Genomic DNA, 142822 nt, shown 5'->3' with positions numbered 1-142822 from the left:
CAGCATTTTTCTCCTCCATCTCATAAAAAGCCACATGCAGCATCCTCAATTTCTCCGGATTTTGCATACATATCAATCAGAGCATTGCCCATGGCCACATCACTTTGTTAACCTGTTTATATTTTAAAGCAAGGGCATGAATTTGTCTTCCCATGCTCAGGCATGCCATGCTGGCATATATTAAGCATAGCACAGAACGTAACATCATCTATCTCCATGTGTATCTGCTGCATTTCCTTGAAGATATCCAGGCCTCCACTATAGTTACTGTTGTGTGCATATCCAGTCATAAGGGCAGTAAAAGATTTTACATCTTTCTTTAGCATGTTCTCGTATAAATCATGAGCACTTTCTATGCTTTCACATTTTGAATATGCATCACCAATGACCCATTCAAATCAATATGGGATCCAAGCCCTAGTTGATGATAATTCCATGAATTTGGCAGACTTTGATGAGGTCACATTCTACTGACGCTTTAAAACACTCCCAATGTGAAACAATCAGGATTATACTCTATTTAAATTTTAGTACTTCAAAAGGCTAGAGAAAACTGAATGTAAAAATAAAAAAATAAAAAATAGCAAGATTACAAAAGAAATTTCTACACAATGTTAATCAAAACAAGAGCATTCTTATAAAAGAAAACAACAGATAACCCAAAGAGAGACTCAGTAAATTGGTATGCCGTCAAAATTCTGTTAAAGAGGAGCCATAGTGTAGGAAAGAATTTTCCTACGAGATGTTAATTGGCAGCATCCAAGGATATCCTACCTGGTTTCTTTATTACTTCATTAGTACGTTATACTTTTTCCAATGCATAAAATTTATTGGTTCTAAACAGACTCTTCTGCCTTGTCCATATCCATTTCTTATTTATACCAAAAGAAACTGAAAGATTATCACCAAGACCACTTGGTAAATTTTGTCCATTTTTAAAATGGTCGTAACGCCTATCAGACGTCCGTAATAAGAAATTTATGACAATGGCAAGGAAAACCTGTCTCAAAAATATGGTGCAAGCAGATACAAATTCACGAGTATCAAATACAAAAAGTCCATGCTCAAGAGAAATAAAAGAAGAAGACAAAGAAAGCCATACCTTCTCCCATCATTGAATGAAACATCCGAAATGAATCATCTGCAAAACCCTGTACAGCATAACCACCAATCATTGCATTCCAGGAAACCACATCCCTCTCAGACATCGTTCCAAATAAATAGCAAGCATGTTCCATGTTTCCGCACTTGGAGTGCAGATCAATCAATGCACTTTGCACAAACAAGTTATCAAGAAACCTACTCTTCTGGATGCACCCTTGTATTTGCATTCCTCTATACAAACACCAAACCAGTACAAGCCCTCAAAACGCTCCCATAAGTGAAATGATTTGCTCTAACTCCTGCTCGACCCATTTCTAAAAACATTAACAATGCGTCTTGGTAATACCCATTTTGCGTATATCCAGAAATTTGAGCTGTCCATGACACTACGCTTCTTGCAGGCATTCTGTCAAAACCTTGCGAGCACTGACAGTATCACCTCGTTTCCCATAAAATATGACCAATTTGGTGCTTATGTTCACATTTGAATCGAATCCATTCCTTATCATGTAGCTATGGACCAAAGGACCTCGTTTGAAGTCTTTCATTTCAGCGCAACGTCGCAAGATTTTCATACACTGTGAGTAGCCTAACTGATTTGGCCTGATATGTTTGAGATTTCCAGTTTCTGACAATGTTGCTGGGTTGCCAAGTGAATGGACGTGCTGTTTCAATAAACTGAGATGGAATCCGTTGTAGTTACGCGTTTCCAGAAGAACATTTCTCATGGTCTGGTTAACGATTTTCGCGCAGAGATTTTCTGGAGGGAAAGGAAAGGAAAGGGAACCCATTTTTATCCGACGGTTTATTCAGTGGTGCACAACTCTTTATCATTTGAGAGTGTTGCTGTTGCAACACTTAGATCGCAGCCATTCATCATAGTAGGTTTTCATTAGCTTGTTTGACGTAGACTAAATCGGTCGGTTTAATCCAGTTCCGTCTGAAAAACTGAAAAATGGAGCAGCAATTAAATTAAAATGAATGGAAATAGAAAAATCAAATCATATAAATAAAATTTTTAGAAGATTAAATCGGTTCAATTCAATTTGATTTATTGGTTTAAGTTTATTTTAAATTTATTTTTTTATTTTTTTTTAAATTTATTTCAAGCTTAATTTAGATATAGGGTGAGTATTCGGCTAATAGAATTAAATCAAATCAAATTTTTAATTAATTAAATTAAATTACAATTAAAAAAATTAAAATTAATCAAAATAAAAAATATTGGATCAATTATAATTAAATTAACAAAATATATATATATATTTATATTATTAACTATTTAATAAAATATTAATAAAAATACATTTATATTCTTTATTATTTATAAAAAATAATAAATATGACTTAATATTAATAACATAATAATTATAAGTTAAATATTATTATAAAATTATAAAAATAATAATTATAAATAATATAATATTAATAAATTATAATTAATATATTAATTAATTAAAATTTGATTATTTCAGTTAGTTCAATTATCAAATTAAAAATAATCAAATCGGTAACTGAAAATTAAAAATTTTTATTATTACTAATCGAAAACCGTACTAAACTAAATTTTTTCTTATCGAAATAATTGAATCTCTTCAGGTCGATTTGATTATTCAACTATAACTAAATAATACACACATCTGAGTTATACTTTCTTATTTTCTATTTTAATTTAATATTTAGCACTAATTAATAATTAATTATTTGATTTTATTAGATTTTATTGCTTTTTGCTTTTCTTCCTAAAAAATAAAACTAAAATAAACAAACCGAATTTCTTAAGATCAAACATCAAATTAATTTAAATTATAAAAAAATTAAATTGAATTTTTAAATTAAATCAATTCAATTAATATTTTATTTTGAAATGAATTATATCCACTCCAGTAATTGATATCATCCATTCTCTTTTACTATTTATTTGCGGTAATGAAAACAAAGAGAAATTAAAAAAAAAATTATTGTTTAAATATTAAATAAAAGAAAGAAATGAGATTTAAACAAAAATCCATTTATATAATTTATTCTAAATTTTAAATTTTAAATTTAATAAAAATTAATTTAAAATTTATAATAATTAATTTTATATAATTTATTATAATTAAATCAAAATTTATTAAAATTAATAAAATTTATAAACAAATTTTAAACTTAAAAATATATATATTTCTCCCCCTCTGTTGTATAATATTGTTATAATTTGCATTTATTCCAGATTTGGCCAAGGTTTTGGTTCCATGGCTTAAACGACAGCGTTGAATGCTCCATCGTCACCGTACGGGCTTTTCCTCTTTTCATCGTCTCGTTTAATAATTATATAAATATATACCGTCTCCCCCTCCAAGAAACCTCCTACAATATTCCAGCAAGCCTAGCTTTCTTCCTGTTGAAACTACAGATTTCATCTTCGAGGTAAGCATTCAAAAACCATACCCAGAATTCTTCTACGCCAATTGTATATCTTCGCTAACCAAACGGAGATTAATAATTTTATTTATTTGGTTCTCCAGTTTAAAATGGGCGATAGTCAGTACTCATTTTCTCTTACCACTTTCAGGTACAGCATAACAAAATTTCCACTATGCGCTTTATTTTGATTCTTCATTTTGATTTCTGTGATCTGATTTTTATGGGTTTTTTCCCATTCTCCCAAATTGCAGTCCTTCTGGGAAGCTTGTTCAGATTGAACATGCCCTAACAGCAGTTGGATCGGGCCAAACATCTTTAGGAATCAAAGGTAATTTGACGCATTTCGGCTTCTTCAATGGGTTTTTTTTAATCTTAACTTTTCACTGTACTGGTTCTTTTTTTCTGTATAGATATAAATAGGTTTTGAAATTCTCTTTGCTATATATGATAATACAAGTTGTTTCAGCTACTACCTCATCGAATTTGGTTTGGTATCTCGGTATATGTTGAAGCATTTCGCTTGTAATTTATTTAAAATTTGTTGGCTGGTGGTGGTGGCAGCAAGCTTCAACCCTAGTGCAGCTGGGATAACAGTTGGTTGCTTTGGTATGAGTGAATTGGGAATTGTAGTTTGATTTGATAACATAACTAAAACATGCTATGATTTATTAATGAATTGGTATTTGCATAGTTATAAGTACTTAACTCTACAAAGTGACTTAACGAATTCTCCAAATTGGTTATTATTGGTGCTTTTCTTTGTTGTTACTGACATGTAATCATCTGGTGTTTGCAGCTGCTAATGGTGTTGTCATTGCAACAGAGAAGAAGCTACCATCTATTTTAGTTGATGAAACATCGGTCAGAGACATTTCTTCTTTATTCTTTCACAAATCACAACCATTTTCCTGTTTATTGTTTCGCTGCCACTTTCTTATCCTTTTTTTTTTTTTAAATTATTTGTGGCAGGTTCAAAAGATTCAGATACTAACACCTAACATTGGAGTTGTTTATAGGTTCGATTTCTGATGCACACTTGAATAGTTTCAAGCTAAGTTATTTTACATTAGCAGTGTCTAATTGTTTAGGATTTGCAAAATTTATATTTCTAGGTATTTATCTTTCTGGAGAATCTGAACTAGGGTCCAACATAATCATTTTTTGGTGCTCTTTGGTTGGTGGACTTTATGGAATTAGATGCAGGATTTTCTTTTGTGGGGTCTTATTGGAGGCACTAGGTCACCCCTTTTCATGACATCTCATTATATGAATTTGCTATGTTGGCTTGATTTTTATCTGCCCAATATTGATAATTCTTTTCCCCTTTGTTTCTCATTGCTGTATGATGTAGTCTTAATTCAATCTTCACTTGTTTTTGCAGTGGAATGGGTCCTGATTTTCGAGTTTTGGTTCGAAAAAGCAGGAAGCAGGCAGAGCAATATCACCGACTATACAAAGTACTCCTTCAACATTCTTAATTTTTGTCCAATTTATTGTCCTTAAAAAGCTTAGTCATTCTTTAGCCTAATCCTTAATTTTCACCTGGTGCTACTATTATGCAATTTGATGTGATGAATTGATGATACCATGCTTCAGGAACCTATCCCTGTTACACAACTTGTAAGGGAAACTGCTGCTGTCATGCAGGAGTTCACTCAGTCTGGGTAATTATCACTTTTTTGTTTCATGTCTTTATCCCTACTTTTTTTGGTAAGAATAAAGTTGACTAACTTCTGTTCACTCTTGTCTGAAATGGCCCTACTTTTTGCATGAATTTACATCCTTTTTGTTACCTGCTTATGTTTGGAGAAAGCAAAGAGATTTATTCAATGAACTAGGCAGTTTGTTAACTTTTGTACATTCTACTGGATAACGACCCTTTTGTCCCACTGATTTCATCCTTTTGTTCTGGTAGTGGTGTCAGGCCTTTCGGTGTATCACTGCTGGTTGCAGGGTATGATGACAAAGGTCCACAATTATATCAGGTATCTCCATTTCTCCTGTTTGGATTTGCAACTTTGTGTTCATGATATTAAATTTCAAGCTGATAGAGAGACATTTTCTGGCCATGGTGGAAATACATTCCCAATGTGATATAAGATATATTGTTTGTACTTGGCTGCTTGTGCTGTTTGAATGTCATTGTTTGCATGGAGAACAACATAATCACAAGTACTAGGAGTTCAGTGGCTGTCAATCACCCTATAGTAATGTACATTATGTGGAGAATAAAATAAAAAAAAAAATTGGATTGCTTTGCTCTAAAACCAGAAATGCCTGATTTAGGTCAAGCTAACACTGTTTGGAAATACAGTCTCCAGCATTTCTTCTCTCTAATAGACCTTACTGCCATGAATATCTGCCTCAAAAAGCTGGCATTTTGATTTGATTGATTTCCTGTATGTCACATTTTGCTGTAGGTGGACCCATCAGGTTCATATTTCTCTTGGAAAGCTTCAGCTATGGGGAAAAATGTTTCTAATGCAAAGACATTTCTTGAGAAGAGGTCTGCTTAATTGAATTGTTGGTTGTATTTAAATAAGATAACTTTTAGCTACTTTGTAATAGTTGTTGTTTGAAGCCATGATTGAATTTTGATGATGAATGGAGCAGCACATCTCTGTGAATTGGCAAAATGTTATTGGTTATTCGTGTCTTTCTTCTAGCTCTATAAATTGCGCAGCCTTAGGAGGGCAAAAAAATGAATAAATTTTTAGGCTTATACTCATTTACTTTCAGTTTGAGATTGCATTGTGATTTGAGTTTTTATATAATACTGGCCATCACTTTGTTTCTTTCATTTAGGTATACCGATGATATGGAGCTTGATGATGCGGTTCATACAGCAATATTAACATTAAAAGAAGGGTAGCCCTATAACTTTTCTGATATTCCAGTAGAGTTGTTACTGTTTTAGTATTTAAAAGTAATCTTGAATGAATTGTTGTCTTCATCTTTTTCCTCTTGCATAAATATATGCTCTTTACTCTTTACTATGTTTATTTGTAACGTTTTATCTCACCTGGATGCAAATTTGTTGTCTACAATGGAATTTGTGGATTGAAATGGAAAAAAGAAAATGTAGTGTCACAGCAGCATACATAAAGTCTGTTCTTAAAATTGAATAGAATGGAGATAAGGGATCTTTGGAGCCCACTCCAAATGTTTTGGGCTGTAATCCCTGGTTGAGTCGGGTATAAAGCTTCTAAACTATCAAAGTGGGTTGGCACTGAATAGTTCATTGTATTTTCTTGTGTTTCTGGAGCATATAGCTTGACTGGCAACTTCTAGTTTATAGCATGCGTCTGATGTGATTGCATAATGACTTTTATGTTCTAGCACGATTTGTGTCTGGTGAAGGAACATTCTATAACATTTTTCCCTGCATCTTTTGTAGGTTTGAAGGACAAATCTCAGGCAAAAACATTGAGATTGGCATAATTGGCGCAGACAAAAAATTCAGGCAAGTAGCTTCTTATATAACTTTATTTAATATTCAAAATCTTTAAAGAAAGGGAGAGACATTTGGCGGCTAATGTGCTTTTTGTGCGCCCTTTTTTTTTTTTTTTTTTTTTTTGCAGGGTACTAACCTCAGCTGAAATTGATGATTACTTGGCTGAAGTGGAGTAGCTTGTTTCTGTTCTGCTGCAACTTGAAAGATTATCAATTTCACTTTCCCAAAGATAGAAATTTCTGACATTGGTTCTTAACAGAACTTCAACTTTTGATGAAGCACTCACAGACTTTTATTTTGCTTAGCAGTTGTTATTTTTCCTTTTTTCCATCAATGAAAACTTAGCGGACATGATTGTATTGGCGTTTCTTGCTTCACATTAATAACAAAATTCCTTTGCCTGCATGCTTTACTTATTTTATCACGTCTCAAGATATTTTTTTTAATATATGGTATGTAAAATACTTTATGAGTGAACAAAAGTTGATTTGTAAAATGTTGTTGAAATTTTGAACAAGAGATTTTATTTTTCAATTTAATAAAATTATTTAAACGTGTATGCACGCAATAGGAGAGTTTTTTTCCTTGGCAATTTTTCCCCATTTTTAATGAGAAACATTAGCTTCAGAAGTTACTTTCGAATTATAATTGGCTTCCCAAGTCCCAAAATATAGAATTATGATGATCTTTGCAGCTGCTGTGTATTCAGTCATGATATTAAGCCATTATTTTACGTTTTGAATGAGTACTAATTTCTACAAATTATCAGGAATTTATAAAAATTTCAAGCATATTCATAGTTCACAAAATCATGCCCTTTGACTAATGATATTTTATTGCAAGATTATATATAATCTCGAGTATACAAGACTTTGGAATCTCGCCGGACAAGAAAATGAAGAATATTTTATTAATTCATATAAAAAGAAATTTACTTGTCACCAAATTTGATGCATCCTTCCCTATAATCAGAGTCAATCCAATTCATAAAAATTTAGAGCTCTAATTAAGTGTATATATTATTTTCATTTGTGATTAATTTCTTAAATCAACTTATTCATTGGTACTACCGATATATAAATACAGATAAAATAAGGATATTTTAAAGCAATAAATATAGTAATATTACTTTTTTTTTCCCCATTTATTAAGCCGCATGCTGGATGAAGTTGTATGATAAATGAAGTTGTAAATAAAAGAAAACTTAATTTGGTTTCTTAAGGTGGAAATATAAATTATTTCTATTTTTGGGGATGGTTAATAATGGTTTAAATACGTGATTAAAGAAATATGAATATAACAAGGTCTGTGGGCTTCCCTTTTAGGCCTGATTTCATTAACACTTACATTTGAAGTATTTAATTATCAAATATTTTCTAATATTAATACTATCCCTCGTTAATTATGCTAAATGGAAGTCTACATAATAAATTATGATCAATGTGCAGTGCTGCAGGGTGTTTGAACTTAATGATGATGTGAAAAAAATAGTTAATAGGAAGAAGATTTATTTTTTTTTTATTTTATTATTTTTTAAATAAGTCATCGAATAGGAAATGAAAGATTAGGCGGTCGGGTTTTGAGGCTTTGAAAGATACAATTTTGGTTTTGTCTGAGAATGAATCATTGAACTATACACTTGGTTATTTCATTAAGACCCTCCTTTTGAACATTAAGATTGACTTTCATCAATTGATCATAAACATATTCATGTTTGCATCAATATTTTGACTTCTGCTAAAACATTTTATTTTTGAATAAAATCAAGTGGGAACATATACAAATAAGTTAGAAGAAAGTAAGCATTTCATGATCTGAAGAATCAAGCTAATTAGCCAGTGTTGGTGTGGTCATCTGATGTGTGATGACATGACATGTACATATATATATATATATACACTACTCCATTAAAATTCAAGGTTTTTGGTTGGATTCTCAAGTAAGGTAGGCTGACAAACTAACCCATTAATTAATGCCATATCTACCAGGGTAGAAATTTAATGGTCTAAATTTTAATTTGTTGTGTTTACATTCTTGTCAGAGTTGAAAGCTAGTACAAGAATAATAAATCAGAGTTTGTTAAGTCAATATGCTGCTCTCTAGTCATTCACCGTTTAATTGATGGATCATTAATTTGAAACTATAAATATCTCTTTCACCGCGCAAAATTGACAATCTATCTCAAGCTTGGGAGCAAATTATGACCGTAAGTTTGATTTATTTGTTCTACCACTACACTGGACCCAGTCCTCCTCCCTTCCATTTCCTTGTTATGATTCATCCTGGTTGTTGTGGGTTATTAAACTTTTTCGTCTTGTTCTTTTCATTTTTCTTTTTAAGGTTAGGTAAGTTGTGTTTGTCATTTCATCAAATGCTTTACTAATAACTAGGGTTCCACTTCCTGGTTAATATTTATATATATCACAGGCTCAAATATCTAATTAGATTATATAAAAGCTCATTCTTCAAACTGTGGTGACATTATCGAAAATCCATGTCATGTAACATGTAATCTATTATACCAACCCACCAAGGAAGATTTGATAGCCATCACTTGAACTATATATGAGCGATTTGTTTTCTTGTGCACCACGCCAATAATTTTATAATCAAGTCAAAGTTGAAACAACTCAATCCATTCAATGCAGTTGAATATATATATATATATATATGTATATATATATATTCAACTGCATTGTATATATATATATATATATTACTTAACTATATATATATATAATTAAGTAATGAATTATAATTTCATGTAAGAACTATAAATTCTTTATTCGTAAACTTTTCTAGAGAACTTGAAAATTATATATTATGGATATGTTGATGAACTAGAAAAAGACCATAAAAATTAAAAATAAAGGAAAACATGGCTGAGAATCTAATCAGTAATATCGACTTATCATACGTTGTCTAATTAACATCAAGCAGGTAACAGTTCAGTGTCTTAATCTCAATGGCATCAAATAGGTGGGTGGCAGGGGAAGAGATTTTTTTTTTTTTTTATTTCTTGGAAAGAAAAGAGAAATTTTAATCTGATGAGTCATTTTGAAGTGAAACAGACCCATCAATGCATTTATCGTATAAAGTTGACGATAGTACAGACAATGCAACGAAGGAAACTATAAGCCTCATATATTTAGTAGAGGTCATCTGCCAGAACAAAGACATGCACATAAATATATGTACCCCTCAACTGAGATTTTCCTTGCTGTGTAAACTAGTTCCACGTTCAGATCAAATGGGATTCCTCGATTGTGATTCGATTTATTGTTAGCTCTGCTGTCAAATCTCACAAAGTAGCATGTACTTCCAAGTATATCCTCTACCCTGCAAGTTTTTCAATCTTGTGGGGACACCAAGCTAACCACAGAAATTTTAATGGTGGTAAGTAGACGACATTACCTGCCCACTTACAATGCTTGAATATGAATAATAATAATAATAATAACTTTGAACAATTCATATGGCTATAGCTGAACCCTCAATATTTATACTTTTTTTTTCTTATAATAAAAATAAAAAAGTAAATTATTTAACCTATATCAACCAACGATCTGATCATATCAAGCACAATTAAAAGGTAAAATGTTTAACTTCTCATCATTTATACATCAAAGTAACATACATATACTTGATTATAAGGTTAAAATTAATAACCACTAAAAATGTAACTAAGAAATTAAGTCAGTTAATTACCATATACTTTCTATAAACTAGTAGCTTTACTTTTTTTTTTTTTTATAGTGAATTTGTTTCATAAAGAAGGCCACAAATGATAATATTCCATCCCGGAGTTGACTTCCGGCTTCATGGGTATCTCAAACTGGTAATTTTCAGGGACTAAAAATGATTCAGCTGCATCTTCTGGTAAATTTTGCTGCTTTCCATCCCTGGCTGGCTCCAGGCCAAGTTCATTTTCCAAGTAACGCAGCCACTTCCTATTTTCGACTTCCCCATTATATTCAACTCCAAGACTTGAGTTTTTGTTTGTCTCAACATTATGTAATTGGACTTCCTCATTAGTTTGCAACGAATATAATCCATCTAACATGTTCCAAAAATCTAAATCTGACTCGGAAGGAATCTCAACTGCTGCAATGTCTTGGATCTCTGGTTTGCTCACCTCCTCTAATGTATTACGAACGTAAGCTCCTGAAAAGTTGACAAGCGAACCCATTTGATCATCTGGCAAAGAAACATCAACTTGACTATAGTTTGTGACATTGGAATTATCGGAAGAGGAAGAAGAAGAGGAACTTGGCAATTCTTGGGCTTCCTTATTAGTTGTTCTAAATTCATCTCGAGTTACTTCCATATGCAAATCCTGTATATCTTCCAAAACACGAGTCCTCTTGGTCACGGAGACATGTTTCCATTGATCATCAAGTTCTATTGCCATATTTCTTTTCCCACCTGACATGATTGTGCTGGACGAAGAAGAGGAGATAGAGGATGATTCCTTTAATTCGCCCCCGCTTGAATGTGGGACTTTAAATGCCAATCTTTTCTTCAAGTGAGTGTTCCAGACGTTCTTGATCTCATTATCTGTTCTGCCCGGAAAATGGGATGCAATTTTAGACCACCTGAAACGCAAGATTCCATTTCATATGAAACATGATGCTAAAGAAAAGACAACAATTTTCTTGTATTTTTGGTTAGCATTTTAATTACTTGTTCCCTAACGTTTGGTGCAGTTTTATTATGGCTTCCTCTTCCTCTTTGGTGAAGTTCCCTCTCTTTACGTCAGGTCTTAGGTAATTAATCCATCTCAAACGACAACTTTTCCCACATCTTAACAACCCTGCATATCAAAAACGGCAACATTAACTATAATATTTTATTATATAATATGATACAACTGCATATGAAAATTCTGAGTCAATTTGATTGTATATGATAATACCAAATAATAAAGCTCCAAATACTTTAATTTTTATATTATCATTGTTCAACCACCTTGAGGTTTGAGAAAAATACGTACCATCTCAAATGTATTTATTAAAAACCTTTAAATTTTGTTTTTAATTTAAATTTAACATATTTTAATTAAAAAAATTTTAAATAGTAAAACATCTTTTCAAGCTGTTTTTTTTTTTTTTCTTTAAAGGTCTTTTTCAAAATAAATAAATAAACTTTTTAACCTCCCAATCACAGTACACGAGGCTGGTCAGCATGCACGTTTACATGAAATAGCAGAAAAATAAGCACCAAGAGTCAAAGCTGCGTGTTAGATTGGTGATTTACGCATCGTTTTGCTTTTCAATATTTTTACTGTTTCAAAGACTTGAAATAGTACTAGATAACGCTTAGGAGACTTTTTGGCCTTGTGAAGAAATAATCCAAAACATTAAGTTCATGGGTTTCTGTAATATAAGATTTTATATTTCAATTCACAAAGGCTTGCAGTTTCAACAAATTTACAAGTCATTGGAGTCAACCAAATGAAGAAATTTAACCAAACCATGGCCTTACGACATTTTGATGTGACTATCAATTCTTATAATATCTTGCGTTGATTTGGTAGTGAATCTCCACCGACAAGGTGCGAGTATTTCAAGTGCTCAGAACACAGCAGAGACTATATGTGAAGACTGAAGAGGATTGCTACCTAAACTGGTGCCAGTATCCACACTCTATAAAAATGAAAAATCTAGATATTGCAGAGTGATAATGCGTTACCTTAGTTGAATTACTACTTCCCTTCATCATTCATTTGATAGGTAGCTATGAACGTTTCAAACTTGTCTTCCTACTAGCGTTTATGGTCAGCACAAAATTAAATAATTATAGCCAGGTGTCAAGTTTGAATTATATTTTCTTTTCTATTCTTTTTCTTTTATTGAATTTTCAAGAAAAGGGTAATGACATGATTTCAAGAACAAGACAAGTCCTGATTACAACCGCATTTAATTTTACTTTTGGATTGACAAAAAAAAAAAGAAAAAGAAATTAATGCAAATGTTGGAAAAATCTATTCATAATGCTTATAATAGGATCAGGAAGATCTGGAATAATGATTCTGCATTAAATTAATAAAAGCAATAAGCACAAAGAAATTTTGAATGCTTGGCCATGTGATTTGTTCGATAAGGAAAGGTGGTCTTTCAAGAATAAGAGTATATAAAACACATAAAATTAGATTTCAGAAAAAAATTGAAAACGATTACTTGAAGATATCAATACTCAAGAGACATCAAGAATGCAGGAAGAGGATTGTCCATGATCAAGAAGAAGAGAACAGACCTGCTTGTTTAGGAAGAGCCCTCCAGTTTTCATGTCCATGCTTCTGAATGAAAGTGACGAGCCTCAAATCCTCTGCAGGACTCCACGGACCCTTCTTTACTTGACTCTTATCACAACAGGGTGCTCTTCCTTTACCCATAATCTCTCAACACTGATATCTTTGAGTGTGATATATATCAAGATTCAATTTCATCTATAGAGTCTTTATCATCACCTTCTATCTCTTTTATATATGGAAATCTTAGAAGGCAGAGAGAGAGAGAGAGAGAGAGAGAGAGAGAGAGAGAGAGTGAGGAGAGATGCTAAAACCTCAAGTTTCACGCCATAAAATAGAATGCTGAATGGAGCAATAAATAGGAGATCCAGAAAAGATTATAGTAGCCTCATTCTCCTGCTATTATATATATTTTCGCATTTGAATTTAATATTTTTTCAAATATATGTAAATGGGATGAGTATAATATTTTTATTGAGGAAAAATTATACTCATCATATATCCTGGCCGTCCACCTGGGCATAAATAACGTCATATATCATCTTAATGATGTAATCATTAGTTTTTATAATTAGCCTTTTTTTCTTGAAAATTCAATCTCACCAAAGACAGATCTTGGATGTTGTTTTGCAGTGATTTTAATCTAATTTTCAATTTTTTTTAATATTTCATAAAATATTTTGAATTATTTTATGAAGAGCTAAGAAAAGGATATTTTATGAAGAAATATTTTCATTTATTTTTGTTGTAGGCTGTCAAGACTTATAATTTCATTTTCAGTTGTGAAGTCTCATATATACCAAGAATTTTGACTTCTATTTTTCAGTATTTTTGCTCATCTTTTTAATTCTGTATCTTCAAAGAGAATAATTTAAGAGAATTCTGTCCACAATTCATTACTGTACTGTAGCAATTCGCAACTCTATTTCAATATATATATATATATATGTATGTTATAATTATTCAAAGATAAGTAATAATTTTCATCCATATTATGGAGACCTAGTGTATTGGATTCTTACCATATATATTAGACCGTATGTATGATTTTCTCATTCCCATTATAACTCCTATATAAAATAATCATGGCAGCTTTGGAATGTTTAATAACAAGATTTCTTGCCAAACTAGGCTTATTGTATTTTTTAGAGTATGTGGGGAAATTTTAAGGTGTATATACAATAATTTAATTTTAATTATTAATTATAGAAATTTCATCATAATTCATAATTATAGTGAATTTGTATATACATCATTTTTTTCCTTTTGTATTTCTTTTTTCAGGTTAATTAATTTCTATTACCATGTAAGATTATATTCCTAAAATTTAAAGAAGTGCAATAAGAGGGCTTGAATTCTAAAAGTTTCTTTAATTATAAGAAATTTTAAAGTATAAAAAATATATGTAATATAAATTTAAATTTATATAAAAAATAAATTTAATAATTATTAAACTAAGTATTAATATCGAAATTCATGTAAAATTAATTAATATATACATATAATTAAAATAATATAAATCTCAAGCATTAATTATTAGATTTATTATTATTATATAAACTCAAGTTTATAATAATTGCAAAAAAGAATGCGTCTTTAATGGGATATACTTTAAAATTAATAATTGGTGATGCTTAATTTTAAATCGTATTCATAGCATATTAATTAGGAATTGACAATTGGGAAAGCAAACCAAAAATTAAAAAGCCTAACTCGTAGTATAGGAAATTCAACCATGATAATTATATTAATTATATAATAAAATTGTGTTTTATTATTATTATTATTATTATTATTATTATTAGGAAAATCCATTGCATGGGTGGTAAAAAAAAATAGTATACGAAAAGACTATGGGTATGGTAAAATATATCGGACAGGAAGTCTCATTCATGAGAGGCCACTTGTGGGACGGAAATATTTCAAGCACCTTTAAGGAATTGTGTATATTATGATGTTTAATCCAACTAATATTTCAATAGTATATATATATATATATATATGGGTGTAGAATAGACTTTGAGGCATGATGAATCACTATCTTTAAGGTATTAATTGCCCCCATTAGATTGCTGCAAGGTTGGCAATATACCTCCAGGATATAATAAAGCTTAAAATCTGCAGATAGTAACTCCTAAAGATTTCCCTTAAGAACTCTTTATACGAATCAAATTTAGAGAGACTATAAGAAAATAAGAAGAAGTAGAAGTAGTATATAATTGGATTGAAAAACTCATTCATATTTATAAAGAATGAAAAGTTATGGCACTTTTTCTAGATAGACACATCTGTCTATCTCCAATAGATATAATTGTTTGTGTAATAGACATGTCTGTTTATTAACAGACACCTAAACAAACAGTTGTGACTTTTTATATATAAAAGATATGTTTGTTTATTAATGACACCTATACATATAGTTGTAACTGTTTTTATAGAATAGACATATCTGTTTAATAAGCAGACACTTATACTTATTAATAAATACATTTGTTCGTAATTTATTTATGAAAATTACAATAAGATAATCATTTTATTTCACACATGTACGTGCCAAGTGCCATAATAGAATAATATATATTTATTTATATATATATATAATTCTATACACATTTTACTCTTGTCATTTCTTCATTTTCTTATATTTTAACAATATAAGAATTCTTTCTCTTTATACTATCTAACATACAAGCTATTTATAACAATCCCCCACTTAGCTTGTATTGTTAGATCTTAGTGTTTAATGCATAATGAAAAGTATCTTTCGATTTAAACTTTTCCCTAGTATAAATATTTCAAAGTTCTAAAGAAATCATGATGGCCTTAACTTAAACCTAGATTCTTATTAAATAGAACCAGAAATACTATACACGCAAATCAATTAGTTCGACTTAAAAAATTTACCAAAATTTTAGCACGAATATGGCCTTATGCTACCTCCTGTTTTCATGAACATTTACAAAAGTTATTACCACTTCCTATGTTCATATAGGTGAAGTTTCTTTTATAATAATATTAAATTTCATTAAGAGTATAAATACTCATCCTCATTCCATTAATTAAGTACTTAATTACCACATTTACTAATAACTTATTGTTACCCTTTAAATTTTATTTAGTAATAATACTATAAAGTAATATTTCCATCAATAGTAAATTTAATGGAATATTCTAAATTCTAATAAGCACGTGTACTTATGATTATAACTCTCGAGAGCACTTTTATTAAAAGATTTGCTAGATTATTATAAGATTTAATATAAACATGGTAATAACACTATTAAAGACTAATTGTCTGATATTTTCATGTCTTAAGCTTATATGTATATACTTTTAATTGTATAACTTAATATCTGATAACAAGTTTTTCGGTCATTCTACTACTTTATCAATATTTGTCAAAGTTATAAATTCGGATTCTACCAAAGAATGAGTTATACAAATTTATTTCTTTGATGCCCAAGAAACAACACCTCCACCTAAAGTGGACACTCAACCAAAGGTTGACTTATTATCCTTAGCAGTAGTTATCCAACTGGTATTTATATAACCCTATGATCTCCACTATAATTGTTTCATTAGTCTACCATGTAATCACATGTTTATAACATGAACTACATAAATAATTTACAGTCTAGATATGTAACTTATTTGCAAAAATAAATTGCTTCATAACTTGTTTTAAAAAGACAGCATCCAATATTAAAAAACCAAGCTAAACTTACATACACACACAAATGCATACTCATTTGTCATTTTATCACTTCTAACAAATAACTTGTAAGGCTCTTATATTTATTACTCAAAATGTACCAACCTTTTGGCCAATAAATTCATGTCTTCATGCATGTAACTATTAAAAAAATAGCTTTTTTTCATTTGGTTACATCTTTTGGCCAATGGACGCAACTCTTTACATGGATACAACTCTTTATATGATTTTAACAAAATTAGAAATTTATCACAGAACAATCCATAGTTTATAATTCCTTTTAAATATCCAAAAGCTCTTGAAATTTCTTTCCAGTATTTCATACTAATATTACTAGTATAACTTAATAATTTACATACTGCGAAAGTACTATCAGGTCTAGTTAATACATAGCATATATTAAGCTATCAATAGCATTAGTATACTCAATTTGAGCAATTATTCTACCAAAATTTTTTAGTTAATTTGGAAGAAACATCATATGAAATTTTTTGCTTCTTTGACTTTTAAATGATTAAATTTATTTAATATTTTATCAACAAAATGAGATTAGCAAAGAGCAAAACCCCCACTATGTTATAGCTGGGTAGTTTAAGCAAATCCCTCCAGGATAATAACCAAAATATAATTCTAGCAGTAATTTTAAAATTCTCTCAAGAATGAATTAAAGAATAATAGCGTTGATTGTAAGTAGAAATGAAGAGAAGAGACAAAAAAGAAAAGTTAATAGATTTTTGTTCCAAACTGCTATTTATAAAACATTTGCATCTTTTCGAATATATACAATAGTTCACTTTGTGTCTATTAGAATAATTACATCTGTTCACTTATACCTTTTACAACAAATATAACCGTTCACTTTGTATCTCTTAGAACAATTACATCTGTTCACTTATACCTCTTAGAACATATACAACTGTTCACTTTGTATCTCTTAGAACAATTACATCTGTTCACTTATAACTCTTAGAACATATACAACTATTTACTTTTTATCTCTTAAAATAATTATATTTGTTTACTTATACCTCTTAGAAGATATTTAATTATTAGTAATAATTAGTTCATTTTGATGCCTTTTAATGAACAGAAATAACTTTTTCAATTATGGGACAACTTTTCCTATCACTAACTATTTCTAATAATATCCTCCACTTTGTTAGTGATAAACACAATTAATATGAACTAGGATTTATGCATATAAAAAGTGTTTTTCAACTTATGCACATAAATCTTATTACATTCTTTAACACATTCACCCATGAGCTTTAGCATCATAATATAACCTTATATTTCTTCTAATTATAAGTATGTTATCAACATAAAGACAAATTATCACATAAAAAACTTTTTAATATGTAAGTATTTCTGAATCTGTTTAAGAGAAACGTTGTTTATGGTATACAGTAATTTCTTCCTATAATCATTCAAACTAGAAGTATGATGTGCTATTATTCCTTCTAATTGCAGTGATTTAGGAACTATCACTTTCAAATCCTTAAACTTTAAAACAAAGATATGCAACTCATGGACTTATCCATAACAGGCATATTATCAAGTATTTAGAATTCAAAATATTTCATAATGAGAAATTTATCCATACCTTTTTTTTTCTGTATTGTATTCTAATTCTAACGAATTTCAGATTTCCTTTGGAGACTTGACAGAGGTAAATAAATCTTATAGCCTATCTGATGAGTTTTTGAGAATATGACCCCCTGCATAGCAATTCATCTTCTTTTTTGAATCTGCTTTCACCTTCTTAGTGAACATAATTTGTTCCTTAAAATGATCAAGTTTCATAAACTCTTGATTAATCACGGAAACAGCCTTAGACTCCATTACGATTAATACCTTAAAATTGTTGAGGCAGTGGGTGTATAATAGGCTTTGAAACGTGATGAATTATTATCTTTAAGGTATTAATTGCCCCAACTAGATTGCTGCAAGGTTATGGCAATATACCTTCAGGATACAATAAAGCCTGAAATCTGCAGACAACAACTCCTGAAGATTTCCCTTAAGAGCTTTTTATACGAACCGAATTTAGAGAGACTAGAAGAAAAGAAAAAGTAGTAGAAGTAGTATATAATTGGATTGAAAAACTCATCCATATTTATAAAGAATAAAAAGTCATGACACTTTTTCTAGATAGACACATCTGTCTATCTCCAGTAGATACAACTGTTTGTGTAATAGAAATGTCTGTTTATTGACAGATACCTAAACAAATAGTTGTGATTTTTTATTTATTAAAGACATGTCTGTTTATTAACGACACCTATACAGATAGTTGTGACTGTTTTTATAAAATAGACATGTCTGTTTAATAAACAGACACATTTATTTATTAATAAACACATATGTTCTTAATTTATTTACGAAAATTACAATACGATAATCATTTTATTTTACATATATACGTGTCAAGTATCATAATAGAATAATATATATTTATATATATATATATATATATATATATATATATAATTCTATACACATTTCACTCTTACCATTTCTTCACTTTTACCATTTCTTCACTTTCTTATATTTTAACAAAATAGAAATTATTTCTCTCTGTACTATCTAACATACAAGTTATTTATAATATATATATATATATAAAAGGTAATTTAGCTGGTTAATGATGTCATTGATGATTTTATCATTTGCTAATTATAAAAGAAAAAGAAAAAGAGTTTAAGTGAATAGTTTTATAATAAACACATGGAATGGCTGGAATTTGATATATCTTCACTCCACACATTTTAAAGATAAATAAAAAATAATTCAGTTATCTCTTGATTGATAAATTTGATAAGAATTAAAATAAATTAAAATTGGGATAGAAATGAAACTTTCAATTTGATTTCAACTAGTTCTAATATATCCTTACATTGAAACTGAAGATTCTGATGAATGGCAGGCCATGTCTAAGCTAAAATGTCGCTAATCAAAAAATTTGGATAGGGACTTGACAAGTTAATTAAAAGAATGACGGGAGACTCTAAAGGGATGGAAGTTGTTGAATTACTTTAGCTTTTCTTCGTGCAGGCCATGGACCTCACCAAGTTGTAACCGACTCTCGTTAGCCATTTTTCTTTTTTTATAATTAGAAATACCAAAACTATATGCAAATAATAAAATCTTGATATATATAGATCAACCAAAAAGACCTAACTAATTAAGCAGGATATAAGATATTCTTGGCTGAAAATGGCGTTTTACCTAAAATTGTTAAATTTTCACATTGCCCCTTAATTAAAGGCTCCATATATTGACAATCTGTATCTCATCGAAACGAAACAAAAATAAATCTCTCTCAATTAATATAATAAATAAAAGAATTTCTCATTAACTTAAATCTGAATCCCCAGATGCTAATACAGAGTAAATAAAAAAAAAAAATAGCAAGTGGAATGTTTGACGTTCAAGCCCGGAAAAAACAACATAGGATATAGGTCACCCACCCAGACTAGTGCCTTATTGAATGGAATATGAAGAAAAAAAAAACGAAGGATGCCTGCCCCATGCAATCTGATGAGTCTAACCATTTGAGAAGAACATGATGAATAATTAATTAAGATTAGTCTCTTGTTAGGGAAACTAACATTATAAATGCTTTACCATTTGGTACCTAATCTTGAAATCTTTCTCTTGCTTCACTAACCTTACCTTGGAGGACTTTTCATGACTACTAAACTCTGCAAGTCTTAAGATAATTATATTATATATATAGCATCTGCATGACGACTAGCTTATGTTTGAAACTAGGCATGAAGCTATGTGTCTTGTACTAAACCATAAAGTGATGCACCCATTCCTTTGCTTGTTTTGACAATTTTTATTTTTATTTTTTTAATTTGTGATTGAGAACTTGTCAATTTTTAAAAGATTGAATTGTTTGACATTTTCTTTTATTTTCCTTTAGATAATACACGAGTGCTTGGATTTTGCTGTGTATTTGTTTGCATTTTCCATTTTTACTAGTCATTACAATGACTAACTAACCCATTATTGCCTTTGTGTATATTTCAAACTAATTGAATTGAATCATTCTGGCATTCACATTGCTAATTATTAATTTCTCACAAAGACTCTTGAGTAGTCTTCACATTCATTGATCATTTGCTTATATATTTTTGTCATATATATTATATATATATATTTTATTGTCTACTTACAATCATCAAATGTGAGATCAACACATTATGATATGATTTAATATTAATTAGAATGTATAAAACTTGTTAAATAATTAGGAATAAAATCTTAACTTCCAACACATAACTTAATTTTTCCAACATTTTCATTAGTTTTTGATAGAGATTTCAAGCATTTATCCATACCGGCTTGCATATAATGTCTTGAATGACAAAATATAAGTTGATGGTCAATAATTTACACAAAGTGATCTCTTCACTTGGTATTACTTTCTCACAAAATAATAATAATTAAATGGGAATTCTAGATTAAAGAAATTTCAACATTATGTGATATCAGTGACCTTTGAGTTAGAATCAATAGTTTTGATTTAAAATTTGAGACACGCCAGCTGACCTTTTATAAACGGATGTACAGAAACGTACTTGCCTGCTGCTTCCATTTTTTTGAGTTTAAAGCAAAGCAATTCTGTAACCATTCACGTAATCGTCAGCTTGCCCAACAGCATGTTCCATGGCTAAATCCATTCAACGAGCACACCTTTCACTCAAATTTCTATCTTTTAAATTTCTATCTTTTTATTAATCACGATGAATATTTCCCATTAACACTTTAATACTTGGTAGATAAAGAGAAGAGTGAATAATAGAAATAGTGCTTTGAAAAGAAAAACTACCTTACATAACAGACGTAAAAGGATCAAATTATTGGTTGGGCCTTCTATGTTCTATTCCCTTTTGCCATGGTTTTATACTTTCTTTTTTCATTTAATTTTAAATTTAAGATTTTATAATTTTGAAAACGAATACAGTATTTAGATGCTAACCCTTTGTTGTTTAATTTTAGCAAACAAGTGGGCATTGGATCTGTAATAATCCTCGTCTCCTTCGCCAGCAAGACCAAGGTAAATACTAAATACAGATGACAGTCCATTGGCTATAAGAATATACTTGATAAGCCCCCTCAGGACCAATGACTAATCGGCTATAAGAAGACTGAGAGATTGGCCTGGATTGCAAATAGCACAAGCTTATCGTTTAGGGCTTCAGTCGACCAAATAGACTACACAGTCCTCTTAATTCATTAAACAGCCACAAACACATAGCTTGAATTATTCCGGTGCTTTTGTTGTGGTTACCGAAAGATAACTTAGGTTCATCATATAAGTATGTTTTCATTGTAGCCTTTTCAATTATCAAAAACCAGAAAATTTTGGTCACTTCTCATCTAATATTCGAAGTCACACCTAAACACTACAGGTGATATAAACTAAACTACTAGTGATCAGAACAAGAAATCCCCAAGAACATGAACTTCCGCAAATCACTGTGAATCATCCATTTGTTAATATCACTTCCATCAAACTTATTTATTTATAGTTGAACTTCCATTCACATGTCTAACTTAAGAAAAGAATGAAAGTAAGTAGACGAGAAAAAATGAGGAAGGTGATTATGCATTAATTATATAACCCAGTATTAACACAGTAAACAGAGACAGGGTAACTTCACAGCAAATGAACAATCTTGTGTCCGCAAAATGAACTGAACATCTTCCCTCTACCCACACATCAAAGTCAAATACTCAGTTACTAGATTTTCTGAAAGTAACAAGCATCGTCTAAAAACTACCACCCTTCAAAGCAAGCACAAGATGAAGCACAGAGCCGCCCTCAATGTTGCAGTCACGAGCTGTTTTGTCATCCCCAAGCTGCTTCCCAGCATAAATAAGTCTGAAACCAGAAACAAGTCTCAGTGACAGAATGACTTTGTAATCTATATGAGAACATAAAAAAGTAGCATTGTGAACAGATTGAAACTAGCAACTGTGACAAATTAACAAGGCTCTGCCTCACTCATTATGCAAGTATGTAGTGATACTAAGTTGAATTTATTGAGGTGATATTTAGATTAACCATACTTCTTAATATGGATTCCATACCAGAAGGATAAACAAATGGCTGTTCTAGGTTCAGATAATTTAGGTGCAACTGAAATTTTATATAGTATGTGCAATACTAAAGATGTTCAAGGTAATGATCTTTTTTTTTTTTTTTAGGTAATGATCTATTAAAGAAGCAATTCTGTAAAACAATGATTTACTTTAGCACTTCGTAGCATAAATAGAATAAGATCAAAATTGTTACCTTTGCTGCACTGGAGGAATGCCTTCTTTCTCCTCAACTCGTTCCTTGATCCAATCGATGGTATCAGTGGGTTCAATGTCAATTTCAATCTCTTTTCCAGTGAGAGTCTTTACCTTGATCATAGTTCTTCCCCTAAGCCTCAAAACCAGGTGAAGTGTTGACTCCTTCTGGATGTTATAATCAGCAAGAGTTCGGCCATCTTCCAATTGCTTACCAGCAAAAATTAATCTCTGCTGGTCAGGAGGGATCCCTTCCTTATCCTGAAAAAAGGTACAACCATCAATTATTAATTTGTTAGACCAGAGTCCAGATACACGCAACAAAAAAAGCATAACAGAAACCCACCCTTCCCCAAACGTAAATCAATTCTCGAAAGTTCATAACAACATCTCACGAGAAACTATCAACGAGCTGCTATTATGTCGACCAAAATTTCAATTGGGCAACCAAAGTTTCAGACAACAGAACGTGGATTTTAACGCTAGTGGCAAATTCAAAAGGCAGTTCAGATCTAATCTTCAATTTTGTTAGATTGACAATAAATTCTCTACGACACCCAAATTATATTATGATAATTGCAATAGCTGCGCCTGCACAATTAATCAATGATCGAACCCAAAATCTGGCATTTCCTTCTGTCAACAAAAATTATATACACAAACCCAAAAGCAAATAGAAATTATCCCGAGAAACGATCTTGAAACGACAGTTTTCCACCGAAAGCTAACACAGCCATAAGGCCATAAAAAAAAATAAAAAAATAAAAAATAAAAGAACCTGAATCTTAGCTTTAACGTTGTCGATGGTGTCGCTGCTCTCGACCTCAGTGATGGTCTTTCCATTGAGGGTCTTGACGAAGATCTGCATCTTTCTTGGGCACACAGATAAGTTTGTTCAGAAACGCAAAGAGTTGGAAATAAGGCGATATACAATAGTCAGAGACTGCAGGCAGTCGCAGCTGAGCTAACTCGTTACGATAAAATCTAGCAATATTCATTATTTAGTCATTCAATTTTATCATTAATTATTATTTTATATTTTATAAATTAAACAATCACTAAAATTCAAAATCCCCCATTCAATTTTTTTAAGTTAAAAAACTTCTCTTCGGTCTAAAGAGAGAAAAATTTTATTGACTAAAATACCCCCTCTCTCTATCGGTTAAAATACCCTCACTCTCTGTCATTCTCTCTCTCTCTCTCTCTTAATTGTTGGTTTTTGCACACCAAAGGCTTCCTCATATTTGATTCAATATACAATTCAACTCAAATCAACTAAGCCTTTATCTCAAAAATTTTAGGTCGACTATATGGATTCGCTTTCTTCACTCTGAACGATTTTGGGTTAAATCCTCATAAATGTGTAATACTTCTAGGTCATGTTGTACTACTCTCCTCCAAGTCAATTTAGGTCTACCTTTTTTTTTCTTTCTATCCTTTAACCTATTGTGCTCTACTTGTCTAACTGAAGCCTACGTTTATCTAACTGGAGCCTCCGTTTGTCTAACTGGAGCCTCCGTATGTCTACGTTTCACATGACCAAACCACCTCAATCTCCCTTCTCTCAACTTATCTTCAATTGGCACTACTCCTACCTTTTCTCTAATACTCTCGTTACGGACTTTATCTAGTTTAGTATAGCCACTCATCCACCTTAACATTATCGTCTCTGCAACTCTTATCTTAAATGCATACAACTCTTTCAGTGCCCAACACTCACTACCATATAACATAGCTGGTCGTATGGCTATACAGTAAAATTTTCCTTTCAATTTATTGGGAATTTTACGATCACATAAAACTCCCGTGGCACGTCTCCACTTCAACCATCCAGCTTTAATCCTATAACTAACATCCTCCTCACATCCCCCATTTACTTGAAGGATTCAGCCTAGATATTTAAAGTGATTACTTTAATTTTATCATTATTAACACTTAATTCTTCATTGGTGACTTTTTAAATTTTATTTAATAATTAAATTAATAAAATAAATAAAGGGAAAAAAGTGTATAAGGAAACTAAAATTTAGAAATTTGTATTTGTGTTTTAAAATATAAAGACTTAAGTGCTAATTATAACATAAAATATAGACAAAATAATTTACCCTTTAATTTTATATTTATCCCTTTTGTGTTGGTGACTTTTTTTTTCTTATTTAATTTTGAAATTAAAAAAGTTACGCATTAAAAGTTTTATAAAATTAAAATTAAAAATTTTTTAAACTAATTAAACCTTTCTATTAAGTAATATGAAAGGTAAATAATTTTCTTTACAATACATAAAAAAAAGGCTTTCTTTGGATGACCTTTTCATGCATTGCATGGTCAATTTATGGACTTAGGCGACTACTTAAAGAGTTGGAACCACCATTTGCTGGGCTTAAACATCGTTTGATGGGCCAAAACGGTTACCATGTGAGACTTGATGAAACTGCAAGAGAACAAGAGGTCAAAGGGATAAGGTTGGATAAGGTTGGTCTAGCCTCATTCGATCCGGTTACTAAAAGTACATCACTCGATTTGATGGAATAAAATTCAGATTCCTGATAATCAATCTCTCCTTAAAAAAACAGAAACATGAGATAGGAAAAGTGTTGAAATGCAACCGTTATATGTACAAGTAATATATTATGATTATTAATCACGATGAATATTTCCCATTAACACTTTAATACTTGGTAGATAAAGAGAAGAGTGAATAATAGAAATAGTGCTTTGAAAAGAAAAACTACCTTACATAACAGACGTAAAAGGATCAAATTATTGGTTGGGCCTTCTATGTTCTATTCCCTTTTGCCATGGTTTTATACTTTCTTTTTTCATTTAATTTTAAATTTAAGATTTTATAATTTTGAAAACGAATACAGTATTTAGATGCTAACCCTTTGTTGTTTAATTTTAGCAAACAAGTGGGCATTGGATCTGTAATAATCCTCGTCTCCTTCGCCAGCAAGACCAAGGTAAATACTAAATACAGATGACAGTCCATTGGCTATAAGAATATACTTGATAAGCCCCCTCAGGACCAATGACTAATCGGCTATAAGAAGACTGAGAGATTGGCCTGGATTGCAAATAGCACAAGCTTATCGTTTAGGGCTTCAGTTGACCAAATAGACTACACAGTCCTCTTAATTCATTAAACAGCCACAAACACATAGCTTGAATTATTCCGGTGCTTTTGTTGTGGTTACCGAAAGATAACTTAGGTTCATCATATAAGTATGTTTTCATTGTAGCCTTTTCAATTATCAAAAACCAGAAAAATTTGGTCACTTCTCATCTAATATTCGAAGTCACACCTTCACACTACAGGTGATATAAACTAAACTACTAGTGATCAGAACAAGAAATCCCCAAGAACATGAACTTCCGCAAATCACTGTGAATCATCTATTTGTTAATATCACTTCCATCAAACTTATTTATTTATAGTTGAACTTCCATTCACATGTCTAACTTAAGAAAATAATGAAAGCAAGTAGACGAGAAAAAATGAGGAAGGTGATTATGCATTAATTATATAACCCAGTATTAACACAGTAAACAGAGACAGGGTAACTTCACAGCAAATGAACAATCTTGTGTCCGCAAAATGAACTGAACATCTTCCCTCTGATATCTTCAATGTCTACCCACACATCGAAGTCAAATACTCAGTTACTAGATTTTCTGAAAGTAACAAGCATCATCTAAAAACTACCACCCCTCAAAGCAAGCACAAGATGAAGCACAGAGCCGCCCTCAATGTTGTAGTCACGAGCCGTTTTGTCATCCCCAAGCTGCTTCCCAGCATAAATAAGTCTGAAACCAGAAACAAGTCTCAGTGACAGAATGACTTTGTAATCTATATGAGAACATAAAAAAGTAGCTTTGTGAACAGATTGAAACTAGCAACTGTGACAAATTAACAAGGCTCTGCCTCACTCATTATGCAAGCATGTAGTGATACTAAGTTGAATTTATTGAGGTGATATTTAGATTAACCATACTTCTTAATATGGATTCCATACCAGAAGGATAAACAAATGGCTGTTCTAGGTTCAGATAATTTAGGTGCAACTGAAATTTTATATAGTATGTGCAATACTAAAGATGTTCAAGGTAATGATCTTTTTTTTTTTTTTAAGGTGATGATCTATTAAAGAAGCAATTCTGTAAAACAATGATTTACTTTAGCACTTCGTAGCATAAATAGAATAAGATCAAAATTGTTACCTTTGCTGCACTGGAGGAATGCCTTCTTTCTCCTCAACTCGTTCCTTGATCCGATCGATGGTATCAGTGGGTTCAATGTCAATTTCAATCTCTTTTCCAGTGAGAGTCTTTACCTTGATCATAGTTCCTCCCCTAAGCCTCAGAACCAGGTGAAGTGTTGACTCCTTCTGGATGTTATAATCAGCAAGAGTTCGGCCATCTTCCAATTGCTTACCAGCAAAAATTAATCTCTGCTGGTCAGGAGGGATCCCTTCCTTATCCTGAAAAAAGGTACAACCCTCAATTATTAATTTGTTAGACCAGAGTCCAGCTACACGCAACAAAAAAAGCATAACAGAAACCCACCCTTCCCCAAACGTAAATCAATTCTCGAAAGTTCATAACAACATCTCACGAGAAACTATCAACGAACTGCTATTATGTCGGCCAAAATTTCAATTGGGCAACCAAAGTTTCAGACAACAGAACGTGGATTTTAACGCTAGTGGCAAATTCAAAAGGCAGTTCAGAGCTAATCTTCAATTTTGTTAGATTGACAATAAATTCTCTACGACACCCAAATTATACTATGATAATTGCAATAGCTGCGCCTGCACAATTAATCAATGATCGAACCCAAAATCTGGCATTTCCTTCTGTCAACAAAAATTATATACACAAACCCAAAAGCAAATAGAAGTTATCCAGAAAAACGATCTTGAAACGACAGTTTTCCACCGAAAGCTAACACCCATAAGCCAAAAAAAAAAAAAAAAGAACCTGAATCTTAGCTTTAACGTTGTCGATGGTGTCGCTGCTCTCGACCTCGAGAGTGATGGTCTTTCCAGTGAGGGTCTTGACGAAGATCTGCATCTTTCTTGGGCACACAGATAAGTTTGTTCGGAAACGCAAAGAGCTGGAAATAAGGCGATATACAATGGGCAGAGAGTGCAGGCAGTCGCAGCTGAGCTAACTCCTTACGATAAAATCTAGCAATATTCATTATTTAGTCCTTCAATTTTATCATTAATTATTATTTTATATTTTATAAATTAAACAATCAGCCCTCACTTTCACTAAAATTCAAAATCCCCCATTCAATTTTTTTAAGTCAAAAACATTCCCTGCGGTCTAAAGAGAGAAAAATTTTATTGACTAAAATACCCCCTCTCTCTATCGATTGAAATGCCCTCTCTCTCTCTCTCTCTCTCTCTTTTAATTGTTGGTTTTTGCACACCAAAGGGCTTCCTCGTATTTGATTCAATATACATTGAGGAGATTTTTTTTTTTTTAACCATGATATTGAGGAGATTCAAACATATACATTTGATTCAATTTATATTGAAGAGATTCAAATATATATATATAGGGGAATTACAACCAATTACAAAAGTTAGAAAGTTGATGTTTAAGAATTACAACCAATTGCATCAAAAAGAGCACAACACCAACTGCAAGGAACCAAAAGATTAGCTCAGAAGGCAAATACCCACATATTGCATCTGCTAATCCATTCCAGCCACCATCATTTTCCTACGCCTCAAATACCCACACCATGCACATCCATGAGAAGGAGACCAACACCTGACGCTGACGCGTAGAAAGGGAAAGCTCGATGTTGACGCACGCCATTCGAGGGGGTCAAATGCCGTAGTGACGCAAAGGTGATCAACCCCAAAATCCAAAATATAATAAACACACAGGCTAAATTAAAAAAAAAAACCCTCATTTCAATCTTCTCCAAACCCCCCCTCACTCCACGCCTAATCCATTTTAAGACCGACCAATTCAAGACCCCCGAAAATCCCCACCGGCGCCTCTACGAATCGAGCCCACCCAGTTCAAGACCAACTGCACAAGCTAGAGTGGGTATGCAGCAAGGGTTACGAAGAGTGGAGTAGAATTTGTTGGGTTCACTGTATAGTTTATGGCAGTGAAGGTGAAGGTGATTGGTCAGGAGAGAGTGGAGGAATTTCTTTGAACAGCGCAGAGGGAGAGACAGAGAGGAGAGAGTGGAGAGACTAGGATAATGCGTAATTAATTGAACAGCGAAAGACACGGTGAGGAGAGAAAATTTGATTAATTAATTTTAATTAAATAAAAGGATATATTAGTCTTTTTGTAGACAGAATAACGGAGGGCCCAATAAATATTCTTAAATTGCGTTGCAGAATGGAGGCGCGAAAAATTAAAATAATATTTACGGAATTTTTTTTTAAAGAAAATTAAAAAAAAAATTAACAGCTTTTAATGAAAACTGAAAATAATAATTGTTTGTAATTAAAATTATATTTTTTATTTTTATAATTAAAATTAAATAATTATTTGAACATATATTTATTTACAATAAAAAAATTATTCATATTATTATAAAATATATGAATTATACATATTGAAAATATAATAATAAATAATTTTATAATTGTTAATTATGAAAGATATCAATAAATTTTAATTTTTAAATTAAAAAAACTGTTTTATTGCCAGATGAACTATTTTTAATTTTTATTTTCTATAAAATTTAAAATTTTTTATAAAAAAAAATGTATAAAAATAAACAGACTCTCAAATTCAAATTATGTTATTAGTCTATTGGCAGAGCTGCATATCTAAGCCTAATTAATCCCATCCATATAAATATTTTAAATTTTGATTTGACGTAAGTGCAGTGTGAATTCATTTAACAAAAAAAAGTTTGGAGATAGGGTTGAGTAATCTCTCTCTAAGCTTACTTAGAAAGAGAATTTTTTTTTGTTTTTTCGGTTTGAAGGCAAAGCATTTTTCTTCTTATCGAGCACCATTGCCTCCCCCTGCTCAAAGGCCCTTCCTCGGCTCGATGTGGATTTTGCTCTCCTTTTGAGGGATCAGTTGTATAAAGTTTTCACTGGTTTTTTTTTTTTTTGTTAGCATATCCAATTTAACATGGAGAGGGACTGGGTTGTCACACCCTACCCCTCTATAAGACATGATATGATCCCGTAGTATACCTAATAAATTATCAACTCCGTTTACTGATAACCCATTAAATACACTACAAGGGATTTTAAAAACTTTTCTTACTTCTTTCACAGTGGTGAGCACTATTTACAAGTGTTAAAAACTTTTGTGAACTGAAGTGATAGAACTAACACATTTGACTTATTTAGAATTTCTGTAAAAATTTTGGCAGAGTGCCATCTGTATTTTGGATAAAACAGTTCTTCAGAAAACCTGTAAAAGGCACTTCAATATTTTTTCCAATCTCAACTCCAACAAAATTCAACACAATATTTTTCTCAACTCAATCCACAACAATTTTTCAGTAATTTCAAAGGATGAGATAAAAGAAATATAATACAAATTTTACAAGTCAAAATAAGTCATAATTCACTTTACAACTTCAATGTACAATTTTAATTTACAACTGCTCAAATAGTTTACATGCATATTATTACATGCATACATCAGACCTACGTACATGGGTATACCTATAATATACCCGAGTCGGTGCAAAGTGTCTTCAAAGAAACTTACTTACTGCTCTATGCTCTTCTTACCTGCGACAGCATACAAAGCTATCGCTGAGTAGGTATAAGTGTTAGCCTCCACCATCAACTACCCCTTATGGTTAGAAAGCTTAGACTCTGCCCTTTCCTTGTATATTTTCTCCTCAAGTCTCAAAGTTTATTAGTATTTATGGCCTTGCGTGTTTCTACTGTGTTGATAGAGTTGTTGTGCTTTAGATTAGGCTTCACCCCCCTAAGTTTGATCTTAGGTATGCTTTGTAATGCCCCCACTTTAGATAATTCATGCATTTTACTGTTTTAGTGACTAATATCTGTCTAGACAGCCAGAATGTCTGGAACTATATTTAGACTAGAGTGAAGAGTCATAAATAAACTAAATAATGATAAGAAAAATTAAGAAAAAATTTAAGTAATGAAATACACTAAGGTTAAATGAGTCGGTGCTCCGGCTATGGGTAATCCTAATGGGAAGCGATTTTGAAGACAATTGTCGAACCTATACCCATGGGGAAACCTGTGAAATAATTTTTGAAACTCTAGTGAAGAGTTATTGAGACTTAGATGGCAATAGAATGGCAAAAAAATGCTAAAAAAAATTTTCTAATTTGGTACAGACGATTTTAGCTCGTTAAGTTAGACGAAGGACATTTTGGTTATTTCACATTCAGAGATGATTTTTGACCAACTTATCCATTTAAGTGAGTGAGGTTTATTTCCTAAAAATATGAACAAAATTTATAAAAATTTAATTAAAAATGAGTAAAAGAAAGATAAAATAAAATGAAATTTAATTTGAATTATTACCTAAGCCTTATGCAATAATGAGGTAATTAAAATTTCTGCCCAATCAAAAGTTGACAAACCCTTATAAAAGAAGTCAAAATTTAATTAAGAAAATAAAAACCCATCTTCTTCTTTCTTTAGCCATACCAGCCGAACCACATCCATTGAAATTTTCTTCCTTTTTCTCTTCATCTACCTCAATTCTTTCACTCTTCTCAGCATATTTCCCCTAAATTCTAATATTAAAAATTGCTCTAGACTCTAGCTAAGGTGTTTGGTTGCCAAGAAAAGCAAAGAAAGTGAAGGTTTAACAAAAATATAATTGGCTCAAGTTGAGGTTAGTGCCATTTCTCACTCATCTCCCTTTCTATTCATGATTAGGCATCTAATTGAGCTAGAAGTGGGTGAAATTGAAATAAAAATATAAGTGTATGTGCACCCATGAATTTTGGCAGCCATGATAGAGGTTAAGGTTTGATGATTTTGATGGAAATTGAGTGGTTTATTAGCATTGATAACGAGGGTATGTGATAGTTAAGTGATTTGGTGTGTGTTAATTGCAATTAAGGATTGTGAGGGTTAGGGTTTGTGATGAATTGGGAATTTTATGCTTTGATGCTTAATTGGAGTTATAATGGTCAATTAATGACCATTTGATATGGTATGAGCTTAAAATGAAGTTATTGTGGCATTGGATTGTGAATTAGTGTGCTGCCCCTCTTGTGCCAGAAATTTTGGACTTGAGTCCAACGTATTTGAGCAGCTGTAACTTGACTTTGTAACTCCAATTGATGCAAGGCCAATTGAAGATGAAATTATGTATATAATACCACATTTTTTATGAAGAAACTCTACTCAGAAAACTAGCTTAGGTTGACCTAAAAATTGTCTAAATCCGGATAACCAAAATTCTGGACTTGGAAAATGACTAAATGAACAGTGTTTGTTCAATTGGCCATAACTTTGTGTAGAAAGGTCCAAAAGACCTGATTTTTAAATCCATGAAAAACTTAGACAATATAGAACAACTTTCATGAAGAAGAGAAATCCAAATTCTAACTATAACCAATTCAAATTGCTAGCCAAAATTATGACACCAAAACTGCTAAAACCAATTTTGTCCATAAATTCTAGGCAATGAGCCAATCCAGCTAGTTATGGTAAAAATATCATAACTTGAGTTACAAAACTCCAAATAGAGTGATTCAAAAAGGGAATTAAACTAGACACAATAAGGAACAACTTTGATGAAGGAAGTTTAGCCCAATTCCTACTATAGATTGGTCTAATAGAATAGAAAATATTGACCATGAAATCTGAAAATTTGAAATAACTTCCAATAAACTTTGAATTGAGATTGGCAATTAATGCCAACAAGTGTAAAATTTAAAATGTGAGATTTTGATGTAATTAGAACTAACATATCTATTATGTATGAAAAAGTCAATATTTATGCATGAATAGTAGAGTGAATAGTAACCATCAAAACTTAAATGCAAAGAATTAAACAATTAACCTTGTAACATGTCCTAGTATGCCTAGAATGATTGGTTTGGATAGGTTGGCATGCCAATAGGGTTCCGATAGCAGTACTGCATATGGCTTTATGCCATTTCATGATTTATTGCATTTTGTACCATTTTGTGATATTATGGCCTATGGCCATTTTGCTATGTTTGACACACTTGGCTTTATGCCCGTTGAGTAATATGGCTTATTAGCCATTCTATTGCACACCTGGTAGACACTTTGTGACTGATGGTGTGACGGTCCGAGGTACTTGGTACCCAATGCCAGTTTACCTATTTATCCAATCTAGTCACTAGTATAGGTTATTTGGGTAACCAGAACAAGTCTTAATAAATTATAACCAAATAATGAATACATAAAGTATTAAAATTCATAATATTATGAATAATTACCATAAATTCATTCTGCATGAAATAACAACAAAATTTTTGTACATTTATTTATTTTAGTTTATTTTCATTTTATATTGGCACCACTAAGCTGTATTATTTAGCGCATCGTTTTTTTACCACGCGTAGATATCGGTGAGACAGATAGAGAGCCCAGCAAACCCCAAACTAGGTGAGCGTCCAGATTTGCATAGTGCACAGTGCCACCACATCTGTAATGTTTTTGGTAGGACTGCTAGCTTTCATGAGATATTTTGTATTTTGTACTTGGACTTTTATTTTGCCATGTAAATTGTAAACTCCTCTAATTAATTGTAAATTATGTAATTAATGAGATTTTCATATTTTATTTACAAAAATTAAGCATGAAATTATTTATATATGAAATTATGAGTTTGAGATGAAATATTGAGATTTGATGAGATTGTGTTGAGTTTTATTGGAGAAATGGATAATGCATATATTGTAAGTGTTTTTAACAGGTTCTGAAGAACTGTTTTCCCAATTTTTAGTCGGTACTCTGTCAGATTTTCTGTAAAATTTTCAGAATCCCAAATTAATTCAAAATTTCAATAAATGGCATAAACTTCACTTAGAGGCTTTTAATTAATAAATTAAGAACTAGAAATTGAAATAAGATAAAATAAGGTGCTCCGGCACACTGGGTGACATGCCTTGCTCGGCTACACTATAGACGGGTGAGGAGTGTTACATTTAGTAGTATCAGAGCACGATTTAGGCGTTTCTGGGTCTAGATAGAGTCCATACCATGCATTGCATTTATAAGAGTTGAGGTGAAACTAATGCAGATCTGTTTGTTTTTTATTATTTTGGTTAAGATATGGACCCGACTTTGCATAGAGCAGTAGAGGAAGAGGTGGAGAGTCATGCTCCACCCATGGTTGAAGCTGAAGGCAGGGGAGAACCTACTCCACCAGTACCAGAGGCACCTGCATAGCCTCAATTTGCTTTATTTCAACAAATGACTGAATTCTACAGGCAGATAATGAAGGCAATCCCACCACCACAACCACAGCCACAACCTCTGCTGTCACCACTAAAGTCCCATTTGAAGAAGTTAAGAAAATATGGGGCTATGGATTTCCTGGGTAAGAATGAACATGATCCCATGGCAGCCGAAAATTGGTTAGATAAAATGGGAAGGGTGTTGAGACAACTTCACTGCACTCCAGAACAAAACCTAGAGGGTGCTGTGTCCTTACTTCAGGATGATGCATATCAGTGGTGGGACATAGTATCTAGGGAGGTACAGCCAGACTATATCACATGGGAGTTCTTTCTTACAGAGTTTAGAAATAAGTATATCAGTAATGTGTACCTGGAAGAGAGGAAAAGAGAATTTATTAGTCTGAGACAAAGACAACTATCAGTGGCAAAGTATGAGAGAGAGTTTGTCAAACTGAGTCGGTATGGAAGGGAGATAGTCCCTACAGAGGCTGAGAGGTACAGAAGATTTGAAGAAGGGTTGAATGATAACATCAAGATTATGATAACAGCTTTAGGGATTGTCAGACTAAGCTGTATTGTTTAGCGTGTTATTTTTTTGCCACGCATAGGTACCGATGAGACAAATAAAGAGCCCAGCAGACCCCAAACTAAGTGAGCGTCCAGATCTGCATAGTAAACAATGTCACCACATCTGCAGTGTTTTAGGTAGGACTGCTAGGTTTCATGAGATATTTTGTATTTTGTACTTAGATTTTTATTTTGCCATGTAAATTGTAAACTCCTCTAATTAATTGTAAATTATGTAGTTAATGAGATTTTTATATTTTATTTACAAAAATTGAGCATGAAATTATTTATATATGAAATTATGAGTTTGAGATGAAATATTGAGATTTGATGAGATTGTGTTGAGTTTTATTGGAGGAATGGATAATGCATATATTAGGAGTATTTTTAACAGGTTCTAAATAACTTTTTTCTCAATTTTTAGTCGGCACTCTGCCGAATTTTCTGTAAAATTTTCAGAATCCTAAATTAATAGAAAATTTCAATAAATGGCATAAATGACTTAAACTTCACTTAGAGGCTTTTAATTAATAAATTAAGAACTATAAATTGAAATAAAATAAGATAAGGTGCTCCGGCACACTGGGTGACATGTCTTGCTCTGCTACACTGTAGACGGTTAAGGAGTGTCACATGCTTGGTATCCCTCAATTGGAAGTCCTCGTATGGAATGCTTCTTATCCTTTTGGATACATGATTTTGGGCACAAATTCAGTTATGCTAGGGTTTATTTGAAGGGCTTAGGATGTTAAGTAGTTTAGTTCCTTTTTAGGTCATGGACCACTTTATAATATTTTCTATAGTTTGGCTTCAAGCCCCTATTTCTTAATGAATCAACCTGCTATTCGGCAAAAAAAAAAATAATAATAATAAAATTTCTTTTTCTCCTTTAATAATAAGAAAAAATTACTATTTAGTACATATATTTTAATAAAACTAACTATTTGATCCTTATATTTTAAAAAATATATTATTTAATCTCTGTATTTTGCTTTTATTAAATTATTTAGTCTCTTATAAAATTTTTCATTATTTATGCTATTCGAACTACTATTTAATCTCTCTATTTTTAGAAAACTAATTAGTTAATCCATATATTTTCAAAAACTCTACTACTTAATCTATTTATTTTAATGAATCTAATTAGTTAATCAATGTATTTTGAAAAATATATTATTAGATAACAATAAAAATTTTACTATATAGAGACTAAATCTAAATTTATATATATTTTTTTAATTTTCAATTCCTTGGATATGACATTTATATGTTCACTACTGATAAATAATTTTCCTTTGTTACTTAAAAATTTAAGTAAACCGATTAATTTTTTTATATAGATAATTTACATTATTTTTAAAAATAGATGAAAACAAAGAGAGGATGAGGGGGAGAAGGATGCGAGCGTATAGGAGAAGCAACATGGAGGGATAGAAATAAGAAATAAGAGGGAAAGGATTAGAGTAATTTTCGTATAAAAAATAATTATAAGACTAAATAACTAACGTAGTCAAATTACAAGGACTAACTAATGTGATTTTTCAAAATATAGGGACTAACTAATTAATTTCACTAAAATAAAGGGATTAAATAGTAATTTGATCAATATTGACTAACGAAAAAATTGACAGATACACTAAACAATTTAACAGAGGTAAAATATATAAATTAAATAATATATTTTTTAAAATATAGAGATTAAATAATATATTTTTTAAAATATAGAGATTAAATAATTAATTTTATTAAAATATAAAAATTAAATAATAATTTTTCTTAATAATTCATAAAAAAAAAATTAATAAAAAAGTTTTTAGTGTTGGGGCAGGCCATGTAGGAAAATGAAAAAGAAATCGAGTGTGTTGGACGTTGCAATCAGCTGCCTTTTACTGAGAGTTCGGCCCGGCCAAGTCTTGTCAGCTTTCCATGAAGCCTAACCTGATCCACCATCTTTAATAGCCAAACTCTGAGGTCCTATTCCCAGCTGCCCAGCTTTGAATTTCTTAAAAAATACAAAATAAAAAGCTAATCAATAGTTGATTGGTTGAGATCTTTTATTTTTTAGTTAAAATTAGATTCTTTATTTTTTAAGAGGAGATTTAAAAAAAAAAAATACATAATTAAACTGCTTTTATTATAAGTTTATCTTTATATAATCAAACTTAACATTTAAGAGTTTGTTTGGTTCAATTACACGACATAAAATTTTATAAAATTTAATTAAATTTTCTATTTTGTGTGTTTGATTTAAAAAAATTAATTTTAAAAATTAATTATAACTAAAACTAATTTTTATCAAAATTAATGAAATTTAAAATGAGTTCTATAAAATTTATATAATAAAATTTTTTGAACTAAGATACTTTTATCAGAAAACTTCTTCCCAATTAAACTCTGTTAGCTAAGAAAAATATATAAACAACAAACTAACTTTTTATCTAATTATTATTGAAATGTTTGGACAAGTATATAACCTGTTTTATATATATTTTTTAATTTTTTAATATTTAAACTTATTATACACTGAGTGATAACACTATTTATATTATTATATAAATCTCGTATATTATAAGTTATTGAAATTTAGTTTATATTTATTACTACATCATTAATCATTTTATATATTTGTTAATTATTATAAATTTATTAAATATAAGACTTTTTTAATTTCGTATAAAATTTTATTTTTTAATTATATGAAGATAGCTTAGAAAATGAAGGCAAATGAATTTTAATTTTAAAATTATATTAAATATGAATTATATAGAATTCAATTGAATTCTACATTTTAAATTATTTAATCCAAAATGATAGAATTCATTTGAAATGGATTACAGTGAATTATAGGTAAAGTTCATTTCAAATAAAATCTAAAACTTGTTGTAAACACAAATGGTTCAGCATGCATGAATGAAAGGTGTATTACATTTAAATTTAAAGAGTTAACAGAACGGACATAATATTTAAATTTATGAGACTTTCAATATATTTCACTTATAATTTAATTTTTTAAAATTTATTTTATTATTTAAAAGGAGTTAAAAAAAATAAGTTATTAATTTTTATTTTAATTGAATAAAAAAACTTTTAAACATTTTTAAATATGAATTTATTAATTTTTTTTTAAATAAATATCAATGTTTTAAATTTTATTAAAAAAATTATTATGAATAGAAGTGTCAAATATGAGAATCTATTAAAAACATACTCTCAATTAAAATTTGAAATTTTAAAGGAAGGATGAACCTACCAATCTTTTAAAATGGGTGATTATATAAAACACTAAAGTTAATTAACATATAAATATAATAATATTTTTTTTTTTCATTAAGTTGTAGTATTCTTATTTTCAGTAATTATAAGCATATCACTTTAATTAATAAAGAAAAGAGGGGGTGGGGGATGGATGAAGGTGATGTTTTACAGCTATTGACTTCGTCGCTTAGAGTCTTAAATGACATTAAATGCCCCATCTAATACTTTTATAGTCCTCTATTAAATGATTACACCATCCTATGCCCAAATATATCGCCACTAGGCAAGTCTTATTATCATTATTTATAAAAACTTAATGTAAAAGGCATAAATTTTAAAATTTAATGCCCTGCAATAATAATCAAGGAAACCACTTAATGTTCATAATCTCTAAAAATATCATTAATAAAAATATAATAAATACGTTTGTAGAGAGCTTAAATATGAGAATAAATTTATTAATCATTAAATTAAATTTTTATATTTAAATTTATACATCTCTTATATATATTTTACTTAATTTTATATATATTTTAATATAAATATATAATTTAAGTGACTGTTTAATTTATTTTTATATAAATTTAAATTAAATGAATTTATATTAGATATATTATTTTTTTATTGCCTATATTAAAATATAAATATTCTAGGGTTTGTAAGCTCATGTGTTCGTCATCGACCATCATCATAATCTTAATGGTTTCTCCCTATTTACTGTTGCATTAAAAAATTCGTGGTATCTCTTTAATGCCTGCTTGATCCTTTACCTAAAATCTTGATATTCAGCAGTATAAAGATAACAATAAAATAATATAAAAATATGTTTTCCTCCACCAATTTACATTTTTTTTTTTTACATTTTTTTTTTCTGTTCTCTGTTGTAAGCCAAAATTGGTTGATTTTATCCTTCTATGTAAAAATTTATAATTATTTTTCTAAAAGTGAAAAAAAAAAAAAAAAGTCAGTGCATTCTGATCTTTAACGGTACGTGGCGACCACTACCTATAGTGAATATTCATTCTGAGTGGACGTATGTAATCTATTGACATTATTGCTGCTTAAATTGCCTAAAAAATATAATTATTAATAATTAAATAATATTTAAAGATGCATGTATGCATTTATTACGTTTTTGACCTTAAATACAAAAAAAAGAAAAAATAATTTTTATATTAAATATAAATATTTAACTTAATTACCATTAAACTTATTTCTATATAAAATTTAATTTATTTAGATGTAATTATTATAAATTTAATTTTATATAAAAATATTTTAATAATTTTTAACTCAAATATTTATATTAAAATTTATATACTATTATTTAAATTATATATATATATATACTCTAACTAATTTTATTAAATTCATTTTTATAATTATTGAAGCATATATTCATAAAACTACTCTTAAATTTTTTGCATATAAATATAAGTTTTAAGATTGATTGGTTCTTAATATGAAACTTGCTTACCCTGCTTCAATATTGAATAATCTCTAAATATATTTACTTATAAACTTTATATGAAATTTCATATAAATTTAAGATAGAAATTACTTTTGGATAGAATTATACCCAATTCATTTTCTAAACAATATTAACTAATTTAATTAATTAAAGAGTAGCGTAAAGTTTATTAAAAATGAATGGGCAGTGACATGCAGGGGTGAGCAATCGGTTCAAACTGAATCAAATCGAATCGAACTGAATTAAATTATAAAAATCAAAACGTCAATTTTAGAAATCAAACCGAACTGAAATTGATGAAAAATCAAATCAAACCGAACCGAACCGTTTTATTTTAGTTCGATTCGGTTAAAATCGATTGGTTTGATTTTTAATTGATTTTTTAATTTAGATTTGATTTTCAAGTTACTTGGTCTAATTTTAACTTTGGTTTAAACCTAATAACCATTAATCAATGAAATTAAACAATTAATATATATAAAATTAAATATAATTCATAAATTTTCTATAAAAATAAATTAATTCAAAAATTGATTCTGTTCGATTTGATTATATAAATTACTATTTGGTTCAGTTCGGTTTAATCAATTTTTTTCTCTTTAAAATCGAATCGAACAGAAATAATCAAAATTTTTATAAATTAAAATTAAACTGAACCGATTAAATTTTAAAACCGAATTGATTGAATCAAATTAACTCAATTCAGTTTAATTTTTCAATTTAAACCGAATTCTGCTAAGCTCTATTGACATGTTTAAATGTGGAAAATGAGCAGCCAAAAATGTCCACTGGCATTTGAAAGCATTAAATGCTGCCATTTACTTGGGTGCCTTCCTTGAATTCTCCTCCCCAACTTCATCCGCATACAATAAATGTCTTTAGTTAATGAAATCAATACCTACGTGAAATTTAAATTTTCTTTTTAACCACTAATAATTATTATTAATTACATATATGTAAATTTATTTGTTATTTCTGTAACGTACCATCGGCCTCTCTTCTATATATATACATCACCATTTACTACAAATTCTATCTTGTTTTCTCTCTCGGAAGAATTAGGAAGATAATAAGCATCAAGACCTCTCCTCTGTTGTATATGGCGGCTGATGTGAGCTCTCTCTTGAGGGTTTTGACTGGATACAAGGATGATCGGACGGTTCCTAACGAGCTTGTTGCTGGAAAATCGACGGCTCTGATTACCAGGGATTTGCTTGGTGGTGGTGGTGCTGCTGCTGTTTATGGTGATGCTTCCTCAAAGGATGAGTCCCAAGAATTGGACCTCGACTTGCAAGTGCCTACTGGCTGGGAAAAACGCCTAGACTTGAAGGTATTTTCTTGTTTCACCAGAAAATAAGAAGAAAGGAAGTTTTCGCAGATTTTTTTTAATTTGAATTTTTTTTCCTCTTCTTTGGAGATTTCTTTCTTTTATTGTTTTCTATTTAATTTTCTTAATAATTCGATTCTTTGCTGTGTTTAATCCTCTGTTTGGTTGCTGAATAAACTGAAAGAAAGGAAATCAAAGAGTCAAATCGATTGATTTTCATCCTATTGGGGTTTGGGACAAATTTTGGTATTCAGGGAAAAAAGCCAAGTAGGCAGAGCTTTTCATAGGTTACTTCACATTTCTTTCAATTCATAAAAATTGAATTACTTTTCCAGCAGCCAAGCAGTTTCTAAATTTATTTGAAGGAGTTGATTATTTTTGTGGAGTGGGGGGGAGAGGATTGTGGAGAAGAAAACGAAGTTTAAAATAAGTACATTTACAGTATCAATAGTAATTAATGGCAGGAGGATTGGTTTTTCCCTTCATTTAATAGTGTTCCTCAATACTCTGAAGCTAGAAATTCCACCAACTCATTCATTACTATCATTAGTCATTACCTCTAAATTCCTTCAACCCTGTAGTTTCTGGTGATTTGAAACAATCCCTAACCTTCTTTATTTATAATGATGATTGCAGTCCGGGAAGGTTTATTTACAAAGATGCAGTTCTTCACCTTCATCATCATCAGATCACAGGCAACAAACCAATCAAACATTGGCAAAGCTTCAAGATTTAAATATCCCGCAATCACCTTCCAAGATCACACTGAATCTTTTTGATGAAAGTAACTTGGAACTGAAGTTAGTCTCATCATCATCATCAACCAAATATCAAAGTGTGTGCACTCTAGATAAAGTGAAGTCTGCACTTGAAAGAGCAGAGAAAGAACCCATTAGAAAGCGATCATCGCTGTGGAAATCACAATTATCACCTTCCTATTCTTCATCATCATCTTCGATTAGAGAGATTCCAGAAGAAGAATATGAAGAGAAACCAGTATCCGCAATCGCATCAGTGGCAGCAGGCTGCCCAGTTTGCTTATCTTACGTTTTGATAATGAAAAGCAACCCAATGTGTCCCAGGTGCAATTCTGTTGTTCCAGTGCCAATGTTGAAAAAGCCTCGCATCGATCTCAACATTTCAATATGAGATAGATTAGAGAGATTTAATGTTTGTGATTTTGTATATGATAGGTGCAATTTAGGTGCTTATAGAATAGAAATTGTAAGCAAAGAAGAGATAAATTATTATTATTTTTAATGGCTTTTATCCCCATAGAAGATAGGTAATTTAAGCATCTTTATTTAGACCTTAATTGCTGCCATTTATCTTCATATTCCATCTACTCTGTGAATGATGATTTTTGCATTTAAAATTCATACTTGTATTAAGATCCTAGTTGATTAAGGGTTAGTGCCCCTCATAATTTGATGATTTTCATCGTAAATTAGATGAGCATTTAAAGAATTCAGGTCGTAATATTGGACAAAGGCCTTGAATATTCAGATGAAGGTGTTTAAATGAGGCATATTAAATAAGTAAATTGGAACAGCCTTTAAATACTTGACAGAATCTAGCAATTTTAAAAAGAGCAGAGAAAAGAGTAACAATATAGGGATTAAATTTACTCATATTTTTTGTGATCAATTATATGAAAAAATTTTAATTTTTTTTAAATTAATATTGATGAACTTCACTTTTGAAAAGAAAAAAAAAAAATAAAGAAGCATAGAGTTTGGATATGAGTGAAGGCCATTAAAGGAAAGGCATTTAATACAAGATTGTGACTTGTATCCAAGAACTTAAAGGGCTGAAAAATTTAGGCATCTTTACCAGGGCAGGCATGTCCTAGTTTAGTGTCCATCTCTCCACTGACAATTTGGTAGATCATAAAAGGATAGTGATGTACAAAAAATATGGTTGTGTCCTATAAATATTTGAAAACTGCATTCACCTATAGTTTTGTCAAATGATGAGCTTTATGGTTGCTGCATGAAGCTATTAAGGCCATTTACTATACCAATTCATTAATATACCTAACTCTTATTCAATGAGAATTTAATTATATCATCATCTTAATGTTGCCCACCTACCTTTCAATATAATTTTAATGCTTATTTCCTCATCTATTTTATATAAAGTATGCATTATTTCTCAAAGTATATTTTAAAATAGGCACATAAATTTAAAGCATAAAATTTATATGATTCAACTAAAAAATTTATACTTACAAACAATACAAGTTTACCTGTAATAAAAAATAGAAGTCATAATCTCTCTGCATCCTCCAACCCTAATTCAAATAAGCATACAAATAGTTTCTTATAATATGCTATAATGTTAAGATCCCACATTTGTTTGGGATATGGATAATATGCCTCTTATATGCTTTTAGGCATTTCTTCATCATGAGTTAGCTTTTAGTTTATGAGTTAGACCCGACCTATTTTCTTAAAATGATATTAGAGTTTTCCATATCAATTTTTTTTAAAATATAATAAATAAAATTTACAATATTTATTTGGTTTTTTTTTTTCAATCGAATTATAATTCAAATTGATAACATCATATCCAAATATGATACACATGACATCATAGCAGTATACATAACCCAATCAACTACTTGCGTAAAAATCTACATCACATTCTTTTTTTGATAGTACTACATCACATGTGTTAGTTATACATCACATTCCTTCATAGCTTCTTTATGTGGGAAACAATATTTGAGCTTCAATTCTTAAATGTGCTTGCATGATATTTTAGATTATGGATTAGTTACCATGGTCATTATTTAAATCTTAACATAGGCAATTATTGTTCTTCATGCAAGGTAGATTAATTGTGGAAGGAATCAAAATTTAAATTTAAGATTTCTTAATTTAAACAAAAAAAATTCAGTTGTTATAACAGTTCCTTCCTTTAATGAATTGAGAAGAGCATTTACCTAAATTTTGCAAAACTTGTGTTTTCATCGTTTGTTTCGTGAAGCTATAAAGGGCTATTAAAGAGCAATTCATTTGCATACCAAACTTACATTAAATGCGAATTATCTTGTCTTTAAAGTTGCTTACCTACCATTTAACTTGAAATTGAAACTTGTAATTGTTTTTTTTTTTTTAAATACAATTAATTCTGATTAGAATTGAAATTTGAAATCTTATAATATTGGAGACTACTTCAATACTATTGAATTAAAATTCATTGATTTTTTTTATTTTATTAATAATTAATCAATTAATTAATAATCTTATAAACAATAACTCCGTCTAAGTAGTTTGTGCTTAGTCGGTTCCAACCCCGGATAAAGAAGAAAAGTTGCGATAGTTGATAATCAGCGTAAAAATTTTATCATATCTCATAATATATATTCTTACGATATAAACGTTTTTTAATCTTATGAACAATCAATCCAATACTAGATGAAAGGCATTGGTGTGACATTACAACCAAAAATTAAAAATATAAATCCTACTAATTAAATGGATTCATTAATGCTCCAACCATATTCCCACCCGACCCTTTACATTTTCATTTAAATTATGATTTAACAAGATTGATATTTGTTTTATAATGACATTAAGATTGTGCATATTAATTTGAAAGCAACACTTTATTACAAACATAAAATAGGTTTAGCCTTTTTTTTTTAAAAAAAAAATTAATTAAAATTAAATTACATAACATATAAAAAGTGAACACAATATATAATAATGAATTTCTTTGGTAATAAAGCCTTGCGGGTAGAAACTTAAATGATTTTCACCAAACTAATTAAACCATTCAGTTGACTCGCTTAATGAACATGCGCTCTGCCTTTTTCATTTAAATGTGAATTACAAATTTGATCTTTAAGGACATGAGCTAAGGGAATTATTCTCTAATGTTACCTTAAAAACCATTAATAAAGGGATACCATATGGTTTTATTTTATTATAAATATTCATGAGATTATTGAAGAACAATCAGTTACTTTTCTCGTTAAGCATGCTAAAGAAAATAAATTTACAGTCCATATGTGATATCTAAGCAACAAAAAATGGTGGAAAACCCCACTTCACCAACAAATTAAATGGCGAGCCCATTAGGTTACTGGGTACCTTCATCGCACGTGTAATGTTTGGGAGTGGCCACATTCCTGCTACTCTTAGTACATCAATTTCACAAGTAAACGTACCATAAAATAGTGAATTAAAATAAATTAATTGAAAAATTAAAAATTTAATTGAATACATTTATAAAAACAAATTGAATAATGAAATTAAAATATTTAATTGAAATTTTAATGTGAGAAAAAGGTGGTTAGGAATGGGGGATTGGTTGAAGCAAACATTTTTATGGTGCGCTTGAAATTAAAGATACTAAAAAAAGCTAGTGAATAAATTGGTGTAGAAGAGTAGGTGGCTGCTGGGTGTTGGGTAAATGGTCCAAAATGCCTTGTCTTCAATTTATGGAAGAAGCACGTGTGCATCAAACTTATATGCAGTAGGTCCAGTAGGAGTTGCAATTTGTCTGCCACATATTATTCTCACTACCATCTGAACCAAACGGTCCCACTTATAAATTAGTATCTAGGATATTATCCACGATTCAATTTTATTATATATTTTAATTTTAATCTTATTTCATTATTGGTTTTGATTTTAATTTAGTTTAATTTTAATTAAATTTAATCATTTATATAAAAAAAATTGTTTATTTTTATTTTTAAGGAAAATTTTTTATGTTACCTTGTAAAACTGGGCTTTAGTAGTTAGAAAAATGGGCCTCCAAGAAAACCAAAATGAAAAGGAAATTGGGCTCTAGGCGAGGTAGGTCCATGTTACAGCACCGAAGCGCGAGAACTCTCTCTCTCTCGGTTATAACCAACTTATAAAGCACTCCAAGAACCTAAGCCCCCGTTTCCGGCTAGACTGTTGCTTCTCCCAGTGTTTCCATCGGACGTCTTCTTATGTTTGTTTCGTACAAGCAGCAGTGCTGGCATTGTTTGATTGGAGTTTCTGTACAGTCTTGTTTTCTAAGATTAGTATCAAATTTAGTATTGCTCTGAATCCTATTTTAAAATTATGCTTTTATAAATCAAATCAAAAGGCTTTAAATGTATATGCCATTATAATTTACGAGTCTTATTTAGAAGGATGACTAGGTTTGTTTTACTTGCAATTGTTCACTTAATATTTTTCTAGGTTGTGATATGGTCATAACAAGTCCAACAACTGTATTTACACTCTCCTCCCAATACTTCATGTTGCCCATAGTATTGCAATGTTTTCTTCACTTCTTGTTCTACTTCTTTCGAACCAAAAAAAAAACTTCTTATTCTACTTGACATGATAACTTGTGTGCTCTTTCCAAAAAGAATTCATAGACCTAAGCTTTAAAGAAATAGAATTACTGCTTCAGCAAAACCTGTGCCCTTCTTTCTCATGCAAAAGCCGGTAGGATGTCTCTTCCTTGTGATAAAAATTTAAGAGAGGACAATCCAGGAGAAATCTGACAATGGAATATGTATCTAATAGAGAAATCCTTTATTCACCATTCTTTCGGTTAGAAATTCATTTACAGAAGAATTGTTTACTTTCTCATCAATTTCACTTCCCTGTTTTATGTCATCATTCCAGTCCTCAATCAAATAATGATTTAGTTGCCAATGCACCTGTGGCCCAACCTCCGCTTGCTTCTTGTCTGAATGGATTGGGAAAGTTATCTCATCTAATATATCTAGATTACATTGGAGATCTTATGAATTATCTGAAAAAGCTTGCTGGTGGTTATAGCAACTCCAACAGGCCTCCAATGCTGCATCGTTGCCTTTAAAGTTATGAGGAGCGATCTAGATGCCCTTGATATTGTTGATTTACAGGGCTTCCTTGTTCTGCTGTACAATCTTATACTTGAGTACAGACCTGGAAGGTTTGCACCACCCATGCTTCTTATGGAACTGCGGATGTTCTTAATCTTGAATTTTTCATTTGAGTTAAAATGTGTTTTGGCAGAGATGAGGGTGAAGTATTGGCAGCAGCTTTTAAGATTATGTTATGTGAAGACGGACAGCATGACGTGCGAAAGGCTGCTGCATTTGTGAAACTCTTGGTCACATTCTCTGTGTTTCGGATCAGCCGACTCCACAGCTGGTGTGCTATACTTTCCACCGCCATCTGAGCTACCGCAGAATCATGTATTCTCAGTTTGTTTACCTTCATTGTTTGGATATCTTTTGCAGCTTTGGCAACGTTGAAGTATAGCTTACCATAAAATCATTTGTTCTCTGTTTGTTTACCTTTATTGTTTGGATATCTTTTGCAGCTTTGGTAAGGTTGAAGTATTTCTTCAGAAGAATGTCAAATGCTGGAATCTATTGGAAAATGATGCAGGAGGTGGCTCAGTTTCTGTTTCCACTGCGGTAAGCTATGCTTCTTTTTTTTTTCATTTTAGAGCAAATACGCCTTTTTTTTGGGTATTCTGTGGACTTAATTTATTATGTGCAACGATGCTTGCACTTGTTAAATCTCTCTTCGTAATTTTGATTTGCCATGCAGAAAAAGCAGCCGCATGCCTCAGACAGTAATTTAAGTGACCGTAATCTTCTCGCATTACCACCCAGCGGTTTCAACAATGGCTTCAAGCATTTCAAGCATAAGCACGTCTCATAACCAAGTTTATCTCTCCTCAGCAAGCTTTGTCACTTGGGAGAGTTACTCAATCCAAAATACGACAACAGAAAATCAAATCAAAAGATAAAAAAAGGGTCTTCTAAAGTGGCTGGCATTGAGCGATCTCTATATACAAGTTCAGCTGATGAAGATGAGTTGAGAAAGAAACTTGGTTTGACCCAGTGGATTTGTACGTTTTGGCTGTTAGCTAGGCGTTAACCATACCTTGTCCAGAGCCTTGAATTCAGGCGACAATGAGCCTGAGCCTTTCATTTGGTCTTAATTAAAATCATATTCGCAATTTTATAATTTTGAAGATGATTTTAATATAAAATCACTGAACAATACAATGATTTAATAGACACTTGGAATTGGGTTATACACTGACCTATCATTCTCCAAGTTTTGCTTTCCTGCATAGCATCCCAGATTTAGATTCCAACAATGAAAGAGAATTCGTTCATGTGAACTTAAATCAATATATATAATGATGAGGTAGCATGTGTTTGAAACAAAGGGAAGGAATGCTCAGTTACAGTTAGTAGCATATATATATATATATATATATATATATATATATATATATATATAAAACGATTAACAGCCACATGATTATAATTTGGAATATTAGTTGACAGAAACAACATTCATTATTTGATGTAGAAGATCTCTCAATCCCATGTGACCCATGCATCCCATATACCACACTTTGGCTACGAATTAGAACTATCACCCTCTTTCTTGGATCTTCGATAATTAATAATATTAATTTCCTAACATTAAACGGAAAACCACAGCAAAAATTCCATGGTTTCTCCAAAATAAGCAGACAATTTATTTTTATATATCATTGATAATTAAAAAGGAATATGGTAACCCATACCATGTGCCTCTATCCGCAAGTTAAGGGCCTACATTTTCGTGATACTGTAGCAGGACGCGTACCCTAGGATTACCATTAAAATGTAATATATACCCTGAAATTTATTTATACGATTTATATATTTATATTTTTAATTTATAATAAATTAAAATTAAGTAAATTTTTTCTAATATATAAAGTGTGGCAACCTTCTTAGTTTTTAAATTAATATTTAATAGATATAAGTAATAAATTTTAATTCAATAATATTTGAGTCATTTTTTAATTATAAAATTTTAATTTTAAATTTCAATCCAACTAAATGAATCTTAAAAAAAAAAATTGTGCATATTTTAATGATATAGGTACATTTGTAGGCTCTATTAATAATATACCTGCAACTACTCAACTGGTTGGCGAATCTTTCATAGGCTGTACACAGCTTATGTATATATTCCATCTCTCTGCGCCATGCATCCCTGCTACAAGAAGAAGATGATACGTACCCTTCATTCATTCATATATAATAATAATAATAATAATAATAATAATAATAATAATAATACCCAAACTCCCAAATTTAATGTTATAGTTGTGAGAGAGCATGGATCCCCAAAAATACTCTATGTTTGAAGACATAGGTAAATCACAATTAAAGAACTTAATTATTTTTTTAAGCAAGTCAAAACTAAATCAAAAGATTGTAATTAAAGAAATTTTTACTCTATTTTTAGCCTAAATCATTGCGTATGTATTCAACATACATTAATTTATAAGAACACTTCCTTCTCGAAACACACAGGCTTCATCATTCGGTCTTTATTCTATATCTTCACATAAATATATAAAAAGATCCAAAATAATGTTGTGGGTAGCTGTTGCCTTCTCCTTTTCATGTACATTAACCACCAACCAAAATATTTCTCAATTTTCATCTTCATATGTATAATCAATTCGTGTACGTCACTAAAAGGTGGCTTAAGTTTAATTATACAGTCTAAATTTCAAGAAAACAAAGCTGATAAGTCAACTAATTAATTGTTTTAATTAAGTCAATTAAGAACAGTTGGTCACACATTTCGCTGGAGTTTCGAATTTTTTTGATAAATAATCCTCACGATCAAGATCAACATGCAAACAATTATTAAAACGCTTACTTTGCTATTTTAAAATTTAATTAGCTAATTCTTACAATTTTCTTGGTCACTATTTGAAGTCGAATTTCGTTTGAGGCGCAAAGCTTCTTCTCCATCATAGTTCATGCATGGACTCATCCTGTAATTAATTAATTAATTAATTCGGATAATAATCAGTTAATTGCGACTATTTTCATAATTAGTAATGTACATTTTGCTTGTGGGGGTCATTCAAGGCAATGGAAAACGACGATTCTCCAACCATCTATATATTGTCCAACTATTTCTTGTTTGTGTGTTGTGTGACATTTAACCTACTCCACGTAATAATCATATATAAACCCATTTTCAGTGTAATTAAACTAAGCATATACACTAAGTAAAATTGATGATGGTACATTCTTTTTGACTAATCAAAACACATCAAACACCAACCAAACCGTCTTTGCAAGCTTAATGAATCCATTCCTTATCCTATATACATGTAATCTTTGACGAGTAGTTTCAACTGCAGAGATCCATATTCATCAAGTGATTATCCGAAATAATTATACATATATAGTGACTATGATCTACAAACTGCAGCTTCTGTACTTCTAAAACTGCAATTTTACCTAATCAAGATTAGGTGGGAGATTCTTACTGTAGCAAACGAATCGAATCAAATATTACTGAAATAAAATTATGCTATTTTGGCAATTCTCATGCCCAGTTCCCTTATTTTTTTGGCATTTTCAATGCACAATTCCCTCATCAGAGAATATAAAACAGAGTTGGTGACGACTTAATGGTAATCAAACAAATAAATAACGAAAATTTTGTAACGCTTCTATCATACTAGCTGCTTTGCAGTTGTGAAAAGACGAGCATATCCTTTCAAAATGACGGAACTGCCCTTTCACGGTGTTTCATATTACGTCTCTACCTCACATTGCGATGCCCCCAACGCCGTCAACAACCACCGCTGACGACACAGGACAAATAGCCGAATTTCTCCCGCTCCCGGAGAAACTCGAAGATCCTATATTGTTCTTAATTTACAGTCGAAATGATTTTTGAATCTTTTAAAATTAAATTATTTTTCTCAATGGAATTTAATTAAGAGCGCATTCTCATTAATTAAACTATATTTAATTTCTGGTCTGTATATCCAACCATCCATTGTCGTGCATTTTCATAGAAGAAGCAAACCAGAGCAGAAAAAAACAGGCATTACGTAAATTTCCGTTGAAGCTTCAGTCCCTGATTTTTACAAAGGACATAGGAAAAAAACAACTCTTTTAAACTTCAGGTGACTCTGATCATTCATCATAACACAAAAAGCATATTTACAGCAGAAAAACAAAACTAAAAAGATCTCTTGATTTTCCTCTGTATATATAAATCAAGGATCTCCCCAAAAAAGAAAGAGAAATCAAGGACTAATTTTTACAAGTAGTCATCGGTGAATAATGAACCCAGGAGGTCTTCCAGGTCACGTGACTCAAGGCCGAGTCGAAGCGCTTCCATGATTTGCTCAAAAACCAGCACGTGACAAGGAATCCTCAACACTCCTTTTTGATCGTAGCCGTACTCCTGAGCAGACCTGTTAAGAAGCTCGATGAAGATCGGGTGGTTCAGCAGCTCTGCGCTCACCACAAACCGCTCCATCTCGTCTCCGACGTACACAGGCACATGACCCTCAGGCACGGACTTTCCTCCACCGGCACGCCGGGCCGGCTTCACCAAACACCGAAAGGACTCCGCTCTGCGCGCCGACCTCGAAGCGGAGCATCTGCGGGACTGTGAATCGGAACGCAGAAGGCTGTACTGGGAAGAGTCGGCGACTCGAGAGAGGCGGCGGATTAGCTGCTTCATGAATTGCTTTAGAGCCAGGAAATGAGCAATTTTGGGTTCACTGAGCGCTCCGCTCCAACTTGTATCAGACAGAAAGAGGGTGTGCAGGCTTTTTAGCAAAACAAAGAGTAAGAGACAGAGAGAGTGAAAAGATGGAGCGGAATACGCGGAAATGAACAGAGAGAATGGTTGGGAAAGAATGGGAATAGGATATGAAGGGTGGTGTGGAAATATATAAAGGAAGAAAGAGGTACACATCGAAAGGTGATGATAGAGGAGAGAGAGAGAGAGAGGTACAGGTATAGTACCTGCCTGGTACAATTGAAGTGAATAAACATTTTCTATTATTTATTTATTTTTCTACTTTTTTTTAGACACACAAAAATTAATACGATAGTTTTAAGCCGATTAGTGTTTCCTCTGGCTTATATCACAATTTTAGATTGAATATATTTTTAAAATTTATAAAAAAATTTAAAAAAATATATTTCGACACTTATAAATTAATTTAATTAAATATTTTACTATAATATCTTTATTTAATTTTATAATTTTATTTTTATCCTTGTTATATTCTTTTTCATAATTAAAAAAATTTATTTTTCTGTAATAATTTAAATAAATTATTTATATTAATTTTAATAAATTTAAAAATTATTTTTATTAATTTGAATAAAATATTTGTCTACAAAATACTTATTTATTAAATTTAAAATTAAATTATATTGTAATATGATTTATATATATTATGATAATATTATAATAAAATATTGAGTTAATATAATTTATTATTTGAAAAAATAAATTAAAATTATTTTTAATTATTTTAATAATAAATATACTTGTAAATTACTTTTTTTACATAATGTATAAATATTTTAATTAAATATGTAATAATTTAAAATTTTAAATACTTATAAATTCATATTAACTTATAAAGTTAATTTTTATAAATTAGGTCAAATATTTTTTTTATTCATATTTAATAAAAAATAATATAGTAAAAATAACTAAATTAATAATTTAATAATTGAAATTTTATTTATGGTGTTGAAACTTTCACATTATCCTTAGTACTTGAGATGGTAAAAATAATTAAAAAATTACAATGAAAAAATAAAGATGAAACAAATTAGAAATAACATATATGTATATATAAAATTGATCTCCATTGAGACTCAAAATTGAAACATCATAACTTCAGAGATAATTGAACAAGCTAAAGCTATTAGTAATTTTCTTACTTCAAAGATAATTAATTTATAAGGAACATTAAATTTTAATATTTTTAAATATTTTATTATTTTTAAAAATATAAATTATTTTATATAATTTTAAATAAAAAATTAAAAAAGTTGAAACTTCAATTTAAATCTATCATGTAAATGATTTATGTACTAAATCAAACCATTTGATGCTATTTTATAATATTTTGGTTTTAAAGTAATTTATAATTTTTTGACAGATGGAGATTTTTTTCAGGAGAAAAAAAAAAAAAAGGCATGTTGTTTCCGTAGTCCGTTGCAGTACAGTTCCGTGACTCTGATTTTCTTCCTTTTGAAAACGCCTTTGTGGCTCTGCCTGTTTATGTGTCGATCTTAACCCCAAATTCTCCATTTTTCACGCCGTCTTGTTGTTCGTATAATTCACTACCCGATAAAACGCAAAATGCTCATGCGCATCGGCCTTACGCACAGCATCAGAGGTTTGGGGAGATATGCTAGAAACGATACTCTCATGATTCTTTCTTTTGGGCTTAAAGAGAAGGCAAGTTGTGCCGTCTTTTCAGATTATTGCTTTGTGGAAATGAAAAAGAAAAAGAAAGCGAAAGCAGGTTAATCTGTCTCTTGGAGCATTTAATCACACCTTCAATTGTCCTGAAAACACAATGCTTCAGCTCAGCTCAGCTCTGCACATAATGGCAAAAAAATGTGGACACGACAAAAACAAAAACCGAATCTCTCTTTACAAAAGTTTGTACAAATCCTATCTTATCGTCCCTTTAATTCTCTTTTCACTTTCATTTTCAAATAATTTGTTTTACACGTGAAATAGAATATTTTTTTGACATTAATATGAGATAAATTTTGCGTGGTTTAATAGAATATTTTACAATAAATAGAATATTTTATTTTTAAATTTACCACTAATTTTTCAAGTTAAAATTATCAATAAATTCTTATTTATTTATAAATATTGTTATTTCATTTTTAGTCCGTTGCTATATTTAACGTGCAAATTTATTTATTTTTTCATTGCAACTGCATTATGAATTTGAAAGAAATGCATTAATTTCTAATTTCTGTTACGAATAAGAAAGGACATAACAAAATTATTCTTATAACTCATTTATTTCTTCTTATAAAATATCTTTTGAAATATAATTAGACATTATATATTTTATTAAATTAGTATTAAAGTCAGTTTCAATCTTTGTATTAAATTTAAAGAGATGTATTAAGATTCACATCAACCGGGAAAAATACTTTTTATATAACTTGAGTAATTTTTCATTCTTAAAATGCTTTTTAATATGAAATTATCCATTCATATTAACTTCTCTAAATGAGAGAAATCGTAGAAACACTCTTAATTTCCATTACAATTGTTCTTGCATTTAATGATAAGCTACAAAATTATAATGTTTAATAGCTCAAGTGTGTTTATATTTTGTAACTTTTTTTTTTTGAGATAACCATAAAAAACGAACTTTGTATTTTTCAAATTTTTTTAATTCTACCCTATATTATTAAATTACTAATTAAATTAAATTACTAATTAAATTCTGAACTTTTTAACTCTTAACCATTATATTCTACTATTAAGAAAATTGTTATCTCATTAACAGAAAAATTACATAAAATATCACTTAAGTATGATTTCATTGCAGTTAATATAAAAGAGAAAAATATACATTTAAAATAAAAGAAAAAAAAAAAAAAATATATATATATATATATATATATATATATATAAGTACCTTATATTGATACATATTTGACAAGTTGCCTTGGGATTATGATATTTGAAGAGATTGAGAATATTTATTTTTTGGTAGGAATATATATTTTTTTATAAGAATATATTATTTCAGTACGCTAATATGAAAAGTACTATAAATTATTAAAGTTACATTTTTACCTAGCATTTGCATGGTATATCTTTTAGTGAAATAACAATTTTTTTAACAGTGGAATTGATATTAATTGATAATTTTAATAGTATAGAGTAGAATTATAAAAAATTTAAAAATTACAAAGTTTTTTAATAATTGTGGAATGAGAAGTCGAAACACGAATCTGTATTGTATTCTTTCAGCCACTTAACCAATTCAAGTTAAGTTATATTTTTATAATATTATTTATTCAATATATATATATATATATATATATATATATATATATATATTAATTTTAAAAGTCAGAATATGGAGTAATTTTTAATAAATTTTCAATATCAATAACCATTAAATAAAGGATTTCTGTCGACCAAATTAATTTGGACAAATTTACATGCCCTTCTTTTAAAATCGATAATTTTAGAGGCAAGTGCCTTGAAATATAATTACTGCTAAAGGAATAAACAGTTAGAATGGAATTTTAGCAAATCAATGATCAATTGTAGTGGGAAACAAATCTATATGACGTTTGATCTGAGTAACATCATTCATTATTACATTATTCATATTTGAACATCCAGTTAATTGTTAAACATTGTAATATTAAATTAAGAAAAATCATAAAATATTAAAAATAATTCTTAAAATCATCAAACTAAATGATTAAGAATTTTAAATTTGATTAATCATTTGGAAGAGAGAAAAAAATATATTTTATAAGAAAATAATTGGGTGGCTTATGGTAAACCAACTGCACAACCTGTACTGAATATCCCCTGCTGAATTTGGGAATTCGCATATTTTAACATAAAAATCTTACTATTTTATAAAAAAAAAAAATTAAAATTGTGTGTCAGAGTTTATCCCTCCAGGCTTCAATCATTAGTGCAATTTTGAGTTTTCACGCGTCTGAGAGAGACCGCGTACAAATAGCGGTGCTCCTCAACTACACTTGATTGCTCCCACAGCTGTCAAACTCAAGGAGAAAAAAGTCAATACACGCTTGTTGATCTCCACCGTCCATCATTTTTACTTCCAATGAAATTGTAATACACAATAGCTCATGCTTGCAATCGGCGTTCTTCAAATCATACCACCCAATTAACAGTCAAATTATTCTAAGAAAAACTAGTCAAAAAGGAAAATAATGTTAGGTAATGAATCGGTGATTATTGGTTTATTATTTAAATGCTTCCATTTGTCCGAAGTTAGGTTTTATTCTATAATAGCATTGTATATGTAATAAGTCTGTAAGAAGTTCAAAAGGTCATCATTTTGGAGGGGTTAGCTAAAAGCCTATGATTCAAGAGAAAATCAAAGTGTTAGCTTTGGAATTTAGTGTCAATTTCAAGAGGAAATCAATTGTAATGATGAAAAATTTGGAATGAAATGATACCCACCTCTTATTTATATTTATTATTTATATTTACTTGTTTTAAAAGAATCAAATATTGTTGGGTCGTGCATGAAAGTAACATGTAATTTTTCCTTGCAACAAGCATCCTCCTCTCTTACACACACACACTTGTGAATTATGATCCCATCTAGAATGTCCATTTTTAATTATTATTCATTTTTTTTTAATTTTAATTAAAAATGTAAATTCGATATTTCACAATTTTTCTTTTATTGATAAATAAAATACACGCACATATAATTAGTAACAAGAATAAACCCTTTCTAAAATTATGATCAATTTTAACAGAATTCTTATTTTTATACAACCTCACATACACAATCTATATTTGATGTGGGATCCCAAAAGACCAATATCTTATAATTTTAAATCACACTAACATTGATAACTAAATCAATATAATTTTTTATTCATTATGTCACGACCAAACCTATGAGCTGGACCGGCACTAGGACTTGGGTCAACATAAAATCTCAGAGAACCGTAGTAAGCCTAACTAATCCTTAATCCAATCCTAATGCCCATTTAAGCCAAATTTCAAGAATTCAACTGGACAGAGTCTGACCATAATATGGACCATACAACGAGGAGTTTTTTACTTGCTCGATCTGTAAACACAACATATATAACAATTTGGGAAGCTCAACTCACCCTCCACATACTCATAATGGCATAAAATCAAATGGGAGCTCAGTTCCCTCATCTAATCCAATCATACGCACACATACATGCATTTAATGTTCTTATAAATTTAATATAATATTATATTACAATTCTAAATTGATTAAAATACTCCCAACACATGCGAAGTCTAGAATTTAGTAAAATTATACAAGCATAACAGATATTAATAGATTGCCTGCGAATGAGAGAGGCAGATTAAAACTCAACAAAAAATCTTTTGTATCCTAAAAAAATAAGGTAAACAGGAGTGAGGTTCGACTCAGAAAGTAAAATACCGATTTTAACCATAATTTCTATAGCTATCTATAGCTAATGTATCATGAAGAGTATAATGCAACATCATCAAAATTTTCATACAAATCACATCATAATAGCAAAAAGGCAATTTGGAGCACTCACACACCCAATAATGTTCAAACAGTACATATATGGGAGCTGATCCCCTATACAACTCTTTTAATCTAATTTCTACCAGCGAGTGTCTCTCAAGCCGGATTTTCGCTTGATAAACCAAATGTGTCATGACCCAACCTATGGGCCGGACCGGCACTAGGACCTGGGCCAGCCTAAAGCCCCCGAGGCCCGTAGTAAGCCTAACTGTTCATTAACCCAACTCTAAGGCCCATTTGGGCCCAATATCAAGAAAATAAACGGACAGAGTCCGGCCATAAAATGGACTTACCAACGGGGAGTTTTCGACTCACCCGACCTGTAAACACAATATATAGTCAATTGGGGAGCTCAGCTCACCCTCCACATACTCATCAACATAATAATAAATGGGAGCTCAGCTCCCTCATCCAATCCATCAAAACAGACTTAAAATATTAAGTTTACAGGTCCAACATGAATATAATATTACAGACCAAATTCAAATAATTACTGCTAACACATGCGGAAATTCTAGGAGTAATTAAAATTACACAAATATTAATAAACAACCTGCGAAGTAGAAAAGCAGGTTAACCCAGAACAAAATATCCTCCTGTGGCCTGTAAAAATTTTTGAACAGGAGTGAGCGTTCGACTCAGAGAGTAAAATATCAATTTTAACCATAATCTCTATAACTATCTAAAACTCATGCAACCTGTGGAATGAAATGCAACATCCACATCATTTTCACATCATAACATCAAAAAGGTAATTTGGAGCACTCACACACCCTGTAGTATCAATCATAACATATGGGAGCTGATCCCCTATACAGCTCTCTTAAATCCAACCTGGTGCCAGCGAATTACTCAAGCTCGGACTTCCACTTAATAACCAAATCGAGGGTCCCAGCGAATTACTCAAGCCGTGACTACCCCTCGAAGGAACGGGTCCCAGCGAATTACTCAAGCCGTGACTACCCCGTCCTATCCATAGTCCACACCACATCACACGCACGCCAACGCACGCACACTGCTCCAAATTACCACAACAACATCCATAGCATATTAACAGTTATGAATGCAACATAAATCGTGCCTAGAGTTTAACTAAATAAATATATGCATATAAGTGATGCATGGGCATGCTGAACATATAATAATATCGAAATTACAATTAAAATTAATATTTTACTCACAGACTTGACGACAAATTACTGTGGCGGCTGGGCGGAGGAAGAAGGCTGTCCCGGCTCACCTGACAATCATATTACATTTATTTAATACAATCTGACTCAATACAAACAAAGAAAAAGACCAATTACGTCCTAAGTCGTGACGAAAATCCGGCAGAGTCTCCCCTATACCTAGGACCTACCCAACCACCAAAAGGGATCAAAACACACTTCTATACACACAATCCAAATATCAACAGTTCAATCAAATCAAACAGCCACTCCACAGGCCCATCAAATCAGTCATCCATCACAATACGCAAAATTTCAATTTAGTCCTTATTATTGATCAATTTTGCAAAAACTGCCCAAACAAGCTCTAAAAATTATAAAACTTTGCCCTGCGGTCCTTAGCAATATTACTAAGCTATTGCAAAAAGAATCGTAATTTTCTAAGCTACCACGAATATTTTATGGATTTTTAATCCTATTTAAGCACTAGAAAATTACGAAAAAACAAGGTTCCGGTTACCTTTGCCAATTCCGACTTGAACGCTCGACGTCTGACAATGGGGGGCTAGCCAAAACCTCGGCCCAATTTGGAGACTTTTCCGGTAACGGGTCTGTCTGGCCCGAAATTTGCAGACCCGGTCAACTGTCGAATTTCCGCGAATCGAGGATACCTACACGAAGCCCATAACACGGGGGTTAGTACATAAATTTTTCAGAATTTTCTAAGCTCATTAAATGCTCGGAAAAACACTGCGAAGTTTCGTGGGACCCACCAAAAAACGGTGTCGGAAAAATTCGAAATTTATGTCGTTGCGAAGCTCTCGACGAATGGAGCGTGCTGGTGGCCTCGGTTTTCTCGTGGGATTCACGGTTTTCGAGAAATCTAGCCCAAAAGTCGAAATGGGCTAAAATCTTCCCGAGCAAAAATCGGACAATCCGCTCGATGGATTTCGGCGTTCTTGGTGTCTATGGAAAGCTCTCGCCGAGTAGATGATTTTGGACACAAGACCCGGTCCAATTGGTGGCCGGATCGGCCGGATTTGGCCGAGGAAGTCGAAGCGGCGCGCGCGCGCAGGGGGGGAGATCGCGTTTTCTTCCCGCTGCTCGCGGCCGCCACCGGCCGACGGCTGGGAGGCGGCGCCGGCGAGGGGAGGACGCAGGGGAGGCGGCTGGCCGGCGGCAGGGGAGGGGAGGAGAGAGAAAAGAGAGAGAGAAGAGGAGAGGGACGCGCGCGCGGGGAAAGAAAAAGGAAAGGAGAAGAGGGCCGGTCCGATCCGGTCCGGTTCGATTCGGCCGGTTAGATTCAGAATACAAAATTTTGAATTTTTACTCTGCCTCGGGACCGAAAACGAGGTCCAAAAATTTCGAAAAAATTCCATAAAACTCAGAAAAATACGTAGACTCCAAATATATTTTTAGTTTTGCCACGTGGTCTTTAAATTAATTTTTAAAAATCATCAAAGTTTATATTTTCGGAAAATCGAACCCGATTTTTAAAATCCGAAAAATCTCAAAAAAATTCCTAAAATTTAAATAAAATTAAAATACCAAAATGCTCATAAAAATTAAAATTTCGGGGTGTTACATTGCGGGGGCTAGCGAGATCATCTCGAGCCGTGTCTATCCCGACTTATCCATAAAAGGATCGGATCCCAAAGAAGCAAGCTCCAACAGCGTCTACCCGTCCTTTCCATAACCAATACCACACACTGCATGCACGCCAACACACGCACACTACTCCAAATTACCATAAAATAATATCCATAGCATATCATCAATTAAGAATGCACTATAAAATGTGCCTAGTGTTTAACTACATAGATATATATTTTACAAGTGATGCATGGGCATGCCTGAACATATAATAATATTGAAATTATAATTCAAATTAATATTTTACTCACAGATTGAACCGAGGTCAGTGCGGCGGTTGGATGAAGGGGGAAGGCTGTTCCAGCTCACCTGACAATTTCATTGTAATTATTTAATATATTTGACTTAATACAAGTTTAGAATGGACCAAAGACACCCTAAGTCGTGTCGATAATCTGGCAGAGTCTCCCTTATACTTAAAACCTATCCAACCTGCAAAAAGGTTCAAAAGACACTTCTAAATTCGTAAGTCACATAACCACAACTCAATCACATCACATGGCCCCTCATGGGCCCATCCAAACAGTCAACCACCATAATTTAAAAAATTACCATTTAGTCCCTACAACTAACCCTTTTGCAAAAACTACTTAAATGAGCTCTAAAAATTCTAAAATTTTGCTCTGCGGTCCTTAGCAATATTATTAATCTAATTCAGAATGAATTATAATTTTCTAATCTATCATGAATATTTTATAGATTTTTAATCAAAACCAGGCACTAGATAATTAAGAAAAATGAGGTTTCAGATTTACTTATGCCAATTCTGACCCCTGAGACGCGTTCGGGATGTCTGAAAATGGGGGGTAGCCTATAACCTCGACCCGATTCTAAAGCTTTCCTGGTAGCCTGCCTGTCGCGCCCGAAATTGCAAACATGAGCAACTATTGAATTTTCACGAAACGAGCATACCTACACGAAGCCCATAATACAGGGTTTAGTACATAATTTTTACGGAATTTATTAAGCTTATTTAATGTTCAGAAAAAATATTGCGAAGTTCCGTGAGACCAACCAGAAACGGTGTAGAAAAATTTTGAAATGAGTATTACTGCGAAAATCTTGTCAAGGGAAGCACTCCGGTACTCGCGAATTTTTCGTAGGATTCATCATTTGCGATAAATTTAGCCCAAAAGTCGAAATGGGTTAAAATTTTTCCGATAAAAATTGGACAAATCGCTCGATAGATTTTTGTGTTCTTGGTGCCTATTAAAAGCTCTCGATGTATAGATGGGTTTTGGAATAAGATCCAGTCTAATCAGTGGCTGGATCGGCCAGAATCGGCCTGGGAAGACAAAGGGTCGCGCGCTCGCAAGGGAGTTTTTTGGGCGGTTTTTTCGGCAGCTTGGAGTGTCGGCTGGGGGCGGGGAGGGTCCCTGGAAGTGCGCTGGCAAGCTGGGGAGGGAGGGGCGACAAGAGGAGGAGAGAGGAGAGAGAAAATGGAGAGGGAAAAAAGATAGTTGGGACGCGTAGGGAAGAAGAGGAGAAAAGGAAGAGGGCTGGTTCGATTCAATTGGCTCGATCCGATTCGGTTCGAATCGATCGGTCTGATTCAGGATACTCGAAATTTAATTTTTGCTTTGTCTTGAGACAAAAAATGAGACTCAAAAATTCTGAAAAAATTATAGAAAACTCAAAAAAATTTATAGAGTCTAAATATATTTTTAATTTTACCACGTGGTCTTTAAATTAATTTTTAAAAATCATCAAAATTTCATATTTTCGAAAAATTAAACTCGATTCTAAAAATCAGAAAATTTTAAAAAAAATTCTCAAATATTTAATATTATAAAATGCTAATATTTACATATAAATTAATTTATTTAAAATTTAAGGGTGCTACGCATTATTCTAATGATTTTGGTTGCATTCATTAACATATCCAAATTTAATGGCAAAAAAAGAAATAATTAAGTATTTGAATAATCAATGAATTAGGACAAACCATATGAAGATGAGAATCCCATTACGAAAGGTAAAAGAATATGTTATAGGGTTGGAACGAGGCATAAAAAATTGTGACAACTTCAGTCACCTAATTGATAAATTACCTAAATTGGTGGAAGATTGACAAATTCAAAGACGATAGAGCTTGTCAATGTACAATTTAGCCATTAATATAATCACTTATCAGAGCTTATTCCTAGGTAGCAAAAAAGAGTTTTGCCTGCCATTAGGGATGAGGACAACCTAACTATAAATGGTATATAAAATCAAATAAATTAAATTACCCTCTAGAGATAATTGATTCTCTCAGACAATATATATATATATATATATATATATATATATATATATATATATATATATATATATATATATATATATATATATATATTATTGTTGAATTGGGTTCATCTTGTTGGTTGGGTTTGGTTAGCTCCATCCAAACCAACAATGCAAACATCAAAGTATTAATGAGGCTGAAAAGAAAATCAATTTATTACTTTGCAACCCTCAATGGGGCAATGTTGATTGGATAATTAGGTCTTAAGCTAGAAATTAAGGGTGTACGGTGCAAGAGTGTATAGTGCGGGATGAGGTGGCATTTTTAAAGTACTACTAAGTAATTAGTGGAAATTGCCATGGTGTGCGTCTTTCCTGTGTATAATTATTAAAAAAAAAGGAGTAATTAAATGGGATGGAGAGTGGAGCCCATCTGGGGTTGGAGTAGGGTCCAAGAAAAACCCATCATAGCCACGGAATTTATATGTCAGCAGTTTGGCTTTAAAGATTTTTAAAAACAAAATGTCGTACAGTCAACCGTACAGAGAGACCAAACCCAAAAGCTAAGAGGCCAGCACCCAGTGGTCCCCACCACTTTCATTAATTGCCCGTACACAATCGCAAAAGCTAAAAAGGACAAACAATTAAAAAAATTAATAAAGAAAAAAAGATAGAGAAAATGACGTATGGCAAATGGTGTGAACACGGACCGGAGATCGTGACATGGAAATCCACGAACTGCTGTCTTTGTGGGCTCCACTCTTTTTAAACTTTCAGTAGGAAGAGCCGCACATGTTACCCGTCGGTTACGCCTTCTCACTCTCACCGTCTCTTTTTATTTATTTACGAGCTTTTCTCTTATGAGAACAATCCCATGAAAGAAGCTGTGAGCTGCTTTTGTCTTTTTAAATTTTCCGAGATAAGGGCCAAATTGCCCCTCCACTGTTCACTTCTTTCCTATTGTCCTTTGCCTTAAGCCAAGGGCCGTTGTTTACTGTAATATCTCATCTTAACATCATTTGTAGATTTTTAAAATAACTCTTGGGGTTAATTTTATAAGCAATTTCATTAATTTATTTTTTAATAATCTAAAGTAGACTGATAAAGAGATTGAATCGAATTAAAATTATCTTAAAAAAATCAAAATTAGAAATATAAGACTCCATTTTAATTTTTAATATAATTCTGAATTCCATTTTATCAAATATAATGATTTTTTTAATTTAAAAAAAAATTTTTTTGATTTTTTCCCATAACCAAATGATCCGATTTCGGTAAAGTTCAAAAATGGTTTTGATTAGTTGGATTTTAATTACAAGTTGAATGGCTCTATTTCAATTTTGAAGTGGAGTGTAGTGTGAAAGAAATAATTTTATAAAATTATTTAATGTCAATACGATGATAAGTTGAAGAATAGATTTAATTACCATTTTTTAAGGAAATGAGTAGGAAAGATATCAGAGTCTTAGAATTGGCTAAAAGAAAGTATCTCAAGACAAAGCTACTTTGGTAAAAGATTTGGCATACATATAAATAAATTATCTTGAAATGACATTGGCATCATCTTTACATGGCAGGCCGCAAGTATCATCACCCTTTAACTCTCTGTGTATATATATATATATATATATATATATATATATATATATATATATATATATATTTATATATTTCGAGTCTTTTCCTATCAGAATTGAAAGTTGGTATTATCTTCTTCCTTTTTTTTTTTTTTTCTAGTTTGTGATGGATTTGGTCAAACAAATCACAGTTTTGGTCTAAGCTTTTGACTGTCAATGCATTTAAATGCCAGGAAATGAACATGATTAGGTCCACCCGGTTGGCTGATAGTCGGTTGAGTCATGAACAAGTGGGCTTTGCCCACCTCATCACACTGAGGTATGGTCTTGCCTTACTGTCACCTTGGTTTATTGTTTAAAACGACAACATATTGGGTCGTTTATGTGGAGTTATACTAAGTGAAAACATTTGATTCGAATTTGTAATATAATTGATTAGTACGAATCAACACGATGTTAAATAAGAGTAGAAATGGAGTTGTCAGATACAAGAAAAATTAAGGATTAATGATTTAGGATTGAATGGAAAATGAGTAAAAAGTAGGTGTGTATGAAAATTGGTTCTTGAAGGATGAGGCCAAAACTTTTCTTATTTGGAATTTACTAGCAAGTTGGTGGAAGAATTATTCAGCATCCATTTGATTGCAGATTTTGGAGCTTCTTATGCGAGCTATATATATATATATATATATATATATATATATATATATATATATATATATATAGCTTAATTATTATCGCTAACTATGCTGATCCAAATTCGAATACTCCTTCTCTTTCATTTTGTAATAATAAAATAAATACCAACAATAAGCAAAGATAAATGGAGGAAAAAGAAAAAGTGTAGTGAGTTGTCTCGTCTTTTACGTGGGAAATCAAATTTGTGAAACCCAGCCTTGAAAAGCAAGGAATCAACTCACAAAGCCATGGGACATGGGATGGTTTCCTCTTTAATTAAAAACGTTTATTTGTTGACTCGATCAAACTCAAAAATTTATTTTCTTTTATCCATATTCTCTTTCCTTTCAGAGGATTTTTGTCAGATGTGTGTTGGGTTTAGACAGGGAAAGAACTTGAAAAACATTGGACTCAATGAAGCCCTTGTTCAAGGCCCATAACTGAAGGATACGGTTAATTAAGATGCATAGAGTTTTCTATGGGCCACAGGCCCACAGCTAGCCTCTAAGTAATCATAAAATTGAAAGATTGATTTTTTTTTTTGGGGTGAAAGGTCCATTTTTGCCCTTTAATTATTGTCTGATAGTAAAAAAAACCCCTAAACTTTTTTTAGGTCTAATTAAGCCCATACACTATTTATTTAAAATAGACCATAAAACACTAAATTTAATAATTTTCAGTTCAAATTGAACCAAACATCCAGCACTAGTTAACAGAATGGTCGACAGTCGTTTAAATCCAATGAACTACCGTCATCTCTCCATTTGATGAATAAGAAAGATTGACACCATCAGGGATTCAATATTACCATTCTTCATTCGTGAGTCCTAGTGATTGAGGGAAAAAGAATGAATTCTTTTTCATTTACGGGGAGATCATTTGTTTCATATAAGAATTCACGAAGAAGGCTACCAGTCGACAATGATGAGACTGTGGTGCGTTTCTACTTTCAAGTATCAGCAAAAATATGGACAATATGGAAGGAGACAAATACTAGTTGAAGGTTCTTCGAGTGTGCAAATTTTCGGGTGAGCTAGGGTTATTTTTGTAATTGATTTGTAATGTATGTGGTTGGATTGAAATTAGAGTGGATAATTTATGAATTTCATTTTTCATGTTAGTACAAAATGTGGAATCCAGAGGTTGTGGGTTTTTTCAATGGATTAGAAGCTCCAGTCTGGGCAACAAATTTGATTAATGAGTTGTTAAATGAGAAAAAGAAATTGCAGTTGAAATGATGGAGTTAAGGAAGTTGCATAGGGATGATTTGATAATGGATGAAATAGAAGCATTTAGAGCAGAGTTTAAACAATAAAAGGAAGGCAAGAAAAATAAAGATAGTTAGGAAACACAAAGAAGAACAAGAGTGCAAGGATTACTTGCTTGCACTAATTATGTTATGGGTGATATTTGTATTCTTGTTGTGTCTAAGGTAGTTTAGGATAGGATGTGAGTTTATTTGCTGATAATTGTAAAAGTTTTTTGTGGTTTGGGATTGCTTGTGGAAGTTGAGGATGCAGTCATTAACTAACATAAACTTATTTGTTAGTATGTGTAATTTGTTAGAGCTATGAATTGCTGTAATGAGATTTTAAGGTGATATGTATATAATGACATTAGTGCTTTGCAATTAAAATTATACTTTGCTTTCAATTAAAATTTCAATTTCCCTGTGTTTTGTAGTTGAATTACTGCAACTACGCAAATGTGCAAGAAGGATACACATTTGTGTGATCTGTTAAAATTGATTGAAACTCAATTAGGCATGAGCAGTAGAAGGCATTGTACAAAAATGACAAGAATGGTTGATAACACATTAAAGAGATGCAAAACTTGGAATGAAATTGGATTGCAAATTTAAAATAAAAGCTTCATTATGTGAATATGCCAAATGGAGTGCATTTGATCTAATTGAGCTAAAGTTGATATTAACGTGAGAACAAAAGACCAAGCTAAATTAAAATAACATATACTAGCAACACAAAAGCATTTTGTTTGATGCTTGGCCAACACAGAAGTAAACACAAAATAACCAAACCAAAAAGATTTCAACATAAAATTCATATTGTTCAGTATTGTAGAACCCAAAAACATATCATTAATAAATTCATTTTGTGCAGAATATTAGCTTCCTAAATATAAATAAGTGATCTTCTTATTTGTTATTCTTCTTGGCCCTCTTAAATGATTGTCCAATTTTTTTTCTCTTTTTCCTTATTCAACTGTCTACTTGTGACACATGGATGTCTTGCCCATTTTAATCCAGTATCCTTAAATCCCAAATTGATTGGAGGTTGTCCAACAGATTCTTCATTGAATAATCCCATTTGCTTACTCCACTAGCAGACACTGTATTTGTGCTTGGAGTTTATTGATTGGTCCAAATTTGCATACCAGTGTTTTGACTGCCACCCATTCCATCATGAATAACATTGGTAGAATTCATTGATTACTGTAACAATTAAGAAAGTATTGAATGTTAACAAAATAATTATAAACTTAATTACATAGAATTTCTGTGGTTGAAAATACCTTATAAATCAAACTCCTAGATGAATCATCGTAATATAGACCCATTCCCATATCAGCACCTCTTAGCTTCCTATAGCATTTGGCACCAAAGCTCTTAGTAGAATTCTCATTAATTTTTTGAAACCAAATGAGGACAGAATATACAAATTATTCAAGATGCAGACAGTACATATACAACACTAAAATGAAAAGTATGCATATTGTACCAATTTTCTATTTTGTGGTGGTTTAGCAGTAGACTTAAACCTGATTCTAGTAATAGCACTTTGTGTTATGTCATTAATATTCTATAAAATCAGTCACATGAAGTCAAAAGTTAGTAGCATACATTTAATCCATAACATGTATATGCAGAAAAAGTAAGAAAGTTACCAAATTTGATGCTTGTTGTGAAGAAGGAACATCAAATTGTGAATGGCCACTTGTTTGGGAAGTGAAAAGTGGCTGTGAAATTGAGCCATACCATTGTAAATTATCTACATGTGCCGCCTCAGTGTATCCCTTTTCCTGAGAAAACAATTAATATCTTTTAGAATTAAAACTTATAGTTTTTGCATTCATCATCACCTACACACTAACTTGTATATAGTAACAAATGTAAAATGAAAAGTAAAATTAATGGTATAAAAAAATTTGAAAACACACCAAATTTGAAGTCTATCTTTTCGTAGGTAGTTTTTTCCTCAGCTGTGGTGCATTTGTTAGAGCTAAAACTGGTGCTAATATGGACTGACTTGCTTCATTTGATACAAATTGGTGCACATAACAAGGAACATCAGTCCTTTATGTTGGTGTTGCATCTGGTTGAGCATTAGAAGCATGCACTCCTGTGACAGTTGCTAATGCTTTAGTAACATGCTTTGTTGATTGCTTTGAAGGACATGTTGTTTTGTTATGAGTGCTCTGCTTACAAATACTACACTTCATCTTTATCCCTTTCTTTGAAATCTTGCCTTGTCTGGACAACTTCTTTGGTTCATCCTTGCTTTTAATTTTCTTCTTCTTTGGTCTCTCAGGTTGCCTCTTGTAAGTAGGTGGCTCTATAGCCTCAAACTCATCAACTCTCCAAAACTGCTTTCCCCTCACTTGTTGAATAGCAAACTTATAGCTGTTCAAGTAAGTCTCTCTGTGATCCCACTGATCAATGAATTGCATTGGGTCCTTTTTTTCATGGTATAATGCACATATTGTATGTGGGCAGGGAATTCCAGTTAAATCCCAGACCCTGCATGGCTTTTTAAGAACATAATGTGCTTATTCCCTCTATGTGTGATCTCAAATCCATCATTCGCATTGAAGAAAACTGTACATTGGCTTGAAATTTTCAAGTTTTCTTGATACTTTCTCATAGTCTGGACTCCACTCATTGATCCATTTATTAATAGACTTCCTATTCTCCACAATTCTATTCATGACTTGAATCCTAGTCTGTTCAAATATGGAAATAATTGGCTTATCCCTTACTTCTTTGATCCATGATTTAAATGTCTTTGAGACATTATTATCAACCATGTCAAATTTACACCTACTGCTACAATATGCTCTAACCCAACACTGAGGAGGATAATGAAAGTTTTCATCCTATTCAGATCAATTTTACAGTATCTCCCTTTTATTTCCTCTCTCTTCTCAAGCAAAGAAAATTATCATATACTCCCATTATTTTCAGCAGTTATTATCTTTTTTCCTCTCTCTTCATATATCCTTTTTTATATTCATAATTTATATTTGAAAGAAGACGCTAATTACTTAAATGTAATGTATGATTTCTCATAGGCTATCCTCAACTTGACGGGGCATGTAGCGGCGGGGATATAGGAGCGGAGCCGACAAGATTGAAACCTTTGTGTTTGTACACTTTTATTTAATTAATTATTAATCGCTGTTTGATTATCTTTGTAGAAACATAAGCTCTGCCCTTAATCACTCCTTCCCATTTCGTCACATGTTGAGTTTTCCAAACATCATTCGTGACGTTTTGAATCATTCTGATTCATTTTAAAATTGTCATTTTTTCCCCTTTTCTAAAGAGAGTTATTAACCTTAATTTTTAACTTATCCCAACTAAATATTGACGTTAATAAATTTATTTTCTACACAAATTAAATAAAATTTAATTAATATATTTAATAATATGAATTCACAATTTATTTGTTATAATAATGGATTTATTTATCTGAAATAATCATATTCTTCCAACTTGCTTTATTGGTTGTTGTGGACCCATTATGCAAGTGACTTTTGTTAATAATATGAATTCACAATTTATTTATTATAATAATGGATTTATTTATCTGAAATAATCATATTCTTCCAACTTGCTCTATTGGTTGTTGTGGACCCATTATACAAGCGACTTTTGTTAATTATTTTATAATTTTTTCTACGGAATAATTGAAATTTCTTTAGTGGGTTCTCAATTGCATTACCTTTTTTTTTTATTTTATGAAACGAACAAAAGATACCAATTATAATAAATTTTAATGTTTTCTTTTACTTTTTTTTTTAAATTTATATTAATGAGAATCAAATTATAGGGAATGATTATATTATATTATAATATTAAAATATTGATTAATGAGATTATTATACTAAAAGAAAATAAATAAAGTAAAAAAGATGGAGGTTTGAAAGTCCTATAGCTGACTATAGCTTGCGTTAAATTTACATAAGGGAAAAGCAAGCACAAATGCATTGAACTTGAGCAATTCATATCTGGCCAATCAACCGAAATCGGATTGATAATTTTAATTTCAGAAGTAAGAAATAGTTTTTTTTTTTTTTTTAATTTAATTCAATTTAATTTTAATTAATTTAAATTTTGAAATAGGCTATATATGATCACCTCAACCTTCATTGCCTCTCACACGTACGGTCTATAATGGCGTGCGAGTTAATGAATTGCGGTCATGCCAGCGCTAAGCGTCCATTTGCTTTCCTAAATGATATATATATTTGTCTATATTTTTTATATATTAAAAAATTCAAACTTTGCTATCAACCTTTTATCTGTATATATATATATATATATATATATATATATATATATATATATACAAAAAATCTATGAATTTGGTCTACCTATCTGCTAAATCTACTCTCTCTCTCTCTCTCTCTCTCTCTCTCTCTCTCTCTCTCTCTCTCTCTAAATTTTCATTTCATTTGGGTAGATCAATCAATTAATCATCGCAGGAAAAGATCGAATCCATGATGATATCTTCATCTTCAACACCAGTCATAGTCTTTGCTGTATATGCTCTCTGTATAATTGTGATGGTTGACTTAGTTCGTGCACAGAATCAAACTCAAGCTACGACAGATCCTAATGAAGGTAACTGCTCTCTCTCTCTTTTTCATCCAAATTAATGCTTCTTCTTCTTCTTCTTCTTCTTCTTCTCGCATGCTGTTTCTGACGAAGATGTCTTCTTCTTATTCTTCTTAGTAGAATAGCTATAGCAAACAAGCCCCAAATAGGCAGCCATGTTATAAGCAATGCAAACAAATATACGTGATGCAGTTTTACCTTTTGCTCTCTCAAAATTTATATTCATTTTTTCGTTCAATTCTATTTGATGATTCTTCTGTGAAAGGTGTTCTAGTAAAAAAAAAAAAAATTCTTAAAACTTAAAAAGATTATGCTTTTTACAACATATCAAATAGAAAAGAAATTAATTAGGTATTCGCACGTTGATTCAGACTTTATGTTTAGTAGAATTAAATAGAGAAAATTAATTTATCTAACTGACTTTAATTAAATTGAAATTAAGATTTATTTATTATTATTATTATAATGAGAGATTCATCATGAAAGTAATAATTAAGTATATAGAAGGTATATAGTGTAGTATTTATAGGTTGGGAATAGAGGTGAGCATTCAGTTCGAATCGAATCTAATCGAATCAAATTAAATTATGAAAATAAAATTATATATTTTAGAAATCGAGTCGAACTGAAATGATTGAAAAATCGAATAGAACTTAACCGCTCTATTTCAGTTCGATTTGGTTCAAGTCGATTGGTTTTGATTTTCGATTATTTTTTAATTTAAACTTAATTTTTAAATTATTTGATATGATTTTGATCTTGGTTTGAGTCTAATAACTATTAATCAATGAAATTAAATAATTTATATATATAAAATTACATATCCTTCATAAATTTCTCATAAAAATAAATCAATTTAAAAATCAATAAAACTATTTGATTCGATTCGGTTTAATCGATTTTTTTTTCTTTAAAACTAAACCGAATTAAAATAATTAAAATTTTTATAATATAAAATCGAACAGAACTGAATTATCTTAAAAATAATTTAATTATTGATTTAAAGCCATTCAATTGGATTTATTCGATTTGAATAAAAAAACTTACCCTAATTAGGAATATATTCAACAAGTTTTATAATAACAGTTGTAATAATAATAATAATAATAATAATAATAATAATAATAATAATAATAATAATAATAATAATAATAATTAAAGTTTTGCTTACCAATCAAATAAATAATGCGGCAGTAGTTGACAATTTTGATTTCTTTTAATTTTTCTTTCGGCGCCGATCTCCTTGTATAATTGACAGCACATTTAACTCATATTTGATATTTGGATAGAGGTATATCTAAATTCAACACCAACAAATATTAAATTTTTAATTCCTCCATTTTAATATTAAAGAATTAAATCAAAATAATATGCAATTTGATCCAATTGCGTTTTTGACTTTTAAAGAAAGTGAAAGAAAAAGTCAAGCTTCTCAGGTTGTCGTCGGCAAAATTGCGATTAGAAAGAAATAGCGGCGCTGTAGCAAGCGGCAGCTCAAGCTTCTTACCCTGTGAGATTGTGTTTGGAGAGCAATTATTATTAATCTTAACATTGCTATTAAAGAAATAATTAAATTTCATATATTTTTATTTATAAAAATTTTAAAATAATAAACATTCTTTTTCAAATAAATTTTTGAAAAATATCTAAAATTATATTTATTAAAAAATTTATTAATTTTAAATTTTAATGTTAAACGGAATATGAAAATTCGATTATTTAATATTCTCAGTTGTACCGAAATAATCAAGCATCTGGTTTTCTTGTATTCTCTTTTGATTCCATCTTGCATGTTTGATTTCTGAATATACTTTTCTCATATGGAGGAACAAAACTCACCTTGATACATCCATAACTCGGCAAAAATGTTGTTGCAGCGAGAGCATTAAACTCTATTTTTCAAAAATGGGAGATATCTGCTAACCAAGATCAATGGAACATAAGCGGAGAACTGTGCAGTGGAGCAGCCCTCGGTTCCTCTCCTACTATCGACGACCAGACTTACAACCCCTTTATCAAATGTGATTGCTCTGACAATAATGGCACCACTTGTCATATCACTGCTCTGTACGTTTTCTTGTTATTCATTTTTTTCTTTTTTTTAAATTTTCTGGTTGCACTCTGTCAGGATGCTCCCCATGTGTTTGATTTTATGTGTCAGTATTCATTATGGTTGCTTATTCTTGATACGGTTTGCAGGAAAGTTTATGCAATCGATGTTGTGGGTGTAATTCCAGATGAGCTATGGACTTTGACTTCACTTACCAATTTGTATGTTTTCATATTACTGTGCAAAACTATTTTAGTTTTACTCAATCACTTGCTGTTCTCTTTTAGCATCCTTCGGGTCCGTTATATCAACCAACAAAAACACATACAATGCTGCTTTTCCACCTGGTCCAGTTGCATTGCATAGCGTTCCTGTTAAATGTAATCAACTTGTTTTCGTTTCTAACAGGAATTTGACTCAGAAATACTTGACCGGTAACTTGTCTCCATCCATTGGCAATTTAACTCGCATGCAATACCTGTAAGCCGATTTAAAATTCGCTAATTTTACTTCCTATGTGAATATATGTTTTTTCTTGTTTGTTAACTAATATTATGAATTATATTTTCATTAGGAATATTGGCATTAATTCACTATCAGGGGAACTTCCTAAGGAACTCGGGTTGCTTACTGATCTAAGATCCATGTAAGTTAATTTAAATGGTAGCTTGAATTTTTGTTATTCAACAGGTGGGAATTTGGTTAGTTTCTAAGGATATATTTAATTAGTAGTACTAGGGCATCTGGTGTTTTCTTTTTGTATGTTTATGTACTTGAAGCTTGATTATCTGATATGAGACTCTTCACTTGTTGATTTACTTTCTAAATATTCCAGTGGTTTTGGATCAAACAACTTCTCTGGTCCTCTGCCATCTGAGCTTGGGAATTGCACGAAGCTACAACAAATGTAAGTTTTTTTACTTTGTTGGTTATTCTATTCCGTTTTTGTAGACTTTCTTGTTAATTTGGATTTAATAGAAGGATATTTTGGAAATCTGAATCACTTTTACATGGAATCAAAATAACTAGCAACAATTCAGTAGTCATAAACAAGATGATACTTTCTGGCAACAAATCCTTGGTTCCTTGGATTTGAAGTTTTAGTGGATACAAAACTATAATGTCATGTATGAACTATGCACATATTATGATGAATGTAATTATTGTCTTATCCATGTTGAAGTGGACAGTTAGCAAGACAAGAAATAGGTATTCAGATGGTAATAGGAACACAACTGATGAAAATTCTTTGCTTTAACAGTTATTTTGATAGCTCTGGAGTTAGTGGTGACATTCCTTCAACATATGCTAACCTAAAGAGCATGGTTACTGTGTAAGATTGGTTTGACAACTTTTAATCTGATAAAATATTTTCTGAAAGATATTGACAACATATGTTTTTTTTGTTCTTTTTTCTTACTCCTATTGGTTTCAGGTGGGCATCAGACAATGAACTTACTGGCGGGATACCTAACTTCATAGGGAATTGGTCAAAGCTTAACTCCTTGTATGACAGTTTGTTAAATATTATCTACAAAATTTTATCACAACAAACTTAATTTACTATGGGCTTGAGCACACATTTCATTTTAGACTCAAAGCTGAAACTTCTACTTTGGAAATTGAATATTGGAGAATCAATAGTAAATCGTATGTTACTGCTTTAAATGCCAAATCTGCATTGTTTGTGTAAGCTACTCATAATTGTTGCTGCAGAAGGTTTGAAGGGAACTCCTTTGAAGGTCCAATACCACCAACATTGTCCAACCTAACTTCTTTGACAGAGCTGTGAGTCTCTACATGTTTCATTGGTTTTGTTTATATGTTACAGACCTATTATGCTAACAGCCAAATTTAAATTACAAATGTAGGAGAATAAGCGATTTATCAAATGGAAGCTCTTCGTTGGCGTTTATTAAGGACTTGAAGTCTCTAACTATCTTGTAAGGCAACTTCAACTCAACTCAACTAAATTTTTATCTTAAAAATTTGGGGTCGGCTATATGGATTCGCTTTCTCCACTCTAAACGATTTTGGGTTAAATCCTCAGAAATTTATAATGCTTCTAGGTCATATTGTACTACTCTCCTCCAAGTCAATTTAGGTCTACCCCTTTTTTTCTTTCTATCCTCTAACCTAATATGCTCTACTTGTCTAACTGGAGTCTCTGTATGTCTACGCTTCACATGACCAAATCACCTCAATCTCCCTTCTCTCAACTTATCTTCAATTGGTACCACTCCTACCTTTTCTCTAATACTCTCATTACGGACTTTATCTAGTCTAGTATGGCCACTCATCCACCTTAACATTCTCATCTCTTCAACTCTTATCTTAGACGCATACGACTCCTTCAATGCCCAACACTCACTACCATATAACATAGCAGGTCGTATTGCTGTACGGTAAAATTTTCCTTTCAACTTATTGGGAATCTTACGATCACATAAAACTCCCATGGCGCGTCTCCACTTCAACCATCCGGCTTTAATCCTATGACTAACATCCTCCTCACATCCCCCATTTACTTGAAGGACTGAGCCGAGATATTTAAAGTGATTACTTTGGGACAGTACCACTCCATCCAAACTAACTCCTTCCCTATCACCAGTTTGGCCTTCACTGAACTTGCAATGCATGTATTCTGTCTTCGTTCTACTTAACTTAAAACCCTTTGACTCTAGAGTACTTCTCCAAAGCTCTAGCTTTCTATTGACTCCTTCTCACGTCTCATCTATCAGAACAATATCATCCGCAAACATCATGCACCAAGGAATACTCTAGTATTATGTCTCAGTATTAGATATGTATCGTTGTTTTCTCTCTCTAGTGATCTTTTGAAATGTAATATGACAACTCAGATCTTGTCCTGCAGGGTGCTAAGGAATGACAACATTTCAGATGCAATTCCATCCAATATTGGAGAATACCAGAATTTGACACAGTTGTAAGTTTTTTTTCCATCAATGGGTTGACTTAGATGTACATTTAGCTGGAAATATCTTAGGTTGAACTTGGGTTGGCTTGAATATCTTGTAACACATCAGATGATCATTTATATGGCTGCATCACTTTTTGTAGTAGGGGCCTTATGAAAAATTCTGTAAAATTGTTAAAATGAAGCAATCAAGTTTAGCACTTTTCTTCAATTTGGACATTGATCAATTTAAAGTAATCACAAAGACAAAATATTACCCTCTTTGGCATGGGGTAATTGGTTTGGGTTAAATTTTGCACCTCCATTTGAATGGGGGATCATTGGATTTTTTTTTTCCTTTTATTACCATGCATAATTTGTTCAGCAGCATTACTCATCTTTTAACCTTTTTGCCCCAGGGATTTGAGCTTCAACAACATAACTGGACAGATACCAGACACACTTTTCAATTTGAGCCAGCTTAATTTCTTGTAATATATCAGCTCTGCTTAATTTTGTTGTACATCTTAACATATATTTCATCTTGAACCAAGTATTGTCGCCTTGATGCTTAGGTTTCTTGGAAATAACAAGTTGGATGGTCCTCTTCCTGCACAAAAGAGTACATCACTTCTAAATATGTAAGCATATCTTACATATTATTGCAACATCATGTATTATAGGTTTATTGATTGGTTGAATTATGTGCTTAATGTTTTCCTACATCTCTCAAGTTCAGAGAGTAATTAATATTGACATGACTGATCCCTGACCATGTATTTCATGAATTGGCTGGATTATTATCTGTTTTTTCTTTGTCAATTTATGATTACAGAGATGTTTCATACAATAATTTAGCTGGCAGCTTACCTTCCTGGGTCAATGATCAAAATTTACAAGTGTAAGTTCTTTTTTTTTTTTTTTGGTTCTTTACTCTTTTGAATGATATTTCTCAACAATCAGTCATTCTCTATGGACTTACTGATGAAATAACTCGCATTGAGATCTTTAATTCTTTATGGTATCTGTGCAGTAATTTGGTTGCCAACAACTTCACAATAGACCTTTCAAATAGCAGGTAATTCTTTTGATTCTATAATTACCTTCTTAAACATTTTAGTGATGAGGCAAATGCTGAATGACATTCTTCCTAATTTCCAATCATCAACCCCTTTATTAATGAGCTGTCACAAGGGTAATATGTTTTCTGATGTAGATTGAAAACAATATTTCATATGGAATACTAACTGCGCCACTGCAGTATTTTTACTATGCATGAAAATTATAGTGTTCTATTTGCAACTAAGAAGAAAATTAATTCAATTACTTTGGCTAGTTTTATGAATGGTATCCTTGCCCATATTTAGTTTCTTCTTTAAACAATTTCCTGATTGTCTTGCCCACTGTAGTTGTATACATTTATACAAGTGTTTCCTTAATAATTTTTTTAATGCCAATGTTGTCAATCCTCATTAGTCATTTTTCTTTATGGACTGGATTGGCAAATGGAGTATATGCTATATGAATTTGAATAAAGGGATTGCTTGAGGACATTCCCAAAAATAAATGACTTAAAGAGTTAAACAATGCAGGGGTTTTGCTAAATGCTTTTTCTCTTAAAATCTTTTATCGCACCTTCCTTTTTCTATTTAAATATAATGTGATAAAACTTAGTCTTTTTTTTTTATAACAACTTAGTCCTATTTGTTATGTGGAACTGTTATATCTGCTTCTTCATGGGTGTCTGAATTCTGTTATGAAATAGTTGAAATCATAATCATACTCAGGTGGTGGGAGGAGAGCTCTAAATAAAAATAACAATTGATCACTCATCTTTGTCCTTCTTTCACCTAACTTCAGAAACTGCAATTCCTAAGAAATGCTTGGTTGTCTTTGATTATATGGTTATTCTTCATTCAAGGAGAACCAAGTTAATCCCATAATAATATGTAATATCAATCACAACTACTCTCTGCTTAAATAACCAGTACTTAGGGTATGGCATAATTTCTTTATCAGTCATCTAATTATTTTCCTCTTTGGATTTCAGTGGTTTGCCATCAGGCCTGAACTGTCTTCAACGTAACTTTCCTTGTAATCGAGGCTTTCCTGTCTGTAAGTACAATTAAAATGCCCCCTTTCTTCATACTGTTTTTGAGCGGATGTTAAATTTGGTTGCAAATTCTGAAGAAGATAGGTTTATTTAAGAACAACTAGCCCACAAATATTTTAATATGCCGGTTGTTGCTAGTAAGCCATGAAATGTGGATCTATTCAGAAGGCTAGATTCAGCATTTATGTCTACAATTTCTATCAATGATCAGTAATTGATTAAGACTTAAAATCTTATACTATACACTTTAAAAAATATTCAACTTTTGAAGGCAAGGAATGTTGCTTAAATAGATGTGTCAAATCAAACTCCTTTTTTCATGTCTATAATTAACTTTCATTTAATGCATAAATAGTCAAAAAAATACTCAATTTCTGAAGGAAAGGATTAAAGAAAGTGTCATTTAATGCTTAAACACACCCGTGAAAATTGGTTGATGTTAAGTTTTGCAATCCAAATAGTTTCTGAACTTTCCCTGACAAATTCCTAATTTGTTTGGGTGCGCAGATTCCGAATTTGCAGTAAAGTGTGGTGGTCCACAGATTACATCATCCAATGGGATTGTATATGAGAGGGAAAATGAGACTCTTGGTCCGGCAACATATTATGTTACTGGCACAAGCAGATGGGGTGTCAGTAATGTTGGATATTTTACTGGAACCAGCAATCCTCAGTATATACTTTTCTCATCATCTCAATTCACAAATACTTTAGATTCTGAGTTATTTCAGACAGCAAGGGTCTCTGCTTCATCCCTAAGATACTATGGTTTGGGGCTTGAGAATGGCAATTACACTGTCAAGCTTCAGTTTGCAGAAACTGCAATTGAGGATGGTAACACGTGGAGGAGTCTTGGGAGGCGTGTTTTTGATATTTATGTCCAGGTTTGTCTTATAATATGAATTGTTTTGCGGAATGTTTCATGTTGTCCTCCAAACTGTATATATTATTGCCAACAAAGTGGTTTTCCTTAGTTTTAGGTTTTGCTTGATCGTCACATATGTTAGGATGTGGCTTGTATTTGGAAATTTTTTTATTGGTCCAAATTATGATTAGACTCGAAAAGTTTACAGTGATTCAATCCTTCTGCTGTCACTACAAATCTGACTAGGGATATAGACCAATATAAATATTGTAAATTTTGATAGTGTAAATTTTTTGGAAAAATCTATGGGGGTTAGGTTGGGGAGTATAGAGAGATTGTACTTTTTTTTTTTTTGAAAATTTTTGCTCACGTCTTGTCTCGTAAACGTAGATTTCATAGTTGAATCACATAAATATTATGTGTTCATTTTTCTTTTTTCTTTTTTTTCCTTCTGTACTGTGATGTGTGTCCCTTATATTTGTGCACTTTTCATAAAATATTTAGGAGTTGGGAATTGGGATTATGATGAAGAAGTTCTCTAGGTTGGTTTGAAGTTTTCAGATGAACAGGGTATTTCATCAGTAGTTTAAAATGAACTCTGTTTTCAATTGCTCTAGGGCTTTTAAGTAGCGTGCATGTGTAGAATAACAACCAAATGTTCTCTTGGTTGGGATTATGATGCACTTGTCCTTTATAATAAATTTCTTCACAAATATCTTCTAATTTGCTTCTGAAACCTAATTACAAGTGCCTTCTTGGAAACTACATTGTAATATGCCAATGAAATTTGTTTATCATAAATAAATTCTGGGTATTAAATCCTATCAAGTATCAAGCCTCTTATTGAAATCTATGGTGAAATTTAGCTCTATTTTTTCTTCTTCTGTTTTATTTAATGGAGAAGTTATTATATTTGTCTTTTTTATTCTGTTGAAGACCTGAAGTCATTGTTTCAGGGGAATCGTGTTTTAAAGGATTTTGACATAAGAAAGGAGGCAGGTGGAGTCTCTAAACGAGCTGTTGAAAAGGACTTCACGGCCCAGGTATCTGAAAATTACCTTGAAATACATTTGTTTTGGGCTGGAAAGGGGACTTGCTGCATTCCTTTACAAGGTACATATGGACCTTCTATTTCAGCAATCAGCGCTAAGCCAGGTATTGCGATTGATGAATTTTATTGCTTTTCACTCACACGGATACTAGGTTATTGAGTTCTGATCTTTTATGCAGATTTCATACCAACTGTCAGTAACAACCCTCCAACCAGTAAAAAGAATAGGACCGGTCTAATTGTGGGGATTGTTGTTGGGGTTGGAGCAGCAAGCTTTCTTCTTGTTTTGGTGGTTTTCTTTGTCATTCAAAGAAGAAAAAGTACAAGCACCTATAATGATGAAGGTAAACTAAAAAATTATGTCCCATATATGCAGTAGCTATCTGAATAACTTTTTTGTGTTAATATGTATGTTGTAAATACTGCTGTTAGCCAATATGATTTAATTAACTTTGATGTTTAGCATTTAAGGAATGTGTCATATCAATTTCAAAAGGGGATGAATAAGAATATAAGCTTCTTCTAATTTTCCTTGTGCCACTGTGAATTTTATTGGAGCCTTTGCAACTTAAAATATAATTCAATGGATAGTCAAATAGTTTTCTTGAATAAATTGCATTTGTGTTGAGATTGCAGAGCTCCTAGGCATAGATGCTAGACCATACACTTTTAGTTATGCTGAACTGAAGACTGCTACAGAGGACTTTAGTCATGCAAATAAGCTTGGAGAGGGAGGATTTGGACCAGTTTATAAGGTATGTAATTTTTTAACTCAAGGATAAACAAATCGTTGAGCACACATTGTATATTGTTATTCTTTTATCTCCATCTAATGTTTCTCCTACAAGAGAATTTTGAATAAATTGAGATCTGTTATTAACTAGACATGCTACCTTCAATGAGCTGTAAACATGATGTTGATTGCAGTTCTCCATATCCATTATATTTTCTAGAATCATTTATTTTTTACATTACATATATAGTTGAGTTGTATATAGTTGATTTGTCTGGGGTGAGCCTTGGTGTGACGGCAAGGATGCTCCATCATGACCTGGAGCTAGAGGTCACATGTTGAAACTACATAAACAGCCTCCCCGCAATGCATGGAGAAGCCTGCATGCCTTGGAGCTCACAATATGTGAAGCCTTGTGCACTAGGATGTTCTTTTTATGTGGCTAAGTTTTCTAACTTATAGGAAGTGTAAAATATATGGATCTATTTTAGCTAAACTCACTGTACACTGAACTTTTATCTTCAATTCACAGTATTAGGAGAATGGGATAATGAATGAGGTTTTATTTAATTTTCATTCATGGTGGATCCTTGTTTTCTCATCAAACTTGTCTAAAATTTGTCTTCAATAGGGAAAACTTGGTGATGAGAGGGTGATTGCTGTTAAGCAACTTTCTATGGCATCCCACCAAGGAAAGAGTCAATTTGTAACAGAGATTGCTACCATATCTGCTGTGCAACATCGCAACCTTGTGAAATTGTATGGATGCTGCATTGAGGGCAATAATCGGCTCCTTGTTTATGAGTATCTTGAGAATAAGAGCCTGGACCAAGCACTATTTGGTACGTAATGTAAAATGTATATATAGGCACATGTTTACGCACACACAAACAGATATTCCTTTTGTAGAGAACTTGGTGGAAATAAATTAATGGATTTCATGATACAGAAAAAACAAATTTGAATCTCGACTGGCCAACACGTTATGAGATATGCTTAGGAGTAGCCAGAGGTCTTGCTTATCTTCACGAGGAGTCAAGGCTTCGAATTGTACATAGAGATGTGAAGGCTAGCAATATTCTGCTTGATTCTGATCTCATCCCCAAAATTTCAGATTTTGGTTTGGCAAAACTTTATGATGATAAAAAGACCCATATAAGCACTCGTGTTGCAGGGACAATGTAAGTTCTTGTTGATTAAAGATTCTGTATTTCTTTCTTACTTCATTTCATGAATAAAAGCAATAAATATAGCGACTTATTTTGTGACTTGATTACTAATGCAGTGGGTATCTTGCCCCGGAGTATGCTATGCGTGGACACCTTACAGAAAAGGCTGATGTCTTTGCCTTTGGAGTTGTGGCTCTGGAAGTCATAAGCGGAAGGCCAAATTCAGACTCAAGTCTGGAAGAAGAAAAGATGTACCTTCTTGAATGGGTATGATATAAGGCTTGTGTAGTGCTTTGTCAAATTCATTCCCTCTTTTTCTTTGAATGGACTTCTCTTTACTCCTGCAAGTAGAGGCAGACAAAGAACTGACAATTGAAAACTAGGAATACTTTGCTAGTTTTTCAACAACTTTGAATATGATATGCATTTATAATTTTTTACTTCCAACTGTTGTTCATTAAAGGATCTTGTTACTTCATTGCTTTTTAGGCTTGGCACCTGCATGAAAACAACTGTGAAGTAGAACTAGTAGACTCCAAATTACCAGAATTCAGCGAGGAGGAAGTAAAACGATTGATAGGAGTTGCTCTTTTGTGCACCCAAACGTCACCTAATCTTCGCCCATCAATGTCACGCGTAGTGGCAATGTTATCTGGTGATATTGAAGTGAGCCGTGTAACTTCAAGGCCAGGATACTTGACTGACTGGAAATTTGACGATATAAGCAGAAGTTTTATGGATGATGATGCACCCAAAGGAACTGATAATAGCTATTACAGTTCATCTACGAGTACAAGCTTGGTCGTCGACGCAGGGCATCAACAACCAAGTGGTACCACAGCCTTGCTTCATGAGATCATTGGTGAGGGCAGATGAGAAACATTCATTTGTTGTGCATTTTTTTCTTGTCAATTTTCTTTTTTTTTTTTTTTTATTTGGTTGAGTGATCTTGTATATAATTATAGAAGATGGAGTGGTTGCTAGCTATAGGGCATGGATAGATTCAAAATTTGTTGTATGTGAAATGGCATCATTTGAAGTGTTATAGATGAATAAAGAGTTAGCCGTTGGTCTCTTGGAACACTAGAGAAGAGGATCTATTGAAATAGGCACGACGGATTTAGAATGCTTATTTTCTGTTTAATGCAAAGCATTGTGACTTGCTCTGACTGGTCAATCATCTGGTTCATCTCCTTTCTTTCAAGTTATAGCTGATATTCTACACCGAGCCTCATCACTGTCTGCTGTTTCAATCTCTTTAGTTAGACGTACTGAAAATGAGGTGGCTCATGCTCTATCGAGATTGGCCTTGTCTTTGTCATTAGATGTGATGTACTGGATCTGGATTTCTATTTATGAAATTGGCTTTTATTAAAAAAAAAAAAAATTGAAAAGTAATGTAAATTTGTTGAATTTATTTACTTATTTGATAATTTCTTTATTTGCCCAATAATCCAATCCAAAACCCAAAAGAAACTAAGATAACAGTGTTATGTTGCATTCAGTCGGTATTATTTAATTAACAAACAATTTTTTTTTTTATATATGATGTATTTTATATGTAAAATAAATAAAACTTAAATATTTATATTTTAAATTTACAATAAACTGAATTTATTTAAAAAAAAAAATCTTTTCTGAATCACATATGAAATACAAACTTCCACACATTGGAAATTTTTTTTTAAAATATATGTATTTAAATTACATTACCTTTATTTTAGAGGTCATTTGAGTGTGAACCTTGGCCCCTCAATTTTTTTTTAAAAATTAGACATATTATTGATGTAACACATTGAGTTTATAATAATAATAATAATAATTAAATATTTTAAAGTGTGAATATTTATTTAGAATACTCTAAAAATAAAAAATAATAAAAATAAAACTATAAAAAGAAAAGAAGAAATCGACAACAAGAAAAATACTAGGAGAAAATAAAGCTAAAATGGTACATGATTTAAAATTTATGCAGATCTTGTAGTCTTCTATCCTCACATTTAATTTTGAATTGTTTACTTATTAAGAACATGTCTTTTTTTACTTGATTTGTTTGCCTCAATTCTCAAATCGCGTTTTTTTATAATTTTTAGCTTCGGTTTATAGATTGAATTTTCAATTTTAGAAAATACTTAATTCAATTAAACTTTTATCTCAAAAATTTGAGTGATTAATCAATTTAACAAAGTGTAATCAGTTTAGCATTTGAATAATTATATTGTAAAATTTTAGGCGTTGGGTGTATGGGATAACTTTGCTGATCTAGATATATAGTAGGGATATTATTTACTAGATTTTTTCTGGCCATTTAAAATTAATAAAATGTATAATTTTAAAAAATAAATATTTAATATTATTCAATAAAGTATAACTTATAAATTTTTAATATTTCATTTTGGGTTGGCCTCCATTTTCATTGGATTTTTGTTTTTCACCAGAATGAATATTTCGTTGGTGAAATAAGTTTATAAGGTCAAGCCCACCAAAAGAACTAGTAAACCACATAAATTTTAACCCAAGCCCAGAGGTCCAAATCCAAACCCAAAGGAATACGGATCCTTATACTAACTGGGTTTACCCGACCATTTTCATCAGTAATCTTCTTCCTTCATTAATTATAGCCGCCGACTCTTTACCAGCAACATTTTATAAGCATTGGAAGGAGAAACAGTGAGCCAACTTGGAAATCTCACATGCAGGGAGATGCACATCAACATTATATGGAGTGCATGAGCACCCACTTGACCCAAAGACCTTTATGCTCACTCTTTCAAACCTAGATAGAGAACAGGAAAATGCAGCAACAATTACAAAAAGGATGGGCACTTAGACCATATCCAGAAGAAATGGGAAAGAGATAGGCACAGGTGATTCATATGGTGTCTACTTTCGAATTTGCCATAGAAACCTAAATAAAAACCCCATCTAAAATTAAGAAGTACAATAATTAGGTTAGGTAAATATTACTTATTATTCTCTTGTAATTGGCAAAATTACTGAACAACGTTTCATTGGTGGAGGAGATATGGTTGCTATTATCGTGAATAGATCATAAAAACAAGAAAATTGACTATTATTTACAGACTATTATTTAGTCTCAATTACCGTAGTTTAGATATACCAACTAAATAAATGATAGATAATTTTAGTATTTTTTTTTTAATTTCTCATAGAGACGAATAGTTTTTATCACTTTTAAATTTTCATTTCACTTTAAAATAACTGAAATTAATTATAATTTTCTAGATATCTATAATAATAATAATAAGATTTTCATAATATATAATTTTGTTAACTTAATTAATCATAGAGATACTAAAGGAATTACAATAATTCAAACAGAGTCTATATATTAAACGGCAGAAAGCCGATGGCGTTTAGAAGCCATCAGGCCAGACATGAAAGAAACATATTTATTTCTCCAATTACCCAATTGAAGAAGGAAAATGTAAGAACGATTTTTTTTTTCTTTTTATTGGGATTAGTTGGCTATACATAAATGAAAAGAAAGTAAATAATAATAATAATAATAATCAGAACAAACAAGAAATACTAAGCAAAATCATGCACCCAATAGCCATAAACAGACAACAGTACTGAAACCCTGTAATATATAAGAGTGATTTGATGAGTGATGAAGAGAAGGTGGTGGTGGAGGTGGTGGAGTACCAGAATGGTCTTCAAATTGCTGATGATACACCAAGTTCCTCCGGATGACCTCTTGCTTGCAGAAACAAGCTGCAGGTTTCTGTGCATCTCTCATACTTTGTAAGAGTATGTACATATAAAATGAAGCCAACACCACCAGACAAACAGCATACAAAACCTTGCAAGAATTGAAATATATATAATAAGCCACCAGCGTTAGATAATACATATTTTCAACCTCTTCCGATGATATATGATCAGGCAAAATCTCAACCACAATATAGATATATGTAGAAATAGAGAGAGCGAGAGACTTTTGTTTTGGTGGACAACAAGTGAAAAGCATGGATTATTATAATTGTTTTGTGGTGGATATGTTCCACAAAAGACTGCTGATATGTACTCAAAGTGAAACGTAACTTGTACTGATGGTATCTCAAATTATGGGTGAATACATACAGTAAGTTATTTAAATTTTAATTTATAATATAAAATTTTTTAATTTTTAATTTTAAGTAACACAAAATTTAGTATAATTTTTAATAGTCAATTTTTAAGTTATTTATATTAATGTGGTCATTTATTAAATTAAAAAAAAATATATTTTTATAAATTAATAATTTTAGATAAACATGGTTGTTAAAATGTCAATTTATATAAATTAAATTATTGAAATTACAAATAGAGAGAATAATTAATTTTTTTTTAATGTATCAAATTAATAGAAAAAAATATAATATATTTTTTTTAAGTTAAAAAGTATCATATCATGAAATATAATTTAAAAATTAATTATTGAAGTAAGAGATTTTATATTATTTAAATTAAAAATTTAAAAATTATATATTATAAATTAAAATTTAAATAACTTATTATTATATACGTAACACTGAGGTACTCTCCATCTAATTTATCCGCCATACTTTAAATGCATAGCATGAACCATTTTATTAATTAATTTCCACTACAATTTATTAGTCTCAACAGACAACAGTCACCACGCTACAGTACTAGCTTTACCATTTTTGATGAATGCTGCCATGTGATTTGTTATTGGAAGATGACAACATATCACATTTGGAATGTACCAAGCCACCCCTCTTTCAATTTTATTCAATCAGATATGGTTGGTTTTGGTATCTACATCCATTCTAGCTGCACAAATGTGAACTAGCTAATAGCTAGCTATTTAATTATTTTATTTTATTATTTTTTTATAATTTTTATGAGGAAAATAAATAAGTAAATGCAATTAAATATAAAAGGTTTTGAAAATAGTATTGTCTTTGTTTAGCATATAAAATCAACTAAAAAATAAAAACATTATTAGAACAATAGACAATGATGCTCACCTTTTTTTAAATTTTAATTTTTAATGAAGAATAAATGAATATGAGTAAGATTTTTATATTTGTAATTTAAAAAAATATTAGCAAAAATTTAGAAAGTTAATATTTCTTTTGACTTAATTAAATAAAAAAAATTAATGAGCTTATATTTTAAAAACGTAAAATGTTATTTTTTATTAATATATTAAATTAAAAAAATTGGCAGTTCATATCTTTTAAAATTTTTTTAAATAATAAAAAAAATTAAATTATGAGTGAAGTATATAAAAATAATATTTTATCTATTGTTTTGAAACCCAAATTAATCTAGGGATTCAACCAGAAAACTCAAAAATTGAGCTTATGATTGATTCAGTTCACTCTTATAAACCAGAAATGATTTACATGAGAAATTCTTTATTATATAGGAAAATAAAATGTAATATAATTTACAATCCAACCTATAAAAATTTATAAATATTTAATTGTAATCTAATTTTTGTTTTTACTCATTTCACAATATCCAAAAATTTTTTATTGTTAAAATAATATAAAAATAAATAAAAAATATTTTTTAAATAATTATCTTCGTATATAAAAGAATAAAGTAAAATAACTTAAATTATTAATAACATAAACCATGCAACGCACCGTTATATATATATATATATATATATATATATATATATATATATATATATATATATATATATATATATATCAAAAATAAATTTGAAATTAAAACTGTTAAATATACTTTCCATTAATTTGTTGCTTTCTCTCGTCAATCATTCGCTTTAGCTGACTTTTAAATCGTTGCTTCATTTTGTGGATAAGGTTATTCCTCTTTTGTTGACATAAAAAAAAATATAAGAAATAGCGATGAGTGAGAGATAAAAAAAAAAAAAAACTAATAATTTAAAATATTTAATTTAATGGCATTAAAATTATTTTAATATTATGATTTTTTTAGATAAAAATTTTATTTAAAAATTGAATGAATAAAAAATGGCTAGAAAATGAAAATAAAAATATAATAAAAAGATTTTTGTTAAATTTGGCTGAGCCAGTGGGCCTGGTGGGTCGCCACATGTCTAATGGCTTTAAATGGCGAATAAGCACAGAACAAACAAGCCACAGGATATGCAAAGATGGGTAGTTGAGAGTTGAAATTGAGAATCAAATTGATGAATATCATAGTCCGCAGAGTTCCCAAGCTTGATCAGTCCCCTTTCATTTCAATAATTCAGGTTCAATAATGGCGTTATCACAAGGAAAATGAGTTCATCCTTTTCCATCAACGCGTTCATACATATATAATAATAATATTCTTTTTACGTCTTTCTTCATAATTTTTTTTTTATTTTTTATTTTTTTTTGCAGCCAACTCACCCATAATTATCCTCAAATCCACAAAAATTTAGAAAAATCTAGATATAACTCCTTAAATATATATTCATTAAATATAAATATGAAATTTTTTAGGTTTTCTCTCCAATATTAAGATTTTATACTTTCATTATTATTAGGAGCTTTATCCCTCTTTAGTAGGGGTTTAATTTTTATTTTTATTTCCCGTTGTTTTGTTGGGCTTTTTGATCGTACAAAATATAATATATATCTTTTATTTCTTTCAGTTAGAGGCTTTGAATCTTTAAGTATAAATAATTTTATATTGAACTTAATAGTGCAGACTATTCTTCAATTAAAGTTTGGTGATTTAATCTCTTCTGCAGATCATAGAGATAGCAATTTACAGAAAAGCAGTATTGAAAAATATGTTTAAAATGAAAAAAATACTAATTACTGCTTGAAAGATTATTATATTCTGCCCAAATTATCTTTGAATGGAAGTTCAATTGTATATATATATTAATGAAAAGATTATACTATACCTACATTATGACTTTTATAAATGTCCAAATTTTTTCTAAAAGAAAAAAAATTAATATCCTTTTAGTCAAGGAATTATACATCAACAAAGTACATTTCTTCTGACTATAATTACTCCTCTAGATTGATTTGAATGTATATGAAAAGATTATACTAGACTTACATTATTATTTTTATGAATTGCCAAATTTTTTTTAAAGAAAAAAAAAATTCTTTTAGTCAAGAAATTAGACATCAACAAAGTACATTTCTTCTAACTATAATTACTCCTCTAGATTGATTTGAATTTAAAACTGAAAGATAAATGTAATATTTAATTTGTTAAGAGAAAAGTTTAAAAAAATGTTTAATTTGTTAAGAGAAAAGTTGGGATCTTTGGTGTAATATTTTTGATGAATATGATGAAAAGCAAACATATTTAAGTTGTTGATTCTTCCTTTTTTATTTTCTTAATTTTCTTCCCTTCCTATGTTCGTTCATATGTACAGAGATGTTGCCCTGAAAATCTGTGTATACGTACACTAGGTTATTAATGGGAACTAAGAATGCTATTATACTCGATAAACTATGCTCACTTCAACAAGAGAGGTTGTCGGAATCCCAAGCGCAGTTGCAGGGCTCCTGCTATTGCGTTTAAGAAACCCATAAACAATGTCAATGGCAAACTTCTTCAAGAAGCATGATGCTCCACTTGCTCTCACAATGGTATTGCCAATTATGTAAGCCACACCTGCTTCTTTTGCTTCCATCAGTTCTCCAACTTCCTGGCTTGCTTCCATAGTGATTTGAAACCTCAGTTTTCTTGTCCCAGTACCACCATTCTGAGTTGGCTCTGTCATTGCCATTTCTTTGCTGTGGCCTTCGCATTTCAGGAACCTTGACATGTTTTCAATCATATGAGTTTCCAAGTCATGGCTGTCCCTCACATCCTTGTACCCGTATCTGACCAGAGCAATCAAGCAGTGTGTCAACAAACTACTCTTTCATAATCATAAGAGCAATTTAATTAGGTGAAACTTAAAAACTTTACCTAACAATGCACTGGAACAGAGAGAACTCTGGAGGTCCCATCCTCGCAATATGGAAACGGTCACCAACTGGAACTTTTGGGATCATCAAAGACTGAAGGGTCACGAATATGAGAATCTGATGGAATGCAGGAAAGTTTGTGACAAAATGAGCGAACATTGGGGGGGCACCATTGGTAACGTCGGAGTAAACAAGGCAAATTCCTGGAACTCTTACTATTCCCAGGTTTGATCCTAGGGTCAGCAGGCTGTCCAAGCTAACCTTGTTCTCCAGCTCAAACGCCAGTTTTTTTGAAGTTCCGTAATGCCATGTTGACATTAGAGACAAGATTAGGAGAGACACCACCAGGGGAAGCCATCCTCCTTTATGTACTTTGGCAAGGCATGCAGAGAAATATGACAATTCCACAAATCCAAATACCAACACAAACAGGAAAGCCCATAAAACATTTTGATTCCACACACTACTAATGATCAAAAACATCAACAAGGTTGTGGCGAACATAACTACAACCACAGCAAGACCTGTACATAAACAACAAAATCACAAGGCTTGTTTTTAATACGCGCACTGTACGAAATTAAACGGGAGAGAAAGAAAGAGAGAGAGAGATGTAATTCGAACCGTATGCATTGCCAATCATAGCAGTGTCTCTGAATCCAATAACAAAAGCAAGACACAACAACATTAGCATCCAGTTCACCTCTGGTATGTATATCTGCCCATGTATATTATTTGATGTGTGTACTATCTTTACTCGTGGGAAGCAACCCAGAGCCCTGGACTGACTAATGATGGAGAAAGTTGCTGAAATTATTGCTTGGCTACCCACCACAGTTGCCAGAGTTGCAATGAGAAACACTGGCCAAAATATTACCTCTGAAAGGCATAAGAAGAGGAGGAAAAGGAACACAATTAGAAAATTATCTTACTAAAAGAACTCGATCATGCTCCAATTTAAAAGGAGCATCCAATTCTTTCACAAGTAAGAGCATCCTTGCAATTTTCTGGTCTATTAGATTTATATCACTCAAACTTACCTGGGATAGCCTTGTAAAAACTTCTCTGGAGATCATCTTTGTGCTTGGATAGGTAGGCAGCTTCACCCATGTAAGCCAGAACCAAGCAAGGATACACAATTACTGTAAATGCAACCTACTTGAAGAAGGCAAGGATTATTCATTATTCATGTTTCTTTAAAATTAATTCGAGAGTAAAACATAAGAAGTTGGTGGTGGAAAATAGATTACCCTGAGAGAAAGTTGTGAGAAATGGCCAAGATCAGCAAACATAGCTTCCGTGCCTGCAGATCAGCCTCTACTATAAGAGAAGCTCAATTGACTATTAAATTTGGTAATTTTTCCTTGCAACTAACCTGTAACACAGAGAACAATTCCTCCTAGTGAACTCCATCCACTTTTTCCAGTTTTCTGGAAAAATTTATAGATATAGTATGGAGATAGAGAATTGATCACACCAGGGTTCCAATGGAATATATTATAAATGCCAACTCCACCAAGACATAGCAGCCAAGCTAACAAAATTGGAGCAAACAAAAACCCAACCCTATGTGTTCCATAGTGCTGGAGTGCAAAAAGCCCCACCAAGACCACACAGGCGATTGCCATGGTATAATCTGGGATATACAAACATGTTAGTTAAAAGATAATGCAAGAAGGGAAATGCAACTCATAGTTCATGCATCCTTTCAGTGAACTTGCCAATCTATACATTAAGCAATTGCCAAGATTTCATATGAGGCAGAGATAACAACTCCAGATAAGGAAAAATCAGATGAGGATGAGTACTATAGCTTACTCTCATGTAAATGTGGCACCTTAATTTGGATTCCATATACTGCAGATAAAACTGTAAAACAAAAATTGCGAAGCATTAAGAACCAAAAATCAGCATAAAAAGCACAAAAATAAATAAAACTCATCACTAATGAAAATACCATAGTGATCTGATAGGAACTCATACCTGACATTGTTGGGGTCAGGATTCCATCACCGATAACCATGCTAGTCCCCAGCAGAACAACTAGCAGCAACACAACTCGAGAAGAATGATGCTTCTCGAAAAATTCCTTTATAAGCAAGCTAGTTCTTGTCTCCTTGGTAGGAACACAAGATTCATGAGAAGATAAACATCCATGCCCCGTATTAGAGCTCTTCAAAAAGCCCATTTTGGAGCGTCGGCAGAGTAACGAATACAATGCAAATGTTCCGCCTGTACAAGATTCAAGATAGCTCTAAACAAAAACTGAGCACTGATCTTTTGCATTAATTAGAGGGCTAAAAGAATATATTGGAAGGGTATATGTGAGCACCTTCGCCATTGTCATCTGCCCCTAACACAAATATTATGTACTTGCAAAGAGGGATGATAGTCAAAGTCCAGAAAACCAGAGAAAGTACACCAAAAATCTCATGGTCCTCCTCGTAGAGCTGCAAACTCCCAGAAAATGTGCTTTTAAAGACATAGATAGGGGATGTACATAAATCTCCGTAAACAACCCCAAAACTCTGGTAGGCAAGTAACAGAGTGGTTTTGTAGAGCTTCTGCATATAATTCAAGAAAAATAAATAAATAAAAAATTGAAATACTGATCAAATTTCATGGAAGAAATAAAACAGAGTTAACAGAGACAAAATACTAGCAGGGAAGAACTGTCACATTTGCTTTACACTGCAGCCCATTAACACTAAATCAATTACCACAATCAAAGTGACATCAACTAATTGCAGAAGAAAAGAATCAAGAATTGGAAGAACGTGAAGGAATATCTAGTTGCCTAGAAAAGGTTACGAAAAGAAATCCAACGTTGAACTGAAGTCTGTCATATACAAAGGTTTTAAAAGCAAAAGCAACAAACCTTTATTTCACTCTCAGGAACCAAACAAAAAGCAAAAGAACCATGTATACAGTATCATTTGGAGAAAAACAGAGGAGACCATGCAAATATTACTTACCAGTCGAGACTCCCTAGTTGAAGAGCACGATTCTTGAACCATTTTCCGGCCTCTATTATGAGACTCTTTAAAACTTCAAGTTAAACTAAAAAAACTTCCTGGGATAGCCAATAACACTGAATTGTTATTTATGCGTTTGGATATCTATTGCCCCGTTTGATATTGGGTTTGAAGTTCAAAACTGTTTTTGAAACTTTTTTTTTTTTCTGTATCATTTTAAAAATATTAAAAATAACAATTCAGAAAATTTTTTTTATTATTTTAATATTTTTACGTCTAAAATTTATTAAATTTAATTTTAAATTATTTTTTAATACTCTCTGGTTAATATATCTAAAAAAATAATTTTTTAATAGCAATTTTAAAAGTAATACCAAACATGCCCTGTATCTTGATAAATAAGAGACAAATACCCCCAAATAAAGAAAATAGAGAAAGGAATGTATAAGAAGTGATGGCTTATATCCTCTATTGTGATCTTTTATAAAAGTATCGGTGGTATCTTCAGATAGGGCTGAATATTCGATTTAAATCGAATCGAATCATCAATATCGAATTAACCGAATTACTATATTTTAGAAATCAAATCAAACTAAAATAAATGAAAAATCAAATTGAACTGAAAAGCTTTATTTCAGTTTGGTTCAGTTTGAACCATCGGTTTTTGAGTTTGGATGAATTTTTTATTTATACTTAATTTTTAAGTTATTTGGTCTGATTTTGATCTTAATTTGAACATAATAATCATTAGTCAATAAAATTAAACAATTTATATATATATATATAATTACATATAATTCATAAATTTTCTATAAAAATAAATCAATTTAAAAATGAATAAAGTGATTTAGTTCAGTTCAACTGATTTTTTTCTCTCCAAAATGGAATCAAACCAAAATTACTAAAATTTTTAAAATGTAAAATCAGATTATCTTAAAAATCAAACTGAATTAGAGAATTACGATAATTTAATTGAATTTATTATATTCAAATTAAATAGTGCTCACCCTTATCTTCAGATATTAAAGGATACTAAAACGAGGAGATAATAAGAGAAGTCACTAATTATAGAAAATGACACGGTAAAGTAAAATGAAGGATAAAATTTCAAAGAAAGTTTAAGTCCTAACTTTCTTGTGTTGAAATCGCTTGGTGGGTATCAAAATTCTGCTTGTTTACTTGCATTTCTGCCCTCGATTTTGATGACTTTGTTTTGTCCGATACTTCTCAATGGCCAGATGTCACTAGATTTTTTCTTTTGCACCTTAAAAGGAAGGATATTAAAAAAAAAAAAAAAGGTGCCACTATACAAGACTATCAATTTTTATTGTGCACTGTAAAAATTTATAAACTACTGTAAAAATATATAAATTATAAAGAAATAAAGTAAATACAAAAAAATCCTTTTTATATATAGCTATATACATGAGCAAGCCATCTTCTACTATCAACAATAATAAATTATCTATTACACTATAAAGGGTGTCTTCAAATGGACAAAAACTCTCTCATCAATGGACAATAATTTATTTCTCTTGAATTCTATATCTTTTATCTACTTTAGGCTGAAGTCTCTCTCCATTGCAATGGGCAAGTGCCCCCTCATTAATGGACAGAACTAAATCTTCAAGTAAAATCGCTCTCTTCAATGGGCGACAGACTCACTCCATAAACTAAAAAACTAAAAGGCAAAAACATTTTCACCGTTTAATTCCCCCAATCCTAATATGATATGATTAGGAGTCCCACTCAATTTAGGAATAAGACTAAAATAAGAGTTTTACTTATATACTCTCTCGAAATCTTATTTTTGAGTCATAATTCTAATAGTTCTAAACAATTTTTTTTTTCATTTTTGGGTTTTCAAATATTTTTCATGTTACATATAATCTTCATAATATTTTTTAATCATTGAGATTAAGGTTTAATTGTTGTTGTATAATAGATTAAAAAAATAATGAAATATTTCCCAATCCTTTGAATGTTGCTGATCTTTTCCAAGGTTCATGGCACAATCACTTTCAGGAAAAGCATTATTTTGCAATTAGATTTTACGCAATCAGGTTACAGGGATATCCCCTTGGACCTGGTACTAGTACTGCTTTAATATCAGGAATCATTTGGTGTTTTGGTAGGCTATAATAGCCACTTTGTACGGGGAAGAGATACCTGAAAAGGGTCGAAAGGTACAGCGTATCTATCTGGAATCCTTGTACGATTATTGTACAAACTCAGGCTACCTGCCTGGTTGACCAAACATGGTGAAATTGTTCCATTTGTCGGTTAGCTAGCCGAGTTTTCCTATAAAGCCTTGCTTGCTGTTTCTTCTGGTACAAATCTACAAAGGGCAAAGGCTTGCCTCTTTATTGCCGGTTTAATGAGACGACGTTTAAGAGCTAAATATGTTGTGAAATTTATTCAAACGGTTGGTGCCCATTAACTTTCTCATATGCATATGCTTGTATATACATCAACGTCAAGTTCTCCAACACATCAGAATTCCATTGCTGACCTTTTTTCTCCTGCTAGAATTCACCATCATCAAACGTCAGTACCTTGACTTGTTTGTTTGGCTTTTGTAGATGGCCCTTTAATTCTTCTTCTTTATTTTCCTCATTTAACTGAAAGAAGGGAGGGGCAATTTAGCTTTCTAACTGACATCTCACAAGGTAAACACTAATTTGATATACATTTTCAGACTAGTGCTTAATGATTTTGAAAGACAATTCATGTTGAATTTCCAAATCATTGACAAATTAAATGAACGAGAATGAATTTGATCTTCATTTGTTGATATTATGAAATAGATACCACGATTATGGATACACATATAAATATTCAATAATAAATATCATTTCTCCTAACAAACAAAATCATAATTGCCTAATACCCTTTTAACTTGAAAAAGGATTGCTAGACACGAACAAACTCGTTGATTTGCCTAACTTGAACCATGAAGAGTGGAATATGCCTGCAACTTTCCATGTAGGCAAACATGAGGCCCAGAACAAAAGAATATGGGCTTTTCTGGTTTGCCAAGTGTTAACTCTCTGCAACTTCGTGGAAACATCCTAATAGATTACAACTACGTGCAATTTGTCATCTCTTTTTGATGCTACTTTATTCCTTGTTGATGAGAGGGGCTTGGATCAGGCACACATTTCTGACTTCTATAAACAGCAGCTTGGACACTAGCAAACCATCAACATTGTAATTTGTCTCCCAGAAAATCCCCAAGTTTTTGTTGTTGCCCCCTCATATGTGATTACTGATCAGTCCCTTAATCTCTATCACCTGTTGTTAATTACTTATGCTTGCAATATGTGCATAACCAGTGCTTCAAATTAAAGAAACTTAAAAGCATAAATCTGAAACAAATTTAGCTGTAACTGCAAGCTCTTTGCCAACTATCCTTTAAAAAAGCAAAAGCATTATGTTTTTCCTTGTCAAATTTAGTGCTATTATGAGATTCATGCAACTTGAATAGCTTTTTTTCATAAAAATTGAAAATTTTGGTAATTAATTGTTTTTAATTAGCATAATGTAATTTATTATTTTTTATAAGTATTTTTAAGGATGAATTGGCGATAAAATAAATCGTCATTGAAAGTAGTGTATTTGACAACGAAGACATTTCATTACTAATTGTCTCATATAAATAAGACTTTCTTACTTAGAGACGAAAATGTCATAAAATAAGATGTTATAGTGATTAAAATTTTAGCATTAAACTTTTATTAAGATTTGAATTCTTGATTTTGAATGTAAAATTTGCATGAGAATTAACTACATGCCAATATTCTAACTATTTATTGATTAATTATCCTAATTTCTTTTTGATAAAAAGGATGCCCATTTTATCATCTCTCAAAGATGGATGATTAATTATCAGATTATGAATTCTAATTAGGGTTTGCAAGTTATCAGAATGGAACTTGCTCTATAGAATCAACACAAAACAAAAGGGATAAAACAAACTAATGTACTATATATTATTACAACTTGCAAGAAAATGATTTTCCAAATCTCTATTTTCCTCATAAAGGAGATAGGAGGGTATAAATGTAACTGGCCATCTGCAATTCATTATGATCCATTGACATACGATGACAACAAAAGATGAAATCAATTTCTAATCAACTTATGAGTTCAAAAGTTCAATTAGTAGAATTAATGACGAATTGATCATTTTTCTTATAAAACATAAAGAAAAAAAGTATTTTTTTTAAATAAATTATTATTTAATTTAATTTATTATAAATTTAAATTTATATACAAAAATAGTGCGATACATACATTTGTAATTTTATATTTATAATGAATTAATTTTTTTTTATTAGTATTGAAGTAGTATATGCTTTAGGATCCAAGAGCCTGGTACTTGTTCAGTAAATTAACAAGAATTGGGTGGGTGCTTGAAGTCTGACAATCTATAAGGTAGGCACCTGAATCTTGCTCCTCTTGCGGTTCCATCGAGTGGGAAAAACTCATTTCAACTTTATCTTTCATTGGTGCTTGAAATATATCGGTGTTTCTGCACTCCGCTGCTGATATATGATTACATTTTGAGTTGCAGCTTTAAAGGAAATGAGTTCTTCTTTACAAATTTGTTCCAACGCTACAATCTCCCAATCACTTAATCTCCGCCGCTTGTTCGATCGAGACAGAGAAGAAAGGCAACGACAAGTAGTCAGATTCAACTGCCGGAAACCATTCGCCATCTCTTGTCTTAATGTGGACGTGAAAGCACCTGTTGGTGCCGGGAAAATCGGGTTGGGGAGAGAGAGCAAGGAGGTGATGGAGGCGGAGGGAAAGGTTATGGTGGGGACGTATGCTAGGGCGCCGTTGGTGTTGGCCAGTGGCAAAGGTTGTAAATTATATGATGTTGAAGGACGAGAGTATTTGGACTTGACTTCGGGGATTGCGGTGAATGCCTTGGGGCATTGTGATCCTGATTGGGTTAAGGCTGTGGTTGATCAGGCTAATGTGTTGACCCATGTCAGCAATGTGTACTATTCCATTCCTCAGGTTAGATGATTTCCATGATTCCCAATATTTTGATTTTCCATAATAAGACTAAGTTTCATGATTGTTTGTTTGCTCAGTTAGAGAATCTTGGTTTTGAGTTGGTTAGCTTTTGAACACCAATTTTCAATCCAAACGGAAGTAAGCACAGTTGGGGGACCAAACTGTCCCACTTTGCATCGAACTGGAATTAAGAATTAAATATCTAATAAATATGAAGAAACAATCATTACCCAAAGTAAAGTTTACATAGGCGAGTTTTCCAAAAGAGGGGAACTTTTTTTCCCCTTATTTTTTATGGGTACTAAAATGATATGTTCACTGTGTAGCCTGGTCTTCAGGCATTGCAGAGTTTAAAAGTGTGTTATGTACTTATATTGAAACTGAATCATGCTATTCATAATTTTGGTGAAACACTAGCAAAAATATGCTGTATACTTTAAATCAGCATTAGAATAGTTCCAATTTTGTCATTCATGTTATGCTTGTATGGCTGGATTTATGTGAATTGTTGCTATGCCTTTTCCATCCATGCTAAGAATTAGTTGTAATATTGCTGCAGGTGGAGCTTTCTAAGCGCCTAGTAGCTTGCTCTTTTGCTGATCGTGTGTTTTTCACAAACTCTGGAACAGAAGCAAATGAAGCAGCTATCAAATTTGCTAGGAAGTACCAGAGATTCTCAAATCCTGATGCTGCACAGCCAGCCACAGAATTCATATCTTTTTCTAATAGCTTCCATGGGAGGACAATGGGTGCTCTTGCTCTGACAAGCAAAGAACAGTATAGATCACCTTTTGAACCTCTGATGCCTGGAGTGACATTTTTGGAGTATGGAAATATACATGCGACAAGAGAATTAATTCAACGTGGGAAAACTGCTGCAGTTTTTGTTGAACCCTTACAAGGTGAAGGTGGCATCTACAGTGCAACAAAGGAATTTTTAGAGTTCTTGCGTGCTGCTTGTGATGATGCTGGGGCTCTCCTGGTTTTTGATGAGGTAACGTGTGATTTACAGCCAACATCAGGATAAAACAGAATAAAATTTGGATTTTTTGGTCAATGTTTTGAAAGTTTCTATATGTGATTTCATGCTCTCATTGTGGAGGCACATTCTGGTTTTACTGTTTGGTTTTCCTAATCATAACGGTACTTCTTGTGCTAATTTGGAATTGGCTTAGGTCCGGTAGTTAAAATTAGAATGAGTTCATATTGGATTTTTTTAATGTGATCAATTTATCAGAAATAAACCACTTTTTTTTGTCAGGGAAAAATATACAAATCATCAGTGTTAACTTACAAAACATGCTGCTTTGGCATGTTAAATATTATTAACTCTCCTTGAAATTCATTTTTGGCAATAATTTGTTTATGTTCATCAAATAAATAGAAAATGGACTCTCTAACTCTATGCTTGTTGCTCTGCAGGTGCAATGTGGTTTAGGCAGGACTGGGTGCCTATGGGCTCATGAAGCATACAGTGTCTTCCCAGATATAATGACACTTGCCAAACCACTCGCTGGAGGCTTACCCATTGGAGCTGTGTTGGTAACTGAAAAAGTTGCTTCAGCCATAAATTATGGTGATCATGGAAGTACTTTTGCCGGTGGATCTCTTGTCTGTAATGCTGCCCTTACTGTTCTGGAGAAAATCTCAAAACCAGCTTTCTTGGCCAGTGTGTCTAAAAAGGGCCTGTACTTCAAAGAAATTTTAAAGCAGAGGCTGGGTGGAAACTCACATGTTAAAGAAATTCGAGGACAAGGACTGATTATTGGAATTGAGTTGGATGTACCAGCCTCGCAACTTGTGGATGCATGTCGAAACTCTGGTCTTCTTGTATTAACTGCTGGTAAGGGAAATGTTGTGAGGCTTGTGCCTCCATTGATCATTACAGAGCAGGAACTTGATGATGCAGCTGAGATCCTGCAAAATTCAATGTCAGTACTTGATGAGAATGGTTCAAATTAGGAGGGGAAGAAATTGTAGCCTTCAGCTGCAGGTAAAAATTCTTCGCACTTGGTAGTATTGATTTGTGATATTGTAGCTCGTGCACAATCAAAATGCTATAATTTGGTTCAAGTTGTGATTAGAACCATTGAGAGATAATGTTATTATTGAATTAATTCCTTAAAACATGTTGAGGATTTTTTTTTTTTTGCTCGAATCTGGACTGGAACTCGGGGGGATTCTAAAACCACTAAGCTAAGGCTGAACGGTAAAAACATTTTGGCGATAGGTAAAAATTTATTTATTGTGTCTCTATAGGTTATAACATTAATTAAATTCCCTATTCTCTTCTTAAAGAGGCGAGACTTTTACTTTGCACAGATTCTTGAGGAAACACCAGCCCATTTCGATCATCTGCCACCTCTCTTTTCCAACTGGGATTTTCTTCATAATTCGCCAATATTGCCGTTTTGAGATGTGAATTGAATGTGAATATTAAAACTATATTTTTCATGATAAAAATTTAAAATTCTTAAATAAAGTATTATTTGTCCTTCACGAATCACTTATCAACCGTCCACATAAGGCAAATTAAATTGAATCCATGATTTACATAATTCAAATAATTTTTATTGCAATAAATTCTTTAACCCATTTCTCTAGTAGTTGAAAAGGAATATTTTTCCATTAAAAATAAATATTTTTGGTTTGCAAAGGAGAAAATGAAATCGTTAAAAAAAAGAAATCACTTGCAGTAGTAATGGACGATCAAAAAGGGACCCTAGGTTTGGGGTGAGCATCGGTTCAAATTGAATTGGATCAAATCAAATCAAATCAAATTAAATCATGAAAATCGAATTACATATTTTAAAAATTAAATCGGACTAAAATGGATGAAAAATCGAATTGAGTTGAATCACTCTATTTTAATTCGGTTCGGTTCAAATCGATCAGTTTTGATTTTTGATTATTTTTTAATTTAGACTTAATTTTTAAGTTGTTAAATTTAATTTTAACCTTGGTTTGAACTTAATAACAATTAATCAATGAAATTAAACAATTTATATATATAAAATTACATATAATTCATAAATTCTCCATAAAAATAAATCAATTAAAAAATTAATAAAATTATTCAGTTTAATTTAATTAATTTTTTTCTCTTCAAAATCAAACTAAACTGAAATAGTTAAAATTTTTATAATATAAAATTAAATCGAACCTAATTGAATTATTTTAAAAATTGAATTGAATTATCATAATTTTATTTAATTTATTCAATTTGAGTCGAATAATGCTCATCTCTATTCAAGATCTCCGATGAGATCACGGAAAATAGTTTTTTTTTTCTTTCACAGAGAGTGTATATATATATATATATTATTCTATATAAAATATCAATTTAATTATTTATTTTTTTTTCCAAATTAGTAGACATGTGCTCATCAATAGGATTTCTGAATAGTATTTTTTAAAATAATTAAAAAAAAGTTATTTCTTTAAAATTTTACAGTTAAATATATTAAATTTTAAACTAAAATTTATTGAATGTTTATGACTAATATTTTTAAATCGTTAGTATAATATTTTATTTTTTTAATAATTCATAGTTTCACCTACCAATTTTAAAATTTTTCTTTTTTTTTTTTTAAAAAAAAAGCAAACTGAGCATCACACGTAACGCGCGTTAAAAAATAATGCACATTAAATTCAATCATTAATAAATCTGAATTCAAACCCAAATCGGTAGATTCAAGAAATTCCGTGTCTCGTATGCGTTATGCTTCACTAATCACAATGCTCTAAACAATTGCTTTGCCCCTCTCTCTCTCTCTCTCTCTCTCTCTCTCTCTCGCTCTGTCTCTGATTCTTTTCTTCTTCTTTTTCTTTGTCTCTGAAGTTTCCTGTCTCAATCATTCTCTCCAAAATCCTGTTTCCTAGCTCTGGTTTTCTAGCTTTCATTTTCCAACGCCGGATATAGGCTTTTCATATCTCTACTTATGGCATCTACTCCGTTGAACAAGATCGATACGGCTCACCAGATGTACAGAGACGGAAAGTACGAGCAAGCGCTTGGCTTTTACACACAGGCACTTTGCATGGCCAAAACCAAGGCCCAGAAGATCGCTTTGCATAGTAACAGAGCTGCTTGTTTTTTGAAATTGCACGATTTCAAAAAGGTACCTTTCTTTTCTATATATTCTTTAATGAGTGATGACGCATCCTTTTTTTCCTTTTCTTTTTTCTCTGAATTCATTGGTTCCTAATTGGTTTGTTTATTTCTTATGCTTTCTGTTGATACTCTCTGTAATTTCTACTGCAATTTGGTGAGTGATTACGAAAAAATTGTCTGGGTGGTGTTGGTACTGCAAATCATTTGTGGTCCGAACGGAAATTAACAGCAATTAGAATTTGGTTTAGAAATAAACTAGTTTTAACAGCACCTTTTTGCATTTTCTTGAGGTGGAATTGATATGCCCTTCAATTAACGATAGCTGATACTTTCATCATAGGCAGCTGAAGAGTGTACATCGGTGCTCGAGCTTGATCACAAGCACGCTGGAGCATTGATGTTGCGGGCGCAAACACTGGTCACCCTCAAGGAGTACCACTCAGCCCTCTTTGATGTCAACAGGCTTATGGAGTTGAACCCTTCATCAGAAGTTTATCTAAATCTTGAAGCTCGGTTGAGGACACAATTGGTATCCCATCCTTCTTATGTCGAGATTTTTAAATTTTTAGTCCTTGTCTTGTGTGTTTTTTTATTTTATTTTATTATTTTTATCATATATGTTAAAGGTGTAATTTAGCATATGAAATCAATATGGATCCTTGGATGGAGACTATGTGTGAGTCCCAATGATCTGGTATAGTCTTGGGAATTTTACTTGAGTTGAGATCTGCATCACAGACTATTCTTTTATAGAGTTTACTCTACTTTTCCATTTAATTTTTTCTATTAAATGAATGTCATCAAATTATAGATGTCTAAGAAGATGTTGCCTTCTGCCCATATCCTGCTTTATTACATTGACATGATGCCATTTGTGTCTTAAGCCTTTTCCTTAAACTGCATAAATATGCTTAATGTTTAGTGTTGCTTAAAAACTTCAACTAGGGTCAGGGTAAAACTTTTTTGCCTTAGAAGTTTGCTTTTGATGAAGATGTGTGGATCTGGAATTTCATCTGTTGCCCAGCAATCCCTAGGTTTCTTAATCAGCAAATTGTTGGCAAATCTAATTTAATAACTAACGTCTTCAGCTAACATTGCAATTTTGTAATTATTGATCTCCTGCTGCCAGTTAAAGAAATTATTTTGTTTTGCTTAAGGAAAGTCTCTGGCTCCAATACCTGAATCTGAAGCTGAGTTGGAAGAAGAGGAAGAAAAAGATGAAGCAGAACCATGTAGACACAAGGAAGAACAAGATGGAGAAGAAGATGCAGCTATGGCAATAGCAAGAACTAATCAGCAAACTGAACCTTGTACAACTACTGTTAATACTGAAGTTGTTGTGCCTAAAATATCAAAGAACAATGGGTCTTCTGAAATAAGTAGAGAGAAAAAGTTTGAGCCTAGAAAGACCATTGCTGCTGAAGTTATTGCCCAAGCACAGCGGAAAGTTGAGCCTAGAAAGACTCTTGCTGCTGAAGTTATAGCTCAAGCACAGAGGAAGAAGGAATCACCTGACCAACATTCCAAAGGATGGCAAGCAATTCCAAAACCAAAGGGCCACTCTGCTTTGGATTATGCTCGTTGGGACAGAGTTGAGGATGACTCAGGTGAAGATGATGATGATGAAGACGATGAAGAGTCTCTGCCTCAGTATCGGTTCCGTGTAAGAACTGTTGGGGTACGATCAGTGAAGTGAAATGAGATGCGCAGATTATTGACATAAATGGCTGAACTTATCAATCACAATGACAAATTGAAGTACTCACTGGTTGGAAAGTTGAGGTTGGAAAATCTCTGATAGATGTCACATGCATTAAGCTGGGAACTGATGGCCAGATGATCATTCTAACTGTGAAAATTTGGAAGGATGGATTTTATGTCCTGGACTTGAGCAAGTTTTGGTTTTCCAACATCTCTCTCACTGTGGCTTTCTTATGATATGTTGCTAAATGATGACATTTGTGAACCGAGGACTGATGAACGGATGATCTTTTTAGCTGGGAAAATTGGGAAGAATGGATTTTGTATCATAGACTCGAGCAAGTTTTGCTGTTTCAACATCTTTCTCGCTATGGCTTTTTCTCATGCTATGTTACTAAATGAAGACGACAAGTATCAACTGTACCCCAATGGATAGAACCTGAGGTTTAGGTAATTATTGTTATTGGCGATGTAATTGCATCCCTGCCTTTATAAATAATGACACAGTCGGAACGTTTCTTCTAGTCACCATTGATGGAAGGGCAAGGCGTGCTAAAGTGCAAACCTATCTTTGTAGGACTTGCTTGCTAGAGGAAATTTGTAAGTTTCAAACCCTTACTTCTTAACAGACTAACAAGTCCGTGTTGGTTCATGTGTAATCAACAATTTGTTTTGTTTATTAATTACAATCTTGAAAGATCAATTTACAAAAATCTAAGCTTTAGCTTTCAGTTGTTTAATGTGAGTTTAGATATGATTCCCACTGACAGTCGAACAAGCTGTTTTCAGCCTTGCCCTACTTTCTGTACTTGATAAGAGAATATAATGTAGCTATTTTCACCAACACATGAGAATGATAAAATAAGCGAACATGCCATTAGATTTTTTTTTTTTTCAATTTTTTTATCTTAACCTTCTAGTTCTTGGTAAGATGAGGCAATTGCCTGTGTACAGATTTTTTTTTATTTATATTTTTTTTTTGTCTATATCATTTCTAAAAGTTTTCGGTTGGCTATATTTATATTTTTTTTAATGAAAAAACTATATTATTTTTACATTATAATTGCTAAATTTTTCAGAAAAAAAATAGGCAATTTTTTTTTTTCTTATGTATTGTAAATTGGGTTTTCTTGAATGTTAACGTGCCAAGAACATGGTCTTTTTGTTCACATATTTGATAAGTCATTTAAATTTTTTCAATCCTCCCGATTAAGGTGTAAATAAATTGAACAAAGCCAAACTTCTAATAATTTAAGTTTGGTTCGTCAAATTTTTTTAAACTTAGTTGAATTTGAGTTTAATTTGTGTCGAGCTTGAGCGAATAAACTAGGAAATTTTAATTAATTTTTATATAAAAAATAACTTAATTTTTATAAAAAAATTAATTTTAAATTATAAATAACTTTATTTAATAAATACTTTTTATATTTTCATTATATCATAAATTTAAATAATATTATTTTAAAATAAAATAATAAATATTTATAATATAATAAATATAATAATTAATATAAATATTTTTAAAAGTCTATTAAATAAATTGACTCACAAATCTTAACTAATCAAATACTATTAAATTTGAACTCGATTCATTTATTAAACCAATCAAATCGAGTTGAGTTTTTAGCTCGTAGATTCGTTTTACAATTGTAGTTGAAGACTTATTGAAACTTATAGATGTGCGAAAATCCCCAAATTAAAGAACCTTTATTCTATTTGTGTAATAATTTCTCCTTATTTAAAAATGCTATGGAAATTTTTTTATACCAATAATCACACGAACGCCTACAAAATGAATTTTACAAAATAATTTTTTTTTCCCAAATAAGATTTGTGCATTTTATTATGAAGGATAAATAATTGTAATGAAAATATATATTTAACAGATAATTCTTTTCTTTTTTTAAAGTATAGTTCTCTATCTTATAAAATAGGGAGGAGCATATATATACACTTTATAGTTTTTTTTTTTTAAATCTCTTATATATGGGTATGGTGCGAACCTTTATATTTTAAGATAAATTATTATTTAAATCTCTTAAAAAGTTTTTTTAGAGATTAATTCATAATCACTAATAAATCTTATTATTTGATTATCAACTTCATTAATTTTGAATATTGGATTTTACTAATAATTTAGTTACTCCATCTAAAAACAAGTATTTCGATTAAATTTGTTGAAAAATTTTAGCTCTGTTTATATTTATATTTTATAATTTAAATAATAAAAATTTGTATTTTTTTAAAGAACTATTTTTCTTGTGGATAAAATTTTTATTAATAATAATATTTTTTAAATATATTTAATTTTAATAATTTAAATTTAAGATCTCACAATTCTAAGATATTAAATTATGGTAAAGGTTGTTTATTAATAAAATTTAGTATGAAAAATTAATTAAATTAATTATAAAGAAATGAAAAGCGTAATTAAAAAAAAAAGCGTAAAAATTAAAATAAAAGCAAAAATGAAAATAAAAAAGCTTGGGCCTCAACTGTGCTCATTGTATAAAATATAAACCCTAATTCAAGAAAAGCCTTTTCTTTTTCCTCTTCTTCACTCGTTCGAGCTAGGAGGTACCATATCTTCCTCTTCTCCTACATCTTTTCTCTCGATTTACATATATTAATATGCATATAAGTTTTTTGCTTAGTTGTTTAAGCTTTGCAGTTTTTGATTGCAGTACGCTCTTCAAATTCTTCTTCCTTTTTTTCTTTTGGGCTCTACACAAGGTAAATTACGTTACTTCCTCGTTGTAATTGCATAGACTATTTAGGGTTTTTTCTGTCATGGTAGAAAGCAATTCCCATTGGTGAAACTACAGGAAGAAATTTTACGGTGAATTCCTTATGCTTTGTATCCCTATTTGGGGCATCGAAGATTTTTTTTCTCCTGATTTAAGAATTTGAGAGTTTATCGGTTGAGAAATTCTTGGTTCGTTTTGATTTATGTTATTCGAGTTGTTCATTTTTTATTTTGCGACCACGATATTTGGATACAAAGATTCAGGTCAGGGATAATTTCCCCTTGTTGTAATAGGGTAATGTGTTTGATTAATGGTGGGCGAATTGATAGTGAAAGGAATGTTCCTAAATAAGCATAGTACTGCAACACTCTTCTATCATCTATCTGCAAACTGACAGCTTCTTTCTTGGGGATCATGAATTGGGTATCAGACAGACTAAAAGTTGAATCATTTTTATTGAAAGATGATTTAATTATTTTCTTGTATGCAATATAGGTTTTGGAAACTTAAAGTTCCTGTTCTCTGGAGAACTCATGGACTAGTATGGTTTTATTGGTTGAGTTGTAAGTAATATCTACATAGTTCATAGAACTACTACACATTAAATCATCAATTTTTTTTTTCACATGTCTATCGTTTGCAATTACTTAACTCGCCATGAAACCGGAGCATTAAGTTTTTATTTTTGTTGACAGTTTAATGTGTTGCTAGATTCTGCCATTGCATTGACCATTTTTAACAATCTGCTTTCCCTCTCAATGGCATGGATAATTCTTAGGGTCTTTCTTATATTGACCCATCTTTCGGCAATCCTTGTGCAGGGAGCTCTTATACAACATGGTGATTTAGTCAGTGCAGTTGGCACATATACAGATTCTTTATAAACATTTTGGATACGTTAGTTGCAAGGACACATATGGCTAGTTCACTGCCTGGTGATTCTTCTCATCATGGAACAAACCTGCAGAAATATTCTCAGGAAAAACTAGAGGAAGGCGGTCGTTGGTACTTTTCTAGAAAGGAAATTGAAGAAAACTCTCCATCCAGACGTGATGGCATCGACTTGAAGAAGGAGACTTACCTACGCAAATCCTACTGTACATTTCTACAGGATTTGGGCATGAGACTGAAAGTGTGGGTTTTTAAATAATAAGTTTGTGCCTCATGTTCTTTGTCTATGATTAAAATGCTTTGATTTTGATATGATATGAATTTTTTCCATATTTCCATTAATAACAAGTTAGGTTTAACTGTAAGTATTAAAGATGAATTTATTTTGCTTGTTCCAAGTAATTGTCTCTTTTAATTTTCAGTTCTCATGGTCTCAGATTATATGCACAAGCTTTGCATTTGCTTTGCTCTCTTATAATTTTTTAATCATATAATTAGTCTTTTGATGTAATTTATTTGCAAGATGTAAATGATTCTCCAAATTTTGAGGGGTTTTGTAGAATATCCTCTGGCTACAAACTGTTGATAAGTATAACTTTATTTTTGTCCATCAGCTTATGACTATCGCTGAGGAACTATATTGACAACTGCACTTATTTGAATGGCTGTTGTAAGAGCTCTTGACATCCTGAAGTTTATGGAATGGTTTTCTAAAATTTTTTGAGGAATTTTTGTCTTCAGCTAGACATTTATAAAGCCATCAAATTGATAATACATTCACACATAGCTAGTGGTCACCATCCATCTGATAGGAAGCTCAAACACCATGAAAGAAAGGAAAAACAGACTGTCTGCTTGTAAATATCATGTGTTGCAACTAATGTTAGCATCAGTCATTTAATATAGTTGTAACAGCATCAATTTGGTAAATTTAGGAAATAACTGAGTGCCACAGTTCTTTTTTTTTTTTTTTTTCCATGCATTGTGAACTTTATGTTTGGGAAGCAAAGGAAGCACTTTCTTTGGGTCTTCTATTCTCCCGATGATGCTCCATGGAAATTGTTAAGAGTTATCTACGCATATAATCTGCCTGTAGTGCTTCCTTATATTCCACAATGAGGAATAAATCAGGAAATACTAAGTGGCCTCCACAACAATGGCCATGCCAAAAGTTAAGCATCAACTTTATAACTAACAAATTATGTGAACCAGTCCAAAGACCTTTCCCTGCTCCTTCCCCATGAGTACCCCCAAACAATTGCTGAAGCTTAATGGTACTTATCCTCTCTATGTCACTTCCCTAGCACCTTCCTCCGTAAAGAATCAACTTTGTGATCATTTTCCTAACAATGCTCTATAAGAAGTAACAACTTTTAGCTCCCAACCTCTTTTGTTGAGTGCCTTCCTCTTCACCAAATGGCCTTTATACTTATCATCTAAGCCACCCTAGACTTGCTTCTTTGCCATTTTCACTCCTTGCTGTATTTTGCTTTCAGTTTGAGATGCTTTTACCCTAAAGCAGAATTAGCATTGACGTAAAGTATCATTGCTACTAGGTGGCTTCTGCCACCTCCTAAATTTACTTCCTTGATGGTTCATCTTATTATAAGTGTTTTCTTTTACTGCAGAGTGAATTTCACTATTTTACATGTAGCTATCTGTCAAATGTGGCTATTGAATTTGCATTCACTGTCTTGGCATCCTTGAATTTCTTAAAATGCAGGCCCCAGCTAACAATTGCTACAGCAATAATTTTCTGTCACCGATTCTTTCTTCGTCAATCTCATGCAAAGAATGATAGGAGGGTGAGTTTTTGTCTGTTTATTAAATATAAAATATTTTTGTGAGTAGGAAATGATTATTTAATTTATAATTGAGGTGAAGTCTACCAGGGATAATAGCAGTACAGTTTCATTTCCATTTTCCATGTCTTTCTTCAGTCCTTTGTTTGCACTGCCTTGCATTTGGATTGCAACTCCCATTGGCATATATTCATTTATTCTTAAGAAAGAAAGAAAGAAAGAAAGAAGAAGACTAATATTCAGATTTTGGAAAATGGCCAATGTAGTGTCTAATTTCACTCATAATGTCTGTCTTACAGACTATTGCCACGGTGTGTATGTTTCTTGCGGGGAAGGTGGAGGAGACTCCCCGTCCGCTGAAGGATGTTATCCTTGTTTCTTATGAAATCATTCATAAAAAGGATCCTGAAGCTGTTCAGAGGATTAAACAGAAGGTAATTTATTCCTACGGTGCTCTTGTGCAAGAAACTTTTCTTCTCAATTATGATCTTTGCATTGCCTGTATGATTTTTTTCCCCTCATGTGCTGCCACCATTTTCTTTTCTTGTGGTCAAGTTTTTGACCCAAGATACCAATTCAACTCCACACTGTATCAGTTGCTTGTGAAACTTGTTGAAATGCTAGAGTTTCCAGCATGGTAGCCTATTCTCCTAAATCACACCAACAATTGATATGTTCTGTATTGTGGATTTGTGAGTGCTGTGCTTAATATGTCTCTTTTACTTTAGCACGATTTCTTAGTTTTGCTGGGAAGTGTATCCTCCAGTCTTTTTCAGATTCATTTTCCCACAAAAGCTTTAATTTTTTTTGTAATTTTTAATCTGTTTGTTATTTATGTATCCATATCTTTCATGCAGGAGGTATATGAACAGCAGAAAGAATTAATTTTACTTGGAGAGAGAGTTGTACTTGCAACTCTTGGTTTTGATCTAAATGTGCAGCACCCCTATAAACCTCTTGTTGATGCAATAAAGAAATTTAAGGTTGCTCAAAATGCCCTTGCTCAGGTGGCATGGAATTTTGTGAATGATGGGTATGATGAATTGCTTATTTTAGTCTATATACCCTTTTTTTTAATTGTCTCTTCTTGATTGGGGGGATGCGGCATGCAGACTGCGCACATCTCTTTGCTTGCAATTTAAGCCCCACCACATTGCAGCTGGTGCCATATTTCTTGCTGCAAAGTTCCTCAAAGTAAAGCTTCCGTCAGATGGCGAGAAGGTCTGGTGGCAAGAGTTTGATGTCACCCCACGCCAATTAGAAGGTCGGTGTTTTCCCTTCCGACCCTTAAATTTTTCGGTCATGTCTAATTTAGCCCAAAATCAACTTTTGGGTCAAATCAGGACAAATGTATTACTTTTTAGACTAATTAATCCCAATTGCTTTTGTTATGAATAAAATATTTTTTTTATATTTTTAAATATTAAATATATTTTTTTAAAAATAAAAAAATTAATAAGTTAAAATAAAGAAAAAGACTAAAAAGACACTTCTTTTTCAATTCTTTGTAGAAAAATTGCCCAACACCTCCTTTCTCTTCTTGCACATTTATACCTTCTGCATCTTTTCCCACCACTTCCAAACATCTCACCCCATTTTCTGATCCTCCGCAATTCCACTGTTTCCTTTTGTTTCTTTCTCCTTTAAGCCAGCAGCAGCAATGTCAATGGTGAGAACCCTAGAAATTCAAGATGGCATATTGAAATTAGTAATTTAGCATAGGAAAGAGAAATTGAACATCGAAGCAACAATGATGTAAAAGGTTTTTTCTTTCTCTAACCGATTCTTTTTCAAATATGTGAAGGGTATTTTTGCTTGTAAAAATAAACATTAATTTTTCCAAAGGAGAGAGATTTTGGCATGGCATTGTGAAGGGATTTGTTCACAAATTGGGTTCTTTTTGTTGACTTTGTAATTGCTTGATTTTAGATTTTCAATTGATGAATAGAATGGAAGGGAGTGAGGGAGAGATGAGAATTTGTGAAAGTATGGATTTTTTTTTTTTTTTTTTTAAATTGAAGGTGATTTGATTTTGGATGAGAAGAAAAGGGGAGGAAAGAGTTTTTTTTTTTTTTAATAATTTTGTGGTTTCTTTTTATAGGATTTTTTTTTTATAAAAATTATTAAAATATAAAAAAATTATAGGAAAAATTACTATTTAGTTCTTATATTTTAACAAATATATCTGCTTTGTTCATATATTTTGAAAAATACACTATTTAGTCATTGTATTTTGCTTACGATAAATTATTTAGTTGTTTCGTCAATTTTTTTGTTAGTTAACTAATTTCAATGCTAGTGAAAAAAAAAAAAAAACTAATTTCAATGTCAATTAAACTACTATTTAGTCTTTTTATTTTAGTAAAATTGATTAGTTGGCCTTGGTATTTTGAAAAATATGTTAAGTCTCTATAATTTGGTTCTATGAACTTTTTAGCCCCTCTGGCTATTTTTTTTTTTACCCAAATTGCCCTGACTATCGCTCCCTTATTTTTCTTACCTTTTTCCCATGTTTCTTCCCCTCTAAACCCACACGCTTTGCCCCTCATTCTCTCTATGTTTTTTTATCTTTTTCAAGGTTAAATCAGTTCTCCTAAATCAGGCAATAGTTCAGAAAAAAATTATTTTTCAATAGAGAAAATATTAAAATGATTTTCAAAGAATTAAATGAAAATACTTTTAACAATTAAAAAAAAAGCAATTTAAATTTAGTATACATATAGTAAAATTTTCATTTTCATACAGGAATATGTTTTTCAAAATATTGTATTTTTCAATATATAAGGGTTAATTAATTAATTTCACTTAGGGAACGATAGTATTTTTCAAAATACAAGAATTAACTAATTAATTTCACTAAAATAGAGGAACTAAATAGTAGTTTGATTAGCATTAGATCTGTTAACTAATGGAAAAATTGACGGAGATAGAATTACAAAGGATTAAATAGTAATTTCTTCTAAATTATATCTTATTCTTTGGAAATAAGAAAATCAATTTTTTACTCTGGCAAATAAAAATTAGGTTAAATTGACCCCAAAGTTGATTTTGGTTTTAATTGAACATCAAGAACAAGTTCAATGTTGCATTTGAACTTTATGCCCAAAATCTATCACTGATGAATATGATAACTTCCCATTAATAGTTGTATGTGCATGTTTGTTTTCTCACAGATAAATTCCTTCTCTCTCTCGTAATTCATTGCCCCTCCCCAGTGAGGAAATATAAATGGATAACAGTAATAATCATGCAAAATTTTGTGATACTGTTTTTTGAATATTGTGGTTTCAACTGTGAAATTTCTTGCAGAGGTGAGCAATCAGATGCTTGAACTCTATGAACAGAATCGGCCTTCAACTAATAATGAAGCTGAAGGAAGCACTGTAGGTGGGGTTTCACATCAGACCACATCAAAAGCTTCGTCTGGCAAGGAAGAACATGCAACAACTAACAGTCATTCTCAGGCTGGAGGTATAACTTCGAGACCAGGAACCTCAAAGTCAATGTCACTTGCAGATAATCGTGGTGGGGCTCCAAGAACCACCCATAATCAAGGTAATGAGCATTTAAGTGGAGAGATGAAGAGTGCCTCTGATCACAATGCTGATGGTGAATCTTCAGATTATGTAGACCAAGGAATAGATACATTGTCTCGCCATGAGAATATGGGGGAAGCTAACACATTGAGACATGCATCACATGGTAAAGAAGATCAGGAAAGGAATGTTGTGAGAAGTGAAATCAGTGAAGCAGGGGAATTAAAAGACAAACATTTTGGTCGAAATCTGGAAAATAGAGAAGGTACAGTAGGCCAGTCACCCCAAGATGCTATTAAAAAGATTGACAGAGACAAAGTAAAGGCAGCTTTGGAGAAACGAAAGAAGTCCAGGGGTGATGTCAGTAGGAAAACTGACTTCTTGGATGAGGATGATTTCATTGAGAGGGAACTGGAAGCTGGTATCGAGCTAGCTGCTGAGAGTGAGAAGAGTAAGCGGGACAGGAGGCAGAGCTATTCTAAGCCCTTGGACAGGCAAAGGCATGAAAACCCGCATCATGAAAACCATCAAGAGGATGCAGGGGATGGAGAACGTCAAGGAATGAAGGGGCATTTGTCACATAAATCAGATTTGAACATTATGGAAGAAGGGGAAGTTCCTGATGATATGGACCGGGGATTTCATTCGCCCAAGTCAAGCAACCGCAAGCGGAAGTCATGGAGCCCACCAGAAAAATTGCCTGAGGGCAAGCATCGGAATGATTATGTGCCTGGCTCACATCATTATAATAATCATGATTACTTGGATGACCGTAACAGGATGAGCAGGCTTGGTTATGTGGAGAGGGATCACTAGAAAGCACAGTACCAGAAGATGACGTCTGAGAGGTGAAACTGTTCCCTGAAGCACATATTTATAAGAGTTTCTCCTTGGATGGGCGTAATAGTTTTGAAGATCACAGTTGCTGTCAACTGTCAGCAATCCTGTACCGAGTATATCAATATTGGGTATAAAAAATGAACTTTTTTTTTTTAAGTTGATTATTTGGACCGAACTTCCATATAATTTGTAAGAAATGAGTTTATTGAAGTTCTGAAGTTACTGTATTACCATGGTCTTGCCCGCCAGTCTCTTTTTGAAATGCTTGGAATCATCGTCCATGTATAATAATGATGATAATTTTTTAGAGGAGTTATGATCACACTTTTAAGAACTTGGTACTGGACTTTTTAGTCATTTCATTATGAAATCTTCTTGTTTTCCTCCTCCTCATCATTATTTTGTTTTTCCGACTAGGTTTAATAAGTTACTTCATTTTTGACAACCGTAATGATATTCACAAAATAATAGCACAATTTCCACCAGAAATGCATTTTGATATTATGTTTGATTAGCTTCGCAGGTACTAAATGAGATCGTTTTCTAACGACCTAATTATCCCCTAACGATCCGATTGTTAGGGATTTGCTTGACGTTTGAGTTACGACAAAACAAATACTCTCCGAAAGGTCCCAGGCTTGCTTTTGAGGATTTTTGTGCAAGAAATTACATAAATTTAATGGTTTAAGAGTGATGCAGTCATCAGAATAACTGATAAGAAACTCCAAAACCAAGTTCAAGTCTTCATCTCCTTCTATCACTTCGATGCCTTGTATCATGATCATCACCACTTTCTCTGCCTTGATATCTATATTCTCGCCCTTCCCTCCTGCCTCTGTGGCAATCATAATTTCTATAACTTGGTTCATCTCTTGTGTCACGTCTGTCACCATCTACGTACCGCCTTTTAGAATCGGTCCCATCCCCCAATTCTCCCCTGCGACTTTCATCACCTGCAGTTCTCTTCCTATAACTTTCTTTCTCCCTCTCATCTCCACAGCCTTCAGTATCAGAACTTCTCTTTCTGTATTCTCGGTCATCTCTCCTATCATCATCTCGTTCTTTTCTTCTATCAATTCGCTCCTCAGGATATTTACTTTTTTTCCTTTGATGATGTCTATCATCCTCCTTGTGTCCACTATGCCTGTGCCTATCACTTGAATATTTCTTTTCTTCATCCCTGTGTTTCAGGTCTTCTGAACTTGTCCTGTACTTCCTCTCTCTCTCTGGATCATGGCGCCCAATTCTCATTTCTTGTCTTGGACTTTCCGGAGTGTCTCCATCAAATACCATTTCATATCTGCAAAAGTTTTTTTCACTATTAAACACGAAAGCACAATTGCACCCAGACATGCAAGATTACCATTACCAACTGATAGTTAACATAGAAACACACAAAACAAGATATGCAAGATCACCAACCTAGAGTTATTATTTCCACCACGTTGCAGATTATCATCCTTCAGAACATATTTTGGAGGTTGAAGTTGCTTGTTGGCAGGACCCCCAGCGCAATACTTAGCAATGTGATCAGGTGCACCACATTTGAAGCAACCTCCTCCTACAGCCAACAAGTAGTAATGTAAACATTATAGTTAAGAAGTCTCCAGGGAAAAAAGAAAAGTCGCTTGAATTAAAACCAGAAAAAAAAATTGTTACCTACACTTATCTAATGCCTAATACTTTTAACATAAGAAAATGAGCTGAAAAATTATTTTCTTTTTCCTGTATTTTGAGTATCCCAACGCTTGGTACAAATCCAACCCATGTCGATTAGTTGTCCCTAGGGCAATGATCAGCAAGTAGTGTTTTTTCATAGCTCAGACAGTTTTTATGATCCAGTCTACAATCTCGATTATGTGAAATGTAGCATACTTCATTTATACTCGAACTAGCTCCAGAATGTAATCTCGTCTATGTGAAATATAGCATACTTTGTTTATACTCCAACTAGCTCTTTTACATTCAGACAATAATTGTTCCCGATGACAATCTAGTTCCTTTACATTCAGGCTCATCTTCGCACAAGCTAAGATTCAGCAGTTATGTCAAACAAGTACAACTAGGGTTGGCTTAATTGGTATACCATGTATGATTAACCCAAATACATTCCCCAAGGTGAACATTTTTTCTTTTTTCTTCACTTCTTTTTCACATGAATAAGCACACGCTCACATGTGAGAGAGAAAAAGAATGCTTCCGGTCTTCCTAGCTAAGACAAAATAGTAAGTGGCCAATTTCAAATGGATTGATGCAACCCATGTGGGAAAGGAAATCAAGCAGCCAACTGTTTCCAAGGATCAGGACACTTAACTACAAGAGTTTTTGCACAGCATTAACAGTTCGCTACACAAACAAAAACAGAAACAGCCAATTTTACCTTTACTAGTTTGGCTGTTCTTGCGCCTATATTGAGACCATAGTTTTGAAACACTTTGACTAAAATCCACATGTATCCTTCTATCATCAATTAAAGCATTATCCATCTGCCACGAAAATAAAATAAATCAAGGTTAGAAAACTAAGTTCCTTCACTCTCAGAACCCGAAACTGAATGACTGTACTTGAAATCCAACAAGAAAGACACAAATAAAGTTAAGCATAAAAATGGTATATGCATCACCATAATAATATTATTCTAAAAAGTCAGTAATTCTTGTAACCATTACTCTCTCTCTCTCTCTCTCTCTCTCTCTCTCTCTCTCTCTATATATATATATATATATATATATATATATATATATATTCTGCTCCCCAGGGCGGGGGAAGGGAGGGCTCGTGAAGGAGTGTTCGTCCTCTCTCTCTCTCTCTCTCTCTCTCTCTATATATATATATATATATATATATTCTGCTCCCCAGGGCGGGGAAAGGGAGGGCTCGTGAAGGAGTGTTCGTACTCTCTCTCTCTCTCTCTCTCTATTCTCCTCCCCAGGGCGGGGGAAGGGCGGGGCTCATGAAGGAGTGTTCGTAGAGAATGTGCCAACGTAAATAAACTAGTAAGTAATAAGCTTGTCATGCTTAAAGGTTAGAAAGGTATTTCAAAATTGCGAATTAATGAAGACTATGTTTCATGCAATGTTGAATACAAAATCAGAAAAAATTGCATCATCTGTGCTTACTTGCGAAATTCCCCTAATTTACCATATTTAGTAAAGTTACCATAGCATAAATGCATGGAGAGAAGCAAACCCACATAAAAATAGATAAATGGAACAAATACCCCACAACAATCAAATATAAAGGAATTAAAGAGAAAAATCTTATGTTTGAAAAGACAAAAGGGCATTCTCATACCTTAAAATATGCTTGTTCGCATGCCTCTTTGGTCTCAAACTCTGACTTGGCAAAAGTAGAATGTAAATTATACAGTACAAACATATTTAAAGGAAGCCAAAACAACAAAATATTTACAGAGATCATATGACATCAACAATCTGGTCACTATGCATCAACAAAAAGAAGAACATCATTACGCATGTCAAAGAGACAAGCGGACTCGGGAAAAAAAGAGAATATATCTGATTAAAATAGAAAATACTGTTGGGGCCAACAATAAGTGATGCATCCACCTTACAGCAATAAATCCTTTGAAAACTCCTTTGATGGAGATATTAGTTATCATTGTTAGCATTTTCCAGTGTCAAAATATGTGTAGAATATTCTCTTCATATCTGCTTAACTCCAAATTTCAAACTTTTCAATGGAATGGCAGATACTGATGAGTGACGACAGAAATGTTTTGTAGTTTAGAAGAAAGTATAACAATTAACAAAGTTATAACAAATCCTCTATTTTCAAAAAAGAAAAAAGCCTAACCACATACATGTTCATGAATACACACTGAAAAACTTGCCAAGACAACTAGAAACTTGCTCTAACATTACTGATTTTAAAGTTCTCTCAAGTAGTATAGCAAGAGTTTAGTACCAAAAGATAGTTTAATGATCAAATCCAATCATTGTGATTGACCTACAAATACTTCACCCTTTTACTTGCCATTGCTATCCATTTAGGGTCAATTTTAGGATCAATCCTCATCAAGATTCACGTAAAAAAAATGGCATAGCTGTTTATCAACAGTCATTTCTATTTTCCTTTAAATCATCATTGTATAGAACAAAGTCCAGCATACAAAAATACTGCCATAGCAACTTTAATACAAATTTTTAAGTCATAAGTTCAGCTAGTCCTATAACATCGAAGTTCAAAGTCCATTGGAGGATTATTGTAACCAATCAAACTTGTGGAACTCCAAAATCTTACCACTGTTTGCACAACATTTTCCAGCAAAATGACCAATCTACTTGCACACACATGTGGGCAGTCTAGCACAAAACAACAAAAAGACAAGATTCTACTTACCTATAAAAGCATAGCACAAACTATCTCCAGTCTTGTAATCACGTATTATTTCAGCCCTGCCATCACCCATTATGAGTGTTAGCCTTACACCACCATAACAAATAAAACAATTCTAAAAAAAATTCATTTACTAACAATACAACGGTTCCAAATCGTGAAAAGATTGTATGCAAGTCCTCATCCTGCAATGAGAAAAGGAACGATTACATGATCTTACAGTGACAAGCTGCGGTATCTGTATCAAAGAATGACAGAACAAAAACTCACTTCAGTAACAGGATTCAGTTTACAGACAAAGAGAACATTCTCAGGAGGTTTTATCTCGGCATCAGGAATATCCCCAATCTGCAACACAAAGGAATAAAAAGAAATTAATGCATTCAGAGTTGTAGGCAGAAATCTATATTTAGAAAAACAAATACTGGGATCAAAATATTTATATAGGGTCTTACACTCTCAAGTACAACTGCACTAGAATGAGCTTCCTTTGCTCGAAGAACCTCCTCAAGCTCCACTGGACCTAATTGCTCGTCCATAGACACCCAATCATCTTCAAGCCGCACCTCATCATCAACCTATTTATAGAATAACAATGCATAAACTACATACATGATTTCCATACAAGAGAGATCATATTTAAAAGCCAAAGAGTTAAAATAACAAACTTATAAAAGATATTGATCTGAGATGAATCAGCTCCTACCTCATCCTTTGGTTTGCCTTCAGGAGAAGAGTCAGGAATCAACTCTGCTAGTTGAGGAGGATCATCAAAAGGATCATCAAGTACATAGGTGTGTTTGATTCTGTTCAAATGCAATATTTATGTCGTTGAACTGAAAATATTCATTTATTTCATTGAAATGAAAGCATCATTAAGCAGAAATAGTATATTCACAGAAGATGAATGGCAAACCGGATATTTTTATATGGCCTGTTCTTTTCATCCACATAAGCTTCATTTATCCTAGTCAAAGTGTCAAGCCCTTCTGCCACCTCTCCAAAGACCTATAATGACAGGCATTTTCTCAAGTCACGCAAAGAAAGCATCAGAGAGAAAATTAAACCCAGAAAGAAGTTCCCAAAAATCTGAGTCAAAATAACACAAATTTTATTTCCACCTGTAATTCATTTTATTTCAGTCCTTTATAACACAAACCTAAGAAACAAGTTTGTGAAGAACTAATCACCTAAGGATCTTCCTAATGACAAGGCACACATGCTCCAATATATAAGAGATAGTAGAGTACTCGGTTATCACATGCATTTTTAATAATAAACAGTTTACCATCTTCCTCCCACATGTACTTGGAAGATACCAGGATGTTACCAATAAATCCCTAATTAACCAAATAGTATGCCACAATGATTTGACCTGCCTTGCTCGCTCAATATTGTTTAGGGAGTCTAGATATACTCCCCAAGTAAAATGTACATGAGAATACCTTAAGGCATAGCCAGTATAAGCCACTTGTTAATTTAAACCAGCCTTGCACCATTTTGTTGCATTATTACTGTTCTAGACTAATGTTTATCTTTCTACCATAGAGAGAGAGACAGAATAAACCAGTTGATATGGTTGGAAGACTTACTGTATGCTTCCCATCTAGGTAGTCCAGACCATCACGCAGTGTGAAATAGAACTGAAAATAGGAACAGTTATATGATTGATTGCAAGAAAAAGGGGAAAACTGAGATTTTTTTCCATTTAATATACATGCATTAAGTATAAATGCCACTAAGAACTACAAAATCTTATACCTGGGAAGCATTCAGATTCTCTCCAGCACTGGCCATTGCAACAGTTCCAGTCTTGGAATGTTTCAAATCAAGATGGATTTCATCACTAAAAAATCGAGCCTGATCACCGTAAAGAAATCTGAAAGGACGGCATGGTGAAATAAGTATGCGATATCATATAATAAATCAAATAGTGAATGATATTCTAGCCCAGAACCAAAAACAGCTAATCTAAAACTGAAACACCAAACTCTAATATAAGAGAAAGATGAAAAGAGAACAATGAGAAACAAATGTCAGATAATCCAGGCACATTAAAGCATATATAAGATTAAAATATATGTGTCTCTTACTTGTAAACTGAATCACCACCAGTTCCTGTACCAGTTGGGTCACCAGTCTGTGCAGTAAAATCCTTCTGAACCGTGTGAAATAGGCAGCCATTATAATACTTAATCCTGAGTCGACAAGTTTAATTGAAATATTGAGTGAAAATTTCGCTTAGGAACTCAACTTTTTATAGCAAAAGCAAGTATAGAATCACCAACAACCATTATCAATTCGAAACACCGTACAGAAGTAGTAATAAAAAAGTATCAAACTAAACAAACGTCCACAAAACGCCAATTTATTGTCAATTAAGGATATTACTAGCGTAGATTCAGATGAAATTAATCATGAAATAGAGAGAGAGAGAGAGAGAGAGAGAGAGAGACGTACTTGCAAAGCTTCAAGAAATTCTTGCAGGTCAAGGGGCACTTCTCTGTGAATAAATCAACCACTATGTCTCCTAAACTTGTAGTTATTAGCACGGACATCTTCTCTTTTTCTGTTTGGACTAAGAGAAAGTAGCAGGCAAAACGAAAACTAAACGAAGGGTAACACAAATATACTTGAATATTTCGTCGTAGGCGACTTCGGGTCAAGTACCAAACACCAAAACCCATCAAAATAACCGACCTACCCATATAACTGAAGATATTCTTTTCGGCCCATTGGGAGCGGTGAACGGCCCAAATTGCAGACCGAAAAGCGCCCATTTGGAGGAAAAACTTCCCAAATTTCAAACTCAGACAAGGACAGGGCCCGCATAAAGAATTAAACAAAACAAAGCCAAGGCACATCTTCCTTTATTTGCAGTACCCATGCCATTAGCAGTAACATTAAGGCATTTGTCGCTGTCATTTTCAGTCACAAGGAGGGAAGGGATTAGGTATGTCGCAGCATGGCAGTATCCACAGTGCCGGCGGAGGGACCGACTTCCACTTACCGGATGAGATCTTGGCTGTGATGCCGACGGACCCTTACGACCAGCTAGATCTGGCCCGTAAGATCACGTCCATGGCCATCGCCTCGCGAGTATCGAAGCTGGAGGCCGAGACGGGTCGCATGAGGCAGAAAATTTACGAGCAGGATCGAATTATATATGAACTTGAAGAGAAAGCGTCTAACATGCAACGCGCGCATCTAGGGGCGGAGTCCAGGTTGAAGATTAGCCTTGATGAAAATGTAAGGGACGAGAACTGATAATTCAATGAGATTGAAACGTTTTAAAGATTTTTGTTATTTAGTTTTTTTTTTTTAACATATTTCAGTGTCAAGTTGGTTGTTGGAAAATTCGGGATCATAAAAGCAATGAGATTGTTTTAGGATTTTGAAATGAATTAGGCATTCATTAGGTCAATTGATTATTGGGGAAACGATAATTCGAGTAGTCAGTATAGTTTTGTAGTGTCATTGCTTTTGGGAAAAATGGGGAATCGGGGAAATTTTGATTTCGTAGATTGAATGACTTTCTTGTTTTCTATTATTAGTATTATTATTTTATTCGCGAGAGGGTGGTGTATAGAGAATTGAAGCTAATGATTGGCATTCGGAATTAGAGATTAGGAAAAGTAACTTAGTGCAAAGTGACTAATAATTCAGCACATCTGAATATGACTGAAATTTGGTCAAAGTGATAGTAAGTAGTAACAGGATGAGCTGAAAATCTGAAAAGCTAAACTTTATGAACATAATTTCAATTTTGTTGATAATGTTTTGACTTGATATAAATTATGTAATGATTCTACTTCTTAATTGAGTGAAATTGAAGAAGCTGGTTTTCATGGGCTCAGTGGATTAAACATTAGTAAATTATTAGGTTAATAGAAGTGAAAAAGTGAAAGAGGGGAGGGGTGGGGAGATAGATTTTAATTTTTTGCTGGATGGACTTGATGATAGTTTGGCTCATGGTTATTTTCCTGCACAAAAGTCAAAACAGTCTTGCATGAATTCTGTAGATCATTAATTTGAGTGAAAAGAGAAGAATCAATCTTGAAAATCTGAGATTTCACAGTTTGTTTATATTGTTGCCTTCGTAACAGTGCAGGTTTCCAACCACAAAGGAAAACTCAACTGATATATTGAAGTCAGTTTAGTCAATTGTCAGTAGGTCGTTGTCATTGTAATTCCAAAAGGAAAAAAGTTAATGAGATTCAAAAATACATGTCCAAAAATGGGAAAAAAATACAATATATTTTATTTTTCCTCATTCGCCTCTTAGTCAAATAAATTTGTGCCATGCATGTTGAACCATTGAATTTGAAAGTCACTTTGTTGTCTTGATATTGATGAAGATGAAACTTTCAAAGGAGGATTCATTGGTGATGAGTGTGAAGAAACTCAGCTGTGATTTGGCAAAGGTGTGATTTCACTATTCATGTATGAAATTGAGTTGCTTAGCTGCATAATTTCAGAAGTGCATTTGCCCAATAATGGTCTTCTTGTGGTCTGATCCTTGGAAGATCCTTTAATTTTTCTTCTTCTTCTTTTTCTTTTTTCTGCCTTTTCTTCTCCTCCTCCTCCTTTCCATCTCTATCTGTGTGCACATGAAGTGCCTGTTCTGAGACATTGAACTAAGGACCTCTTGGTGCTGGTTCCCTATTCCTATTAGTGTGCTGCTAAATTGTACAAAAGCTTATACTTTGTAGTTTCATTATATCTATTTGGATCAATTACTAACATATTTTAATTTTGGCAGTTGGAGACCTTTAAGAGGCAATTGATGCAATCACTAAATGATGATAATTTATCAGTAAGACATTTTATCAATTCATGTTCATATTTAGTTTTTAGTTCACGTATATACCTGCTGTTCTTCATCTGACAGTTTTCACATGATTAATGAGGAGTTGAGGACTTCTGTGTCTGTGCCTTTATTTATTTTTTTTGCACTTATTGAGACGTTTGCTAGTTTCTCTTTTCATCTTTAACAACAGGCTGAAACTGTTGATATTGGCACTTGTGATCAGTCAGTTCCCAAAGCGTATCCTGACAAAGGTATTTGTTAAAGTCTTTGATTCATCTTGTTGATTGCTATAAAATAGGGGCAATTAATTGGTTCCATGTGGCCTTCTTGAAATCATAAGGGTGCAAGTTTGAGTCTTAAGTATGGCCTTTTCTCACTGTAACAATGAAGTGCAGAATCTGTTCAAATGATGATGCATGCTTATTGTTCTCACTTCATTCAAAGAATTTAGTTTCTTTCCTTTTCTGCTACCTAATTGTCCTGCCTTTTTTTTTTTTCCTTCTGTTTTCTTGTTTCATAGATGAGGGGATGAATGGCTATGCATCCCAAAATTCTCATAGCGGCTCTACTGATACAGGAAACACAGTCGGTGATGGTATTGGTTTAGCCTCTTCTTTTTATATACCTATAATGATTTCAAGTCTTGTTGAAACAGATTCCATATTTTGGTGTTCTATTTACAGTTGTATGTTATGAAAGCATTGTTTTATTGTGTTTAAAAATAACTATATTTTCTTCGTTCGTTTTGTGCTTCTTTGTCAACATCATTTTCACATGTCTGAAACCTATTTTTGTTTAAGTACAAACCATAATTATTGTATGGGTACATGGAATGCATCATATATCAACCTTCAGAAGAAAGGTCTTTATCAAAATTTTAACCTTGAAAATATAGAAACTCAATCCTTACATTAGTTTTATGTCCATAAAAAAATTGCAAGTAATTTCTTTTCTGCTTCTTTGTCCGCCGGTTCCAATAATTTTTGACCTTCCAAATTTTCCTTTCTTTTCCACTTATATTTTCATTCAATCACTCTTTGAAACTTAGTGAAGTAATCGGATTTCTCCTTGTTGACCTGACTTGAGCTTATATCTGTTGTTGAAAGATTACTTTTCCTCCTGATAATTGGATTTGATTTCATCCTACAACAGTAATTTTTTTTTTGCAAACCTATTTGTTTTAAGTGGAGCATTCAGAAGAAATTTGGATAACAATGCCTGAGTTTTGCATTCTTGAAGTTAGCAAAACTGCAGTCAACGTTTTGTTTCAGAGTATATGTATCTTCTACAACACAATTAATGGTCTTTTAAATTTTAATTTTATTTTATGGCATATGGATGGTTTTTTGTAATGAAATGAGGTTATTCTTGTGTGATAATGTTATATATGAGTACATTGTAAGCTGGTTGTTTGGTCAAACAGCTTCAAGACATGGTGGGCAAAGATTTTCTATTACTCCATATATCACACCAAGGCTTACTCCAACAGGAACCCCAAAAATCATTTCTTCAAGTGTGTCCCCTAGAGGTTTTTCTGCTGCTGGATCTCCTCAGAGAACCTCTGGCACAACATCTCCCACAAAACCTTATAATGAGGGACGGACTACACTCTCTTCATGGTACCCATCAAGCCAGCAGTCATCAGCAGCAAACTCTCCTCCCCGTGGACGACCATTGCCAGGTATATAGGAGTATTTTTGGTCGTTTTGCAATCTATCTAGCCATTTGCTCAAGTTATAAATTCCTAGTCTGTTCCAGATGTTCAATTTGTTATGATCATTTTAGTCTTTGGAGTTTTACATGGCTCATACTTTTCGTGATTATTTTCCTTTATTGTCTGACATTATTCTTTTTTGTTGTGGAAAATCTTTAGCACGCACTCCACGAATTGATGGAAAGGAGTTCTTTCGCCAGGCCAGGTGAGTGTTCTAATATGACTGTATGGCATGCATTCAGTGACTAACATATATCTAGAGGACCTTCCTGTTGACTGTTTTGGCAATATTTATAATTTAGGGGTCGTCTATCATATGAACAGTTTAGTTCATTTCTGGCTAACATCAAGGAGCTGAATGCTCAAAAGCAGACTCGAGAAGTAAGGAGCTGAATCTTTAAATTTCTGTATATGTTTCAACCATTATGTGTATTGATATAGTGTATCTAACACTATTTTTCTGGTGAACTATCCTTGTTATCATTACCTTTCAGGAAACCTTAAGGAAAGCAGAAGAGATATTTGGGATGGATAACAAAGATCTTTACTTGTTGTTCCAAGGATTGCTTAATCGCAACATTCATTAGACCTTAAATTATGTCCAGTTAAGATGTTTTACAGTACTTGGGTGTGCTTACTCGTATTCTCTGCTCCCTTCTGTTATCTTAGCATTTATGGTCAGATGTCATGGTCCTGTCAATCTGTCCGCACAAAAATTTACAGGACAACTCTTCCATCTCAGCTGGGCCTTTGAATGATGATGTGTAAACCAATTAAACCCCCTGTGAACTTTAAAATATTTCAAAATAAGATTGGCAACAAGATCCTATCTCAGGCTCTGACTTTCTAATCAGCACAGATCTAATGTAGATTGGCTTCACCTTTGCACCAACTGATTGGATTGGTGTTTTAATTTATTTAATTAGAATATTTTCATCTTTGGAGCAGAGTTTTGAAATGAAATTCATATATTTGTTGAAGGGTTGTGATGGATTCTAATGCAATTAACAACCATTACTTGACAGGTTAGGGATCAAACTTAAGTCCAACATTCCACCTATAAGAGAGGATACCTTATGATAAATTCTCCAAGATGTAATTTATTGACGGCATCAACTTGTATCTTAGTGGTTTATGTTTAAGCATCTAGGATTGCAAGCTTCATTTCGTACGTACATGCAGGTATGTTATGTAAATAAACATCTGTTTTTTAGCATTACCTGCTCGGATATTAAGAAGTACTGGTTGACATTATTTTCGCAAGATTTTGATATTTTCAATTTGGAAATGAACAGGTTTATTTTCTTCAATGAATTATCGTCCTCTCTCGTTCTCTCCATTTAAGTTTTTCTGTTTGCTTCATAGGTATATGTTTCCCGATTTGTTTAATAATTGTTATTAAGGACTAATGCATGTGCGTATTCTTTCTAATAATTCTTCAAATTAAACAATTGCAGGAAAACAAATTAGCAAGCTTTTTATATGTTGTTAATCAAGTATTTATCTTACCCTTAAATATTATTATCCTGTTTTTCTCCTATTTACCCAGATAATGTAGTGATGCAAAATCATGGATACTTTCATAGACAAAGTCTTGTGGATTAGTCAAGTATTTGAATAGATGACAATCTCATAATGAGGGAGGCATTGCCGACCTGATTGCATGAAAGGGAAGCGAACATGTATAAGAAAAGCATGACATATCTTTGAACAAAGGACCCCAACTTGCTAAGAGAAAACAAAAGCAGAGTCCTCTATAGAACAAGAATATATAATAATAATAAAAGTAATAGGAAAGGTGCTATATGGTGCTGTAGCGATATTTATATGCTCTTAAAATCAGCTTAGATTCACTTCCAGGCAACATGCACAAACATGAGTTTGTTGGACCATCAACTACCACTGGGAAGAAGATAAAAAGTGATCAGATGGATTTGTGTCAGATCATTATGGTTATTAATAAATAATAATAATCCCCATTTTCTACATTTCTCTTTTCCCTTTTCTTTGCCTAACTCAGCCTGATATTCCCATACATCAATTATAATTCAAATGAGTTTGTAAGAAAATTCGTGTGTTTAGAATACTTTTTAAAATGATAGGATATATTTGAATTTTATTATTTGAAATAATTGATAAGTGAAATAAATGTATTTATTTTTATACTTTACTCTTATTTATAAAAAAATAAATATAACTGAAATGGAGTGCTTTGAGTATTTAATAGAAGACTTAAATGAATTATATTCTTGCAAGATCGTGTCACTTTTAATATAAATTCATCTCTTTTAAAATGATTTACATTTTAATTTAAAACAAAAAACTAAATTTGAACTATTTTAAGCTTTGAGAATTGATAAAAAGAATTCAATTCTTCCAAACACTAGAAGCTTGGGAACATAGTTACTGATAAGGTATGGCAGAAAACAAGAGAATAAAACGAACTGATACATTTTGTTGGCCCCTGCTGTGCTATATGTTACTTAAAGTCACCCCAAAAAGCCATCTTTAACATTGGACACTGATTAATTTCATGCAAAAAAAAAAAGATAACAGATAAAGTTTGAAGAAAAGCCAAGAAAATCGATAAAACGAAAAATAAATAAATAAATAAAAGCGGCAGAAGAAGAATAAAGCAACCAGTAGATTTATATGCATCTTATTACCCTCCGATATATGGACAAGTTGAAATTGAAAAGAAAAAAAAGATGAAAATTAATTAATTAAGGAGGACCATTACTGACACAAGTGGGCATGAATTAATCCCTGGCTTGCTGGCTAAGTTGGTTGATGGGATATTGAAGAGAAGGGAAATCAAAGTCACCTGATACTACGTACTGTCTAACCATAATCTTCATATCTCATTCTCTATGAATTTTGCTTTATGTTGAACATATCTTTGGAATAGAAAGAAACGTTGAGCTTGAAGCACCCCACACCAGATAGAATGTCTTTTGATTAGCGTATGCTTGGCATTACTATCCCACATAACTATCTAATGTAATTGATAAGAGATTGAGTTAGAAATTGAATAACTATTTATAAAAAGTCAAATATATATTTTTTTAAACATAAATATAAAATTGAAAAAATTTATTATTTAAAAGTTTCTATTATCAAAACAATACAAATATATATGCACTTAAATTTTGTTACTTCAAATATATTAATTTGATATTATTAAAATTTGAGTTTAAGTTGTTTTTGATATATTTTAGTCGTAAGAATTTTAAAATAATTAAATTATTTTATTAAATTATTTTTTTTAACAATATATAAAAAATATATATATTTTTTCAAATGCATATCAGATTTTAACTCCAATGTCAAATAGACTCTTAGCCTCTAATGGCAAATTTGTTCCAAAGTTGTTCTTTTCACTTATCTTAATGCTTGTTGATACTTACATAGGTAAAGATATGAAACGCAGGAATCTTTTTTTTTTTTTCAAGATAACAAAAGATTGTGTTTGGGCAAGATGTATCGATACCTCTTTCAAGAAACTTTTTGGAACCGGACCCAATTCACATTTTCTAGCTTCCTTTTATATGAAAATGAAGTAAACTGGGAAAGCTTTTTAATCCAAATACTTCCAGCATTAGCATTGGCATTGGCATACGAGGTCTGCCTTCATGGATAAAATAGAAACCATCAATGATTTAGGCCTCAACACACAAGCTGCATCTTATTATTTAATATAAGAGGGTGAAGTCAGTAGTTCCAAGAACATATTAGTATTGCAAAAGAAATAAAAGTTTCCATTAAAACACATTGAAAATGAAAATCATTTAGAATCTTTTAATATACATATGATTAAGAGAACATGTTCAATTAATGGTGATATATAAAAACAAGAAGTCATGTCCCAGCAGCTTATTTTTGACCAAGCTCCAAGGAATCCTGCTTTGCTTTGAACAAAAGAGCAAAGGCAAGGGTGTGTGAAGCAGTCCCTTCAACATCTATGCTCAACGGAGATATTGATATTAGCATAGACAGGGTATATTTGGCCTTTCAATCTATGGCGATATCCGAAGAAGAGTAACAATTAAACCCCAAAATTGGGAGATATTTTGTCGTGCTTGATTGTCTATGCAAATCTTACAAGCCCATGTGTTAGATTCTAGGGCTATAAGTAGGCTGATCTTTAGCAGTACCTCATGGTGCACAGCTTTAAACGGTATAAGAATAGTAATCACATGAGGCCCCCGACCATACCTTCTTTTATCTGGGTCACCTCACCTTTTCCTGCTCACTTGCCTGAGTTCACACTTTATCCTCTTTCTTTCTTTTGCCAGTTAACATCACCCAAATTTGTATGAACCCTAAATGATTTTTTGGGAAAAAAAATTTATTTTTTATAAGCTAATAATATATATATATATATATATGTTTTGAAAACATTTTAGAATTATTAAATTTTAATATCAATAAATTTTAATTTAATAATACTAAAATGTTTTCAAAACATATACATTTATAACATGGGTAAGTAATCCTATAGAGTTCGTTGCAAAGTTAGAAAGACAACGCGCTTACAGCTTAATAAAACAGTGTCACAGCTTGATAAGACAGCATAGCTAAAAACACACAGTGTAGAGTTCAGTTAGACACGAACAGGTTCACTTGCTAATTATGTCCTAATTGCTGCCTCTTTCTGTTACCCGGACAGTTCCGGGCAGAACAACTTGCCTAAAGCTAGTGCGCTCTTCCATTCCTATATATATATCTATCCTCTAAGCCTCGAAGGTTAAGTGACAGGACAGACAGGGCAAAAAAGAGAGAGAGAACCTTAATCCTTTAACCACCTTCTGCCCTCTCTTTCTCTCTTCATTAATGGCTTCCGTCCTCATTTCTACTCCAACTATCAGTTTTCTCCTGAGGAATTCTCAGATATTTCGTCCGTAATTGCTCAAGAAAATTATGGTGGTATATTTGCTAGCCCTTCAACTGCCAGAGTCTCATGTGGTGCAATTTCCACTACTGCTGGTGCAACGTTGGGCCATGAGCAGAACCTTCCCTTTTTATATGATAATAATGGTGGGCTTGAGGGTTTTCCAGTCGAGTCTGATATCTTGTCGCGGGTTTCAATGACGACGACCCCTTTCCCTGAGCGACTTGGGGTTTCCGAGATGGTTGTGCCCTCATTGACGGACTACAAAATGGGTTTTAGTGGCATTGCCAAAATTCACAACTTTGGAGGCGGATTTCAATATTCGGATACCAGTGAGTATGGAGAGGATTGCTGTGGATTTGTGCAAAATTTCAAGTCTGTCTATCCTGATTTTGGAGAAAATTGGGTATCCATTTCTTCCTTCAAGTCTTAGTCCACATATATATATATATATATATATACACACACACGTGTAAAGAATTCTGTGTGTTTGAATTGTATATGTAATTTATGTGCTGATAATTTTTAAATTTTGTTATAGAGAATTCAATGCAATCAAATGCCAGCCATGGAACACACCAATATAAGGGTAGGCCGGTATACAGTGGAAGAAAGAAAAGATAGAATTCTAAGGTATTTGAAGAAGAGAAACCAAAGGAACTTCAATAAGACCATCAAGGTCTCTCTCTCTCTCTCTCTCTTCCTTCCTTCCAATATATATATATATATATATATATATCTATATATATATATATATATATATATATATATATATATATATTGCCTATTTATTTCATAATTAGCTCTTTATTTAGAATTAATGTTTCATTACCCTTACAATAGACAATAAAATTCATACAGTAACCTTGTCGCAAAACCCTAGCTGACCGGAGAGTTCGTGTCCGGGGAAGATTTGCAAGGAATAATGAACTATGTGAAGACGAAAATGGTGGGAAAAAGAGTGACAATCCTCTCCAAGAAAAAGAATCATATAGCAATGGTGCCCTCGAGGTATATACTAATTATCCATCATCAAAACCAATTAATTAATACTATTTTTATCTACAGGGTCGATCGGATGGCTCAATGGGTGGGTTTATAATGAGTTTCTTGTGGCTTTTGCAGATGAAGAATGATGATGATGATTGGCTGCAAGAGGCTGTAGCAAGTCTAATGTGTGTGCCATATATAGCTGGGTGACCCAACTAATTGGTTGTTTGGAAAATGGACAGCGACTGATGGATAAAAGATCGTTGGCTATCACAAGCAACGTTTAATTTGTGGATGATGGATGGATCATGGACGTAGCAAGCTAAGCTAGCTAGAGGGAGTAGTAGTGTTAGGTTTATGAATCTTAACATATTTTCATCATATTGGGTTGCTTTCAATGCAAATTGAAGTTAAAAAGAGAAAGATTCACCTAACTATCTTAGTATATATAATCTCCAACTCCTTTTTCACATTAACAATGACATGAAAGTTTTGGAACAACTTTACATTGTAATTAATGTTGTACATGATCATATTGAAGGCATCTTGGGATTTTTAATGTGCCCAACTCAATTTCATATGTATATGATTTTAATAGTTACTTTGATTTAATTGAATTGGGTTTATTAAATTATCTTATTTTAACTTGTCTTTAATTCAATTCAATAATTATTAATTGCATATACATATCTGCAGCTATCTTAACTGAGTTTTGTGGCTGTGCCAAGTTCAAATATATCATAATCATGATGAATTAAAAGGCTACTTAAGAAATTTGTAGCCATTATTCCAAAGGGCAAATGGTGGTATCAAATCATTGTTAAAGATCCATGAAAACCATAAAGTTAGAATCTTTCTGCATGTGGTAGTCTATACATCCATGTAAAGAGGATATGATATTAATTGATATAAGCCAATATTTTTTGAATAACTCTTGATATTTGTCAAATCAGTATCAGAAAAATGCAAAACAACTTAAACTTATGTAGGTAAATTAATTTCATCCTCACTCATTGAATGATAATCAAATCTCATTTAATTCTCTAAATTTAATTTATCACTTATTATATTTTAATTTAATTTATAGTAATTTACTAAAATAATTAGCTCTATTCTATATATTTAAATAAATGATTCATACAAATATTTCTCCTTTCCCTTTTTCTCTTTATTCTATATATAAATTAAGTACACAAAATTATAAAAAAAAATCATTCTATTTTCTTTTTTAGATCCCACTCTTAGAATTCGTGGCTATCTCTCTAAACAATACTTTCTCCAAAGATCAAACATTAATTTCTTTCTTAGAGTGCAGTGGGTGTTACTATTACATTTAACACTCATTAGTATTTAATTTATTCTATTAAAAAATCAAAAGAATTAGTAACTTTAATAAATAAATTAAATTTTATGGATAAATGGAAAGTAGCAACGGGTGAAACTAACCCCTATCTTTTGCGGAAATAATTATGCAATATTATATAATTATATTATTTTATTGTAAATCCGTAAAGACTTGTTGAAAAATCATGAATAAAATTAATTTATTCATATATATCTAGATAGCAAGTAAGCAAAAGCTACAAGACCCCAATATATATCATGCCAAAGAGAAATTTCACTACAAGGAAAAAGGAGATTTGAAACTGAAAATCAGTGAAAATCGATTTATAAATACATTTAGAAATCGATTTGAAATCTAAATATTCAGTTTGAAATTCACATGTTTCTAAATAAATTAGAAACGGAATATGTTCGTTTTAATCTTTGAAACAATTTTCAAACTGTTATTCCATTTCAAAGTTAGAAACCACATTAATTCGGTTTCAAAATCTGTTTTAATTTAGAAACTAATATTTTTTGTTTCAATTTATCTAAAACGGATTTCTATTTTCAATCGGTTTCCAAATTGTAAAGACAAATAAAACACTTTGTAAAAACCAAAATACATTCGGTTTTTAAAATAAAAATGGAAATTTCGTTTCAAATCCGTTTCTAAAATTATTTTTATTTTGAGATAGAAAATTTTGCTGTTTTAGATTAGAAATGGAAATTCGTTTCTAATATGTTTCAAATTACTAGAAAATTTTTTATTTAATACATTATTTTCTGCATTGAAGCATATAATATAATATTAATTTTAAATACTCAATATCACAATATTTACAATATCAGGTTATCAAATATCAAATATCATTTAATATTATATATAGATATGACAGTGAAGGATTATGACAATAATGTACTGTATAGAAAAATAAAATATCATAATAACAAAAAAATAAGCTACTTATCATCAACAATATCATCACTCATTACCACTATCGTCCTCTCTACCATCATCCTAATGAGTCGCATATGGAGCTAGAGCTGTAAACTGCATACCCTCCATCATTTACACCATCATGTTTTGCATCATTTGCTGCATGCACTCCTCTAGTGTAACACTCCAAATTTTTAAATAATTATTTACGTATAAAATTATAATATTTTAATGTATTAAATATTATGATAATTAATTTGAATTCTTTGAGTTTTCAAAATCGAGTTTTTATTTTTCGAGGTAATTAATTTTATTGATTTTTAAAAATTAATTTAATAACCATATGGCAAATTTAAAAATATATTTGGACTCTACAAATTTTTTAAAATTTTTTAAAATCTTTTCGAAATTTGTGGGATTCGTTTTGGGTCTTAGGTTAAAGTAAAAAATCAATTTTCGGGTACCTTAAATCAAATCGGTAGAATCGAACTGGATCGAATCAGACTAGTCTTCTTCTTCTTTTTCTCTCCTCCTTCGCGTGACCCAACCACCCTCCCTCTCTCTTCATTTTTCTCTCTCTCGTCCCTGCCCCCCCACCGACCGGCCATCCCCTCCTCCCCACATGCCGTGGCGCCCGCCATCCTTCCACTGCCGACCGCCTCTGGTTGGCCGAAAACAGCCGAACACGCCCTTCCCTTTTGTCGCGTGCCTCTTCACCTTCCTAGACCAAATCCAACTGATCCGGCCACCAATAGAACTAAGTCTTGTTCCCATCTTTGTAACAACCAAAAAAAAAAAAAGGGACTTTGGCGTGTGACAGTGGGTTTCCACTGTCACTGCCAACTTTATAGAAAAAAAAAAAAGAGTTCAAAAAAAAAAATTCAGGAGGAGGACCCCCCCCCCCCCCCAATTTTCTCTTCTCTCCTCTCTTTCCCTCTCTTCTTCTTCTTTCCTTCTCTCGTGACCCTCCAATGATGGCCACCACCGTAAACGGCAAGAGAGGGAGAAGAGAGAGAAAACGCGCGCACAATGGGCAGCAGCTTTCCGGCACGATTCCGGCTTCATCCGACGTCCGATCGAGGAGATTCAGGTGGCGTTGAAAAGCTTGTTCCGAGAGCTTTCTTTTGATACTAATTTTGCAGCAAATGGAGGTTGGATGAGTGAGATATGGAGGAGAGAAGTTTCGGGTTTTTCAAGTTTTTTCGCCAGATCTAGAACGATCCGACCGTTGGATCGACGATCCGAGACCACCTATGGACTGAGGAAGAGGAGAGGAACATGATGGTATGATCAGATCAGGCAATTGTCGCCGGCCACCGTGCGCGGTGGTTCCGGCGGTGGCTCCGGTGGGCTATGGAGATGATTCAACTTCCAGAGGCTTCCTCATAAATTTTTGGAATTTTTGAGACACAGATAAAACTTCGGGTAAGACAATTTTTATTATTTCTCTATCTGTGGAGCATAAATACAGTGTTTCTTAAACAGGAAAAATTGGAGAAAAATTCTAAGAAAAATATATGATGAAAGTAAAATTATTTGGAGATGTTCTATGGTGTTTGTTGAATTTTTGAGTGATTGTAGAATATTTTTGAAAAATATAGATAGATTTTAGTTAGATTTTTAGCATATGGGCATATAAAATTATTTGAAATTAAGATATTTAAATTTTATATAATTGGTTGAAGCTTGAGGATGGAGGTTTAAATATGTGAATATTGAATTAGGTTGAATTAAGAATATGTTAGCTGTTGGAAACTTATGGAATTGAGTAATATTCTTGAATAAAATATTCATGGGTGATTAGAAAATTTCAATTCATTTTACAATAGCCTTATAATATTATTAAGGACCACGGGACAAAAATTTAGAATTTTTAGAGCATATTTGAGTGGATTTTTACAAAATATCAATTATAGGGACTAAAACGTAATTTTTAAGGTTTTGAGTATTGCTTGGTTTGGAGGGCCCAGGAGAGGCCACATAATGATGATGAGAAATGAGTTGAATTTAGAAGTGTTATTTGAGCCTTTTTGCAGGTTGGGTAGGTCCCAGGTATAGGGGAAACTCTGTCGGATTTTCGGCATAAATTAGGCTGTCTATTGCCTCTTTAGAGTTTTATTCTAACTTAGTACTAATAAATTTATAATTTAATTATTAGGTGATCGAGATCAGCTATTTTTCTGCATCCAATAGCCACAATAGTCATCGGTATACTGTGAGTAAAATATTAATTTTAATTATAATTTCGATATTATTATATGTTAAGCATGCCCATGCATCACTTATATGTATGTATCTATGTAGTTAAACTCTAGGCACGTTTTATGTTGCATTCATAACTGTTAAAGTGCCATGGATGTTGTTGTGGTAATTTGGAGCAGTGTGCGTGCGTTGGCGTGCGTGTGATGTGGTGTTGACTATGGATAGGACGGGTAGACACAGCTTGAGATCTTCTCTGGGACCGGCCTTGGGTTAGACACACTTGAGTTCTTCACTGCACAAAGTTGGAATTAAGAGAGCTGTATAAGGGATCAGCTCCCATATATTATGATTGATATTACTGGGTGTGTGAGTGCTCCAAATTACCTTTTTGCTGTTATGATGTGAAAATATTGTTGATGTTGCATTTCACTCTACAGGGTGCATTAGCTTAGATAGTTATAGAGATTATGGTTAAAATTGATATTTTACTCTCTGAGTCGAACGCTCACTCCTGTTCAATATTTTTCCAGGCTACAGGAGGAGACATTTTTCAGAATAACCTGTCCCTTTCCTCTCAGGTTATGAAAAGATTACTTAATTGTATTATTATTCTCCAAATTTGTAATTTAGGACTCCGCATGTACTAGTAGTAGTATTAATCCTGTCAGGGACTGCGTGAATTTAAGTTTTTGTATTAATAAATGAAAAATTTTTATGAGTTTTAAATAGTTTGTAAATGATGTAACAGGGTTGAGCTGGGCTCCCCTAATTTCAGTTTCTGATAATTACTGGATTAAGTTGGCCCGAAATGAAATTATAACAGTTTGATTTAAATTATTTTATATGCATATTGGGCCTAAATTGTGGGCCTGGTTATGGATTTGAGAACAGTAAGGCTTACTACGGGCCTCGGGGGCTTTATGCCGGCCCAGGTCCTAGTGCCGGTCCGGCCCATAGGTTGGGTCGTGACAAAGTTGGTATCAGAGCTTAGGCTCTAGATTCATGGGAAATAATATAATTGGGAGTGTAAAAAGGAGTCTTGTTAGGATGTTACATGCGGAGTATAGGATTCTGTTTTGTCTTTTCTGTAATTCTTTGTTTCTAGATTCTGCGTTATACCTCGGGAAATATAAAAGTGCCTCAATTAGTATCTTGATTTTCGTGGAGTACATAGAAATGTGAAACAGAGTTGGCAAACATGTTGAGGTCTGTCATGAGGATACGTACTCCAAGAAACACTGTTTCAGTCTGTATGAGTTTAAATGGTGTGCCCATTTCGTGCAAGGCATAAGTACATAAAGGTGAGTCTTGAAAGAACAGTTGCCCTAGATAAGGATGAGGATACCACTGCTGGTAGTCGTCAATGGGTGACCCAGTCAGAGTAAGTTTATGATAATAGTAGATTCAAGAGAGATAAGAGATTAGGAGACCTAGTCTGTCAGGACGTATCGTAGTAACTATACAATGTTCTCGATGTCTGCTCTGTAAGCTACAGATTACAGTACCGACATGAGATTATTGTGTAGAGCTGCGTGCATCCCCGTGGTGCTCCCTAAAGAGAGTGTTTACGGATGGCCTCTATTTTGGTATAGTAATACCAGAACAAAGTTCTATATTTGCAGAGGAGTTGGGAACTCCTGGTTAAGAGTCTAGAGTTCGAATATTGAAGGGTCACAGTTGGGTGATAACTAGAGTCAGTGACTCAGTTACCCTAGCATGAGCTAGAGTTACAGTAAAAATTGCCATCAGACCAGAGGTTTCGGACTAGTGGCAAAGTAAAGGTGACACCTATAGAGTGAGACCATCTAGTATTCGGTATGGCATTTTGGATTATTTTTGCAGTATGACAAACATTTTTCTTATAGCTTAGTGAGAATAGTATACCTTGTGTGTATCAGTATGGAATAAAGTACAACCCTACTACCTAGGGAAGGTCGAAACTATGAATTGATGATTCACAAAGCTATAATATGATAGGAGAGTCATTAATTTGACATGGTTTGGGCAAGGTGGTAAATGTAGTACCTTTGTTGCAGCAAGTTAGGGTATAGTCTTATATTTTTAGAAGGGATCGAAGGTTATTACTAATAATGGTGACCAACAAAATAGTGGCCCAGATGGGACTGTAGAGTGTGGTAGAGAGTAGTTGGCTCGGGTATCCTACAGAGGATACAAGTTCTATTATAGGAATCATATATAATCAGATCATGATAGATGTAAATCCTTTGAATTGGATGACAGGTTTGGGTGCCCGGAATCTTAAATTTTGGCTAATTGAGTAAACATGGAAAATAATAATAATAACAAATAAATAAAATTACTGCAGAATCAGTTCTCGAGGTAGTAAGGGTATTATGTAAGCTAAAGGATAAGAATAGAAATCATACGATAAAGGTATGACTGTAATTTCCTGAGTTCCTTTCTAACTTCATATTATTCAAAATAATAGTTTAATCTAATTATAATAGTGTTAAGAGAAATAAATTAGCGAAGATAAATTATAGAAGGCCAATGGATAGAGAAAGAGCAGAATGAAGGTTTGGATAATTGATTGCAGATGCAATATAATCTAAATGCTAGTGGAAGTACTAGCTATAGTGGTCAAAGGACCAAATCTGAGTAGCACAGAGATATGATAACACGACAGAGACTCTGAAAGATATAGTTAGCAGGTACAGCTGTCATGTTAGGAAGAAGAATGGAACCAGGGATAGAATAGTCAAGTTCTATTTTGGGTAAGACAAAGGAAATAAACGGAAGGACAACCTGAAGAGCGCATAATAAAAGGAATAAAGTTAAGATATAGGGTAGGCTAAGTGTTATTCTTGGCAAGGTGAATGACAAGGATGGAAAACCCAAAATGGGACCATATTAGTGAGAATAGTGATAGAGGTGTGGAATCTAGTAATGTGATACTCATAGCACGATGTAGTTGAGGTAATGTCAAGAGCTAAAATATAGAGCTTGGAGTTTCATGATTGGATCATACTCTATTTATTCCCTATTTCTATAGTGAAGTGAATAGCAATGGGGCAAGATTCTTTTAACTTGTTAACAGTATCAAGAAGATTAGGCGAGGAATACATTAATAATGAGCAAAAGCTAAAAAGGTGTGCGATGGTATTGCGGACTATCTATTAGGCAGAGAAAAAGAAGTTAGTAAGTAGTAAGTTGAATAAAAGTCAATCTAAGGGATCAAATAGGTATGACGAGTGGAAAGAATTATAGATAATGACACATAGGCTTTAGGTTAGACTTTTGAGATAGTGAGAAGGTAGTTAGAGGTTTGTTATGAATGTCGTGCAAACATTTTTAGTGTGACTAACAAAATCACTTTGCAAAGGAAGCAATAATGACAGTAACAAATGAGGGGTAGAACAAGAAGTGACAAGTATGGGTGGTTATAAATCACTAGAAAGTTCAAGGATCAAATTAATGACCATAGATAAGGGTGGAATTAGTGTTGGAAGAATCTATTAGTAAGAGAAATCTTTCAGGAATCAACAAAAGTTAAGGGCACAATATAAACGATGATAGATATGAATCATAGGTCGAGTATAAGTAAAGTTAATAAATTATAAAATATTATGTCAGGAAGGACAATGGTACGGTAAAGGGTTCATGCAGATGATACCTTATAGGTAGAGCACAATTGTGCTAGGAGATAATGAAAGTTGGAGAGAAAAATCAAGAAACATAGGTTAAACGTTATTATATGGACAATCGGGCGTAGTTGAATATAAGAGAATATTTTTCTTTCTTTTCAAGTTTAGCTCGTGTTTTTGATTCTAGAGCGTTATATAAGGAACAGAAACTGAGTCAAGGAGACCTAATTATTTGAGAGTTTGGTAGGCACCGATCCATACACAATTTCCTGATATGAGAATGGCAGTAAGTGCATACTTAGTGTTAAGTATGAAAGGACGATCAGAGTAATAACAAGAGTTAAATCGAGCTACTTACTAGGGCTTACAACCCTTTTGAACTATAAGCTGGAGGAAGTGCTAATTGCTAATGAGTTATAGTGAATAGAATTGTTGCTAAGGGGAAAAGTTGAGACTGAAGTTTGGAAAGCTATAGGCAGTATATATGATTATATTAAGGAGAATGAACACATGAAGTATTTTGTTTAGAATTAAGGCATGGCACACATTTCCCACAGCCGTGTTAGTTCAGATGGAACTTATAATTCAAGGGCTCCTATCCATCCAGGATGAGCAATTTCTACTAAGGCTGGTAGGGAATGATAATGTTTTGATAGGATACAAGAAAAATTTTCTATGGTTAATTATAAGTGCTACAAAAGGTTAAGAATGTACTGGTAGGAGTAAATCGTAAGGTTAGAATTCCCGAAGTAATAGAACTAGTAATCAAGATAAGACTAAGTAATAAAGTGAAAGTTAAAGTTGATGATGGGATGGACATTTTTGAAGGAAAAGGTGTAAGGGTGAAATAGGATTAAGATTTAGGAATAAGTGTAGCAGGTTGAAAAGATATCAACAATAGCAGAAATAGAAAAGAGAAAGTGGATAAAATCCAAAGGACAAGAATAAAGCTCGGTAGAGCTAGTTAAAATGATGAGGATAAGAAGGAATAGGTATGCTAGGAACACATTAAGAGATGTTTGAAATCAGTTATTATGAGATGATATAGTAAAGGAGTAGTGGAGCCTCGATCTAAGTGCCAATGTGTCAGAAGTAGGCCACATATTAAGAAACTTTAGGAAGATGTCTAGATATTCTCATTCTAGAGGAGGAGTGAGAATTGATAAAGTTGCATGGATTGAGTTGTCAGGGAATATAAACACTTTTGTTACCTAGAAGAAGAGACCCAGTTTACTTTCCAATGTTGATAGATGATACACTTGGCCCTTGGAGGAGACTCTACCTGACTAGTTACATAAGATGGATAGAGGTTGGTCTAAGTACCTTAGTAATGACACAAAAGAGATTAAAAAATTTGAAGTATTATGGGAGTGAGAAGATTTATAGGTATTGACCATCGAGGTCATAAGAAGAGTGAAGATCTCAACAAGATGCCTAGATTAGGTGCTACAGAAAGCTACTCATAGGATACCATGGAATAAGGAACATAAGTTATGTCATTGGGGAAACAGAGATTATTGAAACAAATGAATGAGGACTGAAATCACCAAGAGACATGTTGGGGCATAATAAAAGTGAGGTAAGCACCAAAGTTGATTGAAGTTATGAGACATTAAGTCAAGAACAGTGAGGTATAACGAATACTTGAAATGTCAGAAAAAATGGTCAATGAATAGTTACAAGATAAAAGCCCTCTAGAAAGAGATGATGACAAATAGGATACTATAGTAGAATCAGAAAGTGGTAGAATGTCATATATAATATACGAGGAGTTTGAAGAATAAATGTTTTACCAATCTCTGTATAGCTGGAGTAGTAATTATTGCACTTGTTCTAATAATCTTATTTTCCTTTTTTGTTTTTTTATTCAAAAATTCGAGGACGAATTTTTCTTATGGGGGGAATAATGTAAAAACCCAAAAAAAAAAAAAAAAAGGACTTTGGCGTGTGACAGTGGGTTTCCATCACACGCTAACTTTATAGAAAAAAAAAAAAAAGAAGTTCAAAAAAAATCGGGAGGAAGACCCTCCCCTCCCAATTTCTCTTCTCTCCTCTCCTTCCCTCTCTTCTTCTTCTTTCCTTCTCCGGTGACCGGCCAGCGACCTCCCAAGCGGCTCCCCACCCGGCCGGCGACCCTCCAACGACGGCCAGACACCAGAAATGGCGGCAAGAGAGGGAGAAGAGAGAGAAAACGCGCGCACAGTGGGCAGCAGCTTTCCGGCGCAAATTCCGCATCATCCGACGTCAGATCGAGGTGATTCAGGTGGCGTTGGAAAGCTTGTTCTGAGAGCTTTCTCTTGATACCAATTTTGCAGCAAATGGAGGTAGGATGAGTGAGATATGGAGGAGAGAAGTTTCGGGTTTTTCAAGCTTTTTCGTCAAATATAGGACGATCCGACCGTTGGATCGACGATCCGATACCACCTATGGTCCGAGGAAGTGGAGTGGTACATGATGGTATGATCAGATCCGCAAATGTCGCCGCGTCGGCCACCGCGGCGCTGGTTCCAGGGTATTCGTGGCTATGGAGATGATTCAACTTCCAGAGGCTTCCTCATAAATTTTTGGAATTTTTGAGACACAAATAAACTTCGGGTAGGACAATTTTTATTATTTCTCTATCTGTGGAGCATAAATATAGTGTTTCTTAAACAGGAAAAATTGGAAAAAAATTCTAAGAAAAATATATGATGAAAGTAAAATTATTTGGAGATGTTCTATGGTGTTTATTGAATTTTTGAGAGATTGTAGAATATTTTTGAAAAATAAAGATGGATTTTAGTTAGATTTTTAGCATATGGGCATATAAAATTATTTGAAATTAAGATATTTAAATTTTATATAATTGGTTGAAGCTTGAGGATGAAGGTTTAAATATGTGAATATTGAATTAGGTTGAATTAAGAATATGTTAGCTGTTGGAAACTTATAGAATTGAGTAATATTCTTGAATAAAATATTCATGGGTGATTAGAAAATTTCAATTCATTTTACAATAGCCTTATAATATTATTAAGGACCACGGGACAAAATTTTAGAATTTTTAGAGCATGTTTGAGTGGATTTTTACAAAATGTCAATTATAGGGACTAAAATATAATTTTTAAGGTTTTGAGTATTGCTTGGTTTGGAGGGCCCAAGAGGGGCCATATAATGATGATGAGATATGAGTTGAATTTAGAAGTGTTATTTGAGCCTTTTTGCAGGTTGGGTAGATCCCAGATATAGGGGAAACTCTGCCGGATTTCTGGCATAAATTAGGCTGTCTATTGCCTCTTTAGAGTTTTATTTTAACTTAGTACTAATAAATTTATAATTTAATTATTAGGTGATCGAGATTAGCTATTTTTCTGCATTCAGTAGCCACAATAATCATCGGTATACTGTGAGTAAAATATTAATTTTAATTATAATTTCGATATTATTATATGTTAAGCATGCCCATGCATCACTTATATGTATGTATCTATGTAGTTAAACTCTAGGTACGTTTTATGTTGCATTCATAACTGTTAAAGTGCCATGGATGTTGTTGTGGTAATTTGGAGCAGTGTGCGTGCGTTGGCGTGCGTGTGATGTGGTGTTGACTATGGATAGGACGGGTAGACACGGCTTGAGATCTTCGCTGAGACCCCGTCCTTCGGGGTAGACACGGCTTGAGTTCTTCGCTGGGACCCCGATTTGGTTTATTAAGCAAAAGTCCGGCTTGAGTTCTTCGCTGGCACAGGTTGGATTTAAGAGAGTTGTATAGGGGATCAGCTCCCATATATTATGATTGATATTACTGGGTGTATGAGTGCTCCAAATTACATTTTTGCTGTTATGATGTGAAAATATTGTTGATGTTGCATTTCACTCTACAGGGTGCATTAGCTTAGATAGTTATAGAGATTATGGTTAAAATTGATATTTTACTCTCTGAGTCGAACGCTCACTCCTGTTCAATATTTTTCCAAGCTACAGGAGGAGACCTTTTTCAGAATAACATGTCCCTTTCCACTTAGGTTATGAAAAGATTACTTAATTATATTATTATTCTCCAAATTTGTAATTTAGGACTCCGCATGTACTAGTAGTAGTATTAATCTTGTCAAGGACTGCGTGAATTTAAGTTTTTGTATTAATAAATGAAAAATTTTTATGAGTTTTAAATAGTTTGTAAATGATGTAACAGGGTTGAGCTGGGCTCTCCTAATTTCAGTTTCTGATAATTACTGGATTAAGTTGGCCCGAAATGAAATTATAACAGTTTGATTTAAATTATTGTATATGCATATTGGGCCTAAATTGTGGGCCTGGTTGTGGATTTGAGAACAGTAATGTAACACCCCTAAATTTTAAATTTTTTGAGCATTTTTTGTATTTTAATTTTATTAAATTTTTGAAATTTTTTTGAGATTTTTCGGATTTTAAAAATCGGGTTCGATTTTTCGAAAATACAAACTTTGATGATTTTTAAAAAATTAATTTAAAGACCACGTGGCAAAACTAAAAATATATTTGGAGTTTACGTATTTTTCTCGAAGTTTTCCGAATTTTTCGAATTTTGGACCTCGCTTTGGCCCCGAGGCGAGTAAAAATTCAAAATTTTATATTTCGAATCGAACCGACGGATCGGACCGGACCTGGCCGAATCGGACCGGTCTTCTTCCTTTTTTCTTCCTCCGCGCGACGCTCCTCTCCTTTCTCTCTCCTCCCTCGCCGGCCACCGCCTCCCTCGTCCCCACCTCACGGCCTCCCCACTGCCCCACCGACCGGCCGCCAACCACGGAACGCGCGCGAATGCCCTCCTCGCGCAAGCGCTTGGCTTCTCCGGCCAAAATTCGACCGATCCGGCCACTAATTGGACCGGGTCTTGTGTCTAAAATCATCTACTCGGCGAGAGCTTTCCATAGACACCAAGAACGCCGAAATCCATCGAGCGGTTTGTCCAATTTTTGCTCGGGAAGTTTTTAGCCCATTTCGACTTTTGGGCTAGATTTCTCGAAAACCGTGAATCCCACGAGAAAACCGAGGCTACCAACACGCTCCACTCGTCGAGAGCTTCGCAACGACATAAATTTCAAATTTT

General features: G+C 32.3%; 13 protein-coding genes, 1 long non-coding RNA gene and 2 pseudogenes across 24 annotated transcripts; 8 read left to right on the top strand and 8 right to left on the bottom strand.

Moving 5' to 3' along the window:
• Positions 1 to 2032, bottom strand: part of LOC131171753 (pentatricopeptide repeat-containing protein At3g20730-like) — a 2772-nt pseudogene extending 740 nt beyond the window's left edge.
• A 1343-nt stretch (positions 2033 to 3375) lies between these two features.
• LOC110643168 (proteasome subunit alpha type-2-A) lies at positions 3376 to 7372 on the top strand. 2 transcript variants are annotated; one of them, XM_021795433.2, is made up of 12 exons: positions 3380 to 3516; positions 3615 to 3661; positions 3765 to 3841; positions 4310 to 4374; positions 4483 to 4529; positions 4895 to 4970; positions 5110 to 5177; positions 5429 to 5498; positions 5934 to 6019; positions 6319 to 6381; positions 6911 to 6976; positions 7095 to 7372. In XM_021795433.2, exons 2-12 carry the CDS (start codon positions 3621 to 3623, stop codon positions 7141 to 7143), a joined length of 708 nt encoding a protein of 235 aa, XP_021651125.1. In that variant the 5' UTR covers positions 3380 to 3516; positions 3615 to 3620; the 3' UTR covers positions 7144 to 7372. The 2 variants fall into 2 exon arrangements, with proteins under 2 accessions (XP_057988856.1, XP_021651125.1); XM_058132873.1 differs by having other exon boundaries at positions 3376 to 3516; positions 4310 to 4529.
• A 3170-nt stretch (positions 7373 to 10542) lies between these two features.
• Positions 10543 to 14520, bottom strand: LOC131171985 (transcription factor MYB63-like). The gene is made up of 3 exons (XM_058132872.1): positions 13223 to 14520; positions 11651 to 11780; positions 10543 to 11562 (listed from the first exon to the last, which is right to left on the bottom strand). The coding sequence occupies exons 1-3, from the start codon at positions 13359 to 13361 to the stop codon at positions 10734 to 10736; spliced, it is 1098 nt and encodes a 365-aa protein (XP_057988855.1). The 5' UTR covers positions 13362 to 14520; the 3' UTR covers positions 10543 to 10733.
• An 8013-nt stretch (positions 14521 to 22533) lies between these two features.
• LOC131171984 (ubiquitin-NEDD8-like protein RUB2) lies at positions 22534 to 24207 on the bottom strand. The gene is made up of 3 exons (XM_058132871.1): positions 24017 to 24207; positions 23240 to 23499; positions 22534 to 22825 (listed from the first exon to the last, which is right to left on the bottom strand). Exons 1-3 carry the CDS (start codon positions 24104 to 24106, stop codon positions 22714 to 22716), a joined length of 462 nt encoding a protein of 153 aa, XP_057988854.1. The 5' UTR covers positions 24107 to 24207; the 3' UTR covers positions 22534 to 22713.
• Positions 24208 to 26734: 2527 nt separating this feature from the next.
• Positions 26735 to 28408, bottom strand: LOC110643151 (ubiquitin-NEDD8-like protein RUB2). The gene is made up of 3 exons (XM_021795408.2): positions 28216 to 28408; positions 27457 to 27716; positions 26735 to 27042 (listed from the first exon to the last, which is right to left on the bottom strand). The coding sequence occupies exons 1-3, from the start codon at positions 28306 to 28308 to the stop codon at positions 26931 to 26933; spliced, it is 465 nt and encodes a 154-aa protein (XP_021651100.2). The 5' UTR covers positions 28309 to 28408; the 3' UTR covers positions 26735 to 26930.
• A 12324-nt stretch (positions 28409 to 40732) lies between these two features.
• On the top strand, positions 40733 to 42547 carry LOC131171983 (uncharacterized). The gene is made up of 2 exons (XM_058132870.1): positions 40733 to 41235; positions 41869 to 42547. Exons 1-2 carry the CDS (start codon positions 41005 to 41007, stop codon positions 42379 to 42381), a joined length of 744 nt encoding a protein of 247 aa, XP_057988853.1. The 5' UTR covers positions 40733 to 41004; the 3' UTR covers positions 42382 to 42547.
• A 4184-nt stretch (positions 42548 to 46731) lies between these two features.
• Positions 46732 to 47973, top strand: LOC131172237 (nucleolar complex-associated protein 3-like; annotated as a pseudogene).
• Positions 47974 to 51159: 3186 nt separating this feature from the next.
• On the bottom strand, positions 51160 to 51939 carry LOC110643148 (auxin-responsive protein SAUR72). The gene has a single exon (XM_021795404.2). It carries the CDS (start codon positions 51738 to 51740, stop codon positions 51312 to 51314), a length of 429 nt encoding a protein of 142 aa, XP_021651096.2. The 5' UTR covers positions 51741 to 51939; the 3' UTR covers positions 51160 to 51311.
• A 5724-nt stretch (positions 51940 to 57663) lies between these two features.
• Positions 57664 to 58616, bottom strand: LOC131171752 (uncharacterized). Its single transcript, XR_009142393.1, has 2 exons — positions 58509 to 58616; positions 57664 to 57930 (listed from the first exon to the last, which is right to left on the bottom strand). It is a non-coding gene; the product is annotated as an uncharacterized LOC131171752 (long non-coding RNA).
• An 11662-nt stretch (positions 58617 to 70278) lies between these two features.
• Positions 70279 to 82562, top strand: LOC110643157 (probable LRR receptor-like serine/threonine-protein kinase At1g56140). 2 transcript variants are annotated; one of them, XM_058132869.1, is made up of 24 exons: positions 70279 to 70493; positions 72365 to 72554; positions 72687 to 72758; positions 72946 to 73017; positions 73112 to 73183; positions 73373 to 73444; positions 73799 to 73870; positions 73973 to 74044; positions 74254 to 74325; positions 74409 to 74480; positions 75413 to 75484; positions 75874 to 75945; positions 76030 to 76095; positions 76290 to 76355; positions 76488 to 76532; positions 77505 to 77569; positions 78075 to 78451; positions 79389 to 79587; positions 79663 to 79827; positions 80120 to 80238; positions 80848 to 81058; positions 81166 to 81397; positions 81502 to 81652; positions 81875 to 82562. In XM_058132869.1, the coding sequence occupies exons 1-24, from the start codon at positions 70370 to 70372 to the stop codon at positions 82259 to 82261; spliced, it is 3117 nt and encodes a 1038-aa protein (XP_057988852.1). In that variant the 5' UTR covers positions 70279 to 70369; the 3' UTR covers positions 82262 to 82562. The 2 variants fall into 2 exon arrangements, with proteins under 2 accessions (XP_057988852.1, XP_057988851.1); XM_058132868.1 differs by lacking the exon at positions 70279 to 70493 and adding an exon at positions 71861 to 71997 and having other exon boundaries at positions 72959 to 73017.
• A 6156-nt stretch (positions 82563 to 88718) lies between these two features.
• On the bottom strand, positions 88719 to 92300 carry LOC131171751 (probable potassium transporter 13). The gene is made up of 10 exons (XM_058131653.1): positions 92259 to 92300; positions 91616 to 91847; positions 91267 to 91515; positions 91102 to 91152; positions 90659 to 90919; positions 90534 to 90586; positions 90324 to 90438; positions 89908 to 90162; positions 89285 to 89807; positions 88719 to 89196 (listed from the first exon to the last, which is right to left on the bottom strand). Exons 1-10 carry the CDS (start codon positions 92298 to 92300, stop codon positions 88806 to 88808), a joined length of 2172 nt encoding a protein of 723 aa, XP_057987636.1. The 3' UTR covers positions 88719 to 88805.
• A 4257-nt stretch (positions 92301 to 96557) lies between these two features.
• LOC131171982 (acetylornithine aminotransferase, mitochondrial-like) lies at positions 96558 to 99415 on the top strand. Of its 2 annotated transcripts, XM_058132867.1 has the most exons (4): positions 96558 to 96695; positions 96835 to 97286; positions 97846 to 98280; positions 98709 to 99415. In XM_058132867.1, the coding sequence occupies exons 2-4, from the start codon at positions 96846 to 96848 to the stop codon at positions 99246 to 99248; spliced, it is 1416 nt and encodes a 471-aa protein (XP_057988850.1). In that variant the 5' UTR covers positions 96558 to 96695; positions 96835 to 96845; the 3' UTR covers positions 99249 to 99415. The 2 variants fall into 2 exon arrangements, with proteins under 2 accessions (XP_057988850.1, XP_057988849.1); XM_058132866.1 differs by having other exon boundaries at positions 96614 to 97286.
• A 1559-nt stretch (positions 99416 to 100974) lies between these two features.
• LOC110659621 (uncharacterized) lies at positions 100975 to 103832 on the top strand. The gene is made up of 3 exons (XM_021817597.2): positions 100975 to 101407; positions 101741 to 101929; positions 102563 to 103832. The coding sequence occupies exons 1-3, from the start codon at positions 101228 to 101230 to the stop codon at positions 103094 to 103096; spliced, it is 903 nt and encodes a 300-aa protein (XP_021673289.1). The 5' UTR covers positions 100975 to 101227; the 3' UTR covers positions 103097 to 103832.
• Positions 103833 to 105582: 1750 nt separating this feature from the next.
• Positions 105583 to 113251, top strand: LOC110659619 (cyclin-T1-3). Of its 5 annotated transcripts, none has more exons than XM_058132864.1 (9): positions 105617 to 105678; positions 105786 to 105834; positions 106344 to 106411; positions 106670 to 106982; positions 108463 to 108544; positions 108841 to 108975; positions 109399 to 109574; positions 109654 to 109805; positions 111851 to 113251. In XM_058132864.1, the coding sequence occupies exons 4-9, from the start codon at positions 106765 to 106767 to the stop codon at positions 112891 to 112893; spliced, it is 1806 nt and encodes a 601-aa protein (XP_057988847.1). In that variant the 5' UTR covers positions 105617 to 105678; positions 105786 to 105834; positions 106344 to 106411; positions 106670 to 106764; the 3' UTR covers positions 112894 to 113251. The 5 variants fall into 5 exon arrangements, with proteins under 5 accessions (XP_057988844.1, XP_057988843.1, XP_057988847.1 ...); XM_058132863.1 differs by having other exon boundaries at positions 105618 to 105678; positions 106627 to 106982; XM_058132861.1 differs by lacking the exon at positions 106344 to 106411 and having other exon boundaries at positions 105583 to 105678.
• A 282-nt stretch (positions 113252 to 113533) lies between these two features.
• On the bottom strand, positions 113534 to 119872 carry LOC131171981 (peptidyl-prolyl cis-trans isomerase CYP59-like). Its single transcript, XM_058132865.1, has 14 exons — positions 119737 to 119872; positions 119370 to 119474; positions 119038 to 119155; positions 118869 to 118919; positions 118193 to 118284; positions 117983 to 118082; positions 117732 to 117854; positions 117547 to 117624; positions 117415 to 117461; positions 117280 to 117335; positions 116212 to 116252; positions 115298 to 115403; positions 114340 to 114478; positions 113534 to 114217 (listed from the first exon to the last, which is right to left on the bottom strand). Exons 1-14 carry the CDS (start codon positions 119832 to 119834, stop codon positions 113662 to 113664), a joined length of 1710 nt encoding a protein of 569 aa, XP_057988848.1. The 5' UTR covers positions 119835 to 119872; the 3' UTR covers positions 113534 to 113661.
• Positions 119873 to 120135: 263 nt separating this feature from the next.
• LOC110659618 (uncharacterized protein At4g15545) lies at positions 120136 to 125139 on the top strand. Of its 4 annotated transcripts, XR_002495758.2 has the most exons (11): positions 120139 to 120525; positions 121635 to 121700; positions 122039 to 122092; positions 122277 to 122337; positions 122607 to 122681; positions 123510 to 123767; positions 123960 to 124005; positions 124103 to 124181; positions 124295 to 124404; positions 124826 to 124982; positions 125096 to 125139. XR_002495758.2 is itself a non-coding variant. In XM_021817590.2 (10 exons), exons 1-9 carry the CDS (start codon positions 120232 to 120234, stop codon positions 124385 to 124387), a joined length of 960 nt encoding a protein of 319 aa, XP_021673282.2. In that variant the 5' UTR covers positions 120136 to 120231; the 3' UTR covers positions 124388 to 124404; positions 124826 to 125139. The 4 variants fall into 4 exon arrangements, 2 of the variants coding, with proteins under 2 accessions (XP_021673282.2, XP_021673281.2); XM_021817590.2 differs by having other exon boundaries at positions 120136 to 120525; positions 123576 to 123767; positions 124826 to 125139; XR_009142693.1 differs by having other exon boundaries at positions 120138 to 120525; positions 124295 to 124440; positions 124826 to 125139.
• Positions 125140 to 142822: the final 17683 nt, after the last annotated feature.

This window comes from Hevea brasiliensis, chromosome 13 (assembly GCF_030052815.1).
Source record: "Hevea brasiliensis isolate MT/VB/25A 57/8 chromosome 13, ASM3005281v1, whole genome shotgun sequence".
Lineage (NCBI taxonomy): Eukaryota > Viridiplantae > Streptophyta > Magnoliopsida > Malpighiales > Euphorbiaceae > Hevea > Hevea brasiliensis.
The sequence above is the reverse complement of the archived record's forward strand: the minus strand, read 5'-3'. Positions and strand labels throughout refer to the sequence as shown.

Bases quoted from the DNA above. Each gene is read 5' to 3' on its own strand.
- LOC110659619 (XM_058132861.1), top strand. From the start codon at position 106,765: ATGGCTAGTTCACTGCCTGGTGATTCTTCTCATCATGGAACAAACCTG. The intron at 106,983-108,462 runs GTGGGTTTTTAA...CTTAAAATGCAG, and splicing joins TTGGGCATGAGACTGAAAGT to GCCCCAGCTAACAATTGCTA. The intron at 109,806-111,850 runs GTCGGTGTTTTC...AATTTCTTGCAG, and splicing joins CACCCCACGCCAATTAGAAG to AGGTGAGCAATCAGATGCTT.
- LOC131171985 (XM_058132872.1), bottom strand. From the start codon at position 13,361: ATGGGTAAAGGAAGAGCACCCTGTTGTGATAAGAGTCAAGTAAAGAAG. The intron at 11,781-13,222 runs GTCTGTTCTCTT...TTTGATATGCAG, and splicing joins GGCTCTTCCTAAACAAGCAG to GGTTGTTAAGATGTGGGAAA. The intron at 11,563-11,650 runs GTAATTAAAATG...CTTGCGTTTCAG, and splicing joins CACCAAACGTTAGGGAACAA to GTGGTCTAAAATTGCATCCC.
- LOC110643157 (XM_058132869.1), top strand. From the start codon at position 70,370: ATGATGATATCTTCATCTTCAACACCAGTCATAGTCTTTGCTGTATAT. The intron at 75,946-76,029 runs GTAATATATCAG...CTTGATGCTTAG, and splicing joins TTGAGCCAGCTTAATTTCTT to GTTTCTTGGAAATAACAAGT. The intron at 79,588-79,662 runs GTATTGCGATTG...TCTTTTATGCAG, and splicing joins AGCAATCAGCGCTAAGCCAG to ATTTCATACCAACTGTCAGT.
- LOC131171984 (XM_058132871.1), bottom strand. From the start codon at position 24,106: ATGCAGATCTTCGTCAAGACCCTCAATGGAAAGACCATCACTGAGGTC. The intron at 23,500-24,016 runs GTTCTTTTATTT...ACCTTTTTTCAG, and splicing joins ACGTTAAAGCTAAGATTCAG to GATAAGGAAGGGATCCCTCC. The intron at 22,826-23,239 runs GTAACAATTTTG...TTCTGGTTTCAG, and splicing joins ATTCCTCCAGTGCAGCAAAG to ACTTATTTATGCTGGGAAGC.
- LOC131171981 (XM_058132865.1), bottom strand. From the start codon at position 119,834: ATGTCCGTGCTAATAACTACAAGTTTAGGAGACATAGTGGTTGATTTA. The intron at 117,855-117,982 runs GTAGGAGCTGAT...TTCTATAAATAG, and splicing joins AAGGCAAACCAAAGGATGAG to GTTGATGATGAGGTGCGGCT. The intron at 114,479-115,297 runs GTAAAATTGGCT...TGTTGGCTGTAG, and splicing joins GAACAGCCAAACTAGTAAAG to GAGGAGGTTGCTTCAAATGT.
- LOC131171982 (XM_058132867.1), top strand. From the start codon at position 96,846: ATGAGTTCTTCTTTACAAATTTGTTCCAACGCTACAATCTCCCAATCA. The intron at 97,287-97,845 runs GTTAGATGATTT...ATATTGCTGCAG, and splicing joins TGTACTATTCCATTCCTCAG to GTGGAGCTTTCTAAGCGCCT. The intron at 98,281-98,708 runs GTAACGTGTGAT...GTTGCTCTGCAG, and splicing joins CTCTCCTGGTTTTTGATGAG to GTGCAATGTGGTTTAGGCAG.
- LOC110643151 (XM_021795408.2), bottom strand. From the start codon at position 28,308: ATGCAGATCTTCGTCAAGACCCTCACTGGAAAGACCATCACTCTCGAG. The intron at 27,717-28,215 runs GTTCTTTTTTTT...ACCTTTTTTCAG, and splicing joins ACGTTAAAGCTAAGATTCAG to GATAAGGAAGGGATCCCTCC. The intron at 27,043-27,456 runs GTAACAATTTTG...TTCTGGTTTCAG, and splicing joins ATTCCTCCAGTGCAGCAAAG to ACTTATTTATGCTGGGAAGC.
- LOC110643168 (XM_058132873.1), top strand. From the start codon at position 3,621: ATGGGCGATAGTCAGTACTCATTTTCTCTTACCACTTTCAG. The intron at 4,971-5,109 runs GTACTCCTTCAA...ACCATGCTTCAG, and splicing joins AATATCACCGACTATACAAA to GAACCTATCCCTGTTACACA. The intron at 6,020-6,318 runs GTCTGCTTAATT...TCTTTCATTTAG, and splicing joins AAGACATTTCTTGAGAAGAG to GTATACCGATGATATGGAGC.
- LOC131171983 (XM_058132870.1), top strand. From the start codon at position 41,005: ATGGCGGCTGATGTGAGCTCTCTCTTGAGGGTTTTGACTGGATACAAG. The intron at 41,236-41,868 runs GTATTTTCTTGT...TGATGATTGCAG, and splicing joins AAAAACGCCTAGACTTGAAG to TCCGGGAAGGTTTATTTACA.
- LOC131171751 (XM_058131653.1), bottom strand. From the start codon at position 92,300: ATGGTTCAAGAATCGTGCTCTTCAACTAGGGAGTCTCGACTG. The intron at 91,153-91,266 runs GTATGAGTTCCT...TTTGTTTTACAG, and splicing joins CCTGACCCCAACAATGTCAG to TTTTATCTGCAGTATATGGA. The intron at 90,439-90,533 runs GTAATCTATTTT...TTCTTCAAGTAG, and splicing joins TCTCACAACTTTCTCTCAGG to GTTGCATTTACAGTAATTGT.
- LOC110643148 (XM_021795404.2), bottom strand. From the start codon at position 51,740: ATGAAGCAGCTAATCCGCCGCCTCTCTCGAGTCGCCGACTCTTCCCAG.
- LOC110659618 (XM_021817589.2), top strand. From the start codon at position 120,232: ATGTCGCAGCATGGCAGTATCCACAGTGCCGGCGGAGGGACCGACTTC. The intron at 120,526-121,634 runs GTAAGGGACGAG...ATATTGATGAAG, and splicing joins AGATTAGCCTTGATGAAAAT to ATGAAACTTTCAAAGGAGGA. The intron at 123,768-123,959 runs GTATATAGGAGT...GAAAATCTTTAG, and splicing joins CCGTGGACGACCATTGCCAG to CACGCACTCCACGAATTGAT.
- LOC110659621 (XM_021817597.2), top strand. From the start codon at position 101,228: ATGGCATCTACTCCGTTGAACAAGATCGATACGGCTCACCAGATGTAC. The intron at 101,408-101,740 runs GTACCTTTCTTT...CTTTCATCATAG, and splicing joins AATTGCACGATTTCAAAAAG to GCAGCTGAAGAGTGTACATC. The intron at 101,930-102,562 runs GTATCCCATCCT...GCTTAAGGAAAG, and splicing joins CTCGGTTGAGGACACAATTG to TCTCTGGCTCCAATACCTGA.